The following is a 144,179-nucleotide window of genomic DNA, read 5'->3' on the forward strand; positions in this document are numbered from 1 at the left end:
TGGAGAATGATTTTAAAAGTTCACAACCTGGAAATTAATGCTACGTGCTATTTCCCATTTTTAAATGCATTATCTACCAGATACAAAAGTGTAATATACGTAAATAAAGAGCCGATTTAAAATTGAAATGAAGATGTTGAATTGAGCAATCAGTAAGAGTCGACTACAAAATTTGTATTATCACGTAACACGGGGGCTAGAGGAGATCTGTGTGTTGATCTATCAAACCAGAAAATAAACTGAGAATGTCCTATGTGCCAGGCATTGAGCTAAGTGTGGGAGGGTACATCAGTAAACAAGACTCAGGGTGTCTTCTCACATGTAGCTTCCAGTATGGCAGGGAGGACAGACTTTATGCAACAACCGTCAACAATGGTTTTTATAATGTACAAGTTGAAATGAAAAAATCCAGGTGCTTTAATATGTAATGGCAAGCCTAAGCTATGTTAGGCAGCAAGGGAAAGTTAACTGGAGGAAGTCAGGTTGGATCTGAAACCATGGGGTTAGTAGAAGTTGGCTAGATGTGGTACAGAGGGTAAGAAACAATGACTGGGGAATAAGCAGCATTTCAGATGAATGGAACAGTATAAGGTCATCATAAGTCCAACACGTTCAAAAACTGAAAACACAGTTTTTGAAGAGGGAAAATGGAACATAACACAGTAATTCAAAACATGTTGCAAAATTGAGAAAAAGATAAATGGACTGCTGCGATGCTTTTATTAAAGTCTTCAACTGTGGCGGGTGGTTTAGTTTTCTAGTTTCAATGTCAACAGACTAACCATCAGCACTCGAAAACACAAATCAGATTCTAGACTAGTAAATTCAGGCTTACTGAAATGATGAGGCTGAGGGCGAACATTCTGATTGGGTCAAGTTTATGAATGCCTAATGGTTTCTGCCTTCCTCTCCTTTCTGTCTACTCAGACCTAATCCATCTATTGATACCGTTTCCTAAACATATTTTTTGAAATATAAGATGCATTTTTTCCTCCCTCATTTTAAAACTTCTCAAATTGGGTTGTATGTAACAATTTTTTTTTTAAGTTTGTAAGACCATTTATCCCTGAATTATAATTTAAATGTAAAATATGGATTCCCAAAATCATTTTCCAGGTTTTCCAAAAGGTGAATTTAGGACATAATACTGAAAAGCTAATATGTATGCAGAAGAGGATTGCTTTTTACACTTTGGGCAATAAAATTAAGATAAAAAACCGGGAAATTTCTCACATACACACAGATATTTCAAGGATAGAAGATATTGTTATGAACTGTGCATGCTTAATGAAGAATCATTTCTGATGAGACACCAAACATTAATTTGTACAGTTTACACCTAATTTTGGAAAAAGAATGTTTTAACTCCTAGTTATACATAATTCAACTGAATAAAGTAAAAAAAAAACTAAATGCATTCAAAACCCTAAACTATCCATTCAAAAGGGAAAAGAGTCCAAGATACTGAACATGGGTTGTAAAAAGTTATATTTAAAGCAATTCAAAAGAATCTGTATTTAAAAGTTTAGACTCAAATGTTTATGATAATAAACAATTATTGGAGTCTAAGCTCTAAGCAAGAGGTATGTAAAGGTAAACTAGTGCTTCTCAAATTTAAGGCACCTACAAATTACTTTGGGTTCTTGTGCCATATAAATCTGATTCAGCAGATCAGGTAAGTGGCTTCAGATTTTGTATTTTTAGTAAGATTCCAGTCCAGGACCAGCTAGGTAATGTATCAAACCAAACATTAATGTATTAATGTATCTCCCACCACGCAGATACTAAATTGAAGATTATCTTTAAGTAAGATAAATTTATTTTTTTTAATTTTATTTATTTATTTATTTTTTTAGAGAGCGAGAGCGAGAGAGAGAGAGAGAGAGAGAGGAACAGAGGATCCTAAGTGGGCTCTCTGCTGTCAGCACAGAGCCCAACGTGGGGCTCGAACCCACAAGCTGCGAGATCATGACCCGAGCCGAAGTCGGACACTTAACCAAATGAGCCGCCCACGCGCCCCAAGTAAGATCAATTTAAATCAAATTTAAGATAGTCTTAAATTAGAAGAAATACATTTTCTTTCAATCCCATTGTTTCCCTCCATCTCCAGTCATCATAAACCGAGTCACCCTTATTATGTCTTTCGTAGATTACTGTCATGGCCTCCTAAATGGTTTCTCTGCCTCTAGCCTTGGCACCTTACTCATTCTCCATAATACAGCACTAAAATGCTCGGAGTCCCATCTGGTTAGATATTCTGCTACTTACCTTTTCACTAAATACAAACTGCCCCTGGGGCCTGTATGAAGAGACCTCTAACCACCATTCCCTCCTCCCACACCTCACGACACACACTCATTAAGCTAGTTTTGGTGAATTTCCTTCAAATGACCTTCCTCTCAAGACCTTTGTTTATGCCAGCCCTTTTGCTTAAATCATCCCTGGCTACCCCTCATTCATCCCTTAGGACTTAGATCGACAGCATTTTAGAAGCTTTCTCTCTACCCCACATTAGTCAGATGCATCATGCTTCTCTTTAGGTACTTACTCTTAGGTACTTACTAGATACTGTCATTACTTATTTTAACTGTCTTTTCCTGCTCAGGCTTTTAGTGTATTGAGAACAGGAACCGTGTTCATCTTGTTCTTTGCTTATGGTCAGCGCCTGGCACACTTACCTATACCCAGTAAACAACTGAATCAGCTTTCATTCTAAATAACTCATTAACATAGAAACAAACTATGATGACCCTTTTCTAGAACACATGCTGATTAGGTCCTCCATCAGTATGTGTCTTCTTCCACTGTGTGGATATAGCAGGACTGACCAGACTGCAACTTTCAACTTGATAAAATCTTACTTATCTGGAAACCTTGATTATAACTTATAACTTCATTATAATTTGATGTTCATCAGCCAACAAATAATTACTACGTACCACTTAGCTTGTAATAAATAAGCAAACAAACGATCAAATGCTAGGTACTAGGGGGAAATAAACATTGGAAGAAAGACGGAAAACCAAAAGACAGAACAGACACTAAAGTCATATAAGCAACTAATAACTACAAAATCGGTGTACAAATCAAAATCATAAACATGGCACTAAAGCAACAAAGAGGAGCATGTGCTTTGGCTTCTGCAGTTGATAAAAGGCTTTTTAAGGAAGGTACAGTGTCTTAAAAGAGAAGCAAAAATTTGCCAAATGGAAGGAAAGCCATTTTCAGCCAAAGAAACTGTGCAAAAGCACGAGTGAAGAGAGTACTGTGTATATAGATTACAGAATTGGAGGAGAGGACTCTGGAAATGTAGATGAGACCTCAAAGAAGAAGATCTTCGCTGTCCAGGGTAAGAAGGGCTTTGCTCAGTAGGAGGAAGAGAAACTTAAAACATTTTAAGCAGCAGCATAGCATAATCGAAGAACAATTCAGAAAAGCAGTGTGGCTACACTGAGGGAGGAAGGCTGTAAGCGGGGGTCCGTGATGAGCACCAGCACCAACCAGAAGAGGGAATGCAGTGGCCATGGGAAAAGAGGTACAAGGATTAAGAGGCTACAGGACTCCGAGTGGGCGGTTAGGAGTAGTAATCTCTGGCTGAGCGAGATTCTGTTTTGTTTCTTGAGAGCAGCTGTCACTGAAACACACCGAAAACAAGCCACCCGTATTAAAATTCAGAGACGGTAATGTGTGTTTCTTCACCAGAGTGGGGGATGAGGAAAATGGAAAGTGAGCCAGTAGTGACGGGTCTAAAAAATGACCAAATCCTGGCACCGCCCTAATTCAAATGAATAGCTTTCCATTTATAATAATCAGTAACCAGCCCAGTTGATTTTATCCAGTTTTCATAAACATCCTAACAGGCATACATTCTTAGAGAAACTCAGAAGTTTCAGAAACGGCAAAATAGAAAAAGAAGTAGAAATACCATCTCGTAAGGACCCAGAAAGAAAGCACCTCGTTCGGTAAATTTTACCGATACAGCACGTGAGAAGCTGTACGAGTAGGTGAGGCATGTACGGTCCAATCCATAGGGACAGTCAAAAGAGGTTTCAAAAAAAACAGGTATAAAATAACTCTAGTGCATATGTACAAGTGTCTTTCAGGATTTCAACACCAAAGTAACTGAAGAGCTCAACCCAATTTGTACGTTCAGGGATACTTATTAAGTTCTCTGTTCTTAACTTTAAAATGTTGAACACTTTGCATTTAAAATCTTCTTTAAAAACTCAAATTAAACTTTTCTATTAGTGATTTAGGGCTTGAGAGAGAAAAGTAAGACGTGCTATACACATAGTCCCTATTCCTACAAGTATTAGGTATAAATAACAATCATTATCAAACTAACATGAATTGTAGCCACCACCTCCCCAAATTTGTCTCCATGTTGCTCCTGCTGTCAGTTCTGGTTTTCCTGCTTCCTTCACTTGGAACAGTATAAGAAACCTGCCATTTTCACTAGAAACATTAAAAGTCAAGGGACACAACAATTAAACTTTTAATTTTGTAGTTTAACTTTAAAGTTTCACACTACTCCACCTCTTCACCTTCTAAACAACCTGCAGCTGAAAGAAAGGACAGACGAATCTGGGGACTGTTAAAAAGTAAAAATTAAATCTATCATGTTGTTATTTGAGCTCCGAAAGTATTAGAGTTTGTAAAATTGACAAGGTTCTTTAATTTTTAATGCTTCCCCAAGTGCCTGTCAATTATATAAAGCCATGAGTAATGAATGGCGTAAAACACAGTTCCAAGTTTTATTTTTTAGTGAGTATATTTATTCCATGTTAAAACATCACATTAAAAATGCTACAATAAAACAAACAAAAAATATAGAACTTTTTCTAACTTATTAATCCTTATCTTCGCCTAGGATTTTTCACACAGCTGATGTTACTTTTCTTTAATCTACTCTGACTAGTACTTTCCCTTACTCATTCTTTATAGTGTTCCTATGTAATCTTCATCCAGACCTATTCTCTAGTATAGACAGGGCAGCACAAGCTGCAGATGCCTCTGTTGGTAGTAAAATAAATACTTCTCATCTGGGTTATGGGAGAATTAAGGGGATGGAGTTAGTGAAAATTCCAATTAAGGGTTTAATAACATAGCTCGAAATAATCTCTCCAGGATTCTCCTTTCTCACTTTCTCAGGACCCTCAAATTAATCAAAAGGGGTTTAAGGTTACAAGCTACTAACCAAATTGTTTGAGAGAAAATTTTAATAAGAGTAAAATAATAATTTGGCTATCACTTCAATAACTTCAAAGTCAAATTAGCTTTGTTTTCCACAAAAACTACGTTGTCAGGGTAGTATAAGTGTAAATGTATAGTGTTATTACGAGTTGACGTTTTTAGTTTTTGTTTCACGTTGTTAGACAAAAATATTTTTAAGATTGGATTCCAAATTTCTACTTGATAATATAAAACAACTTTTACTACATTTTCAATAGTTCCTTATACTTATAGTATATTTGCATATACTATAAGCAAATTAGGATTAAAGAAGTTTCAAATCATCTAATTGTTATGCACAGTTGACTCTTGAACAACAAGGGTGTTGGGGAAGTCTGCCCTCTACGCAATCAAAAATCTGCATATAACTTTGGATTCCTCAAAAACTTATCTACTAATAGCCTGCTGTAGACCAGAATTCTTACCAATAACTTAATGCTATGCAACACATTTTTTTTTTATGTTATAGGTATCACACACTGTATTGCAATAAGAAAAGAAAATGTCATTAAGAAAATCATAAGGAAAAGAATACACATTTACAGTACTGTGCTGTAAAAAATCCATGTTAAAATGGATCTGGGCAGTTCCAGGCAGTTCACACCTATGTTGTATAAGTTCACACCTATGTACTGTATATGTATGCTATATAAAACAAAAGGACAGGGAGGGAAAAAAGAGACAAAGAGAAAAGGGGACATTTTTTTCTTCTGTTTTAAACAAGAAAACTTGAAAAAGGTGTTTTTTTTTTTAATTGGAATTGAGTTTCTCAAAAGAGGAAATATAAAGTACGTTTTATGGGAAATCACTTGTTTTAATAAAAGGTAAAATACTGATATATGAACCACAAGGTGGTGCTATAATTCCATGTTGGTACTGATATTTTAGAATATAAAAGCAGTATTTTTTCTTTTATGACTGTAATATCTTGAGTTTTATAAATCTTTTATAATTGAAAAAATATAGCTAATTGGATTCATCAATTCTAGAGATATCTACTTAATACTAATTTTTAAAGTTGTAGGCTAACTTTAAAAAAATTCTTAAAGTCTAATAACTATGTACTAGAATACTAAAAATACTTAAAAGTTATTTCCACACAGAATTTTAACGAAACGTTAATATTTCACGTGACAACTATCAAATCGAACATATAGACTATAAACAGATGAACCAATAAAATCTAATTAGATAATCTAAACAATAATAAAAAAGAAAAAATACTCCTTTTTTCCTTCAAAATAATGTAGTCAATTTTCTTATAGATTACCCAGGGCTATTATTACACTTTTTAATTTATAGAGATAAAAAAAGATAATTTCTCTAGTAATTTGTCTGGTAATTTCAAGTGAATTTCATTTTTTCTCTTGGTTTAACTTCATCTAAGACCTTTTCTCTCTCTAGAAAAATATATAACTTCCCATCACCTAAAAAACCCAAAAAGACCTTACTGTGTACCTTGTAATACTGGATGGCCACCATCTGCGTCTGCGCTGCTGGTCTTAAAATGTGTTATGGAATAGAGCACTAAAATACTCAACACATTTCTCATGGTGAACTTTCTGACCTATTTCCAAATACAAAAGGAGAATCATACCCTTACTTTCTCAGCGTTAACTGAAAATGTACTGCTGCTTTTTGATTAACATTAAAATTATATTTTTATTTAATTTGCAATGAGCATTTTTGATTTTTCATTACAACATATTAGTCAGTACAGATGGCAAGATGGTATGCACGAGAGCCTCCTGGGTACAATATGCAAGTCCCAGCTGGAGTGTTTCCAACAGGATGTAAACCATGGTCCACAAGCCTCTACTTTAGAAAACATATTACTTAGCACACTGCCAACAAATGTCAACACAAAAATACAGTGCTATAATGACTTCACTCTGTAAAAGACACATACTGGCACGTAAGTTTTCCTTAAAAAAGTAAAATACAGTAAAGCAGTGTAATAGTAGCATAAAAATATTTAAGTATTTACTCAATATCGAAAAAAACTCCTATACCAAATGGAATTCAAAAATTCTTCATAAAAATATTGCAGTATGTTAAAATTTATAGAAAATCCTTAAAATATACAACATGTACAGTAGCCAAAGTCCTAGAGAAGTTCACGTAGAAAATTCTATAATTAGTGATTTGGACATTTCAGTAACTCTGCAGTTTCTTCAAACCTGAAATATAACAAATAATATGTTAAGTAAAAAAAAAAAGTCATAATGAGGCATAGGATTTAAGTGGCTGAAAATTATACTTTTGAGCCCAAAATAAATTTCCTACTTTTCTTATTTACAGGTATAAAAAATAAATTAAGTATATACCATGGCCAGAGGGGAGAAATACCACTAAAGTCAATTATGAGTCTTTAATTCTCAGAGCATGAGTTATTTTAGTACTTATGAAATTTCAAAGCAATATAGTCCCCTGAATTAGGATGCTGCATAATCATCTTACACAAGTTCATTTCATATTTCCTTTCAACTGCTTTTACTATTTCATATTCGTACAAGACACAAGTATCATTTTTAGTATTATTTTACCAATAACTGAAAGACTAGCAATACTTTAACAATACTTAAAATGTCTCCAAACCATCCACCTACATATATTTAATATTTTGATAAATCAGTTATCAAAGGTAGATAATACTTTTGATTAACTTCAACCAGAAATATCTCTTCACTGTTTAATCCTACAATTAATTCCATTAACAATGTTTTACATCACTTGTTGGAAACCAAAATAGTGACTCATCTCACAAACACATAACTGTAGGGGGATTTATTATCCACTGGAGTCCTGAAGGAAATTCCACACCTGATTGAGAGACCTTTAAGGTTTGAAACACATATGCACTTTCTATATATACTGTAATCCAATACAACTCCCTACAGAGAAATGAATTTCTGTTCCCCCTCTCTGTTACTTACATTTTTTTCATCCTTTCCATTTTCTGGATTGTTGTTTCCTTTAATTTAAAAAGCAACAAATTTAGGCGATTTCTCAAAGTAAACCATCATCAAAGATGGACCGTGAACATATAAAACAGTCTAAAACATTGCATTAAGTACTGTTTACTTATCATAAAGAATTTTTACGAGAGATTAAGATTTACAGTTTCACTATTTTTCTTGCCAATGCATCTACAACCAAATCTAGTGCTTGCTTATTCTCCTGCCCTTAGAAAGGAAATCATCTAAGCAGTTGCCAGTTTTTCTTACCTCTGAATTCTCTTTCAGACCACAGTAACAAACCATTGGGGTTCTGGGAATTGAATCTGATGACACTGTACTATAACCAGAGGATAGAGGAACACTCGTTTGCCTCTCCTCTTTGCCTTTTCTATCTGTGGAGAAATTAATATTTAGGTTATCTTCACAGTGCAGTCACATCTAAAAATTTTATTTGTAAATGGAAGAAAAACAGACATTTTTTTTTAATTTTTTTTTCAACATTTATTTATTTTTGGGACAGAGAGAGACAGAGCATGAACGGGGGAGGGTCAGAGAGAGAGGGAGACACAGAATCGGAAACAGGCTCCAGGCTCTGAGCCATCAGCCCAGAGCCTGACGCGGGGCTCGAACTCACGGACCGCGAGATCGTGACCTGGCTGAAGTCGGACGCTCAACCGACTGCACCACCCAGGCGCCCCGAAAAACAGACATTTTAATATAAAATGGCTACTGGTATTGACCCAGATAAATTGTTATTTTATTCTTTTAAGATTATACCTAGAGATCTAGATGTTAAAAACTGGCCAGTAAAAATTATAAAAGGTACTACTATCTTTATCCTGATAGTCCTGATAGCAAGTAAGCAAGTTCATAATTTATTTTTAAGTATCAGCTACTGACTCATGAATATTCTTTTCTGAAGATGGTTGTAACTATTACTAATGCTGAGTATACTTTTGAAAAATCAATAAAGATTCCCTCCTAAGTTAACCTGTTTGGAAAAAACAATGCCTAAAATTCAGGGTTTAAAGATTTTTTTTTTTTTTCCTAAAGAAGTGAACAACTTTCCACCTCGTACACTGATACCATTCATGCGACAAAATGATGGCAAATCTTTCCTATGACTAAATCAAATATAGAACATCACTTATAAGACATGCTACTATTAAATCAATCCCATTAGCCCTATGTTTTAGTCAAGATACATATGACCGCAAAATCAAGGCCAGAAAAAAAAAATAAGCACCCATTTAAACTGGTTTACATAAAGACAGTTTTATTGTAAGCCTACATAGACAACCTCAATTAGGGAAAAGGTATTAGCACCTGAAGACTGAAACAACTGGAAAGACTTTTACTTTCATTTCACACAGAGCCAGTCTCTTTTGTCTACTTCTCTTACCTATTTACTCCATACATCTGCTTACTTATCAGCATGAACTTGGAAGAAAAAGGCCGGCCTAGCCCAGGCTCAACATCTTGACTGACTTAGTATCCTAATTCCAAATTCCCAAGGGAGAGAAAATGCTCTGGCTCAACACCTTTTGAATTGGCATTCCCTGGATTAGGTGTTTACTCTTGATTCAGTTGGTCAAGCTCAGGGATCAAGATCACATAGCACAATTTTGAAGATTATCTATACCCAGATCTTTTAACAGGGGCTTTTGGCAATAGGTAATTTCAAGGAATAACCTGAAACTAGGCAGGAACTATATCTACCATTCCCTAATCTTGGATTATTTTCCATGGATAGAGATGAGTATCCTTGGAAAGAGCTGAACATTTTTTAAGCTGTTCAAAAATAATGAGGTTTTAAGTCCTAGGACAGGAAATAAGAAGTGGGAAGACAGAATGGAAACTGAATGGAAGGTGAAGGAACAGCTTTCTGCTCTGCTCTCTGGGGCCTAGACTTGGAAGTATCTATCTAGCCTTCAAGGGTATATACCTCACAATGGGAAAAAGCTGGTATTAGGCAGGCTATGGAGGCTATTTATTGGGAAAGCCACATAGGGCATTCCAGAGATTACAGAATGGGACATATATAGAACACAAGCCATATTTTAATGGCCAGATCAATGCAGTGTGTATTACTTTCTGTGACGATTTTTCCTATTGCTTTCCTAAGTCTTTAGTATACAGTCTTCGTTGTTTAAACACAATGGCTTTTAACTGTGCTATGGGAAGTTGAGAAAAAATTTGGCAACTAAGTTCAGGTTGGAAAAGATGGGGTGCCTGGGTGGCTCAGTTGGTTGAGCGTCCAACTTCAGCTTTAGGTCATGATCTCACAGTTCGTGAGTTCAAGCCCCATGTCGCGCTCTGTGCAGACAGCTCACAGTGGAGCCTACTTCAGATTCTGTGTCTCCCTCTCTCTCTGCTCCTCCCCCACTTGTGCTCTGTCTCTGTCTCTCTCAAAAATAAATAAACTTAAAAAAAAAAATTTAACTTCAGGATGGAAAAGAAAGGGAAGAGTAGTAGTCCCTAGGGCAATTATTGTTTACAGCTTCAGAGTCATTGCCAATAGATCTCTATGAAGAAAGGGGATCTGTAAGATCTAGATTTTCTAGCCAACTTCCCATGACCTTTAATCTTTAACTGACAACTTTGGAGAATTACCTTACTGCATTAAGAGAACTAGTTAGGTCCTTTGCCATTTAACTATACAGGTATCTCCCGCTTATCAAAAGTTCACATTATGCCACTTTGCTTTTAAAGAAGATCCACATTAGGACCTGTTTTTGCTAACCAAAAGAAATCAAGGAGGATTTTCACTTTTTTTGAATAAAGGCAAAAAAATGAAAATAGCATTCAGCACTTGTTTCACAGCAAGTTATTTTAGAGGCATCACACACCTGGAGCAGCGAGAGTGGCCCGCAAAGCTCCTTCCCTGGGAGTTACACTCAGCATCTCAGCATCAAGCCGCCATAGCTTTGAACTGTTTCTGTGAGCAACTGCTTTATCGGGACTTATTTTGTGCATCCATTGGCAAGATGTGTCCTAAGGCATCAAAAAAGCCTACAAAAAGTTATTTTTGAGGTGTGGGAATGCTCAAAATATTTTCCCTATAAATTCCTGGTACTACTTTGCTTTATGCATTTAGGCTTATGAAAGGTTTCATGTTAATGCTCCTCTTTCCAATAGCGGGGAAAACTAATTTGTAAACCAGTCCTTCCCAATCAAGGGAAAATATGTCCGACTGATATTTGGATATTTTGTCTTAAGTATTTCATACATAATTTCGTATTTTCAAAAGTGAATCCATTTTTCCCCAACTGTCTCCTTAATTCTCTATTAAAGAGTACCGACTGTGTACCCAATCACACAAGTCAAATACAAGTGGTCCGTTTTGACTTTTTCTCTCTCTTTCACCACAACTTCTATCAGCAATCAAGAGCTATCAATTCTAACAACTAAGTAATTTTTTTCTTAATCCTTACTATCATAGCCTTAGTAGACACCCTCATTATTCTGAAATAAAGGATCTGAAAGACGCTTCAAATTACCGCCCTTTCCTGTGTTACTTTCCTATAATGAACCACTTTTCTGTTTTAAGATGATTCCTCTGAAATATAAATCTGATTGTATTTACTTTGCTAAAAATCTATGACCCCATATAAACTCCATGATTTTATCTTTCTACTCTTCTGTTTCAACTTCCTTCATATGCCCACATGTACCCTTCCTTCTAGTCATACTGGATCCATACACTTGTGACACTATAACTTTATTAAGTTTTTTCTTATGAGGAAAAAGGCACAAAAAAAGCAAAGCAAAAAACAAAGAGCATTCATGGTCATGGCCTATCCAATAATTAACAACCAGGTCACTGTATCCCCAACTGAACATAATTATTTATGTTCATAGAAAACCATCATATGAGGTCACTTCATTACCTTGATGAAACAAACAAGACCAACTCTGTCATGTCTGAATACAGACAAGGACACCATGTAAGCAGCAAACACGCAAAGGACCAGCTATAGTGCTCTCCCGACTAATATTAAGTACTTCTTTTCCACTGAAAATTTCAGCATTCATTCTTATCATCACTCATCAAAGTGTTCCCGCTTCCTAACAGAACACAAACTAGAAGAACGCTCATTTTAAACAGTCTCCAAAGGGGCGCCTGGGTGGCTCGGTTGGTTAAGCGTCCGACTTTGGCTCAGGTCATGATCTCACAGTCCGTGAGTTCGAGCCCCGCGTCAGGCTCTGTGCTGGCAGCTCAGAGCCTGGAGCCTGCTTTGGATTCTGTGTCTCCCTCTCTCTCTGCCCCTCCCCTGTTCATGCTCTGTCTCTCTCTGTCTCAAAAATAAATAAACGTTAAAAAATAAAAAAATAAACAGTCTCCAAAATCACCCAGTGTAAGCGCAATCCTTATAATAAAAGCCTCTCCTCACTGATTTTTTGCCAAACACAGAGACGCCTTACAGCCCCCCATGGAAACACTATTTCTAATAAAGGGAAAACAAATCTGAAACTTCTCAAAAACCATTCCCAATTTAACATAATCCTAAAATGAGATTGGTGAATTATTGCTCTCAACTTCCAAGTGAAATCAAACTCTCTGGTTCCATGTAGCATGCATAGTTAAGGGACAAAGTGTAAGAATTTATAAACTTAACTCTTTTAACTGATCACTGTTAGATTATAAATTTCTTGAGACCATATATTTATCTTGTTCATAATCTACAACCCATTTCAGATGATGGCCTATCTGCCTATCACTCTAAGTCTTAGTACATTGGCTTATATTCGGTTATGTGTTAACTCAATGGCTTAAAGGTAGGTCTGTAAAAATGTTAATAAAATTATAATTGTGAACATGCAAAACCAAACTTGGAAAAGGCAAGCATCTGCAAATAGCAGGCATTCAATACTCTTACACTACATAAAAAACCGAATGCCATTATATACAGATATTGGAGCTAGAAGTACAGACCTAATTTCTGTCTGCTATGCAGATCATAAGGTAAAGATCCTGACCTCAAAGATCTGAGTTGAGCTTTGACATTTGTTGAATAAATGAATGAATGATAAATTTGAAGAGGAAACATTTACCAAACCTGAAATCTGTAGTCTAATAAATTTATTGCCTGAAATAACACTTCAAATCATTATATAGTAACCTAATCATTGAAACTGTCCTGCCATAAAACTGACATGTATACTAAATATGTAGTAGTTAAGAGAAAACTTCAGAGCCAAGTTCCCCGAATTAAAATATGCTCCATTATTCAATTGCTGTGTGGTCTTTGGCGTATTTATTTAATCTCTCTGTACCTCAGTTTCCTCTTCTGTAAAATATGGATAATTACAGTACTTGAATGTTTGCTTTGAGAATTAAATTTGTTAATACAGCAGTTAAGGACAGTGTCAGGTACATAGTACTATAATGCTGGTGTTGTTATACACAGTAGCTGAAAGATTTAATGATATTAAGCATCCACAGATTTTAAAATGGTTTTTTGTTATGAATTCTCAGTTGGACAAAATATCTCTTCTGCAAATATGATTTAATTATTAGCATAAGACAAAATCTTGAACTTTGTCTATTCAAAAAGTATAATAAAAAATAAAAGCTATCACCAAAAAAAAGCCCAGAAATATTAGCTTTGCTGCTCAGTCACAATGAAAATGTCAGTAATCCAGTGGAAGTAAGTGATATGGAGAAGACATTATCATCATTTAACTGATTAAATTCAAGAGGCTTGTAATACATTACAGGTTACTGACAAATGTTTTTTTTTACTTATGTTATTTACAGAGGTGGAAGCTATTATAAGTTTAAATTAAAAACTCTGGAGTTCCATGTTTATTCTAGAGCATTTAGCAATTAAAAGAGTAAAATAAAATGCCTCTATAAAAGTTTGCAATTTTGTACACGGGACTTTATTCAACCACTACCTCGCGTAAGATATGTAAACCGGCTTTATTAAGCAATCCTTGGCTTCAGTAGTCCATAATTTCAATACTGTCTTTTTTCCTAGGAGATTTGCAGCTTCTAAAAAATAAGGCTTGGGACTATTAAAATTATCAAATACCTATAAAAATCATCTTCCTGAAAACTCTTTACCTTACCACCAATACCACTGCCGTAATATTACAACTTACCAGAATTCAGAATATCCAAGTCATTACTGGATTCATAGTCTTCATTCACTTGACCAAAGTTTATATATTCATCATTCTGGAATAATATAATTTAGTATTTAGAATAAAATGAAAAGTGTTCTCATTTTATATTCTTACTATTCTATACTATATTCTTACTATTACTATTCTTACTATTAAGCGTAACAGATAACAAGATAAATGTTTAAATTTTAATTGTTTGTAAAGCAATACATAAATACCACTATGAATATGAAATAACCTTTCAAATGTGGAAGCAGAGGTAACATTCTTGAATCAACTAACTTTACTGTTAGGAAGGAAAGATAGACTAGAACCAGAAATTGAAATCCTAAGCAAATCAAAATAAATTTCTCAGACTTCATAAGGCAATGGCAAATTTGGTAACTGTTTCCAGGAAATTTATAACTTGTAAATAAGAAAAGGAAGTCATAATTTTAATTGTTCCTGTTCTGTCCACTTTTTTCTTTTCACTATAAAAATAGGACCTTTGTACAATTAAAGAATATAATTTCAAGCTCTTCATAAAAATCAAACATTATCGTACCTTTTTTTAAATGCTTACAGTATCAACAGCTCTAAAAGCTGAACCTACAGAGGCTTGCCAGATTATCTCGGTTGCTAAAGAGAAAAATAATAACCACAATAGCAGCAACAAAATGGGCTATATCTAAATAGGGCCTCATTTCAACTAAACACTTTCCCATTACCTAAATATTCTTTTAGTTTTTCTAAAAGAACACACACTTAACAATGTATCTGAGATATCCCATAAATGTTAAAGATAGGAAATACCTTTTTAGACAAAAGCATTTCTGTTTCAAGAAGAGTGACACGACTTAGAAGATTAGCCCAGGTTTTTTCATTTACCATCACTTTTCCTTTCATTTTTTCTTCCAAAGAGTCTAATCTACTCTCTACCAAAGTCAGTTTCTTAAGTTTTTCTTGGCATTCAGCAAGCATAGTCTGTAGTGCAGTAATCTCATGATTAATTTTAATATCCTAAAATGATTAGAAAGGTTAAAAATTGTATTAGACAGACTGAAATTGTTTTAAAAATCAATGTATTTCCATTTCCACGGCGTTATTTCAATAGTTATAACAGGCATACAGCATGAGAGTTAAAAGACTATGATCTATACACGCAGAATGCTCAGGCACTGAAACTACCTCTTCTGAGATGTGTGACCTTGGTGTTTCAATTTATATATAAACGTGTGTGTGCGTTTGTATGTGTGGGTATATATACACATATATGTGTATATATACATATATATATCTCCAACAGTTTGTACTTCATATAGCTCATCTGAAGATTAATTCTGCATGAAGCTATTAGAAAAGCACCTGGTAGTATAATAAAACTATCACTAACTAGCTATTTGTAACAGCACCCAGCACAAAGCTAAGAGGGAATGACCAAAATATGACAGTGCTTTGAAACTGTTCAGTTTGCTATTAACAGGAAATCAGCCAAATGACCATGTGGTAGTTTTTATAAATGCCAATTATAAACTGCGGTGTATAGAAGTTACAAGAAATAGAAGATAGAAAAGGAAGTCAGCAGAGCAGTATAGATAAGACACTATAAGAAGGTCTGTGGCAATAAAGTAATAGAAAAGGTATTCTAAAAGTAAGAGAAGAAGATAGCAAGGGCCCAAAAAAGAAAATAAAATGGCAGGAGGGAGTGTGCACCAGTTTTTTCCATTCTTTAATGAGAGGGATAGATGATACAGAACCTTCACTGTACAAAGCAGTGTATTTCTGTCTCTAACCAGACTTTAAATTCCTTGAAGCAAAGTACTGTCTCTTATTCATCTTTGCATTACCCATAACACCTGGCCCCGTACCCTAAACATAAGCAGCAAATAGTATCTGTTGAATTATAAACAGTAGACTTACTTATTCTTAAATAAAGTGTTGTGTCATAAGTAATAATGCAAAAAGCTAGAGATATTCGAAAGTTTAGGTGCTGAAGTAATCATGTACGTCAAAGTAAGAAATACAGGCATCTGTTAAAGAAGTCCAAAATTCTTACTTGTTGTTCAGACTTGATTTCAGGGAACTTTACTTCAGGAACCCTTATTTCAGTAGTCTTTAAGTCACACACATCAAATGCTCCACTAACATCTGTTACTGTACTTCTCGTATCTTCAGGAATGTTAACACCATCTTCATTATACAGGTGACGGATCACCACAGCTTTTGTCTGCATAGAGAAAAATATGTCAGAGCTGCTTCAATGTTCTCCTCATACAATTATTTTCAACATATACATAATTTTGCAGAAGAAATACCTTATCTTCCCTTTAAAATTTATGAAAGTTTAAATTATAACAGTAAGGTATATATCAAACATTGATTAAACTGTTAATATTACTAATATTTTATGATGATGAAATTGCAGTTATTATTTTTGGAGCATTCTTACATAATAGAAAAATTGAAGTAACTAATAATGTCTGGGATTTGATTCATACTGCTTCAGAATTGGGGGGAAGATGTTGGAAAAGTGGTTATAATAAAGATGAAACAAGATTAACAAGGGGTCGATAATTTTCTGATAGTGGGAATTGGTACTTTTACAAATGTTTGAAACATCCCATAATAGGTTGCCACATAATTCACATAAATAATCAAGAATTGGCTCCGTGAGTAGGACCCATTACAATATTTTTCTATTAAACAAACCAGAAAATATCAGCTCTTCAGCTAACAATTCAAAATTAATAATGACAAAAGTCCTGAGAATAAGGCATTAGGTCAAACTCTGCATTCAGACAAGACTCTCCTGCCTACCTCCTTTACCTTAGACTGCATATGCACTATAAAAATATCATATAATGTAACACAGAATTCACAAATCATACTCTACAGAAGGAACTGGGAAAAGAGATAATTTGTTTTAGTACTGACTTAATCTCTAACTGTAAACAAAGGAATGTACTTACTGATTCCAACTTTTAATATTAAAATTTCTGATAAAGATCCGATGCAACTGATTAAAATTTGACTAATAACAAACAATACTTTAAGAAAAACAAGTCTAATGCCATGAAATTTTGCACCTTTCTTTGTTAGGACAATATATATTACTACTCAGCCCCAAAACTAAAATAGAAGATTGAAAAATACATTTAGTTATATCAGCTTATATTTAGTAAGTGCTTATAGTGCCTGTACTAAGAACAGGAAGGTTAAAAAAAAAAAAATGCAGTATAGGGATGCCAGGGTGGCTCAGTTAAGTGTCCAACTCTTGGTTTCGGCGCAGGTGATGATCCCACAATTAGTGAGACTGAGCACTGGGTCAGGGTTTGTGCTGAACATGGAGACTGCTTGGGATTCTCTTGGTGCCAGCTTGAGATTCTGCCCTCTCCCTCTGCCCCTCCACCACTTGCATGCACTCTTTCAAAATAAATAAAAAAAACATTTTTAAAAAAGGTGGAAGAAATTTCTTGTTTATATTAATTCTTATGTATTGGGGAAAGATACTAGATATAAACCACTTAAAAATTAGAAAATCATATAAAACTAACAAGAGTTAGGTAAGACAAGTTATTGATAGGAGGCGCCTGGGTGTCTCAGTCGGTTAAGCGTCCGACTTCAGCTCAGGTCATGATCTCACAGTCCGTGAGTTCAAGCCCCGCGTCGGGCTCTGTGCTGAGAGCTCAGAGCCTGGAGCCTGCTTCAGATTCTGTGTCTCCCTCTCTCTTTCTGCCCCTTCCCTGCTCATGCTCTGTCTCTCTCTGTCTCAAAAATAAATAAAAACATTAAAAAAAAAAGTTATTGATATAAGAATGCTTTTCCTACAGTAAAATGTCATTATCTGTTATAGAGGCATACAAGTAGCTTTTTAATAGATTGTTGTAACTCATGTACATTGTACTAGGAAGAAATAATTCTCTGGATTTTACTTCCACCAGAAACTATTCACATCCTTTATCTAATTGCATGTTGATTATTTATCTGATATTCTATGCTTTAATCTCAGAAATGGTTTGCCCCAAAAGGAAGATTGGTAAAAGTATACTGATCATTATAAAGTAATACCTTGAACTCAATTTCTCTTGGAGATAGAAAAGCTATCCCTAAATGCATGGGACTCATTAAGCCACAAATGCTCAGAGGAGACAAGGGTAGGTAAATATTTACTAACAAAGAGAAAATATTAAAAAAAATTTACCCAAAACCAGATTATAGATTTAGGGACTATCAATCACTGGATAATATACACTCATGGTACAGAGACAGGAATTTGTGCAAATGAATTATCATAAAGTATCACTGTAACTAATGGTATGCTCCTCATACATTTCCATGTTTTAGAAAGACTAGATACATAAATAAGAGTACATGTCATGACCATATTATACAACCTTCCCAAATCATCGCTATTCTATCTGGGAAATGAGGCAGATTTAGGAAATAGAAATGTAAAAACAAACCTTGTTCATTTTACATTTCTATCTTATATGAGGACTGTTCTCCAGGTAATATACAGTATACATTGTCAAAACTCCTTAACCAAATCTGACTAAAAATGTTTTACCAGCTACTAGTCAGAAAAGTGAATCTTGTACATTTGATTAATTAGGTAGATAAATCTTTAACACCTACATATTTTCTTAGTATCTTCCTACCTTTCCTGAAGTCATAAATCTGCCAGTGATATCAATGCCAACAGATTCTGTAGATGTCTTCTCAGTGTTTGAAGAAGGTTCTGGCTTAACAGAACTGATTTTCTTTCTTTGTTGTGATGGAATCTAAAAAAAAAAAAAAAAGTACTGAGACTAAATGTACGTGAAAGCTGACATTAAAATTATATAATATTTAAATTACATTATTTGAATTTTCATATATGAAATATGACTGCCAAATTATAAATCTAATGAGATATGTCTTCTGAAAACTAAAAAGTAAGGAAAACACATTGTTTGAACTGTTACTTTAGCTAGTAGCTCAAAGTCACAAATTTGTAAAAACAAATGACCAGTAGTTAATAAACAGGTCCATCTGACTCCAAAGAATGATCTCTTTTTTTTTTTTTTTAATTTAAATTCAAGTTACTTAGCATACAGTGTAGTCTTGGCCTCAGGAGTACAACCCAGTGAGTCATCTCTTACATACGTCACCCAGAGCTCATCCCAAAAAGTGCCCTCCTTAATACCCGCCATTCATTTAACTTACTGCCTCACAACGTACCTCCCCTCCAGCAACCCTCAGTTGGAGTCTCTCTTTTTCAAAAAAAAGTTTATTTATTCTGAGAGACAGAAAGAGCGAGTCGGGGAGAGGCAGAGAGAGAGAATTCCATACAGGCTCTATTAGTGCAGAGCCTGACGTGGGGTTTGAACTCATGGAACTGTCAGATCATGACCTGCACCAAAGTTAAATGCTTAACCAACTAAGCCACACAGGTGCCTCGGAAGTGACCCGTATTTAAAGCAAACATCAGGCATAAGGTTGCCTAAATCTGTGAACAATGCAGTAATTGTACTTACGTGTTAGTTGGCTATCTAGAGTATTGAATTTGTCCGCTAAAATACCAGGCAACTTAGAGTAAGTTAAAATCTATTAATAAAATTACCTTCTCAAAACTACTCAATTCCTTGTGCTTTTTCATCACACAATTCAAAATATCACAAACAATTTGGATTTTCCATTCTGCAAACCCACACTGGAGAAACTGCTTTTTTGTCAAAACTGGTTTATAATTAAATTGATCACGAAGAAGCTGTAAAGAGGAAATAGATAAAAATCCAAAATGATAAATGGTCACCTGGTCAGGAATGTAATACCATCTTCAAGAAGGAGGATCAAGGCATTAGATGGAGGTACTAAAGAGATTTGTAGGCATGGTGGTAGTCAGGACCAGTTAGGAGGTATCCAGGTAGAAAATGAGCAGCTAGGAAGTAGCAGAGAATAGATGCATGTCCAGGGAGACAACAAAATACAGTTAATGATCAAAAGGTTCAAATATCCTCATAGGTACTAGAAAAACTCCTTAACTTAGTAGAAAATAAAGAATGCCATACCAGATGTTAGAAAACAACAGTTGTTTAGTTGTTATTTGTTTAGTTCTTCCACTATATGATTTCTTAGGTCAGTAGGCCTCTGAGTTCCAATGTTTCATTTGTAAAATGAGAGAAACAGACTAACTAGACAACCAATTTTCAAAGCCTATGCTCTAGAACCCTAGGATTTCTTAGAAGTGCCTCTTAGTCTTTCAAGGAAGCTGCTGGTGTTAGAGGCAAAGACAGGGAAGATTAAACAGAGACTCTACACATAGAAAAGATCCCATGTCATTAAATGTAAACTCGCAAAAAAAAAAAAAAAACCAAAAACAATCTGATCTGATAAATGGGTTTTATTATTTTAACAACAGTTTGAGATAACCACTGCTTGAGTAAAAATTAATAATGATCAGAAGGAATTTTTTAATCATGAGATTAAGTTCAGTCCCAATATAGTACAAGTATAGATACTAGAATAGATAGAAAATATGGTCCCAGACGTCAAGGAACATGAAATCTCAAAGCTATAGTTCTTTCTTACTAACAACTAAGTTACTCATAATTCTACAAACCACAAAATTTACTCAACAGTCACATTTCTAACTTATGCTAACATGCCAAATTTTACTAAAATTTGATATAAAAAGAGTAAACGGTAACCACAGGCAAATGTTTACCAACTGCAATTTATTAGATTATAAAACATAAAGGGGACTTAAATTATATTTTGATTATAATAGGAACTGTCTAAATGAGAAATGCATATGAAAATACTGTCAACTATATGTGCTGTACATGTATTTAAGGAGTTATTATAAAACATTAATCTTAAAAAAATCATTATGACTTCTGAAATAATGTTTCAAACAATCAAGTACCTTGTAGACAGTATCTATAAAGCGTAAGTCATTCTTCGCTATGAGCTCTATATTGGATTCCATCAGAAGTTCTGCTACATAAGGTGAGTATGAGGTAAGGGAATAGCTGATGATGGGCAAAGATGCAGTTGTATCTCCCTTTACCAAACTATTAGGAAGAAAAAGAAAAAGTTTTAAGGAGCATAATTCCACAAAGTTAGATAGAAAGGGAAATGAGATGCTGATAATTTGTAAGTTAACGTTATAGCCAAACAATTAGGAGATACACAAAACTCTTTTGATTCCATCTCCTACTCTAAATCCGTATAGCCAGATTGCTATGAAATAATAGCTTATTTACTTATTAGTTGGCATTTCAGTAATAGTACAGTCTATTCACCACAGTATTTGATGTTCCAAAGCTTAGCCTTATTTGATCAGTCCATTTTCTCTGATTAAACAAATGTACCACCTTATAGTGCTCCAGTACACTTTACAGTTTGGCAAACACTTGTTACATTACCTCACTTGCTCTTTACAATAAACCTGCAAAGGTAAAATATTATGAATTTTAAATTACAGAGAGGAAAATAGGGCTAGAAACTGTAACTGGGCTAATCAGTTTGCATCTTCCATTTATATCAAGCTCATTAGAAATCTGTGCCTTAGATTACGTTAATTCTTCCAGTCTAGAAAGGTATCCCCTTCTTTTCTACTTGTCTGTTATTCACTATGAACTATTTGTCAAGTTTCAAGCCATCCATAAAGCCATCCTCAACTTTCTGATCCAGACTGATCTCTTCCAGAATGAGCCCCAGGGTATTCAGTGTTTGATGCCTCAGGTTTTGTCTTGTACTGTTTTCTAATTGTCTACACATATGGGCATTATTTTCTCAATGTGAAATACCTTCACTGATTCTGCCACAACAAAGCAAGGAGGTATTTGTTCAATTATCCAGTTACATCTGTTCAACTGAAGTAAAAATGTGCTTACACAAAACTTGTTTTTCCACAAAATTCAAGACATAAAATTCCCCATCGTCACCCAATTTTTTTTAAAAAGGCAGAGAACAAGTACATATTAAAATTACATTTTATTTTTCAGTACAAATATAAATCCTCTTTTATATTTACAGGTATAATAATATTTTACCCAATGATAAAACTGCTGGCAATATTGTCTGTTAGTTCAAAACAGGAAATGAGAACAATACTTTTGAACAGCAAAATCTGTCCATTTTATGCACGTTATGACTAGAAGATAGCCAGGTATACATTTAATACCTCTTGGTTTTTGGTTGTTTTTGAAAGTTAATTTTACTTTGAAAGAGAGAGCAAGGGTGGGGCAGAGAGAGAGAGAGAGAGAGAGAGAAAGAGAGAGAATCCCAAGCAGGCTCCACGCTGTTAGCACAGAGCCTAACATAGTCCTCGATCTCACAAACCATGAGATAATGACCCGAGCTAAGACTAAGCGTCAGACACTTACCTGATTGAACCACCCAGGTGCCCCTAATACCTTTTGTTTTAACTCAAAAATCTTTGTTATCTAGTTTCTGAGAACTTTGATTAGACATTGTAAGAAAACATATTACAAGTTGGCATACTGGCCCCCCAAAAAATCAGATGCTGAAAGAAAACATTTTCAAAAAATGGGTAAGAAATAGAAAGAATCAAAATATGTGTGGGGGGAGTATGTATGAGTGTGAGGGGGGCAATCTGAATAAGCAGCAGCAAGCAGTGTTATCAATCTCAATAGTCTCTGCAGAGTTACTATGTTGTGAATAGTCTAAAAGCAATTGTTCTTAATGATACTCCTGAGACAGAAAATCAAATGTTTAAATGCTATACTCAAAAGACAGAAGAATTATCAGTATATTTTAGAAGTATTCCTATCCAAAATGTGTCTTAAAATGATGCTTAAAAGTAGTAGGAAGAAAACTTGGCTACTCAAACTGGTTAAATCCCGAAGACTAGAAAGACTAGATTTCCCTGTTTAAGGAACCAAGACAGGATTACATACTATGGAACACCTTCCGTTTCTCACACGGAAGGGCTCTAACAGGTCATCAGAACTCAACTTTCTCCCCACTCTCCTCACTATCCTTTCATTTGTAGCCATCTCTTGGGAGTTAACTCTCCCCAGTGTCCAACAGAACATTCATTCTTGTATGTAAAGCACATTACTCCAGGACTCTCTTTTTTATTGTTTTAACCAAGTTTCACTCCACTCCTTGAACATATACCTAATCTGGACTTGTCCACTGATACTAAGTCATTGAATAAATGTCTAATTACCTGCTAATATGTACCAGGCACAATTCTAGATATGGGGATACTGCAGCAAACAAAACAAAGTACCGGACTTCAGTTGTATCCTAGTGGGGAATATTTTTTTAAATTTTTTTTAATGTTTATTTATTTTTGAGAAAGAGAGAGAGCATGGGGGGTGGGGGGTAAAGACAGAGAGGGAGTCACAGAAACCGAGGCAGGCTCCAGGCTCTGAGCTGTCAGCACAGAGCCGGACATAGGGCTCTAACTCATGAATCATGAGATCATGACCAGAGCAGAGGTAGGACACTTAAATGACTGAGCCACCCAGGCACTCCCAGTGGGGAATATTTTTAATCAATAATCCCAGATAAGAAGAAAAAGGAAATATAGAAGGAAAAGGAAAAGGAAAAGGAAAAAGAAGATGACAAGAGTACCATTAGGTTAGCATGAATATAGAAGGAATGCATGTTGCTACATTTACAAAGGAAAGCAGTCATATTGGAAAAGCAGAAACTAAAGCAAAAGTTTCAAAGTGGGGTCTATTAAATGAGTTAGCTTGGTAACAATATTTGAGCATGGTGTACGTTCTCATAAGCAATCTATTAACTAGAATCTTCCAAATCAAAAAGAAATATCATCCAACCCAAAATATGAGAGGATAGAATACTGTATAATTAATGAAATCCATTATATTATTTTTTATGAATTTAAAAGTTCTACAGAAACTATGCCTTACACTGGGGTATATATTGTGGTTCTACTTCTAAGAACATATTTTAAATCTCCTGAGTTAGATACAATTTTTCATTAATTCATACTTAGTAATAAAAAACCTCCTGTAGTTACTTGCTGTCTAAAGTATTTTAAACATTACAGGGAAAATTTTCAATTGACCCAGATAAAACCTGTCTATTTAAATACCCCCCCTTGGGACGCCTGGGTGGCTCAGTCAGTTGAGCGTCCGACTTCGGCTCGGGTCACGATCTCACAGTTTGTGGGTTCAAGCCCCGCGTCGGGCTCTGGGCTGATGGCTCAGAGCCTGGAGCCTGCTTCCGATTCTGTGTCTCCCTCTCTCTCTGCCCCTCCCCCATTCATGCTCTGTCTCTCTCTGTCTCAAAAATAAACAAACATTAAAAAAAAAAATTAAAAAATAAAAAAAATAAAATAAAATAAAATAAATACCCCCCCAATGTCAAATCTTACCTCAAGTCATTGCCAAAAAGAACACAAATAACTTTGATACATAGCTTACCCTACACAATCCACTTCTTTAGGATAATTTAGCGAGCGAAGCACTTGTTCTAAGTTCCGTAAGCTTCTTTTTAAGTCACCAGTTGCCATTATTTAACATCACATTCAGCTCCAGCTTTTGAAATGATCTGATTTTTCACCTAAAATTAAAAATCCATAAAACACTGGTTAGGTCTGTCTATTTCTGAATCTTCTATTTTATTTGCATCCCTTATAGGAACTAACCATATTTATCTTAGCTATTTCTCTACTAACTTGACTTCCCCACTGGGCTAATACTGTCTTCTATTGACAGTATAGTATTCCTGAATCTAAGATATGCTTTTACCCTAAATATTTTTTCCTTACAAATAAATGTTTGCCTTATGTTCATGTTTTTAAAATATGTCCCATGAGGGACACCTGGGGGGCTCATTAGGTTAAGCGTCTGACTTCGGCTCAGGTCATGATCTCACAGTCCGTGAGTTCGAGCCCCATGTCGGGCTCTGTGCTGATAGCTCAGAGCCTGGAGCCTGCTTCAGATGCTGTGTCTCCCTCTGTCTCTGCCCCTCCCCTGCTCATGCTCTGTCTCTCTCTGTCTCAAAAATAAGTAAAAACATTAAAAAAATAAAATAAAATATGTCCCATGGTACTCTACCAAATACTGTATTTTGAACAAAGTGCCATTTGGGAGGAAACATGAACTTGAGATAATCTCCAGCAATGACTATTTTAGATGCTTATAAAGGTTACATTTAAAAAAACCCATAAAAAATGGAGACAAGGGAATTTATCACAGATTTAGTCATTATTCCCAGGGCTTTGACCTCACATAGTCGCCAATAGGATGCTTTGTTTAAAAAATAAAATGACAAGTTAAAAAAGATTCAGGATTCGGCTGGTAAAATATGGCAGATTAAGTGCATGTTATCTTCATTTCTTTTCTTTCAACACTGCTAAAATGAAAGTAGATGATTAAAAGCCATGTATACGCACCAGGGCAAAATGAACTAGAGGGGATTCCACATGACAGAAGTACTAACAAAATTTTGAAAGACTGAAAGCAGATGAAGGAGTGATAACCAACCTAGCAGAGCAGAAACAGGCTAATCCTATCTATTTACAAGGAAACCAACAGCAGCAAGATAGTTTTAGAAATAAGGGGCCCTTAAATGCTTAAGAAAGGCTAAGGGATAAGGCCAAGGGGGTTGAAATATGGATGATGATTTGAAAGTCCATGTAAGGAGCTGCTAAAGCTAGAATTTTACTCCCCCTGCCCTCTCATAATTTGTTCAGGTGAGCAACTACTTGTTTCCCTGGGTTTAGCAATGACTTAGATAGTATCAGAGCACAATCAATAAAGTTTTAAAAAATGGTAAGTTGTACTTCATTAAAATTTAAAACTTCTGTTCTATAAAAGACATTATTAGCAAATGAAAAGATAGTCCACAGACTGGCAGAGAGTATTTACAAAACAAATACTGAATAAAAGAAGTGTTTCCCAAATATACAAAGAACTCTTATAAGAGTAAGAAAACACCCAGTTAAAAAATAGGCCAAATAGCTGAACATACATATCACCAAAAATTATATACAGATGACAATAAGCATATAAGAAAACACACTCAGTATTACATATCACTAGGTGACTGCACATTAAAAAAAAAAAAAGATACCAATACACACCTATTATAATGGCTAGAATCCAAAAAACTGGTGATACCAAATGCTTACGAAGAAACAAAAGAGACTCACTTATTGCTATCATTTAGTCATTTTGGGAAGACAGTTCAGCAGATACAAAACTAAATGTAGTCTTACCATACAATCGGCAATCATGTTAACAAAGTTTTCACTAAATAGAATTGAAAACACAGGTACATATAACATCCTGCACCTGAATGTTTATGGCAGCTCTATTCATAATCACCAAAAAATGAAAGCAGCCAATATGTCCACCAATAAGTGAATGGATGAAAAATGTGGTACATCGATACAATGGGATATTTATTCAGCAATAAAAGTAAATGAGCCATAAAACCACAAAAAGATATGGATGGACCTTAATGCATCTTTCTAAGTGAAAGAAACCATCTGAAAAAGCTACACACTGTATGAGTTTAATTATGTGACATTCTGGAAAAGACAAAACTATAGTGAAAATAAAGACTATAGAGATCAGTGGTTTGCAAGGATTCAGAAGGAAGAACACAAGTTTGAATAAGTAAATATAGGGGAATTTTTTAGGATAGTGAAGCTATTCTGTATTATACTGTAATGGTAGATACATGACATTATGCATTTGTCAAAACCTATAAAACTTTATAGCACAAAGAGAACCCTAATGAGCATGACCTTAAAAAACCATGTAAAAGCTAGGAAACTCCAGGAAAGAATGCAGACTGTGACAAGAAAATCAAACCATATTACCAATGTGTGAAACAACCTCATAGAAGGCGTTGGATGGAAAAGGTGCTAACTTTGGAAATGAGTGGAGCTTGAGAGACTAAAGACAAAATCAACTGCATGTAAACACTGTACTCTAGTTTATAAGATGTTTCCCAAGGACTTATGAGGTAATTCTGATACTTCTATGCATATACCCTGGAATTGAAAAATTAAGTAAATAGATGGTAGAATAGGAGTCTGGTTTCTCACTGCTGGAGTGGGAATTTACAGATTAGCAAGGAGAGGAGACTAGAATGAGCCATGCTTACCTAATGGATTAGTTAGAAACATCAGTATGATGAACTCATGTTTGAAACATCAGTACGATGAACTCATGTTTAGCTTCACATAGATACAGATAGTTATATATCAAAGTATTTCAAGACAGCTTAGCATACACATTTCGTTTCTCTGCCAGTGGGAAGTGATTGAAAGCAACAACTCTCCAGCAGTAAAGAGCACACCTAGCATTCAGGTGTTGGTGTGTAACATTGTTCTCCAGTAAAAGGAACCAGGACTCCCTGGAGAAATGGTCAATTCTAAGACTGGGACAGAAAATTTGTAAGATGAGCCTGAAACTTTATGTAGTTCCAGAAAGTAAGAAAGTATACACAAAACGAATCAATCCCAAATTGGTGGGGTATGTCAAAGGGACACAGGAGACAAATGAAACAGTTCCCAGTGGTCAAAGGTGAAACTCTTTGAAAGACAAAAGTAATTTAATAATACTGGATTAAATGCAAAGTATGAGCAACACAAAAATTGAATTACTATACTTCAATGCATCAACAAATAAAGGAGAAAAGTGTTATTATTTAAATACATGTGGAATAGGCATTTCATAAAATTCAACATTCACTAATGATATAATACTTAGGACGTTAAGAATAGAAGAGAACTGCCTGCATTTGATAAAGGGTATCTACAAAAAAAAAAATACAAGAAGAAATAAAAGGAATAAAGACTAAAAAGGAAGAAATAAAAAGATCACTATTCACAGATGACATAATTGTATATAAAAAAATACAAAAAATACGTGAATTTAGGATGATTGCTGGGTACAAGGCCAATATATAAAAACCAGTTGTATGTCTCTATATTCCTCAGTTAAAAAATTTATTTAAAAAATTTTTTTTTCTTCAATGTTTTTATTTTATTTTTGGGACAGAGAGAGACAGAGCATGAACGGGGGAGGGGCAGAGAGAGAGGGAGACACAGAATCGGAAACAGGCTCCAGGCTCTGAGCCATCAGCCCAGAGCCCGACGTGGGGCTCGAACTCACGGACCGCGAGATCGTGACCTGGCTGAAGTTGGACGCTTAACCGACTGCGCCACCCAGGCACCCCTAAAAAATTTATTTTAAAAGTTATTTGTGTAGAAATCAAGTAGCCACAAACATCACAAGCATGTGACTAAGTCTAGAATAGATATGTAAGACCTCAAAACAAAAAAACATAAAACTTTATTCAGATATATTAAAGAGGCCCTAAATAGAAAACTATATACTTGTTTAAGGATTGGAAGACTCAATAAATTGATCCATAGGTTCAATGCATTCTACCACCCCCACCCCACTGAAAAAAAAAAATATCTAAAGGATTTTTTGGTAGACACTGATTTGAAAATGTATATAGAAGTGCATAAGGTAAAGGATAACTAACACAATCTTGAAAAAAAATCAAAATTGGAGGACTAACCACTGGATAGCAAGACTCATTGTATAACTTAAATTTGAATTCGTGAAAATATGTACAAATAGAACAATGGAATGGAAGAATCCAGAAAAATGACCATGCATATATTGACACTAGAATTATGACAAAGTTGATTCTTAAGAAGCTATGAAGAAAGGATGGTCCTTTTCCATAAATGGTTCTCTGTCAACTTAATATCCTGATAGAGTAAATAAATCTTGACCTCTTAATGTAAACGGTACTTCACATCTTTTACAAATTAATTCCAGGTTTGTTGAAGATCTAAACATAAAATGTAAGACACCTAAGCTTGCTGGAGATCACAGAGGAGAATATCTTTGATCTTCAGATAGAGAAAGATTTCTTATCTTAATGACTATTAAAATGAACCCCATTAAAATTAGCAACTCTGTTCATCAAAAGACATCCTTGAGCGTGGAAAGACAAACTATTGAGAGAAAGTGATGTTGTCGATAATGTAAAACCAACAAAAAGATGTGTATCTAAAATATGTAAAGAATTCCCTTCAGAGCAATAAGAAAGACAACTCAATAGTAAAAAAGGAAGGAGACCTGAACAAGAACTTTACAAAAGAGTAAATGTGAAAAAAACAATCAGTCACATTTATCATTAGGAAACAACCAAAGGAAGCCCAAAATGTGGAGCTCTAGAACATTTGAAACACAGTGCTGGGAAAGGGTAAATTGGTACCACTACCTAAGAAAACTTAATGGTGATATCTACTAAAGTTGACATATACTGGGACTATGAAATAGGAATAAAACTCCAGAAAATATATGTTACAAACAGTATGTGTGTGTGTGTGTGTGTGTGTGTGTGTGTGTGTGTGTGTATATATATATATATATATGTATACACCAACAGACTAAAACAATATTTGTGATTTTAAATAAAATAGGTCATTTTTGTAAATCTCAAAGAAAATATCATGTAATTATATTTTTAAATGACTCATTGCATACTTGTAGGGCTTTCATTAGATTCTCAAAAAACATTATTCCCAAAAGAGACTCATAAAATAAATAAATGTATTGGTAGGTAAATAAATGTTTATGAACCTTTGCTAGAAAGCGCTAAAAGGCTTCTAAACTGTAAGTAGTCAATCAGTAAGGCAAAGGTCAATAAGGCACTTAAAAATATCTATTTGTAACTGACCGTGGTCATTTCATAGAAGGAAAATATATAACAATACCTTGAAAAATGAATCCTCTGGAAATGAAGCTCCTTTAAAATGAAGTCATTACATTAAAAACAAAACAGAACAATTTATAAGTCAGGCAGAGATAGTATAATCTTCCCCCTCTCCCCCAGTCAACAGTCCAGCAGTTGCCCAGGATACAAATCATCTCCTTACACACTTTCTCTGTTATCTATGCATAACTAGATTTGCAAAATCCTAAATTTAGTAGGTTTTCTATTTTAAGCCCCTAGCCACACAACTCTGTCCCCTTTTCTCCCCTCTTTAGGAACACAGTAACTTCCTGTTGCAAGACTCCTCTCCTTTAGCAACATGGTAAATAAGATGTTTTTGAATACAATTTTATACACTCATACTTGGATTTCAGTTTGTGTTTTCCAGCCAATCAATTACTTCTAAATATTTCAATTTTTAGGCAGAGGGAATTTCAGGTACCATCAAATGAGAGATAACTAGAAAAAGAGGAAGTGATCCCGAAATCACATTATACAAAATACTGGCCAAGAAAATACACCTTACTGAACATCTTTTAGGATGACCTGGGGATAAATAGATATAGGGAAGCAGTAAGAGAGATGACTTCCAAAGTCCAGCCTTTACTTTCCTGGGAAAGAGGAAGTGGTAACTATTCTGCTTGTAACTGCAAACAAACAAACAAACAAACAAAAAAACCACATTCTTAGGTACTGTATAGGCCAGAATATTATTGCATTAAGTTCCAGACCCACCTATTTTAATATGATTCTTCTCCTGGTAACTTTTCCTCTAAGACATTCTATAACTTTAATATAAATATATCTGTTTTCAAAAACTTCCTTTAATTCTTCTAGATGTATATTCCATCTTTCTACTGCATGCAACTTCGCTTTATTTAACACTTTGTGGTATCTTTCCTTTCTCTGAAGTCCTGGAACATATCAATGTCTCATATTATTTCTACCTCCGATAATGGAATTTCTGACAACAAAGTATGTCCTTGGAGCACATCCTCTTCAGTACCAGCAGAATAAATATTCTGAAGAAGAGTAAGATACAAGTACAGGTTGAATCTGTAGGTGAAGGAGGTAAGTAATAAAACGGGATAGAAAAAATACAGGGATAAAAAATTGTGAGTATTACACACACACAAAAATCACAGCTACTGCTATACGTTGTCATGAAAGACTGCTAAATCTATTATAAAAATGAAAAACACTAAAATTAGGGTATTAAAAGAAGCCAATCTACAACTTAATCACAGTTTAGCATAGTACTTTCAGAAATGGAAAATAACTTACTTTTTAAAAAACTGATTAACATTTTAAATTTATAACCCTTAACAAAAGAAATTAACAGAAAGGATCTATTACTCTGCTATTGTAGTATAAACTCAATCATTAAGATGGAATCAATGTTGCTTCCTCTAGAGAGTTTCTCTACAAGTCATATCTGCCCAACAACTAAATTTATTGGGGGGAAGGTGATGAAAACGGCATCGATGGCAGTTTATGATTTTTAATCTAGTTTACTCGCATTGCTCTCACAGGTGTTAAGTGATGCCTCCCAATGGAATGCCATTGAACTCAGTGATTTTTGTTCAGAATGAACAAGTACACTGACTTTAACGATCATGGTTCATGGCTAAGAGTTTGTGACATAGCTTACAACACTAAATAGTATCTAAAACCGTGAATCAAAAATAAAAGGAGCAGTATATGTGAGGAAAAGCTAGGTTTATGAAATTTTAGCAAAAGATAGTAAGGGAAACGCTGCTCTGCAACAGGGAGAAAGATCTGGAAAAGGGAAAACACTAAGAAAACAGAAAAACAGGCAGTACGGAACAAGAATAGAGCTCTGTAGGACTGCTGTGTTCACAGCTAAAACTGTCAGAACGTTTGTGGGTTATTTTAGCAAAATAGCGTACCCATAATTTCGGAATCAAATGCCAAGACTGATATTTTCCCTGAGGGGAAAAAAAATCGGAAGTTGCCTAGAAAGATACGGAAACCCAGGGAAATGCGAGCAAAGAAAACTCAACTACCTTCACCTCTTTCTTCTAGCCAGCCCTTCGGAGGAGTCGGATCAGAGTTCAGTGGTTCCGAAAGAACGAATCAGTCTGTAACTTCCCACCCCAGACCCTAAACTGTAACCTAACCTGAGAGAATTAGCTTCCGCGATTCTTCCAACTTCGCGGTTTATCAGAAGGGTATGCCAGTTGAGTATATAAGCAAGGGGTCTCCTCCCTCCATTTGATTTAAAAGGATGAAAACGCAGACCTGGTCATTCGCTCCCGCCCGTGGTTTCGGTCAAGGCAGCAGGAGAGAGGCTTCCCCTGCTTAACCTGGGGCGCAGCCTCGCCAGCGGCCACCAAGCAAACAAGTGGGCCCCGAAGGCCTCTGGCCCCGCACAGCAAGGACAGAGGGAGGTAGCATATGCGACCAGTGGTAGTCAGTGGAGCCCAGACTCCAGCAACGCGTCGCTGTGTCCCGACGCCGGCACCGAGGCGCACCCCTCGCGACGACCGTTTGTATTTAAACAGTGGGTCGCGGCGCGCCACGCGCCCGGCCAGCCCTTCAAAGCGGCAGGCTCCTAAGTGCTTCACGATTCCTCGCTGCAGATTCCACACTACTTTTGTCCAGACGCCTGAGGTGACTGACTCTGCAGAGGGGCTTTTCAACGACCAGTCCGATCCCAAGTTACGGATTAAAAGTTTGTCTAGTGTTCAAGCTCAGAGGGGCTCGGGCTGCTAAGCGAGAAACAGGGAATCTATAGCGAATCATAAACATCGGGGATAAAAATGCTTCTTCTTTAAGGCTCAGAACCCGAACGTCACTTCCGGCAACAATAGGAAACGTCAAAAGTCGGGCAGTCAGCAGCTCTGGCTGCTACAGCTTGAGGCGAGCTGAGTCCAGAGGAATCCTGTGCTGCTTCCGATATCCTCACTGCTGTCACCACTATCGGCGTGAACAAGTGAAGTTTGAACCGGCTTCTCCATGGCCCGGGCACCGGTTCCCGGCTGAGCCATTTTCTTTGTGACTAAAAAAAGCCCCCGCCCAGAGACCGATTCGTCGCGGCGGCGGTGGGGATCGCAGGTCGTTCAGGTACAAGCATCAGCCTAGATATGTCAGAGCTCTTGCCTCTCTTCTTTGCATACCCTTACTTTTCTTCTCGGAAATAGACAACGGGTGCTTGCCAGTTGGCAGAAACTTGCCAACCAGCGAGACTTTGGGACCAATAGCTGTGCAGAGCATTTAGAGTGACAGCTGTGATGGCTTATTAAAATGTGGAATCTGTATCAGGAGGCGGGAGTAGGTGTGTTCCTTGTGTTTCTAGGCCACTGGAGTGTAGGTGAACTTGGGACCCCAGGTGATGACCGGCCTCATTATGAAATAAAGGCAAGAAATGGCAAGGAATCCTTTTTCTAGCCCAAGTGTTGCTTTTCAAACAGTGGTTTCTTGATGCATAGGTACCATTTTCGGTTCTTTACTTACTTTTCAGTAATAAGAATGCAAACACTTTTTAGTTAAGGTTATGATGGATTTGCCAGTTGCTTCAGCAGTCAGACTTGTATTATAAATCTGGCATATTTTTAATCTATCTCTTGTTTGTGACTGGGGTCTACTCACTTACGGTGAGCGTTCCAATGAAATATTATTAGGTGAAAATACATAAATTAATTCCAATCCTCAATGAAGTTTTTTGTTCTTATTTTTAGGATCTGTATGTATTAGTAATTTAATAACTGAGTCTACTTATTTTTTAAAAATTGAATTTTTATTTTCTTGGATCCTAGATGTTTCTCTGCAATACAATATATCATGATCTTTATTACTGCAAAGTGAAGCTAATTTGTGTTTTTCATTTGAGCTTTCCTTTCAATATTTGGAGTTTGGCAACCGTATTTATGAGATAGGAGGTTTTTAAACCCCCCAAGAAAATGGTTTACAAAAGTGAGCAGATCTGAGAATGAAGAAAAAAATTTATTCTGTTTTTCCAGTTGGGTAAGAAACTTGCCATTTTTATTCACTTTAACTGGATATTTTGTCTGATGAGATACTGTATTAGTTATCCATTGCTGAGTGACAAATTACTCAAATTCAGCAGCTTAAAACCACAAACATTGATTATCTCACAGTTTTTGTGGGTCAGAAACTTGGTTACAGCTTGGTGGAGAGCCTCTGACTCAAGGTCTTTCATGAGTTTGTAGTCAGGCTATAGGTGGGGACTGGTCTTATCTGAAAGCTTCTCTCAGGGGTAGAAGGATCCGCTTCCACGCTTCCACCTGCACTCACATGGTTGTTTACAGACCTAGGTTCTCCACCACATAGAGAGTACAATAGAGAGTACCCAAGACTGTCAGTAGTCTTTTATAACCTGATCTCTGAAGTGGTATTTCATCACCGTTGCCACATTGTAATAGAAGTGACTCAGTAAATCCAACCAAAAGTCAATGTAGAGAGGAATATATAAGGGCACCAGTTCCAGGATGCAAGGGTCTTTGGGGGCTATCCTCAAGACTGCCTAACACAGACCGCCTGGCTGATAACTTTTAAGAGTTAATGGATGGGCGGGGCGTGGGGTGCCTGGGTGGGTCAGTCGGTTAAGCTTCTGACTTTGGCTCAGGTCCTGATCTCGAGGTTTGTGAGTTGGAGCCCCAGGTTAGGCTCCGGGCTGGCTCAGAGCCTGGAGCCTACTTCACATTCTGTCTCTCACCCTCTCTCTCCCTCTCCTGCTTGTGTTCTGTCTGTCTGTCTCTCTCTCAAAAGTAAATAAACATTAAAAATGTAAGCGTTAATAGATGGAAATAACTGAGCAAAAATGCATCCAAGTGAAATGCAGTCAGAGAAGGAGAGATGTCAACTTGTAAAGCAATAAATTTGGGCAAGCATTACCTCTCTGAAAAAAGTTGCGCTTTTGTTTGTTTTTTGTCTTTTTGTCCTTCTAATTATCTGAAGAGGGGCCTACTATTTTTCTTGGGAAATTCTGCCCGAGGGACAATGTGTGTGAGAGGAATGTCTGTATTTTTAGGGTCTACATGAGCAGAGCATAGCACAGCTGGAGACTGTGTAATCTTTACCCAATTACCATCTTATATAGTTGAAACCATATCAAAATACATGTGAGCAAAGATAGCTCTCAAGGATTTGGAAAGAAGTTAGGAAAAGCTGGAGGTGTGCTTTTCTGGTATAGAAAGAATGCAAGTCAGTGGCCCTCTTTATGATGGTGGAAGTTCAAGTAAGGATGGGAGAGGTGAATCTGAGGATAGAAGGGTACTTTGCAGATCTGTTTTTCAGCATTATTAGGTGGCAGGTACTTCCTATCAGCATTTCCTGGCTGTGCACCACCAGCACAGATTTTATCAATGAATCGCATAAGCTTATTAGGAATTAAAGGTGCAGGCTTTCAGGGTTTGTTGTGACACTCTGTCGGCTGTGACCTGCTGTAAAAGTGCCTGTGCTCCTTCCAGGTTTGAAAGATGTTGTAAATCCTTACCCGCTCGTAAAGTGTAATTCAGGTTTATCTTCTATACCTTAAGTGTTTCACAGTAGCCTAAATGTGTCAATTCTCAAATTACAAGTTTGGCTTTTAAATTGGGATTCTCTGTCAGGCTAGTATTTCATTTATAGTAGGTTACAGCCAGTTAACTAATGTGATTTTGGGCCCTTAGATATATGCAAAATTTTAAACAGACGCTTGAGAAAATAATACAGTTGAAACACTTCCACCCACAAAATACCCTATAGTAATAACTGCTAAATAAGCTGAAACAGGCATTATAATTTCTTGTATGTGATCAATTTAATAGGGATTTTTTAATGTGTTCACTGTGCTTTTGTATAGGTTAAAAGATAGTCATTTTCCTTACTTCACAGTGTAAAATAAAACCATTGAGTCACCAAGAGATTATCTTTGATCGCAGTGCATTGAAATTACTGAAACGTCTGGTTTTATAGTTCAGTACTTAACCAAATTGTGTACAACTGTCTTTTTTCTGTATTTTGATTCAAATTTGGAAACTGAGGCTGATCCCTTGGCTGGCCTGTGATAATGCAGCAAAATCATTAATACTGAAGTCTGAAATACATCTGACTCATACTGCTTTTTCATTGAATTACTTAATAATTTTAAAACAACTTTAATGGAATATAGCTACTTCTAGAAATTTCTATTCCTTATTTGTTTTTTCCTCATCACTTTGTTTTTCTGACAAATTTATCGACATAGATTCTATAATAAAATTAAAACATCTTGGCTTGAATAATTTACATCGTACTTGTGGCACATACTTTAGTGACAGAGATGAAAAAAGATTTGTGGTTTCAGGTGTAGGCATTAGGTTTAGGGAGTTTAGCTCTGTGTTCATGTGTTTGTCAGGAATAGATTCCATGAGATTTCATAAGCTCTTTGAACGAAGAAACAAGATTTTAGTTAGTGAGCCGTATTGGGAGAATCCCTGTCTGCCCATACTGAGGAGTGATTTGTAGAAGTCATGAACACAGGGGAAAAGAATGGGAAGAACAGATGCTTAGACACACACACTCTCTATCACCTCTCCATTTGATTTTATTTTTTAGGATTTTTTTCTCATTGTCAGAGAAAAAAATTTTTTTCTCATCTCTATGTCTCAGAATCCTAGAATTTTATAGCTAAAAGAGACCTTAGGGATCGATCACCAGGTTCAAAACTCTTGTTTTACAGGTGAGGAAACTGAGACCTCGAATTTAAGTGACTTTCCCAATACAGCTAATAAAGAGAAGGAGCCCAAATAAAGCTATATTTTCTGTCCGTCTCTTTTCATTACTGGATATTTTCTCACCTCATTTCTGTCTTTCCTTGTATTCTGGCTGCCCTCAACATTTTAATTTCTTGTTTTGTTTGCCTAAAGGCAATTCAGTGAGAATTAGTTTTTGTTTTGTTCTTTTCATTCCTCAACTGTCATAGCAATGGACATTTTGGTCCGTGGGCACAGAGCATGGTGTGCCCCAAGGAGGTGGGTTGAGATATGCTGCTATGGCAGTTGCTGATTTTCAGTGGGCTTGAGTAAATAGTGCGGTTAAGTAAGAACCAGCGTAATGAACAATAATGCTGATGAGGAGTGTAATAATTCTTTTTGTTTAAAAGTTAAAACAGGTGAGGTACGATAAATGTATTTTATTTAAAGGTTAAAATAAAACAGTGGAACATTTCTTACAAAACAAGCCAAAGAAATTAAATAAAGCTAAAATGCTCAGCTTTTTTTGGTCACATTTAAATGACACGTTTTAATTTTTAGATTTGTTTAGATGCCGTTTGGTGGCCCTCATTATAGAATCAAATTAAAGAACTGGAAAAAAGCTTCAGAAACCAGAGTGATATTGTAAATCTTTTTGAATTAAAAAAAAAAAAAAAAAACAACAAAAAATGGTATGCCTTTTAGTAACAAAAACTGCTCTTGCAGACCAGATCTTTAAATTTTTTGTGTTTGTTTTTTTTTTTTTTTTTTTTTTTTTTTTTAATGTGTTTAACGTACCTTGTGACCTCTTAATACTTAGCTATTTCCCTTTTCTTAGAAAGACCTCCTTGTGGACCTATCCTTCTTTCCCTCAATCGTTGCCATTCAGTTTTAGGGATGTGATTTTGGTTATCACATTTTTTTTTTCTTCTCTTTTTTTTTCTTTTCTTTTTTTAAATTTCTCCACCCAGTGTGTTCTGAACTACTTTGGTGGTCCATTCTTTTGGAAGTGGAGAAATAAATGCTGGGCTGCCACTTGATTCTAAATGTCTTAGAGAAAATATTTTCTCACAGAATTTCTGATGTTCTCGTGCCATTGAGTAGTATCACATGATATCATTGAAGGATAAATGATAACATAATCAGAAAACCTAAAATAATCAAATTAGATAGTTGTTACTATCTAATTGAAGAATACTGAAAATTTCTAAGAAGATAAAAGTGAATTTCCTCATCTTTAAGTCATAATAAGATTAACATTTTCGGACTAACTTTTCTGGTATACATTTTAAATCTTTACCTGAGATAGGAAATCTCTCATTTCTGAATTCCACTATTCAGATGTTTAGGAATTATTGAAGAAAACTAACTTTCTATAGTGAGTTATTTTAATGAGATTATTTATATGTCAATCATCACAAACCAGTGATTCACAGTGTTTTCTCAGGAAGAAATTTATGGAATTGGTTTGCTTCAAACCAAAGTATTTAAAGAAGTAGGCTTTTTTGATGCCTCCAGACTCATTTCTGTTTTTCCCATCTCCCACCGTGTATTTTCTACCTAAATGGTATGTAAGCCATTCTTTATTACGTGGAGTTATCGTCACAGCATGTGGAATGTTTACTGCCATGGAATTACTAAACGTACTAATTCATTTACCTTTTTCTTATAGAATAGTATTTCATTTGATGTTTGTTACATAGGGATGTTTTGATTAAAGCTGCTTAACATTTTACAGATAAGCTGTATATTAGATATAGCAACAGCTATTACTAAAATAAATTAATCTTACTTTTTCTGGAAATACTCTTTTGAAAAGAGAACAAGACATTACAAATACAGTCAAGAATACTGTCTGTTTTAGAAATGTAGCCATCTACTAGACTAGAAAAGTATTACGGTTCTCATACCCTTTAATAAGTTGGTGACTAATATAGTTGATGATTAATTTATTCTGGCTTCTTGTTGGAAGTGCCATTGTGCTCTGTTTTGACTGAAACTGTATTTCACTTGGTAAAAATGAGAAAATTACATCTCAAATCATGTCAGAAAAGTATTGCTGTTTCTGCAATCTTTGCATTAGAAAAAGGTCAGGATCTACATACTGCTTTACCAATTAAAAGATGCTTTTATGTCATATATATATATATGTATATCTATGTATATATATATGTGTGTGTATATATATATATATATATATATATATATATATGTATATCTGTCTCATCAATTAAGACTTAAAGCAATCCTGTAAAATAGACAGGAGTGATTTCCCGTATTTTATAGGAAACAGAAGCTCACAAACCTTGTTTGAAATATCTAAGGTCATATGACATATGGCATAATTGGAGCTGTAACTTTAAATTCACTTTCCATTGTAACAGTGTCAAGAAAACTTACACATTTCTCTCAGGCAGACATCATATAGCCTACATTCTCCAATCTCAGCATAATAAAACTAGAAATAAAGTTTAAAACCCAAAGAGGCCTAAACACTTATTTTTTTAAAATAAGCTTTTCCAAATAACCCATCAGTACATAATAAAAGTATGTATTATTATTAATGTCACCATTATTATTTTAATAGAAACAAGGATTTTTAAGAATATAAGAGATGTAGGGGCACCTGGGTGGCTCAGTTGGTTGAGCGTCCAACTTCGGCTCAGGTCATGATCTCATGGCTCATGAGTTAGAGCCCCAATGTCAGGCTCTGTACTGACAACTTGGAGCCTGGAGCCTGCTTCAGATTCTGTGTCTCCCTCTCTCTCTCTGCCCCCTCCCACTCACTCACTCTCTCTCTCAAAAATAAATGAAAATATTTTTAAAAATTTTTTAAATGTTAAAAAAAGAATATAAGAGGTTTAAACAAAACTTACTCTGACTTTTAAAATCATAGTATTTGATACTTATTATTAAAATCTTCTTAGTAAATTATCAGTATTTCTATATATTAGAAATAAGCTTATTTGAAGCAATCCGAAATAAGTTTATGTACTTTGATTTTTAATAAGTAATTATACCAGTTTTCTCTTTAATGTATTTTGCATTTCCATATTTATTAGATCAAAGAGGAGACACACAAATACCAGTTCTTTAGCATTTATACCTTTGCCCAATTATTTTTTTTTTATTTTTTTAATGTTTATTTACTTTTTGAGAGAGACAGAGCATGAGCAGGGGGAGGGGCAGAGAGACAGGGAGATATAGAATCCAAAGCAGGTTCCAGGCGCCAAGCTCTCAGAAGCAGAGAGAGCAACACGGGGATCGAACCCACAAACCGCAAGATCATGACCTGAGCCGAAGCAGGACGCTTAACTGACTGGGCCACCCAGGTTCCACTTCTCAATTATGTTCTATCCAATTATTGATGCATCCTATGTAAATAGAACATAGGATTTATATCTTTCAGGATTTGTATTCCTTGATCATGTCTTCTTTTGACCCATATAGGAAGTTCCATGAAGTCAGAGATGATTCATAGGTTATAGATTTTTAAAGATTAGTTGAATTTCCCGAAATTTAACATAGTTACTATTTGTCAAATGATGCTACACTTGCTGTGTCCTTTGTCATTCTCTTTAGAGCAGGCATTAGAGTTTCTCTCTGATTCTTTTTTTAAACCAGTTTACTGCTTTATCATTCACATATCAAAATTCACCCATTGTAAGTGTACAATTTTACCCTCCCCCTTTTCTGAGGTGATTGCGGATGCACGTGCAGTTGCAGGAAGTATACAGAGAGATCTTTTGTACACCTTGGCAGGTTTCCACGGACGGGGACATTTTGCAAAACTGTAATCCAGTATCACAACCCAGACGTTGATATGAATACAGTCTGTCAATCTTATTCATATAACCCCAGTTTTATTTTCACTCCCATGTGTAAATAGGTATATGAAACTATTCACAGGTTCAACTATCCAGCACCACAGCCAAGATACTGAACAGTTCAAGCACCACAGGGATTCCTCATGCTGCCCTTTTATGGTTAGACCCACTCCCTCCTGGGTAATGATATATTGAATGTGTCACCATCTGCTTACATGCCATTTGTTATATCCTCTTTGGCAAAATATCTGTTGCTTCTTTTTAAATTGAATTTTTTTTATTGTTTTGGGAGTTGTTTATGTATTCTAGATAGTGGTCCTTTGTCAGAATGTAGTTTTCAAATATTTTCTCTCAGTCTCTACACAGCTTGTGTTTTCATCTTCTTTACATAGGGCTTCACAGAGCAAGAGTTCTTGATGATAGAGATATACTTTATCAGTTTTTACTCTTACGGAGTTTTACTCTTATGGATCATCCTTTTGATGTCAAGTATGAGAACTCTGCCTAGTCCTAGATCCTTAAGATTTCCTTCTATGAATTTTTCTAAAAGTTTTACAATTGTACACTTTACATTTAAGTCTGTGATCCAATTTGAGTTAATTTTTAAAAGATACGTGAAGTTTAAGTCAAGGTTCATCTAATTCAGTTTTTTATCATTGCATGCCACTCATCATTTGTTCACTCAAAATATTTACTGAGCACTTTATAGGGATAAGGCACTGTATTTGGTACTGGATTTATCCATGTAGCCTATTGATTGGAATCAATTCCTCGTCTTAGTACTTAAACTCAGTTCTTACTTTGCATGGTACCATTGTAACTGAAATGTGCATATTAGAGCTTTTCACAGTCCCATGGTCACTGTTAATAGTTAGCACAATGTTGTACAAAGCAAGGACTGCCTATATACATATACAGGCCTACCTCGGAGATATTGAGGGTTTGGCTCTGGACCACAATAAACTGAATACCACAATAAAGCAAATCAAAGGAATTTTTTTTTGTTTCTCAATGCATATAAAAGTTATGTTTATACTGTACTGTAGTCTATTACAGTGTGCAATAGTATTATGTCTAAAAAATGTGCACACCTTAGCTACAAGATATTTTATTGCTAAAAGATGCTAACCATCATGTGAGCTTTCAGTGACTCATATTCACTGATCACAGATCACCACAACAAATACGATAATGAAAAAGTTTGAAGTGTTGCAAGAATTGCTAAAATGTGACACAAAGTGCACAAATGCTGGCGGGGCGGGGGGTGGGTGGAAATGGCGTTGATGCACTTGCTTGATGCAGGTTTGCATCAGTCCTTCAATCTGTAGAAAACTAAGTATCTGCCAAGTGCAGTGAAATAGAGCATGATAAAACAAGGTATGTATACATTTTTAAATATTTATTTCTTTTACTATATATATGATAAATGTGAAAAAAAGCACAGTGTAATAGGTTGTTCCAAAGGTATTGTCTTAACGAACATGTTTGAATAAATATTAGTATTCCGTAATTAAGAAATATGCTTAAAAATATGAATCTCAACAATTGTAACATTAATTTTAAAGATCTAATGAATTACCATGCTATTCACAAAGTACTTTAAAATTTAAATTACTGGTGATTGCTGATGTTCTAGAGATCTATAGTAGAAATTTCCTCTTATTAATTGACAGATTTATTTTGTCATGCTACCAGAAGTGACTTTGACATGTTGACTCTTCCTATGGAGTCTTAAAGTTTTCATTTCTAGAAACATTGATGATGATTAAAGATGATGGTAGTGCTTAACTGCCAAAAAAGTATCTCTGTTATCACTGACTGATGACTAAGTACTTGGCCTTAATTGTCAAACTTTGTTTTTATATATAGTGTTTCAATCTAAGCAAAGTTAGAATCTTTTTCTTACTTTATATATTCACCTAGCAAAGGTAAATGGCATCTCTCCCAATTTCTCAGATCCTAAATTAATGAAATTCAGAAGCAGGACTATAACTACTCACTAATTAAATCCAAAATAATCAGGTTAATTTGAAATGGAAAAAGCAACGCATGATTATCATTTAAAGAAGTTTGAAAGATGGCCACGAAACTACCTGTTACTCTGAATTAGGTTCTTTAAATGTTAGCCCCTGTAAGTCCCATGGGATAAGAATTATCCACTATCTTACTGATGAGGAAAATGAGGACCGCAGTCTATAGGTGAATCAGATTCTGTGTTGGAGTTTTAACCAGATCTGTTTTCTCATCAAAGCCTATGAGAAAAGCCGCAGCCGGAAACAACAATGGAGGTAGTAAGCAGTAACAGGAAAAAGAGATGAGAGCCAGCGCCGAAGAAACAGATGGTAGATCGCCTTTGCCATCTGTGGCCTCTAACGGTTCTGGGCATAAGGTTTGGTGGTTGAGAATAAAAGCTTTGGACTCACCTAGACCTAAGCTTGAATCCTAAATTTTACATTTGCCTGCTATGAGATCTTGGGCAAAGATGTTTAACCTCTCTGGGTCATAGTTACTCAGCTACAAAATTAGAATAATAATCTCTACCTGTTGTGGTTGTTGTGAGGATTAAAATGAGGTAACATATACACGCTTTAACAGAGTATTTAGCATAGAGAAAGTACTAAATGAATGTTTTATGGTATAAAAACAATATTATGTTTAATATTTATATTATTGAATATTATCCACATAATGTTATGTACAGAAGGAGAGAACACAGCCATGAATGCCAAGTCTTAAAGATGAACACAAAAAGAGTTAAAAGGGGCGTTTCTTTCTACTTTCTTTCAAACATTTTCTCCATCCTTTAAAATAAAACTTTTTGTCAAAAATGGCACATCCGTTTTGATGTTTTCCTTCACAGGAGTCTCCTACTATTGTTAATCCATAATGCTGGGCATTTATCTCCTGATTAATGGTTTTCAGTCTGTATTACAGTAAACTCTAGAGCAGTAATTTTAAACCGAGTGCATATCAAACCAAGAGTTTTTTTTCAAATTCATATGCCTGGATTCCACACCAAATTTCTGTTTACGGGGATAGACGTTACTATTTTTCTGAACCGTCTGAGACTAGGTTACGTATGGGATGCCTGAAGTGTGTTTCCAAAGAACAATAATATACTGTGACAGAGCCACTGCACAGTTAGTTATCAAATTCAGGAACTTTAACAGTGATATGATATTTGATCCAATCTTCAGTCCATGTGTTTAATCTTTCAGTTATCCGAATAATGTTCCTGAACTGTTCCTCAGCCTTTCTTTGACTTCATAGCATTTTTGAAGAGAAAAGTCCTATCATTTTAGAGACTCCATTTGGTTTCCTCTGATAGTCCTTATGGTTAGCTGCAGTTTATACATACATTTTTGTCAGGAATACTGCACAATTGATTCTGTGTCCTTCTCAGAGTATTGGGGCCAGAGGCACATGATATAATTTGTCTCCTGTTGATAAATGTTAATTTTGGTCATTTGGTTATATACTGTCTTCATAATTTTTTTTTGTAATTTAGGAGTCATATGTGAGGAATCCTGGGAAACACTATAAATATTCCATTTTTTATCAAATTCCAGATACAGCATCCACTCATAATCTTTGCAAGAATTATTTTTCCTATGATGCTTGTGAGATGATTCTTCTAATACCCCTGTATTCCTTTTATCTTTATAACATTTTTCTGTAAAGAAGAGCTTTTTATCTCCTTTATTTATATGTTTATTTATTATCAATGTAAACACATGGATTCTTTTTGTTATGTGATGGATTATAATCCATTAGTGTACTTATTTTTATTTGGATGCTCAAATTTTCATATGGGTTGGCCAATAGGAGCTTTTTCACATCCGCTCCTAATATTTCTTTTGATATTATTCCATTGCATTTGTTTTGTGTTGATTATATTCAAGCTCACTGGACGTTCATAATCTGCATTTAAGAAACACTGCTTTACGGGGCGCCTGGGTGGCGCAGTCGGTTAAGCGTCCGACTTCAGCCAGGTCACGATCTCGCGGTCCGTGAGTTCGAGCCCCGTGTCAGGCTCTGGGCTGATGGCTCAGAGCCTGGAGCCTGTTTCCGATTCTGTGTCTCCCTCTCTCTCTGCCCCTCCCCCGTTCATGCTCTGTCTCTCTCTGTCCCAAAAATAAATAAACGTTGAAAAAAAAGAAACACTGCTTTAGGATTTTCTGGGTAGCCCTTGAGGATGTCCCAAGTGGACTGGAAAGGTTAAAGTTGGGAGAAAGATGTACCCTTCTGCCATATTTATACAATGCAGAACTTCAGTGGGTTCCTTCTGTAAGCCAACTCTCAAATATGTAATATGTAGAGTTTATGATTTTATTTATTAGATCAAGATTAAAATTAACTTTTAACTCTTGTTGAAGAGTCACTGGGTAAAATAAGGAAAATAAGCCAAGTGGTCAGTGTGCAAATGCTTCAGCATTTGAATATGATTCAATGATTAATGATTGAATGTTAGATCTTTGAGACAATAAAAAGTTGATTTGTAGATGTATGCACCTATATAAAGTTGGTGGCCCTTGCTTTGGGATGATTGGTTTGATAGCCATTATGTTGGGCTGCTTCCAAATGTTACAAGGGGAATCTTTTCTCTAGGGTTCAGTTTCTTTAGAAGAAACACTTCTTCATTTAACCCGGATAAGGGAAAGGGGTTGGAGTAGATGCCTAATCATTCAAGACACTTGTTGCATGTGTGTTGAAGGATAGCTTTTGTTGTCTGTTGTTCCATTTTACTTCTTAATAAGATTGTAAAGGGGCTAATTTTTGTCAATATTGTGTAAGGAAGGAAACAGTGACCCAGTGATCCTTTGATTTTTGTTCCTCATTTTACTCTGAATTAATTCCTTACTTATGCTGTGCTTTGGGCCCTCAAAAGCCTTTTGAAGATTCTGCAGGATAGATAAGCTTCTGTTTAACCCCATGCACTATTCCATACTATCTTTCTCCTTCCTCTTCATGGCTTCACTAGTAACCACTACTCCTTCCAATGTCATGTTACAGAAATCTGTTCAAATGTTTTGTTCGCTCAACAGCCTGTTTTCCTTCTCTTTCAGGTTTTTAAGTTTCTCTTTTTTATTTCCTCTCATTTTAATAGGAAGGAAAAGTGATAAATATATGTATTCATGCTTAAACTTTTAACAAGATGCTAGGAATTGACCATAAAAGATTTTTCCAAAAATGAGTTAGAACATTCTTTCTTTTATCTACTATCCAATTGATATCTCACAAACCATGTTAATGAGATGACACCCTACCATATATATTTATCCTGCTCCTGGCTTAAAACCTGTTTCTGAAACCATATTAGCATGCATCAAAATAGTGTTAGAGTTGAGAATACTAAAATCAAGCAATGTAATACCAAAAAAGCTTTTTTTTGGAAGGAAAAGCAACATATGTACATAATAACCCTGGATGTAACATGCCTAAAATGTTGTCAGGTAGAGGTGAAACAGATGATTTAGAGGTGATAGTGGCTATTTTCTCTATAAATGGACCTTTGGCTAAGCAAGAAGTTTTATTCATGCTTATTGCTCAATATTTATCAAAGACTATTTTTGAAAAATGCTGGAATCTTCCTAAAGTAATGTTAATTTCCATTTATTTTATTCCAACTACTGTGCCACGGTAGCATAGGACTTTAGGAACACAAAGTTAAATTTGAAGTGTAAGATAATAAACAAAAATAGGAAATTCTTATGCATGCAATTAAATTAATAAAATGGTTGACTCTTTCAGCTAATGTGACATATTTATCCACAGTACCACTGAGTGTTCAAAGCGGCTAAGGTTGGTTACCCATCCCATAACCAGTAGTGCCAGGCTTCTGAGTTTTCTGTCCACCCGAGACATTTGCATGTACATGAACTCATGTACATGAGTTCATCTGCAAATAGTGGAGAATTGAACATAAATCTTTGGCCCTTACTTGAAAACTGTATGTAATAGCTCTGAGATGTAAGGAGCATTACTTGACCACTGTATTAAAATAATCAAGATTAATTAAATTGATAGCGATGTTTGCATAATTTCAGGAAAAATGAGATTCTTGAATAGTATCCATTTGCATGTTTGGCCATTGCTTCATTTGAGAGTCTTCATCCAATTTAAAAAGGAGTTCTGGGATTTATTTTATTTTGCATTGACCATTTTCTGTAAAATGTAAATTCACACTTACTAAATAGTATCTAAATCTCTGCTTTTAAGTGTCAATTTTATTATCATTCTGAAAATTAAGACACTATAGCATCTGATTTACCTTGATTTTTTTTCCTATAATTTTTTCTCTTTTCTAAAAGGAAGAACTTCAATTTTGAAATCTTGTATGGAATTTTTATCAGTATAATTTCTCCTGTAACCTATATAATTATGGCATTTTTATTTCCATCAGATGGTAAATAATGAAGCACTGTTTCTACCTTTGGAGACCAAGAGAAAATATCTTTGGTTTCATTTTGAAGGTCCTTAGAAAAAATCTTCTAAGTCTCCTGAACATGATAAACTTTAAAGAAAATAAATTCAAATCTGGAGGAAAAGGCATGGGACCTCTTCAACAGTATCACAGTCAATTTCCTAACTTGCAGATTTTGTATTTGTGATTTCTCCTACTCGCTAAAATTTATTTTTTGATCCCCCAAATCAGGACTCCTGGCACTGTCACAGTCATTCTCAGACAGGTACAGACCTGTAGAAAATTTGCATCTGTGAGGTGCTGTTCCCAGCTAAGGTTAAATTAAGGCAATGCTCTGCTTTCTTGTTGTAGCTCTGATATTATAAACAAGTGTCCTTTTTGTGATCTGTATAGTGGCATATTTGTACGTTTTTGTCCTTTTGTGTTGATGATTTCACTGTTGAAAATGCCCCCCATAATTGCTACTCACGTGCTGGGTAGTGTTCCTAACTGTAAAAAGGCTGTGATGGTGCTTTATAGAGAAAATGGCTGTGTTAGATGAGCTCTGATCAGGTTTGGTGAGTTCAATCTTAGTGAATCAACAATGTATATTAAACAAGATGTCTTCAAGATTATGTATTCATCAGTTGGCAAAAATGCAGCCAGAGGCTGTAGTAACCTAACAGCATATATCTGCTAGGAACAATGGTTTAGTATTTGCTAATTCACTGTATGCAGTGACTTCATCCCACCAAACTACCACAAATTACAAGAATTGACCATATTGCTTTTATTTGTGCATAGAATAGACTAACTATGCTCTTAAGAGTACTGTTTCCTAGGAGTAAGTATCTATATTTCTCAACCTGTTTTGAGAGAATAAAATTATCAGCAGTAATTTCATCACAAAATCTATATTTATACCCAAACTATTTATTTCAAATACACAGACTTCTTTGGTGGTTATTTTTTTTCAATTTTAAACTCTTTGTATATTCAGTGATTCCACTGTGCAGCTTGATGTTTCTTAGACTGAATTGGCACAAATGACAGAGTATTCTATCTTTTATGATGCTGTTTTTAAATTGTGAAAATCTTTATACTAACATTTATGAAAACTTTAAGACAAATCTGAATATTTTGTACTTTGAAGTGAGTCCAGATAACTATTTTCAGGAATTTGACATCATGTAAGACCCCAGCATGAAACTGTCATATTTTATATCTCTTTTAGCACCAAATGTTGACAGATTACTAGTAATAACACAAGGACCTGTTTCAGGCCTTGTTAGTGGCACTATCATAAGGCATGCCGAGGTTTGAAATTGTTTAGTGGACACAACACAGTCTTCTTTGTTTTTCAGGTTTGGGTTTACTTGGTTGGTTGGTTGGTTGGTTGGTTGGTTGGTTGGTTGGTTGGTTTGGTCATCAATATAAACAACTGCATTTATGAGGGAAAGAATAACCATGGCCGAAATATGAAGTAACTAAAAGAGATGAAGAATAGTGTGCATCAGCATGAGCAAATGAGTTTATTAAGCAGGCATAACATCTGGACAATTGAAGTGCCACTAAATAAGTTTTGCCAAAGTGCTCATCAATTTCACTTTATGAAAATCTTTTCACAACAAACTGATAGCTGATATTTTCTTGATTATTAGGTGTGGAATGAACTTTATAAGCATTATCTCATTCAATACAATGATCTTTTGAACTATAGATATTACTATTATGTAATATGCAAATGATCACATACATATAAAGAAGCTAAAGCTTAGAATAGTCAAGTATATTCCCCCAAGGTCCTCTGTAAGTAATAACTAGTGGAGTCCAGATTTTAAACTCAGGTCTGTTCAGTTTCAGAGTCCACAACATTGTGTTCCCTCCATGACTCAGTTCACAGCTTCTGCAATGGATATCGTGTTGTTTTGAGAGTTTTAGCACTTTTCTGACAGTCCACCCACATTCCACATCTCTATTATCCTAAGGAAGATGGGGAATGGAGACGGAACTCTAGAAACACCCTTTCCTTTCTCCAAAGCATAAATTTATGATATGAATCTTCCCCAAGTGGTTTATCGTTTTATGTTCTTTCCCAGTATCAAGAACTGCCCCTAAAAGAAAGGGACATTCCAAGAGGGCAATTTGTGTCATTATTCAGTAGGAGAATAGAAAATGCAGTTTCCTTTGTCTGAATTATGCTTATATGAGCCTCAAATTTCAACCCCCAACCCAAGAGCCAGCTGCTAGCTTTACCTCTTTCTACCTGCCGGATGCTTTCTGAATCACATTATCCAGTGCTCAATTTAAGCGATCCCCATTAAAGTCCAGAGCCTAGGGAAATCACCCTGATTCTGTGTTCCCTAGCAACATCCCTGAGACTAACAACAGCTGCTTAACAGCTGCTTAACCAGAAAGATGCTGTAGGGGAAATACACAGAAATTGGTATTAAATGCCTTAAATCTTGAGATTTCAAACATTGTAGTTACCATGTTGTATTATTTGTTTAGTGGTACAAAAGCAAAAGAGAAAAATAAATATAAGTAATCATCAGAAAGGATAAGATATGCTAAATGACCTTGGCAGGCAACATGATTTTAGAAATTTTCTTGCTGAGATAAACAGAAATAGCCGTGATGGAAATAAAATACCTTTCTTTATGATTTTGAATCATTTTGAAACATTTGAACATTTTGAAATGTTATGGTTGTCAAAATTAAGTTATGCTTACGTTGTTGTATGGCATGGCGTACTTAAACATTAACCAAAATTAAAATTCCTTACAAATTTTGTCGATATTCTTTATTTTTCTGTGTTAATCATATTTATTCTCTGTAGTTTGCCTTTTCCAGAATGTCAAATTATTGGAATCGTACATTATGTAGCCTTTTCAGATCATTTTCTTCCACTTAGTGATATGCATTTAAGTTTCCTCCCTGTCTTTTTATGGCTTCATAGTTCATTTCTTTTAGTCCTAAACATTTCAGTGTATGGATGTACCACAGTTTATGCACTCACCTTGGTTGCTTACAAGTTTTGATAATTGTGAGTACAGATGTTATAGACATTTGTGTGAAGGTTTTTATGTGTACATAAATTTTCAACATATTTGGGTGAATACCAAGGATCACAAATGCTGGGTCATATGGTAAAAGCATGTTTTGTAAGAAACTGCCAAAGTGTCCCATTTTGCATTCCCACATCTTTGCCTGCATTTGGTGTTGCCAGTGTTTTGGATTTCAAGTATTCTAATATGTATGGTATTTACTATCTCATTGTTTTGGTTTGAGATTGTAGAATAACATGTGGAGTGTCTTTTTATATGCTTATTTGCTATCTATATATCTTTTTTTTGGTGAGGTATCTGTTGAGATTTTTTGCAAATTTTTACATGGGCTGTTTTCTTATTGTTGACTTTAAAGTTCTTTGTATACCAGTACTTTGTTAGATAAATGTTCTGTAAATATTTTCTGCAGCTCTGGAGCTTGTCTGTTCAATCTCTTAAGAGCCTATATAAAAAATACAAATTTGGGGTGCGTGGATGACTCGGTTGGGTGTCCGACTTCGGCTCAGGTCATGGTCTTGCGGTTTGTGGGTTCAAGCCCCGCATCGGGCTCTGTACTGACGGCGGAGCCTGGAGCCTGCTTTGGACTCTGTGTCTCCTTCTCTCTCTGCCCCTCCCCAACATGTGCTCTGTCTATGTCTCTCAAAAAATAAGTAAATGTAAAAAAAAAAAAAATTAAAAAAATACAAATTTAATTATTATATTCTAATCACCAACCGTTATTGTCGTATGTGTTATGGGGATAAAAGATTATTTCTTGTGGTTTCTTTGTAAATAAATCTCCCCACGTTTGAAAATTATTAATATGTTCCTTCTCTTTGTACCCCTCATTCCTTTATACCTTAAGCTGTTGGGGTTGCAAGCAGTCAACTGTAAGGAGGAAGAGTGAAAAATTATCCTGGACTATTTTTCTGTTTTGATCAATGAGTAACCTATTACAGTGTTCATTATCTAAATAATAGCCAATAACTCAGTAAACATAAATGTGGATCATGCCTCTTTAAATCCTGAAAAAATATCTTTGACATTCTTTGAAATTCTATTCAATTTTCAAATTCCTAAGAATTTTCAAAATTTCTATTCACCCATGGTGTTTTTCTTTCTTTCTTTTTCTGTTAATTCTCATTGTAAACAGCTCATTAAAACTATTTTAAGGTTACATGATGCTATGAAAGTTACTTTAATGACTTTATATGAAAAATAGTTTTTTCTCCCAATTTTTAAATTGCAAGCACATACATATATATTAGCAGTCAACTTGGGTTTGTAAAACAAGAATATTTTGGAAAAGAGATCATGGAATATCTGTGTTAGTTAAAAGCTCTTCCTGATTTCATTTTTCTCAATAAACTTATTAGCCTGGGAGAAGTTACTTATTTTAAAGCCAAGATCAAATAGGAAGCCTAGGCCAGTAGTTTCCTAATATTTGTATAGCGGCAGTCCAATATTTCTAACAGATAAATGTAGAGCCGCTCTGGTTTGGAGGTCAAGTGAAGGTAGAGGAGGCCCGGGGCACATCTTCTTCTTCTCCTACCTTTTTCCAGGTGCCTCTGAGGAATCCATGGGTCTGTCTGGAGAAGAACTGGAAAATCAGTTTAAATTCTGATTTTTATTTAAAGAAACAACAAAACCAAATAGTCATTACTAAGCTATTTATCACGGAGTTCTAGGTGTCTAATTTATAAGGTTTCTGAATTAGACTTCAGGGCCTATGTTACATTTTATTACAGTCTACAACTTAAGTGTAGACTGGCAAGAATTAAAGGAAAAGCCTGTTTCACAGCTGTTATGCATCTGGGAGTTTGGTTAAAAGGGGCTAGCTTAGCTTAGCCCGAGTTGTGATAAAAAGCAGGGTCTAGAGGCCTTTTAACTAAAGTCCTGTGCTCTGATCAGAGCTGCATTTAATACTGGCCCATAAGTCCACATAATTATAATTTGTAAGAGTCTTTAGGACATCAGTAACTTTTAAATCTCACCATGTGAAAAATGATTATGTCACCTGTGGACTTTAAAAGCAGCTAGCAAACTGGGATAAAGGTGATTTGATATCAAATCAAATATTTCTGCAACTTTCTCTGTCGAAGTTTTGTACTCAGGAGGTTCCAGCTCTTCTTTGTAATCTACTACTCCTTTTAACATGCTTTAATGAGGAAGGTTAATTCTGGTAAATTAGTGCTTCGGGTCAGAGTTAACCTTCTTAATACATTCTGGCTTTCTCCCAGGCTTGCAGATGGGTCAGGGGCTGTGGAGAGTGGCCAGAAACCAGCAGCTACAGCACGAAGGTTACAGTGAGCAAGGCTACCTCAGCAGAGAGCAGAGCAGGAGGATGGCTGCCAGCAGCATTTCTAACACCAGTCATCGGAAACAGGTCCAAGGAGGCATCGATATATATCACCTCTTGAAGGCACGGAAATCTAAAGAACAGGAAGGATTCATTAATTTGGAAATGTTGCCCCCCGAGCTAAGCTTTACCATCTTGTCCTACCTGAATGCGACTGACCTCTGCTTAGCTTCATGTGTTTGGCAGGACCTTGCAAATGATGAACTTCTCTGGCAAGGGTGAGTTCAACCTGACACATTTGATTCAGGCATCTCTAAACACAACCGTGCTTGCATGTTCTCTTTGTAATGGATGTATATGCATTATGAAGTATTTCTTTTAAACCTGGTTTGTAGTTTGGCCCTTTATTAAAATCTGGAAAGACATGGAGTTATCATCACAGTCAGGTTTGGTAGTGGGAAAAGGACAGTTTAAAAGAAAATTTTACAGTTAGAAGTAACCAGTCAGGAGGTGGCAGTTATTGTAAATCAGAAATGACCAGTTTAATCTAAAAATACAAGCTGTTGGGATGCCCGACTGGCTCAGTCAGTAGCGCATGCCCCGCGTCGGGCTCTGTGCTGACAGCTCGGAGCCTGGAGCCTGCTTCAGAATCTGTGTCTCCCTCTCTCTGCCCCTCCCCTGCTGATGCTCTGTCTCTCTCACTCTCAAAAAGAAACACAAAAAAATTTCTTTTAAAGAAAAAAACCCCATGGGTAAATAGAAATTTTGAAAATCTCGGGGTTGTAAGTGGATGTAGAGATTACCTTAAAAATTAAAAAATCTAAAACTTACAAATTAAGTGAGAATTTATAATCCAAAATTTAGAGTGTTTACGTCCCTGGTATAGTTTGTGCTTCCCGTATGAAGATTGTGTGTTTACTTATTTATGTATTTCCTCTATCATAGGTGCTCATTAACATGAACTTTAAATGTTTCATCTAGGGGCGCCTGGGTGGCTCAGTCGGTTAAGCAGCTGACTTCCGCTCAGGTCATGATCTCACGGTCCGTGAGTTCGAGCCCCGCGTCGGGCTCTGTGCTGACCTCTCAGAGCCTGGAGCCTGTTTCAGATTCTGTGTCTCCCTCTCTCTCTGACCCTCCCCCGTTCATGCTCTCTCTCTGTCTCAAAAATAAATAAACGTTAAAAAAAAAAAATTAAAAAAAAATGTTTCATCTACTTTTTATTTTTTCTAACCAATATTTCATCAATGAAGTAGTCAGATAGTAGAAGGCAAGGAGATAATCTCCTTGCTGAAGTGAGGGTAGATGATAGAAATTATAGCAGTGATTATATCAGTTTAAATTTAACCTATAAATTTAAGAATGTTTGGAGTAGAATCTGTTTTATGGAACCGACATTACTCCTTACATAGCATCATATACTTGGGTGTGAAAATGTTACCAAACCTAAAAGAATCATTGGCTATTGAGCTTTCTAGCATTCTTTACTAAGGTTCATTTAAGTCTCATTCTTTTCTTTTTTTTCTTTTTTTAAGTCTCATTTTTTAATGGGACTTTAATTATGTAAAACATATCTGAAAGCAAAGGTCTTTTTGTGACTGTAAATAATTTCTAAATGAAAACGAAAATCTAATGAGAGAATTAATAAATTATCCAAATAGTCAAACTTTAATAAAAAGGCATTACCAACAATGGCATTTCTAATTGAGGCTTTCTCATGCTACAAAATTACAGTATTATATAATTTCTCAGCCTCTACATAGATAAAAATCATCAGTATCATCTTATTCTCTCATCGTCGTGTTATAGTTTAGGTACTGTGGACGTAAGAGGAAATTCTATTAATTCGTAGTGTTTAAATTATAGTTACTAATTCCCTAACTGGCAAAAGAACAACTAAAAATACTTTAAAACTGGCTCATTATTTATTTAAAATTTCTTTTCTGCATTTTAGTATTCCTAGCAAGCTTAATTTGTAATTCTGTATATGAACTTTGAAAAAAAGAAAAGCTTGTTTCTAAGCTGATCTGAATTCAATCAGAATGTATTCTTCATCTGGGATTTAAATCTGGTGTTCTTTTCTGGAAGAAGTGCTTCCTTTATTCTTACCACATTGTTATGCCTGTTTTTATGACACTTGGATTTTTGTTTCTTAGTGATAAATTGCTTCAATTTTAAATTAAAGGCTACCTTAATTTTATTTTAACTTTGGATGTGTGGAATACTTAATATTGAAAGGTTCTGTTACATAGCTCAGTAATAAAGGTCAAAAGCTAGAGGATTAAAGAAGCTGCTAAAATATTGATAATCTTCTGAAGTTCTTAAATTCACTATTTTAGAATCAGTGACTACATTTGGTTGCTAAAAATAATGCAAGGATATAAATGACCTATTAAGAAGTTATTCGCATATTAAATTGCATATTTTACCCACTATCCTCACAATTTTGATGTTACAGGTTGAAACAGTACCTTTTTTTTTTTAACTTGTACATTATATGTGTGTGACAAGAAGTTTGAGCCAAAAATCAATTGAATGTCAGAAAATGAAAGTATTTTAATGTCTGTTACTAAAAGTAGGTGTTTTTGAGCACACAAAATCTGATAATTTTGAGATAGTCATTAAAAGTGCACTAAAATAGAATTTCAGTATTCTGTGTGTCTCTAGAGTAATGCACTCAGATTTCATGATCTATGGCATATATCCAGAATGTCTGGGCATTGTAATTATATAAAACTTTAGCTTTAAAATAACTAGTAGCTAATCTTTGCACAGAGTTGGACACAACTATCCCAGTCCTCAAAAATAGTGTGTTTTGAGATGAACTATTTGCATTTTAGGTTTCAGAGAATTTTTAAACAATCATGTGTTGTTGTGATAGTAAAGAAATAGTATTTTGAAGCAGGATCTTAAGCAGCTAAGCTTAATGACACACACAACTATGTCTGTTCTGAAGCTATAGCATTATAATTTCTATGTTTAGTTTGCCTGCTGTCACTATATGTATTGTTAAAAAAAAAAAAAAAAAAAGGTTCTCTCCCTACCTAGCAATCTTTACCCCCACACAATTTTACTTTGTAACGGAGACATAGCAACTTAATCCTGTTTAGTTGTTTTGATTAAGATTGCTAACTCTGGAGTAAAACTCCTTGGATTCAAATCAACTTTTTAATCTCTTACTGTGTCTGTGTTTCTTTATCTTTAAAACCAACATCATAGCATTGTTATAAAGATTAAGCAAGTTAATACTATTTCAATGTTTTAAATAGTGCCTGGCATCTACTAAGCACTCTGTAAATGTTATAAATAAATATCTGTCATTGCTAGTATTAGTAATAGGTTATATTTAACTTCAGATAAAACTCATGAATATTAATCTTTATAACTCAGAATCTTTATCAGAATTGCCACACTGAAGGCATTTGTCAATCATACTCTATAGGCAAACAAACAAGTACAGAAGTTAACATTTTCAACATTAGAGCTATAAATTACAATTTTATTGTATGTTACTTTTATAGCATGTATATACATATTTAACTTGTATAGTAATGTTTTCTCATCTGATTTCATCTTATAGGTTGTGTAAATCCACATGGGGTCACTGTTCCATATATAATAAGAACCCACCTCTAGGATTTTCTTTCAGAAAATTGTATATGCAGTTGGATGAAGGCAGCCTCACCTTTAATGCCAACCCAGAGGAGGTAAGTGGAGAACTTGAATATTTATAATAGTTGAACCTGATTACCACCTTGTCTCAGCTTTGCTGCAATATAATATAATAAACTTGCAAGTAAAGTAACAGGTCATTGAATATTCGAAACTAATTACCTCTTATTATAATATATTAGAATGATCAAAATGTGAAAACAGTGCTTTCTCTGATTTTTTTCCCCTACTTTCATTTTACTATCATCCTAGAAAATTTCAAATTCTCAGAAATTTTTTTTTCTCAGAAATGTTTACATGTCTATTAGACTTATTCTTAGAAATATAATGGAGGGGCTCCTAGGCCGCTCAGTTGGTTAAGCATCCGACTCTTGATTTCGGCTCAGGTCATCATCTCAACAGTTATGAGATCGAGCTCCGCGTTGGGCTCTGTACTGACAGTGCAAAGCCTGCTTGGGGTTCTCTCTCTCTCCATCTCTCTCTGCCTCTCCCCATGTTGGCACTCTCCCTCTTTCTCTCAAAATAAATAAACATTAAAAAAAAAAAAAGAAATATAATGGAAATTACACAGCACTCAGAACTACTGCTTGTAGGTGACTTATTTTCTGTGGAATAAAATAACTGGCAGTGACATTAATTTAAATTTTCAAAAACCAACTTTTTTTCATCTCTTGTAGGGGTATTAAGAACTATTTAAATCATGTAGCCAAATACTTTTTATACACGTAAAAAAAATTATTTTTTAAGTTTATTTATTTTGAGAGAAGCAGAGACAGCACAAGTGGAGGAGGGCCAGAGAGAGAGGAAATGAGAGAGAATCCCAAGCAGGTGTCATGCTGCCAGTGCAGAGCCTGACACAGGGCTCGAACCCATGACACCATGATAACATGACCTGACCTGAATCCGAGTCAGACGCTTAACCAACTGAGCTGCCCAGGTGCCCCGCAGCAAAATATTTTTAAAAATATCTTAACTTTTGCTATGTTAGAATTAGAAAAATGTTTCTCCCCCATGCACAATATTTTAATATTGGACAAAAATACTGACTTTATAAATGTGCTTATCATAATACAAATGACATGTTTTTAAAGTTTATTTTGAGAGAGAGAAAGAGAGCAGGGGAGGGGCTGAGAGAAGAGGGGATAGAGAATACCAAGCAGGCTCCACACTGTAAGCGCAGAGCCCGACATAGAACTCAATCTCATGAACCAAACTGTGAGATCATGACCTGAATCAAAATCAAGAATGGGATGCTCAACCGACCAAGCCACCCAGGTGCCCCAATGCAAATGACATTTTTTTCAACGTTTTTATTTATTTTTGGGACAGAGAGAGACAGAGCATGAACAGGGGAGGGGCAGAGAGAGAGGGAGACACAGAATCGGAAACAGGCTCCAGGCTCTGAGCCATCAGCCCAGAGCCCGACGCGGGGCTCGAACTCACGGACCGCGAGATCGTGACCTGGCTGAAGTCGGACGCTTAACCGACTGCGCCACCCAGGCGCCCCGCAAATGACATTTTTAATATTAAAGTGATTTTCACTTATTACAAACGATTTCTTAAATTTTTCTTGTACACAAGTAAAAAATATAACACCATGCATACATTATCAGTTATGTCTTAGCACCACAAATATAACAAAACATATGTATTATAAAGCCTGATATAAATATTGAAATTAAGAAATTTGTTCTCACTACTGTTTGTTTCGACTTTCAGTGAATAGAGGACTCTTAATTTAGAAGGCAAATGAATGGATAAACTAAACTGTCATAAATTTAGGTTTTGTAACTTGGCCCTTAATTGCAGTTTTGTTCTGATGCATTTTATCATAAAATACATGTTTTTACTTCATTTTTGGTCAAATCCAAGTTCTCTTCCATCTAAATATATAGCAATAGTAAGCCTGTCACTTTTTGATCGTGCTCTATGGCATAGCTACTGTGTACGAGAGATTCTTCTATACTGACATGTTTGAAGAATGCCATCGTTTCAGAGACTTCATTATTCTTGTTTGTTCAAATTAGACATTACTTGTAGCTAACTAAAATCGTTCTTATGACGAACTTTATAATAAGATACACATTTTTCATTAATCCCTTAAGTTTAATCTAATGATGATTGCTGGAGAACTGAGGCAGAATAGTACATAAGGATGACGAAAGGCAGCTAACACCAGCGCCAACCTTTTATGTCCAGTTTATCAAGGCATTCTGGTTCCTGTCATGAATTATGCTGATAATGAGTAAAACTGTCATCTCCAATTCATATCACTTGCAAATGTTACATTCTAAGGGAAATATAACTTGGTAAGTACTGAGTTTTAGATTTACAAAGTCAGAAAAGTTGGATGTAACTGCTGATGTTGATTATGGTAAGTAGTCATGCCTTGCTAAAGGAGTATCAATTTTTAAAACAAATTATAAACCATCATTTTTATGCAAAGATTAAACCATAGATAGGCCCTCATATAGTAGAATATGATATCGATAGTTTTAAATATCTAAATTGGAAAAGCTAGATGTCAAAATATGTTTCCATCTTTGTAGCTACATATATCAGACTACAGAGTTCTTGTTACACCTCCTCTACTGTGTTTGGAAGGGTGGGCAGAGGAAATAGGGTAAAATTAAAAGACCTCTTTTTATCTCCCAAAACTTAAAAAAAAATTTTTTAAGTCGAATGTTTACTAAGAGAGGGGATTGAAGTTATTAGGTAAAATAAGATTTTAGATCTTCAGATTTAACTTATCCATCCTACCTTCCATTATTATTGAGAGTTGGCTGTATTTTCTTTTTCTTCATTCCCTTGCCTGATATCCTGGAGCATTCCAGAAGTATTGAATTCACTATTCTGAAAGGGGCACATAGTGCCAGGAGGCATAGAGCTGAACCTTTCAGAGTGACTCATGGTTCCAGAATTCTGACTCTATGCTTTTATGAACATCAGTAACTTAGCATGTGTTGCCTGATAGCAAAATAGAATCCCATCTTTATCAGAATGCACCCAGGTTGTAAATAGGCAAAGAAGGACATTGAAATATACTTGTAGATACAGAGAAATGAGGGAAAGTATTTTAATGACTATAACCTTTACTTTATTTCATTGACTAATATACACAATATCAACTTGGTTGTTTATCTGAGTCAAGCCTTCAGAATTGGAATCATGTAATTCAAAGAGTTATCCTAATAGATAGATATTTTTATATAGAATTATCTGTATGAGTCATACTTTTAGCCAGGTCTTAGAATGACTCTTGCCAAGTTTTTTGAGTGCTAGAAATCAGAAAGTACCTTCTGGATGTTTTTTTCTGCCCTCATTGGAGCACTGTCATGAAATGTGTTATTTTGGGTTCATTTAAGCCTGAGAAGTAAATTAGCTTTGATGATATGTTTAAATATGTGTTGTTTATTGTTAGTACCTGAGATATGATGTGTGTAATTATTCAGTGTTATAAAAACTCTACTTTTCCATAATTTCTAGTTCTGTACTTATCATTTTGATAGCAAGCATCATTAAAATATTATAAAAATAAGAATACTTACAGCCACAGGGAACAAGATTCTCCAAAGGACATCGTTCATGTCACGGATATGGGTAACCAAACTCCACAGCAACTGCTGGCAGTGGCTCATGGGGTGGGGGAGAACATCTGCACAGTTTGTGGTACGATTATCTAGCACGCTGCTGTTATCTGCATGACATTGTGATCTCAGCTGTATGTAAAGTCTTGATCTTGTGCATGAGCTTGTGTACTTTGTGGCAGGTGACCACATTCTAGTAAAGGAATGTGCTGAAAACCATCCATTATGTTAGGCTGTTTTCCCCCTGCATGTACAAGTTACGTGTGTTGATTTTATTCTGCTAGCAGTATTATAATAAAGTAATTTTTTCTTATCCCCCAATTAGCTATATTCCTTGAGCTCCATTTAGTATGAAACATTTTCTTAGCAAACATGATTTAATTTCAAGATATTATAGTTTTTATTTTTGCTTGTGTAAGCATGTTTTTAAAAAGTCTTTTATATTCTCATTGGGGTCAGGGAAAAGTAGTCCTTTTTGTAACTATACAAGCACATTTTCTTTGTGTTCATAAAGGATGGCCCACAAGCATACAATTTTATGCATAGTTATTAGTGATGTGGGATAGATAGAGTCTACTATGAGAAGAAATATTTTAAATTTGACCTGTGTACACATTTTAGAGGGAAATGCATAAGCAGTTTATTTTAAAGATAATGATTCTTTTTGTTGTTTGTCCAGCTAAAATATAAACAGGAAATTGTAGTTCTCCATTATAAAAAGGAGCTCAGAAGTTTGTACTCAGATATTAAATCTTAGTTTTTGCTCTAATATACAGCAACAAAATGCTCATTACCATTACTTCATAGCATAGCAACAATGATGAAAACTATTTTTATTCCTAAGGATAGAAAACCCTATCAGAAATTGGTGTCATCAGAATGTACAGATAAGCATTTCCCAAATGTATTCTTTGGAATAATTGTTCCACAGGATAATAGATAATCAAAAGAGTTCCCCAATCTAATAAATGACATGTTATGATTAGCTGGCTTATTTAAAGAACAACTTTTCAGAGCCTTTATTATATTTATATACAGTTTGAATATGAAAGAGGAAGTTATTGTATACAGTACTATTCAAATTTATCTGACATAGTGGCTTTTGGAGTTTTTTGTTGTTGTTTGGTTTTTTGGTAAAATAACATTTGAGGGGACTCGTTCTGTACATGCTAGTATAGATTATCGGTAATCTTACTATGTGTAAATAAATATGTGTTCCTAACCGGATAGACACCTAGCTTGAATCATTGAAATGCCCTCTTGTTCACTGACAGTTAATCTGATACCTATTTTACTTGTAATCCTCTCTCTTTTTGAAAGTCTATGAATCTATATCTGTTCCTTTTGTATGATAGTATTATAAAAAAAAAAACAAACCTTAAAACTGAGAGTTGTGTCTTGAAAGATTGAGAGATTTATCTATGTTCTGGATTTTGGTTGTCATCTAATATGTTAAAGAAAATGTTACTTTGGAAAATAAGGGCAGGACAACAAACCTGATAGGCATATTGAATTCAAATATTCATATATGATATGAGCAGTTATCCCAGAGTTATTTCCATGATACACTGATCATATCATGGACTCTCAAGGTGTGTTTACTTTTGCCTTCTTTTGATAAAAAGTTGTCCACCACCACTCAAAACATAACATGCTCATATGAAAGTATCCTCACCACAAAGAGCACAAAGAAATTCTCTTCAAATTCCTTACGCTTATTAGGAAGAAAACTATCCTTTCAGGTGCCTTCAGTGTACTTCTGTTGATTCCTAATGGACATACTGAATCACGGGAACATTCCTAGACCAGTTAGGAACAGAATAGAAGGGATTGCATGATTGGCTTAGAGTTAATCATGACTGAGCAACCGTGGCTGAAATTCTAAAGACAAGGAAAAGACTGAGATTGCTTTGGGCTAGGTCTCCAAGCATCCGCAACATTAGTTTTACTAGTGAGCCACTTGTAAAATTTGTTATTCTGCCTCTCTTATTTCTGGGCTCTGCTGGTTTAGAAGTCTTACCCAAAGGAAGAGTATTGATAAGAGGCACAACAATTCAAATTGGTTGCTGAGACGACCTTCTTGCCACTTTAGGTCCTCCTGCCACTGAGCAAAGAAGATACCCTTCCCCCCCAAAAATGAGGATCAGTAATTATTCTGTGGTTGAAGTAATTAAGCCTAATTATCAGTGGGAAATAGTTTCCCCCACAAAGTGGGGAAAACACAAGGATATAAGTGGAACTCAGGAGATGTCTTCAAATTCCTTCTACTACTGCTATATCCTATTGTAAAAGTAATTTAAAAAAAAATCACACTAACCCTATGTGGGGAAGGTTGAAATCACATCACTTAGGCTACTCACTAGGTAAAGAATTTGAACCAGCTGAAAGGATTGATCCATTTTCAGCCTCCGAAGTTGAATACAGATGATTCCAAAACCATCGTGTTAATTTTATTTCCCTTGGCTCTCATGGCATCCATGCAATTCAGTTCTGGCCTGTAAATTGGAGGAAATATGTGCAGAGAAAATTTTAAGTTTCAAAAAGAGACAAAAAAAAAAAAAGTAGTACCGTGGAGTATCTATGTGTATGTGTACATACCTGTCCATGTGTATACTTCTGGCACTAATATGTGAGCATATAATGACGGGAACGGAAGCAGCCATCTTGCAGCCATGAGGGCTATTAATAACAGTGCTAGTAGCACATTAGGAAGAAAGAATTGGGTCCGTGAGGCTAACAACTGTGGAGCCAAAATACTTTACAATTTGTTTGTTACACAAGGCCACAAATCCTTTACGGTTTTGAATTGGGGCTCCTGTTGCTTGCAGTCCAAAGGATTCCACTGCATCGTCATCGCCGCCATCATCACCCAGACTCATTAAGAGTTTTATATGTAATCCTGAACAAATTATTTTTTATAAAAATAAACAATACTAATTTTCATTAGCAAATTAATTTTATCCCCATTTTGCTGATGAGAATTTAGTCAGAGCAAAGGAGCTAGTTGACACTGAGAGGCATCCCTCACTGAATATAGCTTAGAAAGCTTTCTCCTCTATTGGAATGATTTACCCAAAACAACTAAAATACTCAAGCTGATTGGCAAAACCCCTTCCCCTTGATTAGCATTAGAGTCAAAGTGAAAAACTATGCCTCGCAGACACTAAATATTATCCTCTGGCTAGATAATTATGACTAGTCCGGTTGTACTGAATTGGAAGCCATTTACTTTTTTGCGGGCAACGTGGCATGTGTATGGGTACGTATCAATATGTCTCTTTTTAATCTGATCAATCATGTGTTATATTTAAGAAGGTAACGTTATCCTATGTCATTCAGGTCAATACCCTGCCCTGACCATAACATATCTTGGCTACCCTCCCATTCCTTTGTCTTCAGGAGTCCTTGGAGTACGTGCTATAGAATCACTCCATAGAACTACATGGACTCAGGGTAAACCTTTTAGAAGCTTCATAGGGAAATAAATTTCCCAGCCCCTTTTGTCTTAATGTAATTGAAAGAGAGATTAAGACCTAGAGTATCCTATAGTTTATTCATCAGGCAAACCACCTGATGCATTTTGCTTTTGTTTTCTATAGTTATCACAGGGGATATTGTTATCTCATTTAGTGTGAATTATCTAAGGGCAAGGTAAACAAAAATTAGTGGAAAATGTATTGATCTAGGACCTTTAAACCAGAAGAAAGAATAAAGTTAGAATATTTTAGTACCACAGCACCCATACTACAAACTCTTAAATTGTAAAATGTGCAAAGCTAAAATGAGCAAAAATTTTTCTTTGTTTGAATTTTACTTTTGTTGCCAATTTAAATAAATATACCTGGCAAGTTTACAATATTGTGTTAATATTTTAAGAACATTTCAAAGATAAATCTGTTTACCTGTTACTTCCTTACCATGTCCTGACAACCTTAATAACCTCCATGTTCTTTGTTATTTGATGTGTCCACAGTTTCAATAAAATTTGGCAACACTTTCTAGATCTAAGTTCTCAATCTTAATGTCCAAAGTAGTTGTCTCTCCTACACGTCTTATCTGAATTTAGCAATTGCTAATACCAATGTCACTCTACAGTATGAATTCTTTATCTGAAACCTAAAAAACAATATATCTTCAGTTCTTGGATGTCTTCAGTTGTAGAGCATCCTTTGAAATATTGGAGTATAAAAGAAACACTACATTAAATGCAAAAGTTTGAACCAAAACTATAGCATACATTTATTCCTAATGTTATATAACATTTTCTTTCATGTCATAAAATTTTTGAAGATGCTTTTATTATAAAAGTGATAAGATCACTGTAACCACTTGTGGCCATTTGTTAGCAGGTAAATATAGAATCATAGTGCCTGTTGCTTTTTATTATTTGTACTGGTGACTCTGACTTTTGAGAGTTTACAATGTGAGGCATTTCAAAGTATACTGGAGTTTTGATCCAACTCATAGGTTTTTGTGGTGGTTATCTTCTTTTCTTTTTTAACTTCAGTTTAATTATGTAATCCTTAAAAGTTTATAGCTTCTCTTGAAAGCCAGCTAGAGGCCTTGTACAGATTCATTCATTTTAAAAATATTTATTAAGTATCTCTCCAGTTACTAATTATATGACTTTGACCTTGGCAAATTATTTAATGTTTGCACTCCTGTTTCCCCGTACGTAAAATGGGGACAATAATATTACATATATCATGGTGTTACTGTGAATATTAAATGAAATAATAAATGTTAAATACTTAGTGCCTCTAAGTGCTTCCCAGAATGTAGGTTTCATTTATACTAGAGGTACAACCATAACAACTTACACTGTCAGGAGGCAAGTACTGTTGTAAACTGTGAGGTTCTTCCTCTCTTGGAACTTTTGGATTCTAGTAGATATTTGACACCTGAGTAATGGCCCTTCATAATGTATGTATTGGTCACACCAACATCTCCTAGCTTTAAATGGTAATACCATTTGCCTTTAATATCATTTCCTAGTATGTGATGAACAATCTTTTGCATATACAGTAACTTTTGTGCCAGTGGTGATACTTAGTGTAATGGTTTTTTTAGGACATTTTAAACAATAATTAGGTGTCCAAAATTATGTTTAAATTAAAACATGTGTCGTGGCTGAATATCGTGATGAATAGATACTTTACTTACATGAGTAAGTACACACATGTGCTGGCAATAAAACTACCATTTAAATTCCAGCTTGCTTCTCTGCTTGTCTACTCTGAAGATACGAGGTTTTTCTTAATGTGTATTTCAAAATTGTTTCAGAGCCGTCAAAATATATTTATAAATGTACATATGAGAATCTAGGTAATATGAGAAAAGTGCTTCTTATTTACCACAGTGGAGTTTGTCATTTAAATATATACATATACACACATATTTACTGCGAATGCAATATTTACATGTAGTTTTTATAAAGTGGGGATTTAAATTAGCCAACGTTAGTATTCAAATGGATCACTGTCTCATTAGTTTGAGTTGTTATTAATTGCACCTTAATCTAATAGAGTTTTATTTCCAGATTTTGATTAGAATGCTTTCTTTTTCTGATTTACAGTTTAGTGAAAGAAGGGGCTTTTCCCAAAAGCTGAAGCTTACGTCAGCTACCAGCAACTTGTCAATAATATTAGCTCTTAGTACTTATTTATCATTTAAGAATTACCTTCATGTTCTTCATCTTATTTACTTATCCCTGTCATGAGAGTGATACTTTTGGAGACTACTAGAACTCAGTGTGATTCTTTTTCTGTTTGAGTGTATTAGAATTAATTAATAGGAACTTTTAATTGTTATTTAAAACCTAGATAATGACATTTATGTTATCTTGTCTGATGTCATTGCGTTCTCTCCTATGAAAAAGAAGCACAACGATCTGTCTTACATTTCTCCTCCATTTTCCCTGGACTCCATTAGAAGTATTTTCCGTTTTTGTTTTGATTTTCTTTGAACTGCCCCTCCTTTATGTAAGATTTCCTTTTGACATCTTTTGGCTGCAAATAATTTAGGGTATATATATGACTATTCTTAGCAGTTCATCAACATTGTGCACTTCGATGTATGGAAAAGTCCTCCATAAATTGTTCCAGGAAGCTGAAATCCAATCCAATTTCAGTCCATATTCCATACTTAAAAAAATGAATAGTATGATTCTTCATTATTCTCTAGAATCTTTTATTCTGAGCAATTTCAGTAAGGAATTGGCTGCAATATATCAGCATTTTCTCTTCACGTCTATCACTTCCTCCACATAAGCATGGACAATGTGTGCTCTGTTTTTCCTAGGGAAGAGATAAGACAAATCTGCAGTTCAGATTTCAAACTGACATCAAAATTATCTTCACATTTCTTTCCCAGTTGTCATTACCTCCTTTCCTCTTATTTATAGCTAAGTCACACAGAGGCTTTCTGTGAATAGCCTACTTACAGGCACCTCAGTAAGAGGTAAACTTCATTTATTACTCTTATAATCTTTTCATATAGGACAACTTTAACAACTTGAGCCTAATTTTTACTTTAGTCTTTGAATCTAGTAACTAGATTAGGAATAATGATTATAATATGTATAAATAGACTAAATTATAATGAATAAATGAAATAACGTTACATTTCTAAAGTACACATGTGGTAAGTCAGTGTTACAACAGAGGAGAGTGGTGTGGATACTTCCAGAAGAAAACACTGCAAAAGTTAGTGGGTAAAATGAAGTGAAATGACACAATAAAAACATTGATACCTAGTCTTAAAATGTGCTCATTAGGTAATCTTCTGCATTTATTTTGCTGCAGCTAAAAAGCACCGTGTTGATTTATTACTTGAACAGTATATATCCCCAAATGAATCTCACCTGTTCAAGTTCTATGTGGGTTTTTCCCCCTTAACTATAAAATGAATACATATACTCTGATTAAATATGGAGAGTGAGAACTGCTGATTGAACAAAAATTAGTAGGTTTTATATTTTGCTTCAGGGATCCTGAAAGTACTGTAAAAAAGAAGAAATAATATCAGAGCAGTCGTCTGAACCATTGTTGCTGTTTTCTAGCAAGACAGTGGGGTACTCCATGTGACCTATGGAGGGCTGCCCCTCTGAACTAATTATTTTTACTACCCAGAAAATAACCATCCATAATAGTTTTTGTATCTCAATTTTTACATTACTTTTAACGCAAAAGGATGACATTGCAATTGCTCATTTCACTGAGGTTAAAATGCATATATGAATATTATTATGTCAATTCTTACTGAAAGAAAAAGTAGAAATCTAGATTGAACTCTTCTGTTTTATAAAAATTTATTGTTAAAATTTAAGGATCAGTATTTTAAAAGTCCTCTAATAAAGTCCTCTAAAAAAATTAAATGCAGTGTCCGTTTTGCTTTCCATTATATAATTATATTAGCATTATATTATGCTGTAAGGACAGATTTATTGCCTGAAAAGTAGTAGCCATGGCAAATTTGAACAAAGGCAAATTTGAGCAAAATTAGCTAGAACCCATCTTTTTTTAAATTTCTTTATTAGGCTGTTCTGAAGGATACAAGGGTACCCCTTACTTTGTCACAATTTTGCTATATACATGATTGTTTTTATTGATACGGGCTGCTACACGATGTTTCTGCCAAGCGTCGATGCAAATAGCCAGTAGTGTCGGTACCAGTAGTCAGTGTTTGGTTTTTTAAATTAAGACTTTATAATTTTTTAAGTCAGTTTTAGGTGTGTAACAAGAGTTGATTCTTTTGCATTTGGCTTTGCATACCTAGTGTTTTAGAATTCACTCTGTTCCTAAATGTATGATTTCTGACCCTGAACATAAGTATGGTAGGTTTGGCTTTTGAAGTACACCATGGATAATGACTTTAATCGATAAGTAAGGCTTTATTAAAAGGGGAGAGAAAACGTGGGTATCGATGTAATAGAAGAAATGAAACAAAGTAAAGGTATCTTAAAATGAATTCTGTGAAAAGAGCCATTCTTACAATCATAACATAGATAAATTGTATAGGTGACTAAGCCCCAACACATCGTTTTCTTCATTTTGAATTCCTTCTTAATATTGGCGTAAGCTGTCTATTCATGATTTCTTGAATTGTTTGCCTCCTAAACAAATTACATCAAAACAGCTCACTACTCTAATTTGTGTAAATCTTGGGGCTGTCATTTGTATAACCATTTTTAGTGACATATTCTGTGCTGTCTACTTTACAAAATTTCTTAATTGTTCTCTCTTGGATTACTGTAAACATGCGTTCTATTAAAGAAAACGTAACATGAATTGACATTCATGTCACCTGGGTTCTCGCTGCCGCCTGGTGCTCCTTTTGTTTATTCCCTGTTGTGCCTGAACCGTTGTGATAGACATCTTCAGCACTTCACTGGGAGATCCAATTCAGCTCTCTTTTCCAACTCTTTCTAGATGGTTCTTCCACCCAAAGAAGAAAACCAATATGCACTCTTCTTTTTGCCTTTATCACTTTCTTAACATAACCTGTCTCCTAACCGTTACTACTGCTTTGTCCTCCAGGCTCAGAAAGCATTATCAACTCCCTGTGTCTGCTTTTGGTCCAAGATTTTTCTTTCCTTCCTCTGATCAGCTTCGTTATTTCCCATTATTCTATCTTCTGTCTCACTTTTTTGTTCCTTTGCTTTTTCCATCTTTATGGTCTTTGCCTCCCGTTGGTTTCGAATTTCGGTTACCGTATTTTTTACTTCGGCCTGGTTTTAAGCTCTTTTATCACTGTGGTAAGGGACTCCCCGATGTCTTCTGTGCTTTTCTCAAGGCCAGCCAGCAATCTTATGATTGTTACTTTAAATCCTGGATGAGGCATGTTACTTGGATCTGTTTCGATTAGATCCCTGGCTGTGACCATTTCTTGTTCTTTCTTTTGGGATAAATTCCTCCATCTTGGCATTTTGTCTAGGTCTCTTTCTTCTTCTGCGTGTTAGGAAAGCTGTTATGTTTCCTGCTGCTGAGAGTAATGCTTTTATGAAGAAGACACCGTACAATGTCCAGGGCCTGGCTCTTCAGGAAGTGTCTCTGGAGCATGTTGTGTGTACTCCACAGCTGTGTTATGTCCGCACTATCCCTCAGGCCGGTCCTCCTCTGCAGGGATTCTTCTTTTCTCCAGTGGGGAGTGTTTAGACCTCGGCCATCACGGCGAGTTGTACCTTTTTTCAGTCCTTTCCCTTGCTCCCCTTTTCTCTACCTTGCTACTCCCATTATCTCCTCCTGCTCCTTACGCCAATCTTTTACTCACTCTGCTGGTTCTTTCTTTCTTTCTTTCTTCCTCGACGCGCATGGGTCAAGATTTTCTTGAAAAACCGTGTTTCCCTTATTGACCTTTAACGTTGCCTTTTATTTGTCCCATCTTTATACTAATAGATTTTTCAAGTGAGTGGGCTACCAGTTTCTTTACCTTGAGCTCATTCCTTAGCTTTCTTCTTAGACCTGAGCCCCCATTACTCTGAGGAAAGAGACCTTGAAAGGTACTACTTTCTCTTTCTTTTCTCCCTGTCACCAAATCCATTACCCTCTTTCCACGTGTTCATCTCTTTGAGCTCCCTAAAAGAAAACGGAAACCAGCCTTGTTTTATGCCAGACACTTTCAACTCTTCACAATAGCCACTGAAATAAGATTTTTACTGATTAGGAAACCGAGGTTCCAAAAGTTTGCGTAAATTATGTTCACAAGATCATGAAATGGCAGGGCCATGATTTGGTCTCTCTTGGAACAACTAGGCTCTTTCTCTTTCTGTACTATGGAATTGCACTGTATACCCCTTTCTTTACATTTCAAAGACTTTTACCCCCGGGACATTATTGTATCCCTGCGTTATTCATCACCTACTCCTTTACTGATTCTTCTTATTCAGGATCCTTCATCTGTACCTTCAACCCTCACTTTTTTCATTATCTTATTACATTGCTAACTGCTTCCTCTGCCTTTCTAGTTGTACCTATCATCACCTGAAATTCAACATTTCAAAGTCCACACTCATTACTCCTTCCTTTAATTCAGCACCGTCTATAAACTGTGGAGTTTTTTGTTTTGTTTTTTTACCCCTGTCAGGCATTTCCCTTTTCATCTAAGCCAGAAACATCAGTTACCTTTATCTTTCACTTTTCATTATTCATTGGCGTATGGTTCCATGTGTTCTCACTTCTCATTTTTATATACATATGTAGCACATGGATTTTGTATATATGTGTGTATATATATGCATATATGTGTGTGTATATATATACACATATATATGTGTGTATATATATGTGTATATATATGTGTATATATATATGTATATATATATACATATGATTTTAGAAAAGAATATTTCCTTTGCATTTCTGTTGCTTTTTCCACATGTTTAAGCCTGGACAATGGTAGTAGCCTACTGTCTAATTTCCATTTTATTACTTATTTATATTACTGTCAAATTTATATTGCAGGCCATTGCTTCATAATGTTAAAAAGTCTTCAGAGGCTTCCAGTTACATATAGGGTAGAAAATACACTTTATACCCTAAAACTCAGCCCTATTTCTCCTATAGTCTGATTCCAGACTTGCTCTGAAGTCCAAGATAGTTCGCCTATTTTTTTGAAAATAGTCTGATTTTTTTTTTTTTTTTAATCTTCTAATGCTTTGGCTCATATGATAGAACATCGACTAAAATATTCCTCTCCAGTGTTCTTCTCATTCTGGGCTATGTAAACCCCTACCATTCCTTCAGAGTAGATATTCCAGGAAACATGATTCAAATACCCTTTCCTACAGTGATTTTTTTTTTAATTGAACTACTGAAATGCATATTTTTCATACCAGTTCATTTAGGCTTTAGTTGACTGTCTTGTGTCATTGATTTGTTACACATGCCTAGTGTGGTTATTTGTGTACCTGTCTCATCTCCCCAGATAAACTTTAAATTTGCTTAATGCAAAACTTTCGTACTTTTCAGTGTCTGTCACTGAATACCTTGCATATTTACCATTTGCTTAATACATTGTAAATGAAGACGTAGATGTAAATGAAGATGTAATTTTAATAGGTTTGTTTTGATTCGGTGTTTCAGAAATGCTTTTAAAGAAGATGCATAGGTATCTATATGAATATATACACATACACACAGACATACGTATGTCAGTTTTACAAACTAGTCTTTGGGTGTTCATCTTTATATTTAAATTTAAAGTTAAATGCATATTTTAAAAGAAATCACATTACAAAGGAATTTAGGATTTGTAATATGAATATTATTTATGTTTATGATTTTCTGGAGAAATATGAATCCTAATGTCTATATGCAATCTATTTTCATAATAAGAATTTTATTTATCCCCCTGTAACTTTCCTTTAAAAAAAATTTTTAACATTTATTTATTATTGAGAGACAGACAGAGACAGAGCATGATCATGGGAGGGTCAGAGAGAAGGGGAGACACAGAATCTGAAGCAGGCTCCAGGCTCTGAGCTGTTAGCACAGAACCTGACGCAGGGCTTGAACCCACAAACTACGAGATCATGACCTGAGCTGAAGTCAGACGCTTAACTGACTGAGCCACCCAGGCATCCCACTGTAACTTTCCTTTAATACCATTCATTAAATAAAATCCATTTTGGTCAATAGTTTTCTTCCAGATGACAGAAACTTCCCTTTATGCTATGGAGCCAATTCACGAAAGGACTGACTCCGTCATGATTTATCTTTGAGTTATACAGCAACAAAAATTAAATTAACCAAATGACAAACTATTAGCCTTGAACAGCTATAGCTCAGAAGCACGATCTTCCTTACATGGCACAAGCCTGCCTCCTTATTACTGACATTTAGTAACCATACTCCTACATCATCTAAAATAGGATTTCTAACCTGAAGTTCTTAGATGGGCTTCAGGCATAAATACATATATATATATATATATATATATATATATATATATATATATATATATGGGCTTCTGAGTGGCTCAGTGGGTTAGGCATTTGACTTTGGCTCAGGTCATGATCTCACAGTTTGTGAGTTCAAGCCCCACATAGGGCTCTGTGCTGACAGCTCAGAAACTGCTTCTGATCCTCTGTCTTCCTCTCTCTCTGTCCCTGTCCCTTTTTCTCTTTCATGCAAACACACTTTCTCTCTTTTAAAACAAAATGTTTTAAAATGTGTGTGTGCATTATTCTGGGAAGACGTTCTATAACTTTCATCAGCTTAAGATCTTCACTGAAATTACAGGGTCTATCTTTTTTCCTTATGATAAAGCCTTTCAGGTGTCTTAACCTTAAACTTCTTTCCTAAGTATCTTTTTTAAGCTTAATATCCCTAGATGCCTCAACTCTTCATTATCTAACAGGACTTCTAGACCCTTCAACAATCTTATCAGGTCTTGATTTCCTTTATCCGGATAAGTTCTAGTTTATCAATATGGCCCATAAAATGTGACATCCAGAATCAGACACTTTTATAGTGAATTATGTAGACAGTAGTGAGCTACAGACTTCTTTTTTTTTTTTCTGGAAACTATGTTAATATAAACTAACATTAATGTTCATGATTTGCTTTGTGAGACACCACATACATAGCTCACCCTGCTGAGAGCTCTAGTCCTGAAAAATAACTAACATGCTATGTGGTCTGAAGGGAACTCTCTGTACCATTCTTCTAAAACTATATTGAAAATAAAAAAAAAATAGTTATACCACTTATTAAACAAGTGTACAGTTATTCAACAGGTCTCATACTATGTTTTCTTTTGTAGTTCCATGCTTACATAATAAGATAGGAATTCGAATGGTTGCCAGCTTGCTTATTGAAGAAAATTATAATCTATCTCATGCCTCTTCCCATTTCACATCCCTTGACCCTTCAGTCTGATAGCCCTTCTAAAGTAATCTTCCTTTCCAGAGGAATTCCAGGCTTGAAAACTGATGCCTCCTTTCCTCATAAAACCAACAGAGTTGGCTTATTTCAGGTTGTGTCCCTAGTTTTCAGGCTTCGGTTTAAAACTGACTGAGTTCATGCCTACTCCTCTGTATATGGTTGATTTTGGAGACTTCAACATTCTTGAAACACGTGTTCCTTAAAAAAGGAAATTGTCAACAGCATATTTTTAGGATCTCACATGAGGTAAATACCAATGTTCATTTATAACTAAGAAGCATTCGGATGTTAAAATGCACATATCATATAATTAGAGAATTATGTACTATTTAATGGATCATGCAGTGTTTTTTAATATTTTGTATAATTTTAAAAAGAACTAGTTTTACATGTCCTAAATATTGGCTTACAAGTAAGTATAAATAAAGAACCCATTACATAATATTTAGTTGGCATTCCTCTTTGAATCACTTAGATTAAAATTAAGCACTGGTAATACTTCTGAAAAATTGTTATTCTTTTAAGTGGAGGAATTTTGGAAAGAAATCAAACCTGGAAACTTTTGCTAAATAGATCATTTAAAACATACAGTCAACTCTCGATTATTCAAACTAATGGAGGAAAGGATGGAACAAGCATTAATATTTCTTTAGTTCCTGCCCCTCAGATAACTGCCGAGAGCTTCATTCCAAATTCTTGGGCTTTCCATCTTGACCATGTTACGTTTCCTAGCCGTGTATCTAGGATGCAGTCTGAAATGTGGCTTACAATTGAGTTGACACGAACATCTCATGTTATATTCTGCTTTTATATACATTTCTTTAAATCAGTGCTTTAGCACTGCCTTTTACTATTAAAATTCACATGAGAAACTGATAACATTGCCATTAGGATATTATCCTGATGGCTCATAAACTTAGTTTTATATTAAAAAATCTTTTGTTTGAATTACAACTTACAGATAATTATGACCTTTCAAAAGCATTACCTCATGGTATCAAATTGCTTTTTAATTTTTTTAATATAAAAATTTTATGAGACTTTTTATTTTGAAGAGTCTTTTATAAAAATTCCTTCAACTTTTTGAATTCTTAATGGGTGCAATATTTCTGAGTACTATATGTAAGTGTTTGTAAAAGGGAAGAAATGCTGAAGGAATTTATGTGTGAAAACAGTATGTTGTGTGTATATAATACATCATTTTCTCTACTAATTAACTGCACACAGTGTGCTATTATCCAGACATAAGTATTCATGGGAACGCATGTATCTGGATAACTACGAGTTGAAATAAACACACCTGCCTTTTATTTCAATAACTGCACATTCAAATCCACATAAGGTATTTATTTGAATGTGACCTCCGCATACATGAGAGAACATTGGCTTCAGTGTTCTATTTTTTTGTTGATGTTTTGTTGTTGTTGATTTAAATCTAAAATAGGTACAGACTGTGGATAATGCTTCTCTGGAAAACTTTGCATGCAGGGAAAAGGAAATTCAAAGATAAATCCTATGAAAAACCATTGAAACTGTTTTGTTTTATTGTATTTTGCCTCACTATGTATTGAAGCTAAATTCTTGTAGAATGTAGCAATGCTTAAAGCCAAAGTATGTGTACAGACCCTAAACCCACCTGGAATTGTGCCTACTTTAAGTTGAATAATGTAATTTTTTTTTTTTTTTTTTCATTTTTGGTTTTCGGTTTCTAGAATCTTATCTCAAGTTCTTCCCTGGAATAGTGTATTAGAGCATGTCTTTGAGAAATCATGTTTTCTGTTAGGCAGTGGAAGTGTTTGTTAAAAGGCTTAAAGTCTATAGCGTAGTTTCCCCTTGCCCCCACCATTTACGCCATATTTCCATAAAGTTAGTTTTAACTGACATGAGCCAGAAAATTGAATTGGGATTTCTTTGGGAGTCTTAACTTTGAATTTCCTACTTTTCATTGCATGTAAACTATCAACCACAAGTAATAGTTTCAGTTCAAGTTCTAGCTTGTATTTTGCATGTTAAAGCTATAAAAAGTCTATTAATGCTGGAAAGAATTTATGGCTATTGTTCTGCTATCGCCTGATTGTTAAAATTTATAAATAAAGACCGGCTTTATTTATGTAAACTTGTCTTTCTGCCATAGGGAGTGAACTACTTTATGTCCAAGGGTATCCTAGATGATTCACCAAAGGAAATAGCAAAGTTTATCTTCTGTACAAGAACACTAAATTGGAAAAAACTGAGAATCTATCTTGATGAAAGGTAAAAAAAAAAAAAAAAAATTTACGTCTTCTTTAGAATTAGCTAAGTAATGTTTTTGATGAGTTAAGCTTTTCTTTAAAAGCTATACCACATAGCAGTCATCTAGTTAAGAAATTTCTCTCGCAGCTATTTATAACTACCATTGCAGCCTAAAAGCAGACAAACAGTATGTGAACCAATGATGGCTTTTTTTTAATGTTTTTTTTTTATTTATTTTTGAGAGAGAGAGAGAGAGAGAGAGAGAGAGCGAGCACGAGTGGGAAAGGGGCAGAGAGAGAGGGAGACACAGAATCCAAAGCAGGTTCCAGGCTCTGAGCTGTCAGCACGGAGCCTGAGGAACATGGCTTTCTTCTAATAAAATTTTGTTTTCAAAACAGGTAGTGGGCCCTATTTGGACCACTAGCTATAATTTGCTTATCCCTACCATAAACAATTGATAGAAATTAAAGATGATGATCATACAATCATGATTGAGTTCAGCAAGAGTTGAAGCATATTATACCCAAGTGTGACTATTAGAATGCCATTGATAAAAAATACTTATATATGTACACACATATACTTACACAAGTATTTATGTAGTTGTAAATAATCTAAATGTTCATAAGTAGAAAGAAGGGTACTGTGGAGCCATTAAAAAGAATGATTTAGATCTGTGTGTAAAGATATAGAAAGATATAGAAAGCTGTTCACAATATACCATATGAACTAGGAAAAGCAAATACTAGAAAAATATATAGTACATGTTGACATTTTTAAGTCCACATAAATAGTTGTCACCTCTGGTGGTGTGGACTGGTATGGAAAGTGAAAACTCTTGATTATTTTCATAGTTAAAAGCATAAAGAATTTTGTTATTTGGATTTGGTCAAGAAGACGCTTGAAAAGAAGCTGTCCCTTTTAATGTTGCTAAATTTATTTTTTCTTCATTTTATAATTAGAATTGCTAGCTTCAGTTGCTTTATAATAACCCATTCACAAAAGATTTTAAAATTAGTGTCTTAAATAATCATAATCGGATTTTTTAATTTTAAGGATTATGTATTACTTTGTAGGATTAGCTGATCTCATAATCAGTAACAAAGTATTTTCATCCAAACAGATGATGATTTATGAGTGCTTATCATTTTTTTAGTAGAGAAATGGTAATTAAAGCTGTATCTTTTTTCTTTTTCCACTAGGAGAGATGTCTTGGATGACCTTGTAACATTGCATAATTTTAGAAATCAATTCTTGCCCAATGCACTGAGAGAATTTTTTCGTCATATCCATGCCCCCGAAGAGCGTGGGGAGTATCTTGAAACTCTCATAACAAAGTTCTCGCATAGATTCTGTGCTTGCAACCCCGATTTAATGCGAGAACTTGGCCTTAGTCCTGGTAAGAATATATATAGTGAATTCCTTCCATCTCCCTTCCTGCCTCCAGGTAAAAATAGTAGTATATGAGACATTTTTTCTCACCGTGGGGAAAGATAGTTTGAGTAATTATAAATAACTTCTCTTAATACTTGTAGCAATCCCTAAATATACGGAAAACTACATTTATGTGAGCTTAGAGGAATAGTTTGTTATAACTGTCCTTCATATGTAGTAAACATACCATTTTATTTTTTTAAGTTTATTTATTTATTTTGAGAGAGAGAGAGAGAGAGAAAGCAAGCAGGGGAGAGGCAGAGAGAGGGGGAGAGAGAGAGAATCTCATGCAGACTCCTCATTGTCAACGCGGAGCCCGAAGCAGGCTTGAACTCATGAACTATGAGGTCATGACCTGAGCTGAAACCAAGAGTCGGATGCTTACCTGACTGAGCCACCCAGGCGCCCCTAAACATACAGTTTTAGAAAGAAAATGAGACTTAGGTATAAATTCTTTAAAATGATTCTGGCCTGAGCATTGCATATTATTATTAATTTAACTAAAAACTTGAGAAATCATTTTTAAAGCTTTTCATAGTTCACGTATGACATAGGTAACACCTAGAACTTCTCTACTAAAACTTAATTTTAATATAACGAATCTTTATCATCTGTGTCTGAGTATGTGTCTGTGTGTGTGTGCAGTATAGGCCAAGTATCCTGCATATTTTTTCATTTGACTGAGCTTTACTTATCTCTTCATATCAACAACGTTATCATGCTTATCTTATTAAGTGGCGATTACAAAACATTCGCCCATCATGAAATTTGGTGAAAATGCTTTCACAAGACTTACTATTTAACTTAGCTTTCTTAAGATTGCAGGATTCTGTAATAAAAACACTATAGTAGTAGCAAGTACTTGTAGCAAATAATACTAGCAAGTATCTTGAGGCTTGTTACTTTTTTGATAGGAAGCATCAAATACTGCCTTGGGCATATAAAGTCATTTGTTATTGTCTCATGCTGCTCAGGTTTAGCAATCTTTTTCCCTAGAAATTTACATTCTAATCTTGATTTCTTTAAATGGTGACAAGTTTTGCATTATAGGGTGCCTTGGGGACCACATTTTCCAAAGCAGCTAATAATTTGAGGTGTTTCTTTTTAATTCCAGATGCTGTCTATGTACTGTGCTACTCTTTGATTCTACTTTCCATTGACCTCACTAGCCCTCACGTGAAGAATAAGATGTCAAAAAGAGAATTTATTCGAAATACCCGTCGTGCTGCTCAAAACATTAGTGAAGATTTTGTAGGGCATCTTTATGACAACATCTACCTTATTGGCCACGTGGCTGCATAAAAGCACAATTGCTAGGACTTCCACTATTAACTTCAAACTAAAGTTACCCAAGGACTTATTTAGCAGTTATGGGGGTTACATTAGTGCTGGTCATCCTGGCCTCTGTATACAATCAAGCTTGAGTATACACCTTTTTTTTTTTCCTTTTACTCTTTTCTTTTTTAGTAATTTCCTTGGGGAGCTAAAGGATTTTGCAGAATTTTTCTTAATTTTGCTTATCATGTTTTGCACAAAGCAGAGCCATTGTCTGACACAGCTGTTTAAGAATGTTAAACTGACATTATACTCTAAGGGATGGTATATTTGTGCATTAGATTTGCTTGAAAAACTATTTGTTTTCATTCTTTTTAAAAATACCATGTAATGTGTACATATTTAATGAAAGAGATTTATAATCATAATTATTTTATTGTAAAGATTTTAACTAAAGCCTTTCCTTTTCTCTCAAACTGAGTTCTGAAATTTATTTGATTCTGATCTGAACTTTTTACTGTCTTCATAAAAGTTGGATCTGACTTGGATGAAAACCAATACCTGTTTGTCTTTCCTTTGAACTTTGAAAAGAGTATTTATTGTTTTGTTGCTAGTAACAAGCAAAACAGGCACTTATTTTTATAATATAAATTCATCACTTGACTTTCCATTTTTAAAAGTTTCCTCATTTGTCATGTTTTAGTCTTGTCTCAATAAGTCCTTTAAGCCATTTGAGATAGCAAAATGTATTAAATCTAAGATTTACATACATAGGAACAGAATGTTATTAGAACTTCTATCTGATGTCATTTGTCAAACTTTACCAATCTCTTAACTTGATAATTTGTGTTTAGAACCAGTTGAGTAAGGGATGTTGTGAATGAATAAAGGTTCTTTATTCATTCATTCATTCAATAAATATTTACCAAGGGCCTTCCGTGTATTAAACACTGTGCTAGGTAGTAGTGATACCTAGACATGGACCCTGCCTTCATAGATGTTACATGACTAGTAACAAAAGGAAAAATACAGCTTCGTGGAGAGCAAATGAAGAATAGCTTAACTAATAATCCTTTAATTATGAACCACTTGGCATTGAAATGGTAAAGACTAGTATATTTATATGGTAAGTCAGAAGTTTTCTGGAAATACTAAGTGCTAAGTGAAAAGCACCAGCTTTGAAATGAGACGTTATGTGATGGGTCGAACTCTAGTCTGGGTGGGGGGGAGCTTGGAGGGGCAGAAACTTGGGCTGGAGGTGTACAATCCTGGCTTCTTTAGAGATCTGATCCTAAGTAAATAGCGGTCTGGTAACATCTCAACTACAGTGATGTTCTCAGAATTTTAGCAACACGACATAAGGTGATCAAACAATGTCAGAAGTCAAAGGGACTTTTAGACTGGGAGTAAACAAGTTCTCAGATCTTGAGGCAAGTATCAACATTTTCACATGTGCATAATTTCAAACTCCATGACAAAACAATCCTTCCTAATTTTAACTTCAAAACTAGGGGCGCCTGGGTGGCGCAGTCGGTTAAGCGTCTGACTTCAGCCAGGTCACGATCTCGCGGTCCGTGAGTTCGAGCCCCGCGTCGGGCTCTGGGCTGATGGCTCAGAGCCTGGAGCCTGTTTCCGATTCTGTGTCTCCCTCTCTCTCTGCCCCTCCCCCGTTCATGCTCTGTCTCTCTCTGTCCCAAAAATAAATAAACGTTGAAAAAAAAAATTTAACTTCAAAACTAATGTATGGAAAAGTTTCTAAAGACACTGATGATAACGTTATTGTTTCTATTTTCCAGTGGATGGCAGGCATCTTGCCCTCTCTAGCTCCCCCTATCTTGTCTTTTTTTTTTTTTTTTTTTTTTCCATCCCCAACTCTCCCTTACCATTAGGTCCTTTCTACATCTCTGTTTTAGCTTTACTCTCTCTTTTCTTTCCTTCTATTTCTTCTTCTTTTTTGTATCTTCAATTTCCCAACTTTGTCCCTTTTTCCTGTTTTATTTTCTCCACCCTGACCTGATTACCTGATTATAAATGTAGGCCGGCAATATTCTTTTTTTTTTTTTTTTAACATTTTCTTTGAAATTTTTCGAACGTATAAAAAAGATGCAGAAAATGCCTGTATAACCACTGTGTAGATTCTACAATTACATTGTAATTGTACTCACTTTACCACATATTTGTACATCCCCCTGCCCATCAATCAACCCATCTTATTGTTTTGATACAGGTAATCCCAAGTGTCAGACATCAGTACGCTTCATTCCTAAGGCCTTCAACTTGTATATTGTTAGCTAGAGAGCTACCTTGTTTAAAGTTTTTTCTTTATAGGTAAAATTTACATTCAATGAAATGCATAAATCTTAGGGACACGAATCCATGAATCTTCATAAATGCATATACGTGAGTAAACCAAGCATGTATCAAGATAAGCAACTTTATGCAACCTGTTTATAGGTAATATTTGCACCCTTCACATAAAGTATAAAAACCTTGTAACCACATACAGTGTTTACCCCATTCTTCCATTTGTTGCCTTACAGTTGTCATACGTGTTACATAGAGTGTATGTTATAAACTCCACAATGTGATAGTTTGCTTTGAGTAGTCGTATACATTTTAAACAAACAAAAAAAAACCCTCCTTCATATTTACACACATTGTCATTTCGAATGCTTTTATTCCATCCTGAAAATCTAAGTTTCCTTGTAGTATCATTTATGTCAGCCTGAAAAATTTTAACATCTATTACAGTTCAGATCTCCTGCCAATTTATCATAGTTTTCTTTTACATGAAAATGCCTTTATTTTGTTTTTCTTTTTGAAGAACGCTTTTGCTGAATATATAATTCTGTGTTGACAGTTTCTTCCCCTGCCCGCTTTGATACTTTAAAGCTATTCCTCTACCGTCTTCTGGTCTCCTCTGTTTCCATTAAGAAGTCAGTGTAGGGGAGCCTGGGTGGCTCAGTTGGTTAAGCGTCCGACTTGGGCTCAGGACATGATCTCGCGGTTTGTGGGTCCGAGACCCGCGCTGTGCTCTTTGCTGACAGCTTGCGCAGAGCCTGGACCCTGCTTCTGATTCTGTGTCTCCCCCTCTCTCTGCCCCCGCAGTTCTCATGCTCTGTCTCTCTCTGTCTCTCAATAATAAATAAACATTAAAAAAAAAAAAGTCAATGTATTCAACGTGTTTTCTCCCTGTGTGTATAATAATGCCATTTTCCTCTCACACTTTTATTTTGTCACATATTTTTCTGCCTCATTTTCTCTTTCCTCTCCTTTACACGTGTGCTCGAACTTTTGATATCATCTTACAGATTTTTTATCTTTTTTTTTCCTCTCCAACTGGATTATTTCTCTTGATCTATATTCTAGGTCACTGACTCTTCTGTAATCGTCCTTCTTTGAAGCCCATTCAATCAACTTTTTTTCTCTTAATCATGATGTTTTTTGGTTCTAGAAATTCCTTCTGGTTCTTTATAATTTACATTTCTGTACCGAGATTTCCTGTCTTCATTTACTACAAGCACATTTTCCCTTACAACCTTGAACATTGTTAAATAGCAGCTTTAAATCTTTATCTGCTCATTTCATCCTTTTGACTGTCTCTTCTTTTGAGAATAGATTGTATTTTCCTGTTTGTTCATATGTTAGTAATTTAGTTTTTGCCCTGGACACGGTGAATAAAATATGGTGAAACCCTGGATTATGATATATTTCTCCAAATAACTTTTTTTTTTTTTTTTTAAGCTGGGAGTTAACTGGCAGAGCTCAGTTGCAAGCTCTCACTCCCCTGAAGTTGGTGGCAGCTCGGATATCAGTTTACTTCTTTAACCTGGCATCTTTTTTTGTCTGTACAGACTTCAGAGGGAAGCCAGAGTTTGGGGCACAGTTCCTACACAGAAACCAGGGCCCTCTCTGGTTCTTTTCTTGCCATTATTTCTTTCTTAATTTTCTAGCAACTGCTGTTGCCCCAAACTCTGTCCCCTGGTTCTTCAAGTCAGTGAAACCATAGGCTATGATGCAGACTGGGGACTCACCCTCATGCAGAAAATATAAAAATGGGAAAACTCATCCAATGCCGCCATCTTCCAAGCATTCTCTCCTCTGTAGGATCAGCCTGTATCGGATTGCTTTCCATAACTTTCAGGTAGTGGATTTCCATATTTTGTCCAGAGTTTGTGGTTTTATCTGTTCAAGGAAGAGCTATTTGGCCATCGTTTGAAGTAGAACCCTCTTTGATTGGGCAGTATTCTTTTCAATACTTTTTAATCCTTTTAACAACGATGTTTTTATTGATGGAGAACACAAGCAGGGAAGGGGCAGAGGGAGAGGGAGAATCTTAAACAGGCTCCAGGCCCAGCACGAACCATGAGATCATGACCTGAGCCGAAATCAAAAGTTGGACGCTTAACCAACTGAGCCACCCTGGTGCCTTTTTTTCTCCTATACTTACTGAATAGGGATTTATCCCTGGCATTTTAAAACATAAGTATGTTTAAATGCTCTAGTAAAGAAAAACTATCATAACAAATGTTTGCTGAATGCTTAACTCAATTAGAAATTCAGTGTTTTCCAGGGGAAGTCCCACTGGCTTTTGGGGAAGGATATTCATTATGGGAGACTGCTCCCTATAGCATAGGAAGGACATCAACATTCCTGGATTTTGCCTGCTAGATGCCAGTAATTGTGACGTACAAATAATGTTCCCCACGTATTTCCAAGTGCGTGAAGTTGGGAACTGGTGGGCCTTCTTTCTGATCAAACAAGTTTACCTTTGTAAAATACAAACTCTTTATGGTACATCTGTTTAAAGTCTTTCAGTGTCTCCGTTTCTACAAAACTTCTGCACAACCTGGCCTCAGCTTACCTTTTTTTAAAGCCTCATCTCCAACATTCCTCAAATGTGGTCTGGTCTGTCTTTGCCTTTTACAAGCTGTTCTGTCTGAGAGATCCTTCTCTCCCCTCTATATCTAAAGTTCCCCTACTCATCATCTAAGATCCACCTCGAATAGAAGTTATTCATCAAAGCTCTCAAATACTACCTTTCTTTTATAAGGCCTGAACTAGGTAAGTGGCAGAGGATTTAGAAAGGATGAAGGAATAAATTAAAAAAATACTGAAAATTGACAGGATTTAGTGATTTTGGAGGAAGATTTTTGATTTAAGGGTCTGGTGGTCCGCTATCAAAGGTGTAGCTGCTAAGAGAAGCAACCAGTGGAATGAAATGGAACAGATAAGGATCCCAACTTTTGGATATTTTGTATTTGAAAGTATCAATAGAATGTTGATCGCAGCTGGAGAAGACTAGAGCTTCAAAAACTCAGGGCTGGATATGTAAGTTTGGGGGTCATATTAGCATGTAAAATGTGTTTGAAGTGAAGTATTGGAGAAAACTCCTCTAAGAAGTTTGAGTAGAGAGAAGTATTTGGAAAAATGGCATTATAGGTTTTGGTAGAGGAAAAGAGGGTTTGTGAAGATGACAGAAGGACCAGAGAAGAATGGTATCCCAAGAGCTAGGGCAGTGGAGTTTCAAGAAGGATGTTGAGCTTGCGTTTGGTGCAGCCCAACCAAGTAGTTTTTTTTTTTTTTTTCCCCATCTACACTCAAGGCTCTTTGAGTCCACCTTTTCCACGTGAGGCTGAGCTCTTTAGTTAGTAGCAGTGCTAATGGCTTTTATATGGTCTCTGACCAAATATCCTCTTGCCTGGTGTGTAATCTGAGCTCTTCTGAAACCCACAAGAGTACATATGGTCCACTGCAACTCAGGCCTGTCTACACCTTCCATCCCCACTAAGGGCTGTGCTGTTTCAAGCCCGGAACACACCATATCAACGGGGTACTGCTAGTGCATTTTTCCTACACACAATCACCAGTTACGTTTTCTAGTATACAGATTTTTTTTTTAAGAAAGGAAGGCAAGGAAAAAATGCTTAAAACCTTTGAGTCCTCCAAATTTATCATCAACAGGATTTTTCCTAAGTACATTTTAACACTCTCTAATCTCGATGAACCCTGTATTTTCATCTTTCCATTAATTTTGCTCTGTTTTCTTCTGGAAAGCGTGTAACCTCTCCCTCACATTTACCTGTTGAAATGTTATTTGTCCCTCAAAGTCCTCTTAGACTCTTTCCCCTCCAGAGACAATTCTTGCAAGTGGAAATTTGATTCGTATATCTCCCTCAGTACCTGACACAGACCTTGGCCCAGAACAGTTCCTCAATAAATCCAACTGAATTATCTTAGATCTGGTTTAGTTTCTACATAAGCACATAAAAAGATGGCTTTACTATGCCCGTTTAACAAATAGATACTTGGAGTTTTCAGTTGTATGCAATTTATAAATTGGAATATATTAGAGCTCTTCAAAGTATTTAAAACCACAAATTCAACTATGTATTCTAGATATATATTCATTTCTAGAGGGCTTCTGATTTTAAATATTTCAGTGAATTGCTATAAGATTGTCTTTTTTTTTTCAACTTCAAGAGTTTAAGTCATTGAACTTGCCTACACGGAGCTTTGACATTTTTTACAATAGTATAAATACGGTGCTCCATGAGAGTGAGCTTATTCAGAAGTCAACATTTAAAATAATAACTTGTTTATTGTAATTGGAGTCTGTTTTCCTGTGTTTAAAGTGAACTTCTTAAATAACGCTGTTCACTGCCCACTTTCTTTGGAAGCATTCATAATTGAATACGTCCACTGTGGGAAGCCATCCTAAGGAAATAATCCAAAATAGGGAAAGGGCAGTACTTACACCATTAGTTCTGTCATTGTTTTTAATTTAAGGAAAAAAAAAAAAAAAAGGAGCTAACTGTGGAATGCCCAAAATTTGGGGCTGTTAAAACAAATAACTAGCAGATATTTCAGTGCACAGCATATCTCAGAACCTATGCTAGCCACTGGCCAAATAGACCAAAATACATCCTTACCATGTATTACTGTGCAGCTATGATGTTTATGAATCATATGTGAAAGCATTATAAATAATGATGAATACCAAAAGGATATGAAATTATAAATATATGTATATGTGTTCCTATATATGTGCGTGCACACACACATTAAGTTACTGTGTAAAACACTGCAAAAATCTATGAATGGAAAAAGACTGGAATAAAATATATCAAAATATGGATAATGCTTTTTTTTCTTATTTCCTCTTTCAAATAGTATTAAGGATCATATATTTCAGATAGAACTAAAGAAATTCATTGAACTGTCCAGAAAATAAAGATAAATGGTGTCCCTAAGTCAACTAGTATAGTTTCCCCTCAGAATGTTTCCATGTATTTTTACTCAAAATTTGTTTTATTTTTAAAAGACACTTGGTTGATCTGTTAAATCATTTCTGGACAAATGTTTTGTTTTCAAGCTTAGAAAAGTGGATTGTTTTATATTATTTTTGTCTAATTGAATTAAAGACCAACAAGAGAAAGATACCAAATCTTTACCGGGAAAATTTTCATTTGCTTAAAAAAAAGAAAAGAAAAGAAAAGAAAAAGGCTTTCTTCTCGGCATGGTCGGACAGGAAGGTTGGATTTAATTTAAAATGATTAATGAGATTTTGTCAGGCTCCTTGACTTTACCACCGCTGCAGTTTGTCAGTGCAACAACCTGGGAAGCCCGGACGCCACTCTGTCGCCCAAAACCACTCTCCCGGGAAGAAATTAACTGGCGAACCTAGTGTCAGGTACACGTCAGTGGCGTTGTCTCTTGGGTATTGACAGTTTAAAAGTCTGAATCAGAAATATGTTAAGTTCTGGGGACGCACGTCCCTGAGATACGGTTTTCACTCTCTTTGCAAGTGGCTACTCACTTTTTCAATATGTGAGCTGTTGATGCTTTCCAAAGGGACCCTTTTTTTTTTAATGTTTCATTTTTTTTTAATTTTTTTTCAATATATGAAATTTATTGTCAAACTGGTTTCCATACAACACCCAGTGCTCATCCCAAATGGTGCCCTCCTCAATACCCATCACCCACCCTCCCCTCCCTCCTGCCCCCCATCAACCCAAAGGGAACCTTTTTAAGCCAACCTCTTTACTAATGTCTCTCCTCCCGGATTTGTTTTAAAAATGAAGATAAACAAGAATTGTAGGATCTCAGGTTACGTGCTGTTTTCTTCGTTGGTTTGTTGGTTGGTTTTTAAGAATTAAGGTGAAGTGTTTTTTGAAAAATGAAATAATTTTTCACTTTTGGAAAATACTTCTTAGCCATCGGCTTGACCCAATTTTATAATCAAGTTTTTAAATTAAGTTGAAAGGTTGTGATCTGACTTAACCCACCCTTTTATACTTAACTTATGTGCTTATGTTTAAAAATACGATGATCAGGGGCGCCTGGGTGGCGCAGTCGGTTAAGCGTCCGACTTCAGCTCAGGTCACGATCTCGCGGTCCGTGAGTTTGAGCCCCGCGTCAGGCCCTGGGCTGATGGCTCAGAGCCTGGAGCCTGTTTCCGATTCTGTGTCTCCCTCTCTCTCTCTGCCCCTCGCCCGTTCATGCTCTGTCTCTCTCTGTCCCAAAAATAAATAAACGTTGAAAAAAAAAATTAAAAAAAAAAAAAAAAACAAACGATGATCAGCTAAAACCAAGCCACTGAACATGGTTAGTTATTAGATGGTAAATGCAATGTGTAGTTTTGCTTTGGTGTTTAACTGCAAAAGAAAGCAATAGCAGACTTTACTGTCTTATGTAAAAGCCTGTCTGAAAAAGTTCAGGCAAAAGGAATTTCTTCCAACGAAAGCATAGTGAAGGTTTGAGGGTATGAGAGACACCTGAAGACTACCTTATTACCTTGGTAATAATTGGATAGAATGCATGCTTGCCAATTTGTATCGAAGCGAAACATGAACAAAGAATGCTTTCACCTTGAACGATTTCAAAGGAGTCATCTCTTCTGAGCTGTGAATTAGGCAACCTGAGGAGAGAGACACTCTGACCAGTACCAGACTTGCAATGAATCGGCTTGTGCTTCTTCTGGGGGCAGCCGGAGAAAAAGCACCGAAGAGTGGACACATCTAGAAAAGTTTATCAAGGCCGCTGCTCTTACTAAGAGGATAATCAAAAGGGCAAAACAGAGTAGCTGTGTGTATATACCTGCACACTCTCATATCACATCGCTCTGCAGTGAGTGTCTCCCAAAGCAAATGTCATTTTCAGTCCTGAGGCCATGAGATCATTTATTGCATCTCTAAAATGCTCAAAAATTATATACACCATTTTTGTTTCTTTTTTTTTTAATTGTTTTTTTTTAACGTTTATTTATTTTTGAGACAGAGAGAGACAGAGCATGAACGGGGGAGGGTCAGAGAGAGAGGGAGACACAGAATCGGAAACAGGCTCCAGGCTCCGAGCTGTCAGCACAGTGCCCGACGTGGGGCTCGAACTCACGGACCACGAGATCATGACCTGAGCCGAAGTCAGAGGCTTAACCGACCGAGCCACCCAGGCGCCCCTATATACACCATTTTTAATATGTGTCCATTTTTGTGTTATTGAAATTTAGCAGCTTCATTACGAGTTTCCTCTAAAAATGGACTGCAGTATCCGATGTAGGTAATCATATTTATGAAGAATTCAGTTATTCATTTCATTTCACTTTGGAGAGATTTGTTTTTACTACATACCTCAAAATATCTATACGTATTTTCTCCTTCCCTTAATCTTCAACAAAGAAAATAATCCACAGTATTTTCCAAAAGGCCATTCAAAAAAGATTATGGCCCTTGTCAATAATAAGCCAGAAAAATGAAAAACTCTTGAGTGAGGTCAAGCTCAGATTAGATTAGTTGAAATCCAATGCCTTTGGAACAGTGTTCCCAGGGTAGCATTTATTCCCATGATGAATTTGTTGGTTCTGGGTCTGGTTCTCAGCCTCAGAAATGTGGTTTTATCAACAGACCTCAAGCAAATGTATTCTCCATGGCATTGATTTTTCAGTCTAGAACTGAAGGAAATGCTGCAATGATAACTTACTGCATGTGAGTTCTCTTTACCAGCCTACAGAAAGTTGATTGATGATCATGGACTCAGAGCGACAGAAGTTACCAGAATCAAACACTTTATGTATCATATCAAACAGCATAGCCAAATGCATCACACTCTCGATAGAGATGATCGTCGCACATTTAAAATTTGACAGCTTAAGTCACTTTACACTAGGTATGGCCGACAGTTGGTTCCATTCTCCTTTTTATTTTATACTGTTCAGGGGAGCAATGTTTTGCCCTAGCCTTCCTCACCAGTTTCCCTCTTCATTAACTCAAAATGTTTCTCATACTTTCTCTTTTTTTCAAGCTTTTATTTAAATTCCAGTTAGTTAACATACAGTGTAATATTAGTTTCAGATGTACAATTTAGTGTCTAATACTTTCAATGACTATTACATCAATTCATTTAAAACTTTCATATGGCTGATCATGTTACAGGAATGGCCTAAAGTCATTCTGAAGCATTTTGCGCTTTTCTCACCATTTAAGGGAAATCTCATTTCTCACATATTCAAGTTCACTGTACCTTCCCCCTCTTCTCCTCCCCAGTACCTAATCTGCGGCATTATATTACATTACAGTGAAGTTTTAATTTAAATATTCAAGTAAGCCTTTAAAGACAGCTCATTTTGTGCAAGGAAGGAATTAACTAGGTGCGAGGAAGGAGAGAAAAATGAAGAAAACTGTCCCTTATGATCAAAGGCTTCAGTGGAGGAAGGCAATGATAATCCATACAGTTCTGTAATACTTCATATATAACACCACAGTTTGGCAGAGGTCTGGAGAAGTTATGAGACTTTTGGAGGTTCGCGGGAACATTTACAGGGATCAAGAGAGGCTGACCTTCAAGTACATCTTGTATATTATTAACTTTAATGAACAGAAGAAAATGTGTTAAAAGATCTTTTAAAAAAAAAAAGTAGCGGTTTAGAAAGAGTGAACAATTAACACTCACTGGCTGAGTGTGAAGGATGACTATTACTTCAGTAAGTATCATGCTGGGTGGGGGAGGGGGACAGCATGATCAAATGCATGGAAACATTAACGTGTAGGAGGGACACGGAATGGCCACTAATCTGCTGGAACTGATGGCAGGGTGCGAGCAGTGAGTTAGCAGCAAAGAGGGCCGGAAAATACAGATTGGAGAAAGTAAGCTAAAATAGAGAGTCGGCACTTTATTTCTGTAGGCAATTGGAAAGCCTCGTGAAGAACGGTGTCATTTCTGATCCCTAATTCAGGAAGATCTTTCGAAAGCCAGTCTAAACTATGAAGTCGAAATGCAACAGAACGCGGTACATTCCCGGCAATCAGTGGCGAGGCCGCTGTAACCATGCAAGTGAAATATGGTGGATGGCTGACCTTCAGCGTCGTGGGGCTGGGGATGGAGGAAAGATTTGGGAGACCTTTTGAAAGCAAACCACCTTGGCGAGCTACCGGCTGTTGGATGTAAGAGGAAAGAGGTAAAAATTACTCCAAATAGTCTGAAGAAGGTATTGCTGTTACAGATAGATGGACACAAACCAAGGACACGTTTGCTTGGGCTGGGGGTAAAGTGGTGATTAGAGGAAGAGAATGAGTTCCCTTTTGCTCGGATTTAAAGTACATAGAGGACAGTTATGTGAATTGTTATTCAGCAGTTAGTTTGGAAATGCAATATAATGCAGGGCTCAGAGATAAAAGCTGAGCTAATATTTTGGGAGAGTCCTCAACATAAAAAATGTAGAAGAGGGGCGCTTGGGTGGCTCAGTCGGTTGAGCATCCGACTTCGGCTCAGGTCACCATCTCACTGTCTCGTGAGTTCAAGCCCCACGTCTGGCTCTGTGCGGGGCTCTGTGCTGACTGCTCAGAGCCTGGAGCCTGTTTCAGATTCTGTGTCTCCCTCTCTCTGCCCCTCCCCCACTCATGCTCTGTCTGTCAAGAATAAATAAACATTAAAAAAATTGTTTGATGTAGAAGAAATAGCAGCATAAATACACATATTGTCATGATCACTTACACAGTGCATGAAAAATTGTAGGATCTAAATAAATAGCTGTCGAAGGAACACTGAGATTGATAAGTATTCTCAAACCACATATCCAAAAACCTCTCAGTACTTTAATAAAATGCCTTGGATATAAAAAAAAAAAAAATCATCCTGTTTCAATTTTAAAAATCTTCCACAGTACAATTTTAGAATTAAATAACCAAGGTACTGCCTGTTCAGAAAATCTTCCTCTTGTCTGTCCATGTCCTTGCTAGGACATGAGGGGTTCTATTTATCAACTATTCTTTGTAAATTGATAGACTGTAATTGGTCCTATGGTTGGAATTCTCAAAACTAAAATTATCCTATACCGAATTAAATCTTGTACTGCTGATTAAGACCCGTACAAATCCTCCCCTATCCCCCACCTGAATATTTCTCAGAATCCCTCACTGAGAATCACACCTCACTGAGGTTAAGGGCTCCAAGGCATCTTCTAGCTTAGGTCTTCTTGCCTGCATTTCTTCACCAAGATGCAGGTCGCTAATACACTTCTGTTTTCAGCAGTTCTCACCGTCTCGGAATAGGTGTCTTTGGAACAGACACGGGGGGAGGAATCCTCTCCCGAGAGTGCTTAGCCACAGTCTTTGAGGCCCTTCTTACTCCTCCACTGATTCTGCCTCTCGCCATCCGTGCCTTAGTTTCCCCCCAAGGCCTTCTCTGTGTGTGACTCGGCCAGACGTCTTAGTGCCACCGGCCTCACCAATTTCCCAAGCAGACGCACACTGGCCTCAGGACCACCCCAGTGCTCCTCAGCCTCTCCAGCCAGGCACCTGCCTCATAACTTGGGGGACTACAGAGTTTATTGTCTACACCAGGACACTTTGGAGAGTGCTAAAATGCTAAACCAGATGGTACTTCAAGACAACAGGCATAAACTAGGAAGTATGGTCACCCTACCCGTGACTATAATACAATGTGATAAATGCAATAATAAAAGTTTAAACACTTTTCAGTGGAAACACTGTGAATGTAATGCACCAAAGGGTCAAAATTTGTTTCCAATAAAGAACATCTCTAAATTATTTTCCACTTGGTATTCATGACAAAAACCACACCATGAAGCTGGGGCTATTTGTACTATGCTGCACTGCAGAGCACTGGCTCTAGAAGGAAATAATCTTGCAGCCTCTTGGAAATGTATTTTGTGGCTTAGGATTCTTGCAGAGAAGCTCATTTTGTAGTTTGGTCACACCACAGGCAGCTGAGCCTCAGAAATCTCTGGGACGATTGTGAAAATATTTAATTGACAAGAATGATAATAAAATCAAAATGATAGTTAACATTTGTCTTATGGCTCTATCACAATTAGAGGTAAGGGCTTTGTATTCTTTTTTTTAAAAAAAAGAAATTTTTAACGTTTATTTATTTTTTTGGGACAGAGAGAGACAGAGCATGAACGGGGGAGGGGCAGAGAGAGAGTGAGACACAGAATCAGAAACAGGCTCCAGGCTCTGAGCCATCAGCCCAGAGCCCGACGCGGGGCTCGAACTCACGGACCGCGAGATCGTGACCTGGCTGAAGTCGGACGCTCAACCGACTGCGCCACCCAGGCGCCCCAAGGGCTTTGTATTCTTTAACTCATTCAGCGTTAACTCATTTTTTTAATGTTTATTTATTTTATTTTGACAGGGAGGAGGGGGAAGAGAGAGAGGGAAAGGAAGAATCCTAAGCAGGCTCCGTCCTCAGCAAGGAGCCTGAGGCCAGACTCCATCTCACAACTGTGAGATCATAACCTGAGTCTAAATCGAGAGTCAGACGCTCAACCAACTGAGCCACGCAAGGCTCCCTGAACTCATTTCGCCTTTACAAGTACACTCCAAGAAGATCAACATGGCTTTAGAAAACACAGGCTGGGGAGTCCTAGGTACACTGGCTATAATGATAGATAGGTACATGCATATCTGCATCTATCTAAATATAACTGTCTCCGATAAAGAATATCCCAAAAGCAGAGGGAGAAACAAATGCAAAGACTGTGAGGCGAAAACATTCGTGTACAATCAAATTAAGCTTCAGAAAACAAGGTACTGTTGTATTCACTTCTCTATCTTAAGCACCTTAAAAAGTTACTGAAACTGGGTAGCTCAGTCGGTCAAGGGTTCAACTCTTGATTTTGGCTCAGGTCATGATCTCACAGTTCGTGAGTTTGAGCCCCGCGTGGGGCCCTGTGCTGATGATGCAGAGCCTGCTTGGGATTCTGTCTCTTCTCTGCTCTTCCCCTGCTCATGCTCTCTGTTTCAAAATACATAAGTAAAGTTAATTTTTAAAAGTCATGGAAACATAAGAAAACATCAATAACTATTTTGCATGAATGAATGAATGAACAAATTCATAGAGGAAGATGGGTTTCGAGAAGAAGGCAGAGCTCATATCTTGCATGGCCTGGTAAGTGTTGGTAAGGAATTTGGATCTTATTCAAGTGCCACGGACAGTTACAGAAGACTTAAAAAGAAGAGTGATGTGTGATTTATGTTTTTGAAACAATATTTTGATGGCTGTGTGAAAAACGGGTAACTAACTGGCTGGAGCAAGAATGAAGGAGGGAGGCTGGTTTTATCTGGCTTCTGAGGTTGTACAGATAAAAGCCAGGGAGGCTCAGGAAAGGACAGTGGCAGGCGGGATATTAAGAACTGGGTGTTTCTAGGTTTTTTTGGCTTTAAAAACTGGGTAGATGTGGTGCCATTTGGCTGAGATGAGGAAAATTGGGAAGGAGTATGGTTAGAGAAGAAATCCAAAGGAGTTTATCCATTAAAAGAATACAAAAACCAGTTAAGAATCAGGGGAACTGGGGCACCTGGGTGGCTCAGTTGGTTAAGCGTCTGACTTCGGCTCAGGTCACGATCTCGCAGCCTGTGAGTTCGAGCCCTACGTCGAGTTCTGGGCTGATGGCTCAGAGCCTGGAGCCTGTTTCCGATTCTGTGTCTCCCTCTCTCTCTGCCCCTCCCCCATTCATGATCTGTCTCTCTCTGTCTCAAAAATAAATAAACATTAAAAAAATTAAAAAAAAAAAGAATCAGGGGAACTGTTTATGATAAAATGTTAAGTAAAAAAAAACAAATCACTATTCGTTATGTATACAGTAATTATGGCTCTGAAAATAGTATGTTTGTGTATTGAAATACATGAATAGAAATTATGGTTGAAGAAAAACTTGGATTTATTGAGAATTTGGGTTTTTTTAAATTTTTTAATTTAAAATTTTACTCTGCTTGTTGTAATATTATAAAATACAAATACAATTCTGTAAAACAAAACAAAACAAAACAGTAAGTCCATGAGAAAAGCTTAAAATCCAGAACACAAATTCATTATAATAAATTCATTAAAGTATTTTGTAATGGAATTATTTTATTTTGTTGTATTTTATTTATTTTATTTTATTTTTGAGAGAGAGGGTGCAAATGAGTGAGGAGCAGAGAGACAGGGAGAGAGAAGTGGGGCTCGCTACGGGCTCATGTTTTATTTATTTATTTATTTATTTATTTATTTATTTATTTTGTGGGGTAGAGTGCAAGTGGGGGAGGGGGCAGAGAGAGGGGTACAGAGGATCCCAAGCAGGCTTCTCAATGACAAGCTGACAGCACCAAGCCGGATGTGGGGCTCGAACTCAGGAACTAGGAGATCATGACCTGAGCTGAGACACCCAGGTGCCCCACCGGGCTCATGTTTTACCCAAAGTGGGGCTCATGCTCACCCAAAATGGGACTGGAGCTCATGCACTGTGAAATCATGACGTGAGCCAAAGTCAAATGCGTAAGGACTAAGTCACGCATGCTCCCCTGTAGAATTATTTTAAAACCACTGGAAGCTCTATTCTCAGGTCTTTAAATCCAAGGCAGTAGTAATGAGGGTTTGAGGGAGAAGAGAGGTAGAGAATAAAAAATAAAATAACATAAAATAAAATAAAATAATAAAACAAAATAAAATAAAATAAAACTCAGGTTATTGATATAACATTCTACTGGTAAAGACCTCAAGAGAAGGAAATTCCATGAATCCCCATTACAATCCATTCCGTTACTTGTAACTTTAATTTTCTTAAAATTCTTCCACCTTTTTGTAACATAAGGTCCCCAAGTCTCCCTATGCTGAACTTTGAGTTAAGCTGTCAGTACGGGTAACAGCCAGCTGTCATCTTCAGTTTAGAAGCACTTGATATACCCAAACCCTTTTCAATTGTTCCTTCTTTTGTTCATACAATCTTTTTACAATGAAAATTACATTAGGAATAGATTTTTCACTAGTAATCCCATACTATACCTTGTTTTGACTACATTTTTTTAAATGTTTATTTGTTTTTGAGAAAGAGAGAGACAGCACATGAGTGGGGGAGGGGCAGAGAGAGAGAGGGAGACAGAATCCGAAGCAGACTTCAGTCTCTGAGCTGTGGGCACAGAGCCTGATGAGGGCCTCGAACTCATGGACCGTGAGATCATAACCTGAGCCGAAGTCACTTAACCGACTTAACCACCCAGGCACCCCTCCTTGTCTTAACTACATTAAGCGCTACAAATAAACTTTATCCAAATGATTTCTGCCTGAAATAATCATTGTTTTCAATCAATAAATTATTACACTTCAACTATATCATAGAGCCTCCATGTCAAGCGAGCAGATACAAATTGATGCCAGTTGTGTATTGAAAACGCTAAGCTTCACATAAATGTTTTCACTTTCCATCACACCATAGTTACCCTAGAATTCAGATTACTCTAAAACAATCACACCTACCAGAAAACTCATTCATATTTCCAATTTCTGTATAAAATACATATTTTTTTGCTTATTTACAGCTGTTATCAAACCTCCTGGGTATGATTCATGCATTTCAAATGTATTGAACATTACCATGGCCAAAGGGAAAATGTAAGGAGAAAATTTTTAGTGGTGCATATTAACATGTTAATGTTCTACAAATTATATCCTTAGGAAAAGAACACACAGACTTGTGTGTTGGAGAGAACATCTTCACATAAAGAAATACTTATCTTTAATATCTCACTTTCATATTTAAAGAACACTCATCTGGAAACAAAGATCCTGACTTATTATATAGTAGATAAGCACAAGAAAGTCAACTTTATTTTCAAACAAGTCTACAAGTATTGCTACATGTTCTATAAACCATTTTTCTAATAAGAAAATTATTTTTATCTCTTTAGGAGATCTAAAGATGACAAAGATCTAATTTCATTTGGGAATAATGTCTTAATTCTATCCCAAAGAAGAGATCTGACTAAATGAAATAACTTTAAATCTTCACTATTAAGTGTGGGGTCTCATTTAAGGGGTCTCTGAAAACAAAATAAATGCATGATTGCATGTATGTACATATTGGCATATATGTTTGATTACTCATCAACATGGATGTTATTCCAATATGTTAACGTTTTGGACAACAACTCCCCAAATTTGCAATCATAGTATGATACCTAAGTTTACCTATGTAAATTTGAAAAAACTGACCCAAGGCTTTGTGGGACCCTATGCAAAACCAGATGTTCAGATCCTTAGGCAGATTTCTGTAAACCACAAACCAGGAGTACAGAGAAGTATGGAAAGGGAAATAGCAAAATTTCTTTAGATAAGCTAGGGGATCTTGCAGACAGACTTCTCTAGAATGCAGCTCGCTGTATTCTTTCCTTGAAATGATGAGCCCCTAGTAAGGAATGCTTTGTAAACTGAACACAGAATGTTTTTTGACAATTAGCTATTATTTGTAATGCTGAAAAAGAGACGTTTCAAGCAAAATATGGTGGAAATTTTCATAGAAATACTCTATCCTTTGCACCAAAGTTTGCTCCTCCTTGTGGTCAGTTTTGCACATTTTGCCACCTAGTGGACAACGTGAAAACTACAGGATTCCTCCCCACTCCCACCCCCCACCCGCCGCTCCCGCCCCCACCCCCACCCCCAACTATGGATTTCCATACTCACCGGAAAGAATTGCCCAACTACCTAGGGCAATGATTTTGTTTGTTTTGTTCATTGGTGCTCCTAGAACAGTGCCTGGTACTCAGTAGATGATCACAAAATAATCGGAGGTAACTCCATTTAAAGACTATTCTTATGGAGAATGTAATTTAAAATATAGTTACAGTATGATATTGGTAACATGAGTTTCCTAACTAAATTGGAAGTTCCAAATTATTTCACAAGTAAATGGTGGATTCTATATTGTCAGGTTAGAGATGTATCTACTCTTCCACCCCAACTGCTCCAAATAAAACTAAATCTACCCTGGAAAATGCCCTTTTGCCTTTGTCTTAAAACCACGACTGGTTTTCTTCTTGCTTTGGGCTGTGATGCTCACTATTCCCTTTTTCTGTTGCCCCAAATTATGAAGCCCTTTCAGCTCTCTTTTTTAAAAAAGTATATATGCATACATATGAATATGTATATGTGTGTATATATATATATATATATGTATATATATATGTATGTGTGTATATGCTTTTTTTTTTTTCAGAATAGCATTCCATGTTTCTACTCCACTGGGCCTAAAGTGTTAGTGACTCTTAAACATATTTCTCCTGGCGTAAAGATTGGTGCTTTTAAAAAATACAGTAATGATCATAATTTTTAAATAGAATATTCCTCTAACGTCTTTTTGATTTTGAGACTTTTTTTTTGGAGATGTTTTAAAAAGCAAAGCATATGCCTGTGTTTCAGCATCTTAAAATTTGAGCCAGAAAAAATTCATTAGGTAATCTACCTCAAATTTCTTTCTCCAGAGGATTATATTCCATTCTAAAATCAGCAAAATATATATACATATAACATATAGCAGTATGCTAGCAGTTCATTAAAAGAACTTAATCATTTGTTTTCAAATCAAGCTGATCTTTGACAATAGCCTAACACAATAATGTATTGTTGAGATATAAATCATTTTTTAGCTGCAACTCTATATTCCTTATATAAAATTCATTTATGTTGCATAGAATTGAAACTCTCTACAGGGTTCATAGTTTTAAACAACATGCACACAAATCCAAATAAATATTAAGTCCAAAGCAATGACTTCATTTTGACCCAGTCAATAGGAAATACAACCTTACATACATAACTTGCCAATACATTTAGAATGACATCTTTGAAGAAGCCTACCTTTTTTTTTTTAGAATGATAAAGCTATGTTACGAATTAAAATATGCAAGATTCAAACACTTTGAAAATGGAAGTTGTAATGCAATTGCTTTCTAAGGTATTTTTGCCCTTCTAGGGGGACAAAAGGGGGTTTAAGTAACATTTTATAGGGACAATTGTTTCTTACCTCTCTGTGTAACTGAGTGTAACTAACATTCACATGCACATGTAAAATAACATACACAAGAAAAACAAGTTTAGAATACCATTTTAATTATTTTTTAGTGTATGTGGAATTACTTGCCTTTCTCAGCTATATCCCCAGGTCAAGGTCTATAGCATTTATTTGAACCAGCAACCTATCTTTTATTTTCATACAGGTCCCAGGAGGCAATAGTCATACGTTGTTACTCCAGCCTTCACAAAGGCAAAACAGTACAGAGCCCTGTCCTGTAATAGACAACATGGGACACACACACAATTTCAGTTCCTGTTACGTTGACAAGACTCCTTCAGGTAAAAAATGAAAACATTCTTTTATCATTATAAGGTTAGTGACCATTTTAATAGAATAAAAGGATTATTTCTGCTACATTGAGGATAGAAAGTTTAGGGTGTGAATATGTAGTAAAGATGTCTTTTCCTTTTATGATTGTGCTCATAAGCTCTCTTAGAGCTTATTTAGTTGAAATAAAGCTATCTCCATAATTTCGATATTTATGAATAAAGCTAATGAGGACACAGATGATATAGAGAGCCTGTCCAAATAATTCAATGTACATTTTTTGAAACATCAAAAGGAGGTAGGTAGGTGATTTTCACAGGCCGAGAGGTTTTACCTTTGAACATCAACAATATAGCATTATTTATATTTGCTTCACCATGGTGACGAAAGAGAAATTCTACATTTAGTTTACTCACCTTGCAGTAATGATATGTAACATTTTTTAAATAAATAGGAGTTTCAAAATTAATTTTCATGCCTAATATGCACAGTTTATGTGGGGAAAGACCATGAAGGTCACCCAAATATTCACACTTGTAAATTATGGAAGAGAGACAGAAGAGAAAGTCCAAGAAATATAATCTCTAAAGTTTTCAAAGTGCTTTCAAATAATTAATTACTTTAGATTTTATACTTTGATAACATTTTCTGCTTAAACAAACCATCCCTCTTTTGAGAGGGAGCCTTTTAAAAGATAAAAATAAATCAACATAGGTGATTACAATATTTGTTTAACTAAACAACAACGCTTCCATTCTGCTACAAAATAAATACGGCACAAGTAAACTGTATTTCATAAAAGTGTAAAATGTATAGGTGGGTGTTTCATATGGTCAGATATAAAATTTATTTAAGTTATGTTTTACAAGGAAGATTATACAGCATTTTCATATTGATTTTTAATGATTTCTTGCAAATATTCATGTATTGCTTGCCAACCCATGTCTAGGAATTAAGAAGAAAAGATTATTTAACCCAAAGAGTTAGTTGCTCTTTCTTGGCTTAAATGGGATAAATTCTGATTTCATCGAGGGGAATGCATTATGATAATTTCTAAAATATAACCATGCTTTTAGTGTTTTATGTCTGTGCCAGCAGTTAAAACATTTCATTTTAAAATAACTGTGTATGCACTTTGCACACTGTACCTTAGCCAATTTGACAAGAAGTGATATTAAAAAATAAATAAATAAATGAAATAACTGTGTATTTTTAAAAGTCAAATATACTATCTGCTGCCATAGTGTTATGATTTGATAGGGAAGCAATACTTTTTTCTGCAAAGTTTTACAAGAAAACGTCATCAATGTAGGAAATCTGTGCAAACGACTAAAATACATTTTATTAAATTGGCAATGTAATTTTTTCATTATAGCTATCATATAACTCTTAAAAATTAGGTGAACATTTTCTATATGGTTATCTTAAATGTTACGTGTGTCTTTCTAAAAACTTTTAGTTCCTTCTTCTTTTCGCTTTAAGGGTGCTCTGGCACGTGGCTAGCACAAAGCACCCCCGACCTGTTTCTGAATCTCAAGTGTGCCACGGGAGATTCCAAACGGAATTAAAAGATCACTCCAAGTCTTTGACACAATTGGAGTAATATTTATGAATAGGAGAGGGTTGTCTCCTTTCAGGCTTTGTTGAGCAGAAGCACTGATAGATCTTAGTATCTTAACAGACTGCCACCAGAACTAGGCATGTCGCGTGGCCTTAGGAGATTCTGAGTGTGTTGCGAGGGGAGGGCGAGGGAATTCGTAGTCTTGGGCAACTACCTCCCCGGGCCACTGGCTACACTTACAGGTGTGTGGGGAGGGGGGGCGGGGGGGGGACAAGGAGGGAGGGGGAATGGGCGGGAACGGTGTGATAAAAACAAGAGGCAAGTAGAGAACAAGGCTAAATGCCTCCAAGATTCCGGGATCTTACCAACGAGGAACACTTAAGGCATCCTTCATATAAGGTCTTCCTACTGCAGGGCCTGATGCCCAGACACAGGCCGCTTTTCAACGAGGCGGGGCCGTGGGGGTCGAGATGGTGTTCGGGGACCTAACAATAAAAGGAACGCGAGACACGTGTTGCGTCCCATGCCGTTTCAAGACCATGTCCGCGTAGCTTCCTGGCACCAAGTAGATCACAAAGTGGGAAGAAATAGAAACTGCAAAGGGGGTAGTACCCTCCCCCCAACTCTGCCTCAAGGGAAAATCCAAAACACTGGTGCCCGACTTCAGTTTAATTCTTTGCAATCTTTCTAAGTTTTGTGTTTTGTTTGCAGACAGTTTAAAAATAAATGTTTGAACTGCTGGGCTAGGAAACAAACGGGAACGAACCTGAAAAGGTCAAGTCAGCTTTCACGGTCCTGGTCACAGTTTTCTCCCTGGCCTGTTACCCGAGGACTGCCTGGAGGAGGCGTTTACTCGGACGCCGCCTGCTCGGGTGAGGCACCCTGCTGAGAACCGTGAAAGGCGAGAGAGGCGCTCTGGGATCTGATTGCTTTAAAAAAAAAAAAAAAAAAAAAAGTGTATTTGTAACCGGATGGAACCAGTCTCGCTCCTTCGTGGAGAGCGCAGTTTGGCCGCTTGCCTGGCGCTGGGGCTACGGCCGCAGTCGCTGGTGGGTTGTGGAGAAGTTCACGTCTTAAAATAAATGATCAGGGATAATTCTTTCCCAAGGCAGAAGGCCCGTCCCCCACGCCCGCTAGCAAGGCGATTCACATTGAACTCTAGGGCGCTTTGTTCCCACCGACCGGGTGCGGGTCTCGGATTTGCACGCGCCCTGGCTTCTCGACCGCTGCCCCCCGACCCCCACCCGGGCTCTGCTGGCGCGCGGCCCCCAGGACCTCCGCCAGCCTCAGCTTAGAGTTCCCGGAGGCCCGCGGGCCAGACAGGTCAAAGAACGCATATACTTTTCCATTAACCGAGGGGTTTGAAATTGAATCCAAGCTAGCAGGAAAAGCTGCCATCTCGCTGTGGAGCTGCAGAGCGTCGGGTGCGGAGGTTGCGGCAAGGTGTGCAGGTATCCGTCCCCTGGGCTGAGCAGTCCTGCGTTAACTCTGCCGCAGCTCCCAAATACAGCCTAACCGTCCAGGTTTACGGCCGACTTGTGTCACCAGCGCATAAATTACTGTCAGCCCGGACGGAGGGTGCAGAGCGATCCCGCACGCCCTGGACACGCCGGCCGGAGGCAGCTTAACTGCCGGGGGGCTCCGCGCGAAATTTCCGGACCCGGAGTATTTGCCCCAAAGAAATCTTTTCAGCCGTGTCACCTTGACCCCAAATACGTGCCTTGTACAGACACGCAAAAGGCGCCGGGGCTTCGAGAAGGCTCTAGCAACAGATCGCGTCTGCTCGAGACGGCCTGATTATTGTCCAAAAATCAGAGAATGCAAGAGCACATCACCATATCTCATTCTGTGCATGGGAAACCCTGAGCCCATCAACATTAAAGTGACATTCTCAAGGTCACATCAAGCAGTGGTAACACTGCTGCCTGATTTCTTGATTCCGCCTTTCCCCGCCTGACCCCCTCCACCCTCCTGCCTCTCAAATTTATTCCTTTAGAGATGACAGGATCTAAGGCTGCCTGTAAAGAACGAGTCACCATTTGCTGTCATTGCAAATTATCAGGATAATTTTCAGTGTGATATCTCCACTTATCCTCCCAGGAATGAACTTCAGATCTTTTCTCGTGCTACCTCACAATCAGACAAGAGGAATCTCAGGCAATCTCAGATAAGCGGGGTGCTAGACACCCAGTTCGCCTCCTGGCCTCTTGGGCCTCTGGGCGAGGGATTGCCAGCACCCATCTTTGTGAGGGAAAGCATTCTTGCAAAGCGGGAGGACTAGGAGAGATGAGGGTCAAAGAGGGTGGGCGCAGGCTTGGAGAAATGCTGTAGTGAGCAAGTGGGCAGGCAATCAACTTTCACCTTCTTGTAGCTATTAGAAAAGGGACTGGTTTTCGTCCAGCAAACTGTACCCTCAGGCGTTCAGGGCTTGACGTTATCGTGATTATTCCTCACTATTCACATTAATTATTTTAGGAAAATACACACCCCCCCCACGCTTTGAGTAAAGGGGAACACGAGCCATTTCAGATTCTTTGTCCAGTTTCCTTTTTGTTGTTGTTGTTTATTTTTTAAAAATCTGGGTTAGATTGTTGGTAGCCCCCAAAGCATTGATTTCTTACGAGGCCACAAAGTAGTGGTCTCTCCCTTGTTCTTCTCATTCAAATTCTCTTTCTCTGTCTCTGTCTCTCTCCCAGTCCAAGTAGAAAAGTAGAAAAGAGAGAAACCTCAGCCTTCAACTGTCAACTGTTTTCCAAACACCAGATTAATGTTCCCCAGGACTCGGTAGTAACGTGACCTTTCTGTTTTCAGATGTGTTTTTCAACATGTAATCGTTTGTTTGTTATGTCTCTCAGCATGGAATAAGAAAAGCTGGGGGAAGGGGTGCCTGTTGCCAGAGGGGGGAAAAATGGATTTGGAGCCTGTTTTTGTTCCCTGCTCAACACAGGAAAGCTCCAAGGGTTTTTATTTTTATTTTCCAGAAGATAATCCCCAGGAAAAAAAAAATCCACAATACTGAAACTGAAAAGAAATCTGAGCATTTGATGAGCAACAATTTAAAAGCAACATATCCCCAAATAAAAAATCTAATAAATGGCCTTTTTTTAATGAGAGGGAACTTCTGAGATGTGGGTTAACCCGTCCCCCCCCCCATTTTTTTATTTAGATAGTTACATAAGAAGTATTTTTTAAAATTATGTTTAAGCTTTTTGCTTATGATTTATGTCCCTTTTTGGATTGCTATAGTTCAATACTTTTTTTTTTAATTTGAGAAACAGGAAACCTTTGAGGTGTGTGTCTATATGTCACTATCTTCTAAAACTTACTCCTAAAAAGTTTTCAAAGCAATATGTTTACCAACAACTTGATTTCAAAGCCATAGGTTCTGAATGAAATTGACAACAACATACTTGAATTCGTTATTTGGCAGCCAGTATAACTATTGGATCATCGTTCCTAACATATTAAAATATTAAACAAGCAACGAGAGTTTAAGGCTTGTTGTAAGATGTACCTGAAGAAATTTAACAACGACAACCACCAGACGTCACATTTTAAAACAGTATTTAATTGAGACGGACTCCTATTAGAAAAGGTTTTATCCCAAATGAGAATTTAAAAAGCATATCACCCATCCTCAAAAGTGAATTCCTGCTAGAGAGCGGCCAGTTTTAAGCTTGTTTTCCCTCCATAAAAGATTATTAGGCTGCTTTCATGGTTGGTGATTAAGCATTTCACCAAGAACCTAAGACTAAATGGCTGTCCCCACTTAATCAATAGCTTTTATTGCTGGTATCAACCTCACTAACGACCCACTGTTGTTCCCCTACTCCTTATTTCTTCCTGCCTCTCACCACCCGTTGCCAACGCACCCCAAGCTCCCCCTCCACGCCCTTAAACTTGGAGAACTCGCGGTTCCCAGTCTAGGAAAGTATTTCCCGACAAATGGCTTTATTGCTGACTTTCACCCTCTTCCTTCTCTCTCCTTCCGTAACGGATGCTCTATCACCGGGCACCACTGCTGAACCCTCACTGCCCACACGGAGGCTTCGCCGCCGCACGATTTTATAGGCCCTTCCGCGGGTTTATGATTGGTTGCTGCGGTTGGAATGTTTATAGATAATAAACAACTAATCCATTTCTGGCCTAATGAATTGCCCCACCCGCGTGCCACTTTAACACCCGTAACTAGCGCCAGGATCGATCCGAGCAAATGAGTTGCGGGACCGAAACTACCCGACCTCTCTGGCGATCAGCATTTAAGCGGAATAACCCAAGGTCAGCAGACGCGTTCACCCATTTTCCAATTCCTCTCCCTCGAACACCCCCCCCCCCCCCATCAACTCGGGCCCTGCTTCGCCCGCTCCTCTCCCCACAGGTGCCAGGGACGGACCCCAATGAGGGGATGCTTCTGTGGGCTCTGAAAAAAAAAAAAAAAAAAAAAGCGACCCCCGCAGTCGGGGAGCCTGGGACGCGCTGCGACCTCAGCGCACCCGCACGGACCCGGCGTCCGTCCTGGGGACGCACCAAAGCTGGCGTCCGCAGCAGCTCAGTTTGGCCAGATCAGCCGCTCCGGTGTCAGGCAGCACACAACCTAGGGACGGTGTGAACCGTGCTCGTCCCGAAAGCGGTTCGCCCGCGCGCGGGGAGGAAGGCGCGCGTTTGCCAGGGCGCTCACCCCTGCTCCCCGACGGCTGAAAGGGGAGGCGGACAGGTAGTGTGGGAAGTTCCCAATCCCGTTAACACTTTGGAATCTCGTCCGAAATAAAGAAAGTGTACGTTCAGACTCCCCAGAGACCTGGAAAACGCGGAGGATCTGCCAAAAAGCATTCCAAGAGCAGAGGAAACCAACGTCTGGCTGAGATTCTTTTATACACATTATGGCAGCTGCGCATGGCCCCCGTCAGTAGCCAGGGCAGGGGGTGTGATGACTGTGACGGGGGCCGTGCAGGGGGCCGCCGGCACCAATCGCCGGCATCTCCTACGGTGTTGCGGTGGGAGAGGCAGCTGTCTGGTCTGGTCTGGTCTGTGAGCGACCCAGACAACGGGGACGTTCGCCACGGGCCATTCCCTTTCCTTTCCGTAGGCACCCAGCGGAGGGGAGCCGGGTGAGAGTCTCCAGAGGAAGGGCCAAGAGCAACAATCCTCTCGCGAGAGCGATTTCCAAAGCCCATGCATCAGCTGCATTTTGAATGAATAGATTTCTTTTAGGTAGACGGCAGTTTGAAAGCTCTGCAGCGTGGCGTTTATGAACTTAATTTTTACAAAGCGAATGTTTACGGCGCCTTCCCTCGGCGCCCCCAGTTCGCAGGATCTCTTCTAAGAACCCAAGGAAGGATCCTTAGAAGCGCTCACTGCCCTGCGCACCCCAGGTGTGACTTCGCTCCTCTTTATGAATAAAAGAGTAGGTGAAGGTGTTGTCGAGGCCGAATTTATTTTCGTGGGTGGCCTGGTCTTCTTGCTTTCACTGGTCATGATTTGCAAATCCGTCTGATCCTTGGTGGGGGGGGGTGGCTGCCGCGTGCGTGCGTGTTTGTAGGCGGGGAGGATTTCCATTGTTCTATCATTCAGTCGACAACTAGCTCCTGAATGCCCACGGGTCCGGGCATTGGGGACGCAGCAGTTCACAAAGAACAAAAACCTTTCCTGGAGCTTTCACTCTAGCAGGGAGGGTTAGGTGTGCCTTAGAACTCACTTTGGGCTGTACACTGAGAGAATGTGCTTTTAAATAAAAGCATAGGGCACAGTCCCGGCCACCTGGTTGGAACCTCTCTTGTTGTCACCTAAGAGGTTTCTTGATTACGTGTAGTTTAAATCACACTGCCTCCCTTTCCCTAGTCCTTCTACAATGCGCCAGAGGCACTAAATAGCAGACAAGACCCTCCATTTCTTTCCCCTCACAGGGCCCACTTCCACATGTGTGGTATTGGGGAGAAGGGCACTCCGTGCCACTGTCGACTAACGTTGGTCATTATTCAAGCCATGAGGTCAACAATTCAATATTTTTAGTGTCCCCGAAGGAATCTTGGCCCCGTGAATCTTCAGTGACACGAGGCCAGCTTCAAAACAAAAAGCAGGCCATGTTCCCTGGTGACAGAGGGGATTTTCTGTTTTCATCAGCATCCCTGTTTGGACTGTCCCTCTACCTGGGATCTCACTCTCCTCCACCCCTCAGGGGACATAAGTGTTGCCTAGGGAAGAATTAGCAGCTTCTCAGGGTCAGCCAGAGCTGGCCAGGTTTCTGCAGACAGTGGCTGATTCTGCTGGAAGGTCTTTTAGTCCCTCTCTCTTTCTCGGCTGAAAGCCTCCCCTTCCGTGGGAAGGAAAGTTGCCCTTTTAACACCAGGACAAGGAAGCTTTTGGGATCCAGGGGTTTGGCCGGCCTCCTTGCCAGCTTGTACTCTGACTTGCGTGCAAGGATACTCATTTAATTGCCCCTGATGCAAAGAGGATTTAAAAAGATCTGCAAAGAGAAACTCGAATAATAATAATAATAATAATTTTTTTTAAAAAGGCAAAAAGCGCACCGTGACCTGTTTGATTATTTTCTCTGACATTGTTGTTTGATTTGAACCTGCCTCATCAGGAATAAAAATAAATAAGGACACAAAACGTTGACTGGTTCTCTGGCACTGAATGTGTGCGTGGTTGGTATAGAGAAAAGAAAATAAAGCCCGGTTAGTTAATGAAAGGAAGAAGTAATTTGCGTAAATAGATCTTGAGAACAAGAAACAGAACGCGCAGGAAAAGCCCGCCGCCACCGGCAACCACTGAATCACTGTACCTTCACAGACTCGCGGGGACTGGGAAGCGGGGAGTGGGTGAGTCATCGAGGACGCCCCCGGGTTCGCACAGCCCTAAAAGCCTGGATGGAGGCGCACATCAAACAGCGGGGAGCTGGGCTTCCCTTTATTTGATCATCAAAGGAATGGATAAATCAGCAAGGCGTTGATGCCTGCATCCCAGGTAGCTGAGACCTTTGGAAAGGTGTTTGCACTTCGCTGTGGCTTTTTCTGAAAGTGACCGACAGCAGCCTGCAAAAGAAAGGCTCTTACCTGCTGGCAGGCACAACTGTTGCTTGTGCCTGGACCGGTAGACATGGTGGGAGCGCGAACACTCGCACGGGCCTGGCACCTCCAGCCCAGGGGGGCGCGCCGGGCGGTGTCCTTTCCCACAGAGGTGGTGGCTGAAGACTGCGGGGGTCAGCAGGGCTATTTATTCTTCAGCCTCAGAGAGCATCCCGGGTGACTCTCCTATGGGTCCGCGAGAGTGTTCAGGCGTCACAGCCTGCAGGAAAGGGAAATGCCCCCTGAAAGTACCTTTTCAGCTGCCAAGGGATTAGGTTGCAATATTGCTGTGTGCATCTGCAAATTTCATACACAAATGGGGGGACAACTGGTAAGAAACTCTTCTGTAGATCTCTTATTTCATTTCATTAGTATTCTCTGCCACCTCCCCGTTAGCTCCCACGCTCACCTGAAGTTGACATTTACTGAAACTTTACACAGTCTTTATAGTATCCAGTCTTGTCTTCTTCCTTCCTAAAGTTAGGCTGCCTGAGAACTTGGCTTTCTTTGGAGTTAGCCAAGGATCACCGTCAATGCCAAAGCACAAAATTACCGTGTGTACAGAGGTATGCTTTAAGGGAATCTTCCGCCAGGGCAGATGTGGAATACTAATTTGCACATAGTGAGTCATAGATATAGCTCAATTTTACTTATCACTTGAATGTAATGTAAAAACGAGACCTAACAGGCTTTTTTCTTCTCCCTTCATGTTACAAGTTGTGGAAATTAAGTAAATACTCTGCCTCTACCTTGCTGCAGGGAGAATATCATTAGCGAATTTGTGGCATCACATTTTACCTTTGTACCCTAGAAGGGCCTTTAGCAACATCTTTCAGTGCAAAAATAGGGGCATAAAATGTCAGTGTGTATTTAAAAAAAAATGGAAATTTCTGGTGATCTGGAGGTAGGAGCTCTGCTGACCCAGGGGAGGTTCAGATGAGGGCTGTCTTCCACTCTTCACTAGACATCAGGCCCCCCCCCCCCCCCACCCTTGACTCACAAATCTCAACTTTTCAGAGCCTGGGTTTCCTATCTCTGTCCTGTTACTCAGGATCCCATTCCTTTTCTTGTTATCCTCTCCACTTGCCAACCACCGGGTAACTTACAGTGCCCTGAAGGGGTAACTTAGGAAACATTTCTCTATCCCCCTCCCCCACCAAAACTTATCAGGTTTTCTCCAGGCATCATTAGGTCCCAAGGGTTGATAGACAAACTTATTCATACGAAGTGCTAATGGATGGCTTACTGTGTTCTCCTGTCCAGTCTATTATAGTTCCTTTAAAGCTGATGTTTCCAATGCCTTCGAAAAAGGTGGAACCAGAAGTGGAGATTCTAGATGGCTTTGTCACAAGGAGAGATATTTTGGGGGAGGTTGCTAATAAAGGGCCTTTCAACTACAATAATGTCTTATCTGTCTATTGGTTCCACTGGCCAGGAGCCACCTTTAGTAGTGAGCGAATTGCTGTCCTTCATATGAGCAAGTGAAACCCCTTCTCCAAAAGGACTTTTACTTGGAAGTCTAATATGTGAAATAAATTTAAAAAGAAATGCCTTGGGTGATAGGATGGTGGTGGACTTATTACCTGAAAATGAAGCTAGGAGCAGCCCAGCATCCTTGTCTCTTTCACTTCTTGGGAGTACAGTTTGAAAATCATTATTTTGCATGAGGCCAATATGGAAGATGTTGACATCACTGTTGACGTAAGAAACAACCAGTTGGAGGTAGGGAGAAATTGTGTAAGAAGCATTATCAGTGACCATGAATGAAAATAATCCCATGTATGTACATAATATGTATAGAATTAATAGGTCCCACATTCATACATAGATTCATAACTATGTTTATAAACAATGATTGCTGGAAAAGGGTTCACTTTTATGTCTTCCTCGAACCAAGGGTCTGGTAATGTCACCATCTGTGTTGAGGAATGTACACTAGAAAATCAAGGTCTGGGAAGAGAGCCACGGGAATGAAATTCTGTGAAAGTCGTGGAGATATTTTTCTCTGTTATCCCCATTCGCAACAGGTCAGACCGTACTGATAACAGCTGCAGAAACAATTGGGGACCTTATTCATAAAATCAAAGGCACAATGCCAGATGGCGACCAACCAAAGGAATTGGGGATGGAGAGGATTACAAAATGCTGGTGAAACAGGGAACAAGTCCTCTGGGGAATAAACATCCCTGTGTTTTTTGCTACAACATAGAAATCAAATATTTTTGCGTGGAAAAGCGCAACCAGTACAGTATAAATTGAAAACAACAAGTGTTTGTTAATTAGAAAGTTTATTCATGGAGAAAAACAATTTTCTTAGTAGAGAGTTTGACGGGCTGTTCAGGCTGCTCTGTCATTTTTCTTGTCTCTCTTCATAATCTCTATGTAATCCAGAAACAGCCAGTAAAAAAAGAGAATCTCTGCTTCTTTAATTACTTCCTGTAAATTTGACAAGTACCACCTCAGTCTCATTGGCTAGTCTACGTAGAAATAGACCACTCTCTCAAAGACAACATAATTATTCGGGTACACCTACTTCCCCAGCTATATATCATGCCTATCAAAGCTAAGTGCTTCCAACCTGCCTTAACAGTATCTTAACATCTCACTTGAGCAGTAGCCTTACCCGTTAAATTTTACTTAATTCCTTAGCTGGTAAATGTTCAAGCCACTGACGATAATATAGACCCACGGTCGGAAATAAAACCCAAAATGAAATCTATCAAAATAGAGGATACAAAATAAAATCGGTCTTTGTGATGAATCAGAATTATTGAATCCTACTTAATCCCACTCAGTCTTGAATATTTTGTAACTTACTACGTTATACTTTATACTTTACAACTTTATACTTATGAGACTCTTCTTGGTGAAAGGCCCATAGGAATAAAAGTAAGCTTATAACAATTTTATATGTGTGTGTTTAGTTGGGAAGGAAATATACCATTAAGAAAAATAACCAAAACCAGAAGTATATTACAATTCTGGTGATTTAATGAGTTACTAAAGTTCTTAATCCCGAAATACTAGTATTTTCCATAGAGTTCTCAGAAGAAAAAAATCAAATATTTTAAAGTGTTAGTGCTGATAGATAAAATAATTTAGATTGACTCTTTAAAACTAGAGTTTTACTTTTTATAAAGTTTATTTATTTATTTTGAGACACAGAGAGTATGAGCAGGGGAGGGGCAGAGAGAGAGGGCGAGAGAGAGACAATCCCAAGCAGGCTCCCTGCAGTTGACATGGGGCTTGAACCCACCAACCAGGAGATTATGACCTGAGCCGAATCAAGAGTCGGACGCTTAACCCACTGAGCCACCCAGGAGTCGCTAGAATTTTAGTTATTGGTTCAAGAGCCTATTTCCTAAGAAAAATTAGACCTTTATAATTGATATTGAAACTGTGAGCATTATTTTCAATGCAAGGCTAGTTAGAAATATCCCAACTGAAGGGACATGTGTGCCATGGACATTAAAGTTCTGTTTTGTATACTGTGAACTCAGGGAAATAGCTGGCACCTATGACACCAGTTTGATCCACCCAATGTGATAGTTAAGACTCTTTACTGGATTTTGAAGGATTCTAGCTTATCTCCTTTGGCTCTCTATTGACCCTGTAAAGCCTTTGATGACAAACATGTACTTGATTATGTACTGCGTTCAGGTTACTATTGGAGGCATAGTGCTGGGTTATGGATTCCAGCGCTTGACCCCTGAGTATTACTTTATAGCTTTATGTAAAAAAATATTTGGGTTTTTTTTTTGGTTTGTTTCACAGTTTGGTATACACATTGAAAATAATAAGAAGAAGCTGGGGGGTATCAGGAAGCAATAACAAGGTGGGTGGGCTCTCATGTCATGTCTAATATGTGCTACGTGAAGTGGAGACGAACACAGTTACGAAACGAAAGTTTCGCAAACATGCCTTCAGTGAATTTGGAATGCTGCAGAAATGGGAGATTTCTAAAAGGAAACAGAATCGTCCATTACAAATCCGTGATTCTGTTAATCTTTGTATCAGCAGATGTATCAGAACCAAAGGAAATATGGTAATATGTGCTCGTATCTGGAACACATTAAACTATTGCAGTAAAACAATGCACATCTGCATATGTGATTAGTCATGCTTTAATTTTCCTTTAGTGGCTGTGGATGGGGAGGAAGTGTTTGAAAAAAAACCTACCGCTTACTTTTTTTATCCTTCTTAATTGAGGAGGAAGGTGGTGGAGAGTCAGTCTTACCATTGAATAGTCTATCCCAAACTTGAAAGAAAGAATGGCACAATCAATCAAGGAATATTTGTGTGACAGATATTTCTATAAGGAAGCGAAGGCACACAGTCTCCATAAGTGGGAAGATAATATGTAAGTACTCAAAATGTTAAATAACTATAAAGGAGATAAGTAGATACATATTTGCTTGGTACAAAATGCTGAACATATCAAAAGTCAGTAAATTTTATTTGCTTCTAATAAAATATCTCTAGAAGGATACACAAGAAGCTGATAATGTTGGTTGCTTCCAAGAGGAACTTAACTGGTTGAAGGATGGGGTGGGAAGAGAGACACTTTTCTTTATATACACTTTTGCACCCCTTGCATTTTGTTTTGTTTTTTTTTTTTAATTTTTTTTTCAACGTTTATTTATTTTTGGGACAGAGAGAGACAGAGCATGAACGGCGGAGGGGCAGAGAGAGAGGGAGACACAGAATCAGAAACAGGCTCCAGGCTCTGAGCCATCAGCCCAGAGCCTGATGCGGGGCTCGAACTCCCGGACCGCGAGATCGTGACCTGGCTGAAGTCGGACGCTTAACCGACTGCGCCACCCAGGCGCCCCATCCCCTTGCATTTTGAATACCAAGAATGTATTATGAAGCTGCATCAAAACTAACCAAATAAAATAAATAACGTTCTGAAATAATGTTCAGATGGACACCATATACTTGGAATTCTTTGTTGGGTCTTAATGAAGAAATAGCATTTGGACTCAATATTAAAAGATAGATATTTGAATGGGCTGAAATGAGGGGGTAGCATTCCAGGCAGGGCAATTATGCAAAGGTCCTAGGAAGGTAAATATAAGACCCTTGTGGTCTCAGTAAGTAGATCAGGCAGACTATAAATAATTTGGGAGGTATGGCAAGAGATTAAGGTACAGATTATGAAGGGCTTTGAATGCCAGGATAAGGCATTAATAATACAAACAGCAAGAAGCTTTTTTAGTGTGAATTGGGAAATATTGGAGCCAATGTAACATTCCAGGCAAGGAAGTTGGGGTGTAGGTGTTGGGGTCAGTTTGTAAAGCTCAGAGCAAAGAGATGGAGACAAAGTCACGGCGACTGGAGCCTGAGGAGAGGGGGAGGCTGAATGCTGGAGGCTCCCCAGAGAAAGTGTCCTCATCAGTATCTGATTCTTAAGGATCAAAAAAAAAAAAAAAAAAAAATGAGGGTTGAGAAAATGTTATCTCATTTATTGATTTGTAAGTAGTTATTGAGAAAGTATAAACCATGTATTTTTTGAGTGTACATTTTCATGAGAATGGAGGGGCGGGAGTAGTAAAAGTGGTAAGAAAACGAAGGAAGCACTCATTAAAATGAAATAATCCAATAGAAGCAGTATTTTTTGAATGTTTACTATGTGCCCAAAAATGTATTAGGCATTGAGGGCACAGCCTGAAACAAGATGACCTAATCTCCAACTTTATGGAGTTTAGGGATCTCTCGTGAATATAGACATGAAACAGGTAATTAAGGTGAGTGGCTCATGTGTCACAGAAGGAGAAGACCGGGTGTTCGGGAAGTTGACAGCAATGAAAAGAAGGATAGAAACAGACAAAATAGCTGGAAGAAGGTGGCAGGGATATATGAAGTGGGTTTTTTTGTTTTGTTTTTTGTTTTCTCCCAACTGGATCCATCTGTCTTTGAAGGTATATTGGAAAGGGTCTGCAGCAGAGGCAAGAGCAGACCACTGATGATGCGAAGTCCTTGGGAGATGGGATTAAGCGCAGGTAGAGGAGAGGTAGAGAAGTTTATCTGTGGAAAATAAGGACTTTTTGCCCCCCCTAGTAGGAAGGAAGAAAAGAAAACTACAGTGTAGACATAATGCTGCTTAGAGGTTGGGAGAAAGAAAGCCAGCAGTCTTCAATTCTGGGTACTTCACCCTTCAAGTATAGTTGGGTCCTCAGGAATATGATGAACTGGTTTCCAAGGTTGTAGACTGCACTGTTAACCCCATGTCAACTCGAGGCAGTGGTATGGCGAATGGGTGACGTGCTCCCATAGAGCCTGGGGTGGTGAACCGGTTTGATATACCTCAAGACAAATCTCTTACCACTAACTGAAAATCCTCACAAAGTATGCTCTCAGTGGAAGCTTTTGAAAGCAGTAGGATTGTATAAAAGGCATTTTATTTCTTTTTCATACTATGTGAAAATAACTTATAATTCACTCATGTAGGTAAACCTCTCACACGGTAAGCAGTCTTGGTATAGTAAAAAAGAATACTTTTTATTTTCTTACTTTTTAAAAACACAATTCTTTTTTTTAAATTTTTATTTATTTTTGAGACAGAGGCAGAGCATGAACGGGGGAGGGGCAGAGAGAGAGGGAGACACAGAATCGGAAACAGGCTCCAGGTTCTGAGTTGTCAGCACAGAACCCCGCACGGGGCTCGAACTCACGGACGGTGAGATCATGACCTGAGCCGAAGTCGGACGCTTAACCGACTGAACCACCGATGAGCCCCAAAAGAATAATTTTTAAAAGGTATGGGTTGACCTGAGGCATCTGGGTGGCTCAGTCCATCGAGCCTCTGACTTCAGCTCAGGTCATGATCTCGAGGTTGGTGAGTTCGAGCCGCACATCCGGCCTCCTCTTGTCAGCCTGTCAGTGCAGAGCCCCTTTGGATCCTCTGTCCCCCCCTCTCTCTACCCCTCCCTACTTGCATTCTCCCAAAAATAAACAAATATATATTTTTTTAATTTAAACAAAAGGATGGACTGAGTCAATACAGAGATGTTCAGCTAGCTTGGGAATCTCCCTAAACGTGTGTTATCAGAGTACAGGGGCAACGGACCTCTCAATGAAAGGATACATTTAAGAGTGCGTTAGGTGGCTTTTGCCTGAGGTGTCTTGGAAGGATAAGAACTCAGGAGACGGAGTACTTTGGGAGCCTGAGTCAGGGGGCTGAGTCCACAGGTTTCTATTCCCAGCCCCAGTTTCAGATAAAAGCAACTGTGAAATGGGAAAAAAAAAAAACAAAAAAAAAAAAACAAAAACAAAACAAAACAAACAAACAAACAAAACCCTTCGTGACTGGTGTTCCCCAGGGATAGACAAGACCGAAGTATCTGGAAGGGCCGCACTAGTGTGTGCTGGGGGGCAGCCCTGGAAGGAAAAGGACAAACCAGCGGCCAGGTGACTGGCCATCTGCTGCCCGTGGGTCCCTCCCTCACATCTGCTCTCCTGACCAGGGGACCCCTTCTTCCTCTTTACTTCAGCCAAAGAAGAAAGCCCTCCTCTCAACAGGCCAGGAAAGATGAAGGATAGGGATCCAAAGCTGTGTAGATGATAATCAGGATTTATACTAGTACATTTAACACATTTAATAGTTTGGGGAGTGTAATCCAGATTTGAGTATCCAGAAAAAGGATAACTTCTGGCTAGAGATTGGACGGTATAAATCAAGTGTTTCCCTGGAAATACAGTGTTGATGGGGCCACTGTAGTTCATGCATAGAAATTTTAATGAGAAAAAGCTACATATTATGTTGTCATATACTCCCTGGAAAATCTTTCTTTGCCATTTAGTTGTGAATGCATTTCCATTTTATTAAACCGTGTTGCCTATCATTTTATATCATGTGATAAACTGCAGCTAAATATAAAAAGTTACTGCAATTTAAAAATGGATATAATTCCATTATTGCCGCATTTTACAGGGCATCAGAAGTCAATCTGTCCTCATTATTATTTTTTTTTAACTTAAATCTATCAGATAACCTAAGCCTTTAAAGCCATATATCCTATTTTAATTAAAAAAAAATTCTGGTTGTGATCATTGTATAGAATTAAAATCCCACGTAAAATATGGGAAGAAGGGAGGTAAGAGGAGGTCATCTAGTGTTACCTGATAAAAGGAGACAGTAATATTTAAAATGAGGTAAGTGTTGCACCGATTTATGATGTATTTTATCTTCAGGAGAAACCATAGTTTATCGTGGTGCTGTTCAGCTTGAATCGTCAGCTGTATATCTTTGACTTTTTGAATGTAACTGTTGAAAGGAAAAGACTTTCAGAGATGTGAGCTATGAGGCAGATCAAAAGCTTAAAGCAATTTTGCTTTGCTAGCTCGAATATATTTTTATTGAAACATATTTTGTTGTCATGTGTGCATAAATATTATATAGCATCAGTTAAAGAGGGTGAGGGTCCCAGAGTTGCTGGGTGTTGTTAGGAGAAAGGCAAGTAAGAATTAAAATATCTTTATAACTTCTATTCTCTCAAACACTTGGCTCTATTTTTCTTTTTTTAGCATCTAACTTTGCAGTAGCCACTCTTTTCCGTAGGTGATTCCTATTGTAGAAAATAAAATAAATTCCTGATGTTAGAGTCACAGACTAAATTTAACATTACATTTAAGGAACATAAATCCTCATGAGATAACAGTAAACATTAATTGGAGACTTTTAAGAAGTGTATTATAGTTCCACATTCTACAGGAACCATACACATAATCTATACTGTTCGTTTTTGGTTTTCAACTTCTTTTTTCTTCTGTCATTTTGTTTGTATTTCTTTGTTGTTTCGAACTGTTAACACTGTAACCGGTCATTAAACAATTAAAGCTTGTTAACAATCAATAATCTGACAGCACCTTGTGGATTTGAGTTAGATTATTTATTTATTTATTTACTTCAGCTTCAGATTTTCTCGCGATATTAACATTTTCCTTCTCTTTAAATATCCTTAGAAACCAAGAAAAATATTTTTTTCTTTAACTATTGGAATTAATTTCTATGATTTTTAACATTTCCCTTTTCGGGAGTTGGTTTGTTTAGAAAGGAATAATAAAAATAAGCTATTAAAAGTCAGGAGGGTCACCAGGAATAGGATTGAACTAGCAATGCTATAGTCTGAAGACAGGAAGGAATTTAAGTTATTTAAACAGTCTGTGGAAATTAATCTCAAGGGATTTAAATTATTGGGTTCAAAAATATTTATTAGAAAAGACAAGGGAGAACATGAGGAGATATTCTACTGTTTGTTCTATGCTTTTAAAATCTATTTTCTTTTCATTTCAGTTTTTAAAGACTACAGTTGATAAACTGATCAGAGGTTAATTGGCTTCTCTGTGCCCCCCTCACTGATGTCTTTTTAAAGAATAAATGCCTAGAATGTGGTCTTGCTAATGTCATCCTTGGTACCCTCAATAGAGCTAATGGTTTGAGGTTTTAGGGGGGGAAACAAAATCAGGGCTCCTAAAGTAAATGTTCTGGCTCCTTCCTCCAAAAAGCATGGGCATCTTATAAAATATAGATTCTCCACTGCTGTGTTCTCACCTCTCCGGGAAACAGAAGAGTAACACCGGTTTTCATAAAAGGATTTAAAACATGGTACAGCAGCTTAGTGTTTTCGGTTGGTGTAGCAATTTATACAAGGACCTTGGAGACTCTCATACAATTCTTAGTATTATTTAGAGAACAGCAGCTTGAAGGGTTCTGATGTCTTGTATATCTTACCCAGACTTTATTAGAATGTTTACAAAAGGACTCACTTCATAACTCACATCCTTTCTTAAAGCAGTAACTATAAAGCAGCAAACATATGACAGATGTGTGTCTGTGGGTCTTTTCTGTCTTGTTTAGGCTTTATAGAGAGTTTCTTTTTTTTCCTTTTAAGAAAATCATTAGTGGAGGATCAGTTCACATTAACATGGATTCTTTTGTTTGTACTCTTTTTTTTTTTTTTTTTGGCTTGTTTGAAAATGTATTTTCCTTAGATCCATCAGAGAAAATATCGTGTAAGTTTCTGTATTTAATGTAGGTCACTCCAGGCTAAATTCACATTCACTACACTTTATGGTAACAGAATACCTTTTAATATTTTCCCCTTATTTTATCCTTTGCTCATTCAGAGACTTTTTTTTTTTAAGTCTTTCCCCTCCTACCCCCCCCTTTTTTTTGGTACTTCAGCAAGGTGAACGTCTGATTGAATAGGTTTTAAAAATCAAAAAGCATCTTATGAAAACATTTGAGAAAAATGAGTCCTAGAATTTCTTACAGTTAAACAGGCAATTATTATAACTGATGTACATACAATTATTATAATATATAAATACCCCAATATATATATACTGAATGAAAACAATGCCTGAGGATAGGTTAAGTAGTGAAACGAATACTAAATACTAGAATTGTAAACAAAAATAAATCCATTTATTGGGAAAAAATTTATTCATGATATTTTGTAAATATGTTATTGGCAGATATTACATTAAATATTTTAATTTTACAACCTAACCAACACTATCAACTATTTTAATTTCTCATTTTTCAGAAAGGACTTGAATATACCATATATGATAAAATAGCACTAATCCATATTCCACTCATTTATCCTTTTGTTTAAATGGCAATAAATTAGTTCCACTAGTGAACACTATTCGTGGAATTAAAAACAACTTAGAGAAAAATAAGTTTATTAAAATGATTATAGTAAAAAAATTATTTTCTGAAAATATTTGAGTCCCAAGTGCAAAGGAAAAAAAGAAAAATTTAAAATGAGCTGTTTTTACAGTGTGTCCTCAATGTTGAAATACAGCACATTCTTTCCCTGTAAAATATTTCTGTTCATCATAGTTCATGTGTTAAATTCTAATGGGCAAAAAATGTTTCATTATAGTATAGTTATAGTATCATAATATTTTAGTATATATTTAATATTTTGATCTATTTAGACTTGTCATCGATTCTTAACGTAGTACATTTCAATGTATCCTGTATTTTGGAATCATAAACCACCATTTCTTAAAACATGGTGTAATTCTGACTGCACATGATTGAACTGATGTCTTTATTCTGCCTCCTTTCCCCCCAATTTTCTCTTGTTTCTCATTTTCTGGGAAAGACATTTTCCATCAGGTTTATTATTGTGGTCTCATTTATTAGGCTTTTGCTTTTCAGATACATTTTAAGGTTTCTTTCTCTCAGTAAATTCCTCTTTGACATTACATAAAGTGTCAGTTTATATTGTTTTAGGAGCTGCTTGATGGTTTAGGAGGGACTTTTTCTAAGTTCTTCCTAACAAGTTCATTAACTGCCTTCCAATTAACTGACCCCTTCAGACTTTTGATAACCCTTTACTACAAGGGAATAGCATTCAGAGCTCATTAATTTTTTTTTTTAAATAGTGAGTTGGTTAATAAAAAATAATAAGGGGGTCGTAATGATTTTAATGATCATATTAATGTATTTCATTACTAATTTATAATCATCTTTTAAAGTGTTTTTCTTAGAAATTTCATATCTTTCTGTCACCTACCTTGCCAGCTATCAAAGTCAATCATTTGCTATTATGAAAAAACTATTCAAGTCTTCCAATGTCCTGAAATCGGACTTTATTATTTGCATTTTACTGTAGTAGTGCTATATTTGAGAAAAATGTCACTATACCCTTATAATTCAAAAGCATTCAGGGTAAAAATTCTTTTATTTTAAGTCATATTAAAATTATTAGTTAAGTTTTTTAATAACCAGTATAAAAATATTTGCAATAACTAAGCATGGTTCCCATTAAATTATTATTAAATTTATGATTAGTACCGGATGTCAAAGTAAAGCTTCAAGTCTAAATGGCACAAAACGAAAAGTTACCTGAAGCTAACCAGTTATTATGGGACTTACTGTCTTTTCCTAGAAGCCAAAAGCCATCGTGTTGACCGTATTATTTCATTATCATGTATATTTTTCTGATCATTAAACACGCATACTTTATAAAGAATGGCATTTTATGAATTGAAGTAAGTCACTGGTAAAAAGCAGAAGGCGTTGTCAGCTTTCGGTCTATTTAATAGTTAAGAGCGATTGTAAAAGTGCATTATCATTTTGAATTCTGATCATGTGCCTTTTTATTGCTGGACAAAAATCAAGCCTTTCTGCCTGTTACATTGCTACAATTCTTCCGTCAGAAGACAGGACTGTGAAAATCTGCAATAGCCTTCAATGTGACTTGATGAATAGCGAGAGAGCTTAGTGGAAATGTTGAACTCCTTCATGATTAAAAAGCAAACCTTTAATGTAGTTTTTGTTTACCATGTCATAAGTGCAGCGTTGGAAGTTACTGCCAGAGAGTCATTGGAACAGGCATCAGTAAGGCAATGTCAGCCAGCCAATGCTTTGAAAATGATTCAGTTCCTCTAGCCTTATGACTAAAATAATATCCAGTGGCTCCAGCCCCAAGCCTGGTTAATGCATCTGTCCAGAACACATAATTACTCGGTCATAACATTCCCCCGGCCACCAGCCAACAAACCAATCAGCATTTCTTCCTAACCTACCAGAATTTTTGCTGTGTCAAACTGTTTGATCTCTAGGTAGTAAAAATGCAAAAAATGGAAGGACACTGCACTGGAAGGTTTTAATTTAGAATAGTTTCTCATGGAAATTAAATTTGAAGAGAAACATGTTTTTGTTGTCTTGACTGAAGTTGAAATTTTAATTTGGTATCCCTTTGCATATCGTGTGGTTTATTTTTTTCTTTATAAACTCACGTATTTCAGTCATTTCAGTGAGGAAATAGTCTAACGACAAAATAATGGTAGATATAGCTCCAGTTACTGCTAAAAATGATTTTGTTGCCAAAGCATTACAAATATAGTGGCAAAATTTGCTTGTTCGTTAACATAAATATTGTATGTGCACGTATTTGTGTATACAGAATGCCTCGTATCATCTTCCTTTGGCAATCGCAAAAGTATGTATCTATTCATATGCATGTATGGGAGCATATACTCTGTTTCTACATAATCATTACATGTGAATAATTGTTCAAGAAATCCTTAAAATTGCTCTAGATTAAGTTATGTTGTTTCCCATGTTTTTCACAGACTAGCCTAAAAATGTTTCAAAATGGATTTCAAAAATCATTTTTTATGAGGTGAAGGTCCACTGAGGTGTGAAATATAAGCTTAGCCATAAAGAACGAATAGATTTAAGGAACCAGAGGGAGTGAGGAAGAACACTCCAGATAGAAGTCAAAGCATGTGGGAAGAAGTGTTAAGTGTGAAAGAAAACGGCGTGTGCAGGACAGTATAAGAAAGCTGGTCTTTCTGGAGTGCAAAGGCCTCGCGTGAGGGTAATGGGAGATGAAGTTGGAATGGTTGGCACGAGTGAGGTTGTGAATGCCCTTATATACAAAATAGAAGCGTAAATATTAGGGCCGATAATTTGAAGAAATGGCGCTGGGATACGGCCAGGGGTTAATTCATGGGCACATTTGAAATTATTTTCTCAAGTATCTGTCCCCTCTTGACTTCATCCTGTACCAGGTGGAGATGGCAATGTGTCAATTGGATCATATTCTTGGCTTCATGTTTGGTAGAAGTAGAAAGAAGGGTAGAACTACTTTGTTCTCACGAATAGTTGGTACATTTCCTATAGTACCACTTCTTTATCTCGGGCACCTCACCCACAAGAGAACAAGAACGAGACCCGAAGATAAAAGATCATGTCACAGAAAAAATATTGTCTCCTGGATACGTGGTTACTGAACGTTCTGGAGGAAGAGCACAGTAAATGTCCCTTTGGGTTTGAGAGAGGAGAATTATCATATGCATATTATATATACCCACATACAGGCGCATAATGCTTTTTGCCTCGTGTCTCTGTGTCCTCTGTGGTGCCATCATAGATGTGTGTGTGTGGACATCCACATTTGTAGTTTATGGGCTGGTCTTCATGGATCATCTCATGTCCCATGTACTGTTCACAGTGCTGTTCGCATGTCAAAACCTTGAAGTATTTGCCAAGATGCTGTAATAAATAACAAACACGAACCATCTCTAAGAGATACCTCCCTTCCTTTTTTAGTAATTGAATATTTTATAGTTCCAAAGGTGACTTGGGCTTCCACTTGTGCTGATAGGATGAGCTCCTACCAAGAAGGTGATTCCGTGGGGAGAATGTGTAAAGTGCGAAGCTGCTCCTGCAATTGAAAATCTGCATTTTTCCATCCAACTACATCCTTAAAAGTAGATCTAGTGTTTTGTGTTTTTTTTAATGTTTATTTTATTTTTGAGGGAGAGAGAGAGAGAGACAGAGTGCGAGTGGGGGAGGTGCAGAGAGAGAGGGAAACACAGAATCGGAAGCAGGCTCCACGCTCTGAGCGGTCAGCGCAGAGCCCGACGTGGGGTCAGACTCACAGATCGTGAGATCATGACTCAAGCTGAAGTCCGAAGCTCAACCGACTGAGCCCCGAAAGTAGATCTAGTTCTTAAAGATCTAGTTTTATGTCAACCCATCTTGTTTGATGGGTCGACATAACTCTCAAAGCGATAAATAAATCTGAGAAACTACCTTAGAGACAAAAAGACATAGTGTTCGTGAATTACTATGTCTCTACTATTAATAAACTCTATATGATTTTAGTGATTCAGTGATTTCAGAGAGTGGACATCAAGCATGGAACTTTCCATTTCGAGGTAATGGAATTCATGCTCTAAGGCAGCAGTCCCCAATAAAAATAGAACAAGAACCTTATATGTAATTTTGAAATTTGTGGTAGTATAATGGCTACATTAGAACAAATTTTTTAAAAAGCAGATGAAATTAATTTTAATAAGATCTTATTTAACCCAGTATATCCATAATGTTGAATCGATAAAAGTATTAAGATTTTTATATATTTAAAAAAATTAAGTTTCTTAAATCCAATGTGTCCATGAGATTCATAACAAATCTCAATTTAGAATAGCCACATGTGGCTAGTGGCTACTGTATTATACAGCAGAGCTCTAAGGTGAGAGAGCTGAACTCATTATGGGATGCTAGCTTGGAGGCACATTTGAAACTGATGTATACCTTTATGTTTTGGTCCTTGGATAGCAACATCACAAAGACATTCACCGTAGAAATTTTTCATTTTTTCAAAAAAAATTTTTTGAAGTTTACTTATTTATTTATTTTGAGAGAGAAAGAGACAGGGCAAGTGGGGGAGGGGTAGAGAGAGAGAGGGAGACAGAGAATCCCAAGCAGGCTCCATGCTGGCAGCACGGAGCCCAATGCAGGGCTCGAACCCACAAAATCATGAAATCATGAGCTGAAATCAAGAGTTGGAGGCTTAACCGACTGAGCCACTCAAGCGCCCCATTGCAGAAGTTTTTTTTTATCAGATACTTTATTCATTTAGATTCACCCACATAGTTACCATATTTGTTTATTATTTCTTGAGTTTTTGAATTTCTTTTTGGATAAGTTTTATTCAGCCTGAAAAACATTTTAAATGCAAGTCCGCTGGAGATGAATTTTCTGTTTTTGTTGGTCTGAAAATATCTTAATTTCCTTTCATCTTTATCTTTGGAGGACATTTTGGCTATGCATATAATTCTAACTTGAATCATTATTTTATTTAAATATTTTAAGTATAGCTTTAAATATAGCTTTCTGGATCATTTTTTGGTTTTTGTTTTTATTTTTGCTTATGTTGTTGTGTTGAGGGCTCAGATGTCAGTCTGTGGTCTTTTTCTGAAAATTGCTGTTATGATTTTTCTCTTTGGATTTTGTTTTTCAGCATTGTTTTCCATGTCAGTTCAACCACAATGCGAGCAGGTGTTGATTTCTTCTTAGTTTTTCTTACTTGTGCTTTGTATGGTTTCTTGAAAATGTGGCTTGATTTTTTTTTGATCAATTTGGTTACCTTCTCAGCCATTTTCTCCTTAACTATAACTGCTGTTATATATCCATTCTCTTTCTGTTCTTCTGGAATTCTCATTATATTCATCTTAGGCTTTTATACTATATCCTTTTATAATTTATATTTTTTCTTTTCTGTATTTTTCATTCTTTAGTCCCTCTATGCTTCATTCTGAAAATTTTCTTCTGACCCATACCTCAGTTTGCTAATTTTCTCTTCAATTATCTTAAATTTATTGTCAGGTCTGTTCACTGAGATCTTAATTTTGGTAATTAGTTTTTCAAATGTTCTGGAATTTCTATTTTAAGAAGTAGATTTCAGTTCTTTACTAAAATTTATAATCTTATGTCCTTGAGCAGAGTATTAACTCTAAATTTGAAGTTCTCGTGGGTCTGTTTCTATTGTTTGTTTTTGCTGTTTTTCAGTAGCATTGCTTTTCTGTGCCTGCTTTTCCCCAAACCCCTGCCCCAGATAATGTGTTTACAGAGCTCCCTTAAAAATATTCTAGAAAAGAAGATAATGTTTTAATTTCTAGAGAGGATTTACTTTTCTCTCAACCAGGCATCTGGAAGCATTAGCAAGATGGGGATCATCTTAATCCAACCTCATGTATTGAGATGATCTTAAGCTGAGCAATAGTCCTGCAAGTCGTATAACCTTCATTCTTATCCTTGTCCTTCACCCCTATTATCTGAACGCCCATTCCTCCAGAGTTCCAAACTAAAGTAAGGCATTGAACCGGAAACTCCCTTTGGGAGTCTCTGGACTGTTTCTCTTCTCTCATTCAAAGGTACTACTCACTCTCTCACTCTTCCTCTTCCAAATTGGGTGTGGTGGGATGGGGTGGGGGAGAGATGAAAAGTGGTTACAAAGCTGGGCACACTTTTCTGGTTCTCTTTTGTACCTCAGGATCCCGAACTAGTAACTTTTCACTAACATGTTAGCTCCCCCATGCCTTAAAGAAAATATGTCTTGTCCAGCTTTTCTGATACATAGCAGAGAACTACTCCAAATTATCTAGTCTACCATTGTCCTTTTCAGTCTTTCTAATTTCTAAAACTGATGTTACTTTCGTCCATTTTATGATCAAACTTACCTCGCTGTAGCAGCAACTTATCTATCGTTGGTTGAAGCTGATCTAACAGATTAAGGCAGAATCCCTCTGGGCTAAGCATCATATTTTAAATACATTAATATTTTTCACCCCAATTTCTTTTTTCCATTCAAAGTTAACCAGAATATACCTCAAATGCTTTCCCATTATGTTATATTTTCTTTGAGATAAAGTAAATATTTTCCAGGTATATGATGTACCCCCAAATAGGTCTGGTTATATCTTGAGATTGTAGTATCTCAGTAAAATATATGTTAAATATTAACTTGTACAGAAGCCTTAAAGGTACTTCTGTTTACAAATTGTTTAATATGAGCAATTTTTAGCATTGCTTTTGAAGACAATTGATGTGTTTCTTTTCTTCACATGTAGCATGTAACATGTTGCCCCGTTACTGTTTCAGCCACATTTTTGGGTTTGGTTTGACTTTTTTGCTCATTTACTTGCCAGCGAAGGAAATGGCATTTGAAAAAACAAAAAACAAACAACAACAACAACAAAAAACCCCTAAGGATCAGTTACAGTAGCAGAGTTCTTGGAGTCTAATGGAGATGTTCATATAGAGTTTGCTTGTGAGTGCTTTAGATATTCGGAGAAACTTGATATAGCCCAGGCCCGGCTAATTTAGAAGAGAAGAGATATGATTTGATTTGTCTAGGAATTCTCAATCCTATTTCCCTTAACTCTGAGCTCCTTTAGCTAGCGTATGTATATCAGAGTCGATTTGTGCACTCCAACTCCATATACTTGCCTTGCTGTCTGACAGGAGAGGTCCCTGTTTCTACAGACAAACAGGCTCACTGTGGTAGCCGCTCACTATTTCCTCATGTTGTTCATGGGCATGCCCCTAAAACAGCGACTCACCATCCTCACTGAACATCTCTTTCTCTAGCCCTGTGGCTTCCCTATCCCAGAAGCAAGATACTAAGGTTTCCACTGGGAGCCCATGCGTGTGCAACCGATAAGTGTTAATAATGCCCTTGGGACAAATTTTGAACAATGAAAGGGCTGGTAGATAAATTCTACTCTCTTCCTCCCTCGTAAAAAGACTGTTTAGAGACTGAGTGGCTTCATAAATGCACACTGAAGATATCTTGTGAAAATGAGTGATTAGCTCGTCGTGAAGCTGTGTCCAGCATTACTTGGTTTTGATCTCCCTCCCTTTACCCCTCATGCCTATGTTTCTGGATAGCATTCCTCCATAAAGTGTTAGCACATCTGTTTTTGCCTGGGCTCTGTTTCTCAGAAATGATCCTAAGATAGGCTGTATCAGCAACATAATGGATATTTATGACTGTGATATTGCTAGCATAGTAGTAGATTCTTGGTAAACCCATGTGGGATCTTGATTAAAGACTTACACTTACCAGAAGATACTTTGATAAAGATGTTTAGCCAATTGAAGTTTAAAATGGCAATAATAGCAAAGATTTAGTGAAAATCTACTGCCTGCCAGATACTGTGATAAATGCTTTCCAACTGTTATCTCTGTTAGCTTTTAACAGTCCAACTAGTTGGTCCTACTATTAACCCAATTTTTACATAGGAAGAAAGTCAAGTTCCTAGTGGTTAAACAACTTCATTAAGATCACGAGTTAGTGTCAGAGCTGGATTCAAATTAGACAATTCCAGAAATTCTTGACCACAAATTGTGTTGTCTGCCCGAATTTTTATTTTTCTTTGTATATTTCTATTTTATTTAGGTATGCTGGTCATGGTCATCGGAAAGTTTAAAAAATCTATTCCGTTTCACATATTAAACAGCTGAGGAAATATAAAAAAATGATTCATGTTGTTACTACAACTAATGAATAAGACATTTGTTAATTCAGGTTAATTATCAAAGTCACAAAACACGTTTTGCTGAAGGAAGAAAAATGTGAATACAAGTAGGTGGTTAAAGGCAATTCTTAGACACTATCTTAATCATCCCAAGAAATACTATACTATTGCATTATATTATCAAGAACATTCAACCTGGTTTTCCACTTCAAGTCAACTGACTTAAACAGATAAAATTTTTTACATATTAGCAAATTAAAAAAAATAGTTTGAAACGAGAACAGTACAGTCACATGACTAATTTATTATTCTTTCTCTTTAGTTGAGAAACATGATTAAAATGACATTATCTTAGCAAAATGTTGCTAAATCAGGATATAGATGGTATAAAATCATTACTAAATATTCTTAGAGTCTATTTGACTTGAAATGCATTCTAAGTAGATAGGCATACATCTCAGCAGGAAAGCTGACATACCAAGTATTTTCATAATTAAACTAACATTCAACAAGTTTGATCCTACTCTCTGGCACTGTTTTAGGTGCTAGAAGCTTGGAAGTGAAAAAAGACACAAAATTCCTGCCCTTGTGAAGCCTACTTTCTACTGAGGGAAATAAACAATACAAAAACATAAAGTATTTTTTCAGAATGAGAGAAGTACTATGCGAAGTAATAAATCAGTGTGGGATAATAGCCCTTGTTGAGGGGGTCATGGTGGAAATCAGCCATTTTATCCAAGGGAGTCATTTTAAAGAGTCTCGATTCTCAAATACAGAATGTTGGTGATGATAAGGATCTAAAGATTTACTCTTCTGTGCCACGGACGTCTGTAGGTATAGATCAACATGGAATCACAGAGGTAGAAAGGTCTTTGTCAAGCCCCTTCAGGTTGTAGACAAGATTGAGAACAGGAAATTCCAGTTGATTTTACCCTACTTTACACAATAGTTAAGAGGAAGCCCAGCCCTCTAATTCAGGTTTCCTAGTTCTGGGTCAAGTATTCTTTACAATGTTTTATTCACTATGTCTTTGTATGAATAAAAAAGGATGGTTCAACTCCAGACGTCCACAAAGCTTCTTCCAATCTCACATTTTTCAGGTCTTTATTCAACTTCTCAGTCTTTCCCTGTCATTTTATGTATATGTCCTCCATGTTGAAAGGTGGGTTTGGAGGGACTGTCATCCTATGCTTTGTCACTTACATAGGTCCCACTTGGAGAACTTTGATAACTGCAAGCAACACTTCCTGTCCAGGGGGACCACATGCTCTGAGAGCTATACTCATTGTGTAGAAGCCATTAACTTGCTTCTTTCTCTTCCAAATGCTAAGTTGCATCATCAGGGTGATCATAAATGACCTTCAAGGGTTTAAAGAAATACCATCAGTAGATTATGTATGTAGCCCTCAGATTACAGTGAAGGACCCATCTCTTCTAATGAGACTACTCTTTCTTGGAAGTATCCTAGGGGGATAACTGACTTCTTATTATAACTGAAGCTATTCCTACCTTGGGGATCATACCACTTAGAAAAGCTCGTATGAAAATGGATACCTAACTTTAGCAAAAGTGACTAATGATGCCACTTTTTCTGGAAGTCACTCAAGGTTAGCCTCAACTCACCGATCAGAGTGGTTAAACAAGGTCGATCTGCCCTAGACTTCTCTTTGTACCTGGATCCCTGCTTTGAGCAAAGTCGAGAGGCCAAAAAAACTTTAGGAGAAAATCACCTGACTTTCTTGGTAGACCTTGATGGTTTCTGGAATTTGTTCATATGGTTGGATCTTGCACCCTGGGCAGCATGGTTGAGATCAAGATCGGCCTCATCCTTTACCTCGGCATTCTGTTGGTCGTAGCCTTAATAAAAATGCTGTATGGAACAAATTGAATAGATTTGGTAGAAATGAGGAACTGATATTACTGGGAGATAATTCTTCACGTGTCTCTCATGTTTCTTTACATCCTGTGAGTGAAATCTGATAGCTGTTTATTCTTGACTATCTTTTTAGGAATGCTTGTATGGCTAATATCTTTGGAAGAAGAAAGAGTTTTGCCTTGTAAAACAAAGAAAGGCATAATTACTTCTGATATAAAGAAGGTAATATTCCCTCTGGGGAAAAGATCAGGCAGGTTCACTATCTGTCTTAAAAGATTCAGGGTCCCTAAGCTCATTGTTCCTTTCGTATAATGTAACCCACTACATGTGCAGGCATTATCTGGCCTTCTTCTCATCACCCTGTAGGAATGCAGCTGTGAGGAAATGTACAATTTGATACTCTGGCTACTGCTTACTCTAGGTAATAAAGTCCTTTGTCTCTGGCCCAGGAGTCTTGTGTCTTCTGCTCGCACCCAGCAATCTATTGCAGGTTAATTGTCAGCTTGCCAATAGGGTGAATTCTCAGACCCTTTGCAGTTCTTGACACTACCCTTCTTATCACTTTCCAGGTTTGTTTTTCTTCATCTTCGCCTCCATCTCCATCTTCTTTCTCTTCTTTTGCTTTTTTTTTTTTTTTTTTTTTGGTGTTTTTCTTTTAAGCATACATCATGATCTAAGATATCACACGTATAATTTACCTATCCTGTTTATTATTTTTCTCCTCTAGTAGGAGCTTTGTCTGTTTTGTTCACTGCTGTAGCCCCAGTGCCTCGAAGAGAAATGGGTCCATAGTAGATAGCTCACAAAGATATATTGCATCTTTGGCACCCATACGGATAGAAAGTAGCTAAATGGATTATGCTGTGATCCAGACTCATGATCGATTTTGTTGATAAGGCTCATGTGTGGGCAGAGTTGGTATGTATGGACATGAGCTGATAGCTCCATTTATGCACAGAAAACTGCACCATACAACGTAAACTCCTTTGTATTCTCTTTATTCCCCTTAAATAATCTGTCTATAGAGAATTGCCTTATCCTTTTGATTATGTTTGGGGGGGGAAATGTTTGCTGACTGCTTAGAGAGGTTAAACTTACCTATGCTCTTGTTATCACCACTGCCTACTTCCTCTAGGTTTTTTTCTCCCAAATTATTTTACATCTCCTATCTTCTCATTTTTAGCCTTTTTTTTTTCCTGCATTCTACCAAGGGGCCATTTATCCCTTGTTTTAAAACTATGTGACTACTTCAAACTTCTTTTTACTGCACTTTTATTTGCCACTAAATTTCTTACAAGGATGGTCTATGCTAGATGCTATTCCCTTTCTCGACGTTGGCTTCGTTTTCAACCTTTTGCTATCTGATTTCTTCACTCACCACCATTGAAATTATTCTGTCATTATTGATGATCTGGATTTACTCAATCCAAAAATCTCTTCTCAGACTCCTTCCTAAAACATTTAATGGCTGTGTCAATTCCTATCTACTCACTACTTATTCTATTTCTTTTCTTTTCTCTTTTGTTTCTACCACATAGAGTGATCTTGTGTTTATCTTCCCATATTATGATTGTTCTTTTGGGCATTTCTCTTCTTTATTGTTTACTGTCCTAAATATACATAGGTGTTCATTAATTCAACAAATATTTATTGAGTGTTTGCTATGTTCTAAGTACTTAGACTGCATTAGTGAACAGAATGTTCAGAGATCTCAACCTTCATGAATTACATTCTCTCTTTTTTTTAAATTCTTAAATGCTTATTTTATTTTTGAGAGATAGAGAAACAGAGCATGAGCAGGGGAGGGGCAGACAGAGAGGGAGACACAGAATCCGAAGCAGGCTGTGAGATCATGACCTGAGCTGAATCGGATGCTTAACGGGATGAGCCACCCACGTGCCCCATAAACTTACATTCTAACAAGGTCAGTTGGGCAACAATAAATATGATAAATAAGTTAAAATTATGTAATATCTTAAAAGTCAATAGAAAGAAAGAACATTCAAGCAAGATATGGGGCATCCTGAAAGTGAGTGTGGGTGCAGAAGATCAAAAGCAGGAAGCAGGTTGTATCAATAACAGGCCCCATTGGGAAGAGAGTCCACCAAGGGCTCACCTCTTTTTCCTCTGTATCACATCCCTTGGGGAGCTCATCTACTTTACATTCTACAACCGGTACCTGTATGCTGGTGGTTTCCTAATCTATATCTCTAATATTACCTCTCCTTTGAGGTGTCATCCTGTTTAAATCTTAGCATTACTCATTGATTTAACCAAGTTTTGAGCACCTACTGTGTGCCAGTATTGTAAAAGTGATGCAGAGATGAATAAATCAGTGCCCCAGAATTCAAAGAACTCCTATAGTAGGACATACTGTGATTTAGCAGCATCGTTTTAGAATCACCGGGAAGGGCATTAATAGAAAGGTGGGAATACTAGGGGAAGGAGTCATGGAAAAATTCCTGGAGAAGGTGACACCTCATTTGAGACTTAGCAATAGTAGGAAGGAAACAAGCAGAAAGGAGGAGTCATAAGGCCTAATATGCCCAGATGCCATGATTTTTTTTTATTCCATCCCAGCTGAATAATACCAATCCTGCCTTTGGACCCTCATCTCCAACCCAATAGCACTTTACTCACATTTTCTTCCCTCTCCTAGGAGAGACATCGTGTACTCCAATGTGTCATAAGCATCAGAATACTACCAGGTTGTAATGGCAAGTCTGACTTACCCATATTTGTGTCTACTGTATGTGTATACAGTGCTTGTTTATGGGATAAAATCCTACAAAGAAGTAGGTTAACGAGCCAAGTGGAAAATGGAAAATTACCATGTATTTTTGACTTGTTTGTGCAAAGGTCCAAATGTGCCGAAAGGGAAGGAATTCTGTGTAATGTAGAAAGGATGTAAATTTAACGTTACAAATCCCGAGCAAAGAGTTTTCGTTTTTTTCTTCTTTCGGTTCAGCCTCCTCAGACATCATCACATCCCCCAGCAAACCACTCTTTTTTGCTGACTCTTTGACTATTCCAAGGTCCTGCCTCTATGACAACTACCTCTTCGGGATCTGGCAACAGTAAATTGCCGGTTACGTATCTCCAGACTAGAATAATGTCTAGGATCATTTGCATGGAAATCGCTCTTATTACATAGCTCTATTTCAACTGAGAAATTCCATGTTACGTAATAGTTGTTATTATTCATAGTAGCCGAACCTGAAAGTTATTCCGAGCCGGCTTCACAAATAGTACAGCTAGGGGAGCAATTCGTCTTGGAGAAAAATATCTAGGCATGACAATTATTGTTTTACTTGAGTAAGGAACCGCGTGGATGGCGACACCAAAAACAGCATCCGCTGACACTGTCACCAGCCAGCAGCACCTACGTGTCCCCTGCCCTTCACCAGAGTGTGTGCAATGCTGTGGGAAAATGTTAAGTTGTAATAAGTGCTAACTCCTGGGACCTACCCATGTTCCGGTCCACCTTCTCCCTGGCCTTCCCGGGCTGGTAGCTCTCTCTGCCTTTAGTACCTCTGAGTACCAATGGCCAGAGGTCTTCCTTATGGTATAGCCGGGCTCTCAGGAGTCTGTACATCTAAGTCGCAATGTCTAATGAACTTAAGATAATAAAGAAAGAGGCATAAAAGGATTTCTGTGACCACCTTTGTCTTTAGAAATTCATGTCACCTAGTGCCCTGAGTAAAATTCTCAATCCTTGAAGTGTTTAAGAGCACTTTGACTTCCTCGTTGTCACCATGAAGTACCAGACTGGGATATTAAAAAATTAACAAAAAATTCTAGAGCATGGTATTATCTTACATTAGAGAGCCATGTAAGGTTTAGGAGATTTGATTTTGGGTTTAGACAGAACTGTATTTGAATCCCTAGGAGGTCACACACTATCAGGGCACTTTGGACAAGATGCTCTACTTTTCGAAATTTTGGTGCTCTTGGGGTGCCTGGGTGGCTGAGTCAGTTAAGGGTCTGACTCTTGATTTTGGCTCAGGTCATGATCTCACAGTTTGTGGGATCGAGTCTCACATTGGGCTCTGCACTGACAGCTTGAAGCCTGTGTAGGATTCTCTCTCTCCCTCTCTTTCTTTGCCCTTACACCACTCGCACTCTCACTCTCTCTAAATAATTAAACATAAAAAAAAATTCAAAAAACTTCAGTGTTCTCATTTAGGAAATGGGGGTATTAATAGGACCAACTTCATAAGGTTGTTTTCAGTATTATGTAAAATGATGCTGCTTCCAAAAACGACTTATCTTTTAGACATTCTATAGTGAAATGTTTATGAATGAAATAATATAAAGTTTAGGATTTGCTTCAAAACAGTACAGCTATGAGGACTCCAATGATTCTGAGTTATTCTGGAAATAAGTTGATTGGCCACGAGTCTGTAATTGTAGAGGATGTGTAGTGAGGTGCCTGGGGGTTCATTGTACTGTTTTATTTTTGTATATGTTGAAAACTTCCCTAAGAAAAAGTTTAAAAAGATAAGAAATGATGCAAGTAAAGCTCTTAGCACAATGTTTAGCACAGAGTATGCATTAAATAAATAAATTATTGTAATGGTAATCTTCACAAAGTAATGACCAGCATTATTGAAACGGTGAAATAAATATTGATATAAGTACGTCTTCAAAATCAATGTTCTAACTTCTACAAGTTATGGTTTTTTTTTTTTTAATTTTTTTTTTCAACGTTTATTTATTTTTGGGACAGAGAGAGACAGAGCATGAACGGGGGAGGGGCAGAGAGAGAGGGAGACACAGAATCGGAAACAGGCTCCAGGCTCTGAGCCATCAGCCCAGAGCCCGACGCGGGGCTCGAACTCACGGACCGCGAGATCGTGACCTGGCTGAAGTCGGACGCCTAACCGACTGCGCCACCCAGGCGCCCCAGTTATGGTTTTTAACAGCATAACATCGAGTATGTTCCTGCTATTTATGAATTTTTCCCTCTGTTTTGACCGAATCGGATATAACTCATGATTTGTCACAAACAAATAAAAGAACTTAGTCATCATTATTTTTTTCATCTGGTCCTAACTAGGTCTGCTAGAATGGGTGAAAAGAGGAAAAGGGGCAAGTTTTGAATTTTATGATGTGATAGAAACAAAACTAACACCTGCAAAATTCAAAGCCAATCAATAACTAGTTTTATTTGCCTAAGTACTAAAAAATAAATTCAATAATCACATGATATGTTTTAACAGAATAAGGAGATTTTTTTAAATCTATTTTGAGAGAGTGAGAAAGTGCACATAGGTGCGTGCAGGAGAGAGGGAGAGAGAGGGGGGGAAAGAGAGAATCCCAAGCAGGCTCCACACTGTCAGCCCAATGGGGAGGTTGATCTCATGAACCTGAGCTGAAATCAAGAGTCAGACATTTAATGGACTGAGCCACCCAGGTGCCCCAGAATAATGAGATCTTAACAGTGTTTCTGAGAATGTTTAAGTTAGTGTCTCTTTGTTAAAGTCGCCTTTCCTTATTCCTGTGGGACTTGTGGGCAGCTCTGTGCCCAAGCCAGAACCTGCCCTGCTCCAGTATTCTCAGTATGGAGGCCACGCCTTGCTCTCCCCGTCTGGGTATCCGCACAACTTCCTGCAACATCACATTGACTCCAGCACAGTATGCTGCCCGCCCTTGTGGATTTTCTGACCTCTCGTAGATTTCTCCTCCTCTCACACAAAAATTGGACTGTAAAACACATCCTCCCTGCAGAATCTCACAAATCCTTCTTTTTAGAGTTTTTTACACTTTTTCTTACTGTCTGAAAGGCAAGCAAATCCCTAGCACTCGTGTCCTCCAGTGGGCTTCCTCTTTTCCATGACTTCTGGAAATAATTATCTTTGCACTTCAGAGATGAAAGCTTCGTTAAATATGTGAGAGACCAAGCAGATGTGGCAGAACGGATTATGCTGCACATTGTCTTGTGTCACAGCAGTACAGCTGATGAAGAGCTTGCCCACGATGGTGTCTTTGGAGAGGTTAGGAAAGATGGTTGTTTGGTGGAAGAAAATTAACATCCTTGTTATCACATGATCTAGTAGTGAAACCTAGGATACATGTGCCCAAACGATGTGGGGCTATTTTTTTTTTTCTTTCAAAACTTCACCTAATTAAAGCATGGACACCAAAGAAAGCAAAGTAGAAAAGACTGAGTGTTTAGAGAAGTTTCTTGGTTAGTATCCGTAATGACACGCGAAGTAATTATTCGGTAAGAGACAACTGTGTCGTGAGTTTAAGAAACGGTAGTATGTGGCCATCCTTGCACATTTACTTCTCATTATCAGATTATTTTATATTTATTATTGAGCCTATCATACAACATTTTTATACTTGTATTTTTTATTCTTTAAAGAGAGAGGTTTTCATTCTTTGAAGGATTCTACACGTCAATAATAACATAGAGCTAGATAGTGCTTTACATTATTCAAGTAATTTCATGCCTACTATATTACATGATGATTTTAAAAATACCTTTTGAAATGTGATACAGAGTAAGGAAGTGTTCCAGATGTGCCCTTCACTTCACGTAACACACAGCAATCCTGCACACTAATTCATAATTCATTGATGGCTGAAATGAAATGAAATGAAATGAATCCTTTGTTTTCTCAAGGCTGCAAAGATGTAGGAAACATACATAGTTCTCATCCTGTGATTTGGAGGTCTGGTGGTCCCTGTTTTAAAGGGCAAGAAAACTTTAACTAAAATGCCAATCCAGAACCCTGGAAGATGTTCACCATGGGCCTTCACATGTTCGGTGGAGGGAGAATAAAACTTCATTTTGTTGGAAGACCAGGTTGTGGGAGCAGGGTTCATGATCTTCCTTCTCTAGGTGACACCCAGAGAGTCACTCAGCAGATGGATGACCACATTCAAATTAGAACGGAGTCTACCGACCTTAGTCCATTTCATTGTGTCCACATGAAAATGAACATTAATGATTTCTTATGCTTGGTAGTTAGACCAGAGAGTTTGAAAAGGTTTGTGTTTCATTGGCCTTTCTTTTAAATGATTGTTGCTGGGTGCTTACTTCTTTAATCTACATTTTAAAAAGGACCTCCTTTGCTACAGTGTTTGCAGGATTTGTCAGCATTTGAGGATTTTGTGATTGAGGGCATTTTGCAATTTCTGGATGAGTAACTTCACGTTCAGTCTCCCTCCTCCTCGGTTCTCTGTGCTGGAAATGGCCTGCTTTACCCCACTTAATCACATGCTGACCGTCATGAAAGCCCCGCGAACTGGAACCTGCATTATAAAATCATCTTGATGCCCTTTTTGGCAAAATTTATGTGTCCTTTTAGGCTCATGTAAAATTTTGTCTTTACTGACCTTTATTCAGTTTCTCCTTTATAATGATCATCCATATGTTATTTTCTTTATATCTTTTCTGGTGACTGTATATTTTTATGTGCTCCTCCAGGATTTGTCACTTTAGTAGGTATTTAGTAGGTATAGTATATAGCTTTACCTATATAGCAGTATATTTAGTAGGTGCCAACATGTATTTGTATTTGTTGCCTAGATATAGTGGAGAGATCGCTGCTAATGTATTTTCAAGAACTAACAGAAAGACCAACCATGTTTCTGCTATTACTGTTGAAAAGTTATAACAGTATCCACAATCCATAACAAATAATAACTCAATTATTTGGGGAATTTAAAAGCATTCTGGGAAGAATTTAGTTACAGGATCAATCTTTTTCTATACTTAACGAGTTTATTTTTTTTTATTTTTTTTTTTCAACGTTTATTTATTTTTGGGACAGAGAGAGACAGAGCATGAACGGGGGAGGGGCAGAGAGAGAGGGAGACACAGAATTGGAAACAGGCTCCAGGCTCTGAGCCATCAGCCCAGAGCCTGACGCGGGGCTCGAACTCACGGACCGCAATATCGTGACCTGGCTGAAGTCGGACGCTTAACCGACTGCGCCACCCAGGCGCCCCTATACTTAACGAGTTTAAATGAGAATGAGGCCAGACTTTCTATGGATGTTTCTTTACTGGATAGTAAGTTATATCTGCTCTGGAATATTTCTTAGCACTGAGACAGTTAACATATCTTACAAGTAAACAATTACATTTTTGGTAAATGTTTTGATTTTTTATCATGATGCCAGCTTTTTTCTTTGGCCTGTGGTTTGTCAGCAGTTTGGAATCCTTTTTCTGGAATCCTAGATCTTCTCTGTCACCCCTTGTTTCAAAGAAGCAAACGGATGGGTAAGTATAGAAAAGAGGGATAAACTGAAAGATATAGAACTGGTTAATTTTTTGTGATCCAAATTGTCAGGAACCGTATACATTTTTTTTTTCTTTTTCTTTCTAATTCTTTTCCTTTCTTTTTTTCTTCTGCTATCTTTGCATACCCATCCCATTTTGAAAATGTGAAACAGTGTGACTAATGAAAGACCTGAGAAATAACATTTAAAGATGAGATTACGGGGGTGCCCAGGTGGCTCAGTTGGTTAGGCGTCCCACTTGGCTCAGGTCATGATCTCACGGTTCATGAGTTCGAGCCCTGAGTCAGGCTCTGTGCTGACAGCTCAGAGCCTGGAGCCTGCTTCGGATTCTGCTCCTGATCCCTGCTTCGGATCCCTCTCTGTCTGCTCCTCCCCCACTCATGCTTTGTCTCTGTCTCTCTAAAAAATAAATAAACATTAAAAAAAATTTAAAAAAAGATTTAAAGATGAGCTTATCAGGTAAGACTTAGCACCTGGCATATATATAACACATTTCTTTTTTTTTTTTTAATTTTTTTTTCAACGTTTATTTATTTTTGGGACAGAGAGAGACAGAGCATGAACGGGGGAGGGGCAGAGAGAGAGAGGGAGACACAGAATCGGAAACAGGCTCCAGGCTCTGAGCCATCAGCCCAGAGCCCGACGCGGGGCTCGAACTCCCGGACCGCGAGATCGTGACCTGGCTGAAGTCGGAGGCTTAACCGACTGCGCCACCCAGGCGCCCCTATAACACATTTCTAAAATCTCATTCTACTCACTGTTATCAAGGCAACATGTCTCATTAAAAAAGACATGGGGGGCGCCTGGGTGGCTCAGTCGGTTGGGCGGCCGACTTCGGCTCAGGTCAAGATCTCGCGGTCCGTGAGTTCGAGCCCCGCGTCGGGCTCTGTGCTGACAGCTCAGAGCCTGGAGCCTGTTTCAGGTTCTGTGTCTCCCTCTCTCTGACCCTCCCCCGTTCATGCTCTGTCTCTCTCTGTCTCAAAAATAAATAAACGTTAAAAAAAAATTAAAAAAAAAAAAGACATGGGATTTTGCATCAAAGCAGAAAACACTTAGAACTCTTTATATATTTGAGGTTTCAGTGAACTAATGTTAATGGAGATGAGAGATGATTTTGACTTACATTTGGTTTGAGTGGATTTTTTTAAATAATTAACTTTTAAAGCAATGTAATGGATCAATGAGATATTTGTAGACCTAACCCTGGTAATTATAATACAATGGGGGAAATCAAAAGACATTCTATGTAATTAAGGTACATCTACATGTTCTATTCTGAGATGACTATATATTATATGATGTAAATTTAGTTTCTTTCGGAGGTTTTGGCTTTTCTGTAGGGATAAAATTTGTCTTGATAATTTTTAATTACTTTGGACATTCTGAAATACTTTTATTTCTTTCTAAGTAAATTCCCACCATGACATATATTGTATTGTACAAACCTACAAAAGATTAGCTGCATTAATGTTCTTAAGTCACGGTTAGGAAAGCAAGCAAAGTTAAAAAAAACACTTAAAGGAGAAAAATGTCACATCTTCTAATGCTTTAAATATATTTAAGTTCAACTTGTATTCAATTTTCTTTTTTTATATTTATTAATCTCAGAAAACAGTTGCAGCAGGTTAATAATTCTGAGATATTAGAGAGATTTTTTTCACGTTACATTACTAAATGTACATGTCCTGGCTCCCCCCCTCCCATTCTCCCAAGTAAGAATCCTTCCTTCACTGCCTCTTTTTTTTTTTTTTTTTTAATTTTTAAGTGTATTTATTTTGAGAGAGAGAGAGAAAGAGAAACCACAAGCAGGGGAGGGTCAGAGAAAAGGAGAGGCAGAATCCCAAGGAAGCTCCACACCATCAGCTCACAGCCTGATGCAGGGCTCGAACCCAAGAACTGTGAGGATCATGACCTGAGCCCAGATCAAGAGCCGGTTGTTCAACCAACTGCACCACCCAGGGCCCCCGCCTTTGTGAGTTTTGGAAGAGATTCTTGAAATCCAATATACGTCTCTTTTTGAATATTTGGAAATTGAGGTTCGGGCATTAAAAACAGAAGCTTTGGGGCGCCTGGGTGGCGCAGTCGGTTAAGCGTCCGACTTCAGCCAGGTCACGATCTCGCGGTGCGTGAGTTCGAGCCCCGCGTCAGGCTCGCATCAGGCTCTGGGCTGATGGCTCAGATCCTGGAGCCTGTTTCTGATTCAGTGTCTCCCTCTCTCTCTGCCCCTCCCCCGTTCATGCTCTGTCTCTCTCTGTCCCAAAAATAAATAAACGTTGGGAAAAAAAAAAATTAAAAAAAATATAAATTAAAAAAAAAAAAAAAAAACAGAAGCTTTGAGAAAGTTCAATCTGAGCAAGTTTCGGTGCTCTTAGGCAGTGTTGGGGGAGGGAAGGACAGGGAGGGAGGCTCAGAGAGGAACTCAGCAAGTTAGATGCAGGACAGCCCCTGCACCTTCTCCTCATCCATGGCCCTGGGCAGTGGGTCGAGGGCTGAACATGATAAAACTGCCTTTGAGGTTTCAGGACTCGGACAGCATAAAGGCCTGGTCTCTCCCTCCTCAGGTAAAGAGGGGGACTGAGAGCCTCCCTGAAAAGGCCGTGCACCATTTCTGTGATTTAGTGACTTACACTTGGGAGGGCAGAGTCGCCTGCTCAGCTTCCCAAAGCTCTGGAGTGACCTAAGAAAGCATCTGCCTACCCTAGATGAAGACATAGAAGGAGGGAGAGAAGAATGAAGGAGGGACAGACAGAGGTAGCCAAGTGGCTTCTGGGGATTCTTCTGGAGATGGAGGACAAGTGGATCAGGAGTGATTATTACCTTACTGGGAACTGGGTGAGTCAGGGTTCCATCTCAGCAGGGGCCAGTATCAAGGGGGATCTGCGTCTGTGAGGGACAGACGGGGGCCTTAAGTACTACAATAGTTACATTTTTGCACTTTCCATTTTGTGGATGAACCTTATACTGCCCCATATCTATACTTTAAAAATTTATACATCAGATCATCTTTTATTTTTTTTAAAGGTGGATGAAGGAGAAATGTGGTGCGAGCTCATAAAAGAACAATAGAAAACCATGAACACTAATTAACTTTAAATTAATTTTAATTTCAATTTCAAATAACTTTAATTTCAGTTTAAATTAACTTTAAATTAAACTTAAATTTAAGTTTTTAAATCTTTAAAAAAATGTTTCATTTTAGCTTAATGTACAATGTCAGTTTTGTTCCATAGAAGTTGTCAAGCTAGAAATATGCCATTTTCTTTGAATTTATTTTTGTCATCAATTTGGAAATTTCTCTACACATTAAAAAGCTTTTTTTTTTGAATATAGAATAAGGATGAAATGATACCTTTTTCCAACAGAGGTACTAGAATGATGTTATGCAAAATAGTTCAAATAGGTAATATCATGAGTAAAAAGTTGCGATAAAATTAATTATTTTTAGTTTTCTCCATAATGATGCATGTTTCTAATTACGGTGGTTAATCTATGAACTGCTCTAGTCATCATGACTGATGGCTAGACATCATTCCATCAAGGTATACAATTTATTTGGATGTAAAACTTGTTACTAAGAATGACAAAAACAGAGGAGCAGTTAGGTAGCTCAGTGAGTTAAGCAACCTACTTTGACTCAGGACGTGATCTCACGGTGCCTGGGTTTGAGCCCCCGCACTGGGCTCTGTGCTGACAGCAGAGAGCCTGCTTTGGATCCTCTGTCTCCCTCTCTCTCTGCCCCCTTCCCACTTGCACGTTTTCTCTCAAAAATAAATAAACATTAAAACATTTTTTATTTTTTTTTTCAACGTTTATTTATTTTTTTATTTTTTTATTTTTGGGACAGAGAGAGACAGAGCATGAACGGGGGAGGGTCAGAGAGAGAGGGAGACACAGAATCGGAAACAGGCTCCAGGCTCTGAGCCATCAGCCCAGAGCCTGACGCGGGGCTCGAGCTCACGGACCGCGAGATCGTGACCTGGCTGAAGTCGGACGCTTAACCGACTGCGCCACCCAGGCGCCCCAAAACATTTTTTTAAAAAGAATGACAAAAACAGAAATAAGCTATTCAAGAGCTAAAGGAGTCATATTGCACATATTTTTTAGTCTAACGTTATACATTAGGGTGTATATATGTGTATATATATATGTACTTATACGTAAGCATATACTAATGCTTACAAGTAATATATATGTCATATTATATTGATAATGGTAGTTATTTATTTGGGAGATAGATTTTCAATAATGTTGAAACTAGATGTTAGGTCATGAAATTAACTTATAACTGTAATCAGTACAACAGATATAAATTTCTTTAGGCATCAAAGTTTTAGTCATCAGAGGAGAAAAACATAATTTCACTGGTACCTTGCAGAAAAGAGTGCACTAAAAGCCTTGCCGATGAGTGTCCAAGATAATATTCTTTTAAAAATGGAAAGAATCGTGGGCACCTGGGTGGCTTTGGCTCAGGTCATCATCTCATAGTTCATGAGTTTGAGCCCTGCGTTGGGCTCTGAACTGACAGCTCGGAGGAGCCCGGAGCCTGCCTCAGATTCTGTGTCTCCCTTTCTCTCTGCCCCTCCCATCCTGTACTCTCGCTGTGTGTCTCAAAAATAAATAAGCATTAAGAAAATGGAAATAATAAAGTAATATGATTGAAAATCACCTAATGTATCTCAGCTAGAAACAGTGACGTGATAATGGAAAATTGATATTGAAACTTAGCCCTATAAGTTTCACAAAGTTGTAATGAGGCTACTCTTCCCACGTGTGTCTAACCTAAAACCAGCACGGCTTCAAGTGATGTTATAGAAGAGGGAAATCAGAATGAAGAAGTTTTAACAAACTTCTGGCTCTTAAAACATATTTCAAGCTCCTGTGCACCACGGCTTCAGGGATGGCATTTAAAACCTGAATGTGAATATCGCACTTTTGCTGCTGTGCCAGCTAAAAATATTTGCAGCTGCGTCTGGAAGATGTAGGAAAGCTTCAACCATTTGATTTATGAACCCTCCAAGTGGAGTGTCTAGGACAGGGGCTTTTAGTCCGCAGTAAAGTCTTTGAATTCATAAACATTTTGTAAAACTCTATTCACATGCACAGAAACTGTATTTAATCAACACTGGTTTGCAGGAAGTGGAGCAGAGCAAAAGCAGTTATTGAATAATGTAGAGCTCAAATACTCAGAATTGGACAATGGTGTGAAGTTGTGACCTGTCGTGAGCATTTGCTCATCTGAACTTCCTTTGGTTTGAATTTGCCTTAAGTTTTAGCCAGAGAGCCAAACATTTGATTTAACGGAATTGTTTTTTGGGGTATGAAATCGCATGGCCCTACTAACTATCGAACAAATTCCGGAGCTTAACTTACCACGATTTTTGTGTTTTGTAAAAACACATTTATGCCTGGTGAGAAGTGCCATTGCCATCAGATGCCTCAGACATGTTGAGGCGTCTGCAGGTGTTACGAGTCAACAAGTGAGAATGCACATTTGTGCAAGTTGGAAGTTGTCCTATGAATAAGGACACCCATGTGGTCAGCTGGTGGCTGTTTAGAGGGAAGATTCTTAGGACATGCTAAAAACAAAGTTGGGTGGGACGGGGCATCCTGGGTTGTCAAGAAAGGGAGGCATTTAGTGGCTAGGAAATCAAATAAGTATGTTTGCATATATGTGGAATCAGAAGGAAGTCCTTTAAGTCAATGAGAATAGGAGAAAGATAGGAAAAAAAGAATGGCTCCATGGATGTCAGCTCTACCGATTTCTATATGGTAGGTTAGGGCCTCTGTGTCATTTTGTGTGCTTATTTTTCCCTTTGCATCTTCCATATGTTTCCATTCTCTGTCCTGGATGAGTAGCCACACCAGTACAGGCTCTCAGTTCCCTATCTTTATTAGCCTCAGGAATTTCACTGTCCTTAATTCATCTGCCTTGGAATGTTGGGCTAGAGTGTAATGATAACAGGCTCGGAATCTGGAGGAAGGCAGATCAGGGTTGATGCATGGTTTAGCTACTCCTTTTCTGTAAGATCTTGGGCAAGATGCCTAACCTCTATGAACCTCAGTTTCTCCTAAATTGAAGACAATGCTAATACCCATCCCCTAGCGTCACTAAGGGTTGTTAAAAACCATAAAATATACAGAACGTTTAATTTAGCAGTCTGACACAAAGGATTGCTCAGTTAATGACACAAATTCCTACTCCTTTTCTCACCTTAGAGCTGAAACTGTCTTCCTTCTCTTGAGTACCTTATATCCCATCCTCATACCCTGGCTCAGAGGTGATTCTCCGGGGTGAACTCAACTGGCTAGCACTTCCTACTTCCCTGCTTCTTCCTGACAAATTCACCGTCCTACATCACTTTCTGCCTTATCTTGATAACTGGTGCTCATGTGAGTTCAGATATCTGGGTAGTTGGTGTGAACCCACTGAAAAGCAGCGTTGCAGAGAACCTTGGAGATTCCGGGCAGTGTAGGAGAGAAAGAAGAGGGCAACACTGGAAAGACTAGAGCAGAGGAGAACAAACTTCAATGGAGTGAGCGTGTATTCGTTTGTTCAGGCTGCCATGACAAAGCACCACAGAATGAGTGACTTGAGTAACAGAAATTAATTTCCTCACAGTACTGGAGCTGGAAGTCTAAGATGAAGGTTTGGCAGAGTTTGAGGCCTGTCTTCTGGACTTGTAGATAGCTGTCTTTTTCCTGTGTCTTCACGTGATCTTCCCTCTAGTCTGTGTGAGAGTTTCCTCTTCTTATAAGGACACCAGTTATATTGGGTTAGGGCCTGCCCTAACCTTCATTAAAGATGAAGTCAGTCATCTTTAAAGATGGAATCAGACATCTCCAAAGTCAGTCACATTCTGAGGAACATATGAATTTTTTTTTTTTAATTTTTTTTTCAACGTTTATTTATTTTTGGGACAGAGAGAGACAGAGCATGAACGGGGGAGGGTCAGAGAGAGAGGGAGACACAGAATCGGAAACAGGCTCCAGGCTCTGAGCCATCAGCCCAGAGCCTGACGCGGGGCTCGAACTCACGGACCGCGAGATCGTGATGGCTGAAGTCGGACGCTTAACCGACCGCGCCACCCAGGCACCCCGGAACATATGAATTTTGTGAGGATATGATTCAGTGTAGAACAGGGGGCAAAAAAGGGGAGAAGGGAATGGATCAGGGCCACCTTGGGAGAGGCACAAAAAAAGCCTCCAGTGAAGGGCTGGTCCAACAAACCTAACCTGAAAACAGTCTCTATAGATTGTCTCAGCAGGAAAAGTAAGTGAAGAGCTAAGCACTTCAAGAACTTGCCAGAATGGGTTACATGCCCCCAACCTAGCAACATGTTCTTCAAGTCCTCTTTGCTGCTCTCAACCTCCCACAGGCAAGGTCGTTTCCTGCCATATTCTCTCTTCTCTTCAAGTGCAAATTTTCCCAGCCTCATCCCAACAAGATCCATACTATTTTTGTCTCTGTTTTTTCACTTCCCTGGCTAATCCCGTTATCCTGTTTTTTTCTCTAGTAACTATCAGCCATTTCGAATGTTATCAATATGTTCTCTATATCTTCCCTGTTTTCTCTTGATTAGCATAATAAATGGGAGCCAAATATGCAAAGTATGTAAAGAAAGATGAGACTTCAGATCTCCTGCTGCCCCTCCCCCACCACAAGGGGCAGAGCAGATGTCATTCGATATTATTGATAAACAACGGTTTCAACAACTGTTTGTGAATATTTGTGCTTGATGCTGACTGGGTTGATAAATCTTCCCTTGGGAGAGCCTGTCTCTGGATACGATCAAACTTATAACTACTGTAAAAGCTGTTCCCATGTTCAAAGAAAAAACAGCTGTATTTGCTCTTTATTTGACTTCTTAGAAGAGGAGAATCTTAACATTTTAAGTGAAAACAATTTAAGAAGGAAAATAATACTTTGAGTTCAAATAATTGCTTTCTTTTAAAATTTTTATTAAAGCACAAATTATTTTGCCACCAAATGTAAATTGGGGACTTTGAAGATTATTTTCCTCATCCTACCCTGGCCTCTTCCTCCAAACAAACAAACAAGCAAAAAATAAACCATCCCAATTCTGGATTTCCAGCAACATATAAAGAAGTTCTTATCTGGTGTTTTTGCCTGAATTGCTAAGTAACTGTCTAACTTTTTGTATTGACATATCTTGTATTGGGTAAGAATTTTTTCTGCTAAAGCTTGTGCCTTGAAAATGTAATTGATATAATGATTATTTTACTATCCAGTAAAATCCTGGTAAAAAAAAAAGCTGAGCAGAATTAAAAAAAAAAAATCAAAGCCACCATTGGACAAACAATAAGTTATTTATTGTTCGTATTTTGATACTCATACTCACTGAAAATTTCTATTATGTTGATGTGATTAATAGAAATTTTAGAGTTTCTAAAAAGTTATCCATAGGTTGTGTTTTCAAGTGAACACATCACTTTTTGATTGTTCAAGATTGAAGAAAATAGCATATTTCTTAATAGGACGTACACAAACACGTTTTACATGACCTGGCGTTATTTTTACACACATTCAGAAAACACAACTAGTAGCATTTTGTAAGAGGATTTTCCCCTACCTCAGTAGACATCAATATCCTTTAGCTTAACAATATATGAATACATTTATAATGAATAAATTTATTTAAGGTGATAATAGTATCCAGTGAATACTAATTTTTGTTAGCACAGTGGTTGTTGAAAATGTAGTGAGAAGGTAGTATCTTAGCTTTTGATAATGTACCAGATATCATAACTCCAGAATTTTAATAACGTTAAGACTGATTATGTTCTTTTTAAGTTTATTTATTTATTTTGAGAGAGAGAAAGAGAAAGCTCCAGCAGGGAAGGACAGAGAGAATCCCAAGCAGACTCCACACTGTCAGCGTGGAGCCCGATGGAGGGCTTGAACCCACAAACCGTGAGATCATGACCTGAGGCAAAAGCAAGAGTCAGACACTTAACCAACTGAACCACTCATGCACCCCCAGATTGTTTATTTCTTTGTAGAAGAACTTATAAAGGTGATAAAGTGCAACTATATTTTTAGGAAATGAAGGGAGTATAGTATTTGGGTTTAAAGACACATTGTAACTTAAAAATGTTGAGATCTTTTGGTATTTATCTCGTGCTATAGTGTGTAGAGAAGACATTACACCAGATTTTGAAAATGTTTGTTGCCTTATCTAGCTACTATTTTATCTTTAATTCTTTGTATATGGTTTGACATGCTGAATTTTGATTCCTATAAACACTGGAGATTATATATACACACACACACATACTTATATAAGCACAGTCTTAATAACCATTAGACATAGCAGCATATTGTGGATACGTGTTCCCTGCAAAGTTATGTTTTCCTCATAGATGGAAGATAAGGCATTTTTTTCTGTGGATTAGAACTTTTGTTCAATAGGGGCACCTGGGTGGCTCAGTCGGTTGGGTGTCCGACTTCGTCTTGGGTAACGATCTCATGGCTCGTGGGTTCGAGCCCCACAGCGGGCTCTGTGCTGACAGCTTGGAGCCTGGAGCCTGCTTCTGATTCTGTGTCTCCCTCTCTCTCTCTGCCCATCCCCAGCTCACACTTGGTCTCT

The 144,179-nt window shown here is 37.1% G+C and overlaps 2 protein-coding genes and 1 long non-coding RNA gene across 13 annotated transcripts; 1 reads left to right on the forward strand and 2 right to left on the reverse strand.

Annotated features, from left to right (window-relative positions):
* Positions 1–4,730: 4,730 nt before the first annotated feature.
* Positions 4,731–32,851, reverse strand: CEP44 (centrosomal protein 44). Of its 11 annotated transcripts, none has more exons than XM_040470203.1 (13): positions 32,072–32,277; positions 30,780–31,100; positions 30,046–30,077; positions 24,713–24,851; positions 21,211–21,358; positions 19,906–20,052; positions 18,962–19,084; positions 16,360–16,530; positions 15,117–15,323; positions 14,301–14,376; positions 8,460–8,584; positions 8,169–8,206; positions 4,731–7,412 (listed from the first exon to the last, which is right to left on the reverse strand). In XM_040470203.1, the coding sequence occupies exons 4-13, from the start codon at positions 24,799–24,801 to the stop codon at positions 7,370–7,372; spliced, it is 1,167 nt and encodes a 388-aa protein (XP_040326137.1). In that variant the 5' UTR covers positions 24,802–24,851; positions 30,046–30,077; positions 30,780–31,100; positions 32,072–32,277; the 3' UTR covers positions 4,731–7,369. The 11 variants fall into 11 exon arrangements, 9 of the variants coding, with proteins under 9 accessions (XP_040326137.1, XP_040326160.1, XP_040326128.1 ...); XM_040470194.1 differs by lacking the exon at positions 32,072–32,277 and adding an exon at positions 32,307–32,851 and having other exon boundaries at positions 4,741–7,412; positions 30,992–31,100; XM_040470180.1 differs by lacking the exon at positions 32,072–32,277 and adding an exon at positions 32,307–32,851 and having other exon boundaries at positions 4,741–7,412.
* A 32-nt stretch (positions 32,852–32,883) lies between these two features.
* On the forward strand, positions 32,884–78,301 carry FBXO8 (F-box protein 8). Its single transcript, XM_040470257.1, has 6 exons — positions 32,884–33,131; positions 52,260–52,596; positions 55,896–56,022; positions 74,593–74,711; positions 75,893–76,089; positions 77,239–78,301. The coding sequence occupies exons 2-6, from the start codon at positions 52,268–52,270 to the stop codon at positions 77,424–77,426; spliced, it is 960 nt and encodes a 319-aa protein (XP_040326191.1). The 5' UTR covers positions 32,884–33,131; positions 52,260–52,267; the 3' UTR covers positions 77,427–78,301.
* A 20,574-nt stretch (positions 78,302–98,875) lies between these two features.
* LOC121011438 (uncharacterized) lies at positions 98,876–106,231 on the reverse strand. Its single transcript, XR_005781676.1, has 4 exons — positions 106,052–106,231; positions 105,631–105,862; positions 99,342–99,504; positions 98,876–99,060 (listed from the first exon to the last, which is right to left on the reverse strand). It is a non-coding gene; the product is annotated as an uncharacterized LOC121011438 (long non-coding RNA).
* Between the last annotated feature and the right edge of the window lie 37,948 nt (positions 106,232–144,179).

This window comes from Herpailurus yagouaroundi, unplaced genomic scaffold (genome assembly GCF_014898765.1).
Source record: "Herpailurus yagouaroundi ecotype Mexico unplaced genomic scaffold, PumYag 28, whole genome shotgun sequence".
Taxonomy (NCBI): domain Eukaryota; kingdom Metazoa; phylum Chordata; class Mammalia; order Carnivora; family Felidae; genus Herpailurus; species Herpailurus yagouaroundi.

Coding starts and splice junctions, on each gene's coding strand:
- FBXO8 (XM_040470257.1), top strand. CDS start 52,268: ATGGGTCAGGGGCTGTGGAGAGTGGCCAGAAACCAGCAGCTACAGCAC. Junction 52,597..55,895: donor GATGAACTTCTCTGGCAAGG/GTGAGTTCAACC, acceptor TTCATCTTATAG/GTTGTGTAAATCCACATGGG. Junction 76,090..77,238: donor AGAACTTGGCCTTAGTCCTG/GTAAGAATATAT, acceptor TTTTAATTCCAG/ATGCTGTCTATGTACTGTGC.
- CEP44 (XM_040470226.1), bottom strand. CDS start 24,801: ATGGCAACTGGTGACTTAAAAAGAAGCTTACGGAACTTAGAACAAGTG. Junction 21,359..24,712: donor AAAGAAGTGGATTGTGTAGG/GTAAGCTATGTA, acceptor TCTTCCTAATAG/TTTGGTAAAGGGAGATACAA. Junction 8,585..14,300: donor CTTGGATATTCTGAATTCTG/GTAAGTTGTAAT, acceptor ATTTCTCCACAG/ATAGAAAAGGCAAAGAGGAG.